The 108,511-nt window shown below is 38.0% G+C and overlaps 19 protein-coding genes and 1 pseudogene across 32 annotated transcripts; 5 read left to right on the top strand and 15 right to left on the bottom strand.

Moving 5' to 3' along the window:
- Nucleotides 1-1,563: 1,563 nt before the first annotated feature.
- Nucleotides 1,564-4,671, top strand: LOC121768578 (putative late blight resistance protein homolog R1A-3). The gene has a single exon (XM_042165109.1). The coding sequence runs from the start codon at nucleotides 1,564-1,566 to the stop codon at nucleotides 4,669-4,671; it is 3,108 nt and encodes a 1,035-aa protein (XP_042021043.1).
- A 2,437-nt stretch (nucleotides 4,672-7,108) lies between these two features.
- Nucleotides 7,109-9,433, bottom strand: LOC121769503 (exocyst complex component EXO70B1-like). Its single transcript, XM_042166328.1, has one exon. The coding sequence runs from the start codon at nucleotides 9,288-9,290 to the stop codon at nucleotides 7,497-7,499; it is 1,794 nt and encodes a 597-aa protein (XP_042022262.1). The 5' UTR covers nucleotides 9,291-9,433; the 3' UTR covers nucleotides 7,109-7,496.
- Nucleotides 9,434-18,857: 9,424 nt separating this feature from the next.
- Nucleotides 18,858-22,610, top strand: LOC121768769 (oligouridylate-binding protein 1B-like). Its single transcript, XM_042165312.1, has 12 exons — nucleotides 18,858-19,117; nucleotides 19,618-19,679; nucleotides 20,029-20,131; nucleotides 20,243-20,319; nucleotides 20,395-20,456; nucleotides 20,599-20,686; nucleotides 20,864-20,939; nucleotides 21,020-21,050; nucleotides 21,190-21,303; nucleotides 21,575-21,660; nucleotides 21,767-21,943; nucleotides 22,126-22,610. The coding sequence occupies exons 1-12, from the start codon at nucleotides 19,013-19,015 to the stop codon at nucleotides 22,408-22,410; spliced, it is 1,266 nt and encodes a 421-aa protein (XP_042021246.1). The 5' UTR covers nucleotides 18,858-19,012; the 3' UTR covers nucleotides 22,411-22,610.
- A 2,571-nt stretch (nucleotides 22,611-25,181) lies between these two features.
- Nucleotides 25,182-28,610, top strand: LOC121767219 (3-oxoacyl-[acyl-carrier-protein] synthase II, chloroplastic-like). Its single transcript, XM_042163442.1, has 14 exons — nucleotides 25,182-25,210; nucleotides 25,546-25,865; nucleotides 26,161-26,348; nucleotides 26,424-26,627; nucleotides 26,846-26,956; nucleotides 27,115-27,210; nucleotides 27,297-27,342; nucleotides 27,419-27,498; nucleotides 27,604-27,672; nucleotides 27,762-27,852; nucleotides 27,948-28,102; nucleotides 28,181-28,261; nucleotides 28,345-28,404; nucleotides 28,488-28,610. The coding sequence occupies exons 2-14, from the start codon at nucleotides 25,556-25,558 to the stop codon at nucleotides 28,608-28,610; spliced, it is 1,614 nt and encodes a 537-aa protein (XP_042019376.1). The 5' UTR covers nucleotides 25,182-25,210; nucleotides 25,546-25,555.
- Nucleotides 28,611-28,699: 89 nt separating this feature from the next.
- On the bottom strand, nucleotides 28,700-31,685 carry LOC121767220 (25.3 kDa vesicle transport protein). Its single transcript, XM_042163443.1, has 6 exons — nucleotides 31,493-31,685; nucleotides 30,624-30,832; nucleotides 30,012-30,172; nucleotides 29,774-29,920; nucleotides 29,486-29,562; nucleotides 28,700-29,066 (listed from the first exon to the last, which is right to left on the bottom strand). The coding sequence occupies exons 2-6, from the start codon at nucleotides 30,809-30,811 to the stop codon at nucleotides 28,983-28,985; spliced, it is 657 nt and encodes a 218-aa protein (XP_042019377.1). The 5' UTR covers nucleotides 30,812-30,832; nucleotides 31,493-31,685; the 3' UTR covers nucleotides 28,700-28,982.
- A 251-nt stretch (nucleotides 31,686-31,936) lies between these two features.
- On the top strand, nucleotides 31,937-34,795 carry LOC121769019. The gene is made up of 4 exons (XM_042165664.1): nucleotides 31,937-32,198; nucleotides 32,548-33,198; nucleotides 33,626-33,970; nucleotides 34,130-34,795. Exons 1-4 carry the CDS (start codon nucleotides 32,079-32,081, stop codon nucleotides 34,403-34,405), a joined length of 1,392 nt encoding a protein of 463 aa, XP_042021598.1. The 5' UTR covers nucleotides 31,937-32,078; the 3' UTR covers nucleotides 34,406-34,795.
- Nucleotides 34,796-35,858: 1,063 nt separating this feature from the next.
- Nucleotides 35,859-41,822, bottom strand: LOC121767155 (ABC transporter B family member 19-like). The gene is made up of 8 exons (XM_042163360.1): nucleotides 40,508-41,822; nucleotides 40,176-40,230; nucleotides 39,908-40,083; nucleotides 39,652-39,816; nucleotides 39,114-39,409; nucleotides 38,703-39,019; nucleotides 36,316-38,426; nucleotides 35,859-36,245 (listed from the first exon to the last, which is right to left on the bottom strand). The coding sequence occupies exons 1-8, from the start codon at nucleotides 41,519-41,521 to the stop codon at nucleotides 35,898-35,900; spliced, it is 4,482 nt and encodes a 1,493-aa protein (XP_042019294.1). The 5' UTR covers nucleotides 41,522-41,822; the 3' UTR covers nucleotides 35,859-35,897.
- Nucleotides 41,823-50,907: 9,085 nt separating this feature from the next.
- Nucleotides 50,908-53,672, bottom strand: LOC121768216. Its single transcript, XM_042164642.1, has 2 exons — nucleotides 52,249-53,672; nucleotides 50,908-52,155 (listed from the first exon to the last, which is right to left on the bottom strand). Exons 1-2 carry the CDS (start codon nucleotides 53,496-53,498, stop codon nucleotides 51,015-51,017), a joined length of 2,391 nt encoding a protein of 796 aa, XP_042020576.1. The 5' UTR covers nucleotides 53,499-53,672; the 3' UTR covers nucleotides 50,908-51,014.
- Nucleotides 53,673-53,753: 81 nt separating this feature from the next.
- On the bottom strand, nucleotides 53,754-58,264 carry LOC121768217 (dnaJ homolog subfamily B member 7-like). Of its 3 annotated transcripts, none has more exons than XM_042164643.1 (7): nucleotides 58,159-58,264; nucleotides 57,762-57,949; nucleotides 57,039-57,132; nucleotides 56,779-56,840; nucleotides 56,566-56,667; nucleotides 54,459-54,515; nucleotides 53,754-54,236 (listed from the first exon to the last, which is right to left on the bottom strand). In XM_042164643.1, the coding sequence occupies exons 2-7, from the start codon at nucleotides 57,864-57,866 to the stop codon at nucleotides 53,955-53,957; spliced, it is 702 nt and encodes a 233-aa protein (XP_042020577.1). In that variant the 5' UTR covers nucleotides 57,867-57,949; nucleotides 58,159-58,264; the 3' UTR covers nucleotides 53,754-53,954. The 3 variants fall into 3 exon arrangements, with proteins under 3 accessions (XP_042020577.1, XP_042020578.1, XP_042020579.1); XM_042164644.1 differs by lacking the exon at nucleotides 58,159-58,264 and adding an exon at nucleotides 58,018-58,142; XM_042164645.1 differs by lacking the exons at nucleotides 56,779-56,840; nucleotides 58,159-58,264 and having other exon boundaries at nucleotides 56,566-56,639; nucleotides 57,762-58,142.
- An 803-nt stretch (nucleotides 58,265-59,067) lies between these two features.
- LOC121768219 (probable complex I intermediate-associated protein 30) lies at nucleotides 59,068-62,001 on the bottom strand. 2 transcript variants are annotated; one of them, XM_042164646.1, is made up of 8 exons: nucleotides 61,860-62,001; nucleotides 61,699-61,775; nucleotides 61,157-61,270; nucleotides 60,902-60,958; nucleotides 60,295-60,386; nucleotides 59,996-60,076; nucleotides 59,745-59,843; nucleotides 59,068-59,436 (listed from the first exon to the last, which is right to left on the bottom strand). In XM_042164646.1, exons 2-8 carry the CDS (start codon nucleotides 61,748-61,750, stop codon nucleotides 59,245-59,247), a joined length of 687 nt encoding a protein of 228 aa, XP_042020580.1. In that variant the 5' UTR covers nucleotides 61,751-61,775; nucleotides 61,860-62,001; the 3' UTR covers nucleotides 59,068-59,244. The 2 variants fall into 2 exon arrangements, with proteins under 2 accessions (XP_042020580.1, XP_042020581.1); XM_042164647.1 differs by lacking the exon at nucleotides 61,860-62,001 and having other exon boundaries at nucleotides 61,699-61,846.
- Nucleotides 62,002-62,809: 808 nt separating this feature from the next.
- LOC121768576 (aldehyde oxidase GLOX1-like) lies at nucleotides 62,810-64,296 on the bottom strand. Its single transcript, XM_042165108.1, has one exon. It carries the CDS (start codon nucleotides 64,294-64,296, stop codon nucleotides 62,815-62,817), a length of 1,482 nt encoding a protein of 493 aa, XP_042021042.1. The 3' UTR covers nucleotides 62,810-62,814.
- Nucleotides 64,297-65,185: 889 nt separating this feature from the next.
- LOC121768350 (phosphoinositide phosphatase SAC2-like) lies at nucleotides 65,186-71,721 on the bottom strand. The gene is made up of 16 exons (XM_042164825.1): nucleotides 71,200-71,721; nucleotides 70,275-70,479; nucleotides 70,009-70,174; nucleotides 69,244-69,466; nucleotides 68,924-69,000; nucleotides 68,615-68,802; nucleotides 68,438-68,535; nucleotides 68,194-68,327; nucleotides 68,006-68,101; nucleotides 67,298-67,733; nucleotides 67,036-67,157; nucleotides 66,811-66,918; nucleotides 66,378-66,566; nucleotides 65,972-66,148; nucleotides 65,780-65,873; nucleotides 65,186-65,673 (listed from the first exon to the last, which is right to left on the bottom strand). Exons 1-16 carry the CDS (start codon nucleotides 71,329-71,331, stop codon nucleotides 65,551-65,553), a joined length of 2,568 nt encoding a protein of 855 aa, XP_042020759.1. The 5' UTR covers nucleotides 71,332-71,721; the 3' UTR covers nucleotides 65,186-65,550.
- A 5,917-nt stretch (nucleotides 71,722-77,638) lies between these two features.
- On the top strand, nucleotides 77,639-79,769 carry LOC121769239 (pentatricopeptide repeat-containing protein At4g32450, mitochondrial-like). The gene has a single exon (XM_042165980.1). It carries the CDS (start codon nucleotides 77,747-77,749, stop codon nucleotides 79,643-79,645), a length of 1,899 nt encoding a protein of 632 aa, XP_042021914.1. The 5' UTR covers nucleotides 77,639-77,746; the 3' UTR covers nucleotides 79,646-79,769.
- A 534-nt stretch (nucleotides 79,770-80,303) lies between these two features.
- LOC121769240 lies at nucleotides 80,304-83,499 on the bottom strand (annotated as a pseudogene).
- Nucleotides 83,500-85,480: 1,981 nt separating this feature from the next.
- On the bottom strand, nucleotides 85,481-87,849 carry LOC121767605. Of its 9 annotated transcripts, XM_042163919.1 has the most exons (12): nucleotides 87,740-87,849; nucleotides 87,625-87,675; nucleotides 87,383-87,556; nucleotides 87,197-87,299; nucleotides 86,979-87,118; nucleotides 86,750-86,828; nucleotides 86,569-86,646; nucleotides 86,275-86,419; nucleotides 86,114-86,215; nucleotides 85,904-86,047; nucleotides 85,760-85,832; nucleotides 85,481-85,676 (listed from the first exon to the last, which is right to left on the bottom strand). In XM_042163919.1, exons 7-12 carry the CDS (start codon nucleotides 86,580-86,582, stop codon nucleotides 85,624-85,626), a joined length of 531 nt encoding a protein of 176 aa, XP_042019853.1. In that variant the 5' UTR covers nucleotides 86,583-86,646; nucleotides 86,750-86,828; nucleotides 86,979-87,118; nucleotides 87,197-87,299; nucleotides 87,383-87,556; nucleotides 87,625-87,675; nucleotides 87,740-87,849; the 3' UTR covers nucleotides 85,481-85,623. The 9 variants fall into 9 exon arrangements, with proteins under 9 accessions (XP_042019853.1, XP_042019850.1, XP_042019851.1 ...); XM_042163916.1 differs by having other exon boundaries at nucleotides 87,383-87,675; XM_042163917.1 differs by having other exon boundaries at nucleotides 87,625-87,835.
- On the bottom strand, nucleotides 86,775-87,682 carry LOC121768575 (E3 ubiquitin-protein ligase MIB2-like). The gene is made up of 4 exons (XM_042165107.1): nucleotides 87,625-87,682; nucleotides 87,383-87,556; nucleotides 86,979-87,118; nucleotides 86,775-86,828 (listed from the first exon to the last, which is right to left on the bottom strand). The coding sequence occupies exons 1-4, from the start codon at nucleotides 87,680-87,682 to the stop codon at nucleotides 86,775-86,777; spliced, it is 426 nt and encodes a 141-aa protein (XP_042021041.1).
- A 2,525-nt stretch (nucleotides 87,850-90,374) lies between the features above and the next one.
- Nucleotides 90,375-92,950, bottom strand: LOC121769080 (ethylene-responsive transcription factor RAP2-12-like). Of its 2 annotated transcripts, none has more exons than XM_042165758.1 (3): nucleotides 92,532-92,950; nucleotides 90,904-91,834; nucleotides 90,375-90,815 (listed from the first exon to the last, which is right to left on the bottom strand). In XM_042165758.1, exons 1-2 carry the CDS (start codon nucleotides 92,821-92,823, stop codon nucleotides 90,951-90,953), a joined length of 1,176 nt encoding a protein of 391 aa, XP_042021692.1. In that variant the 5' UTR covers nucleotides 92,824-92,950; the 3' UTR covers nucleotides 90,375-90,815; nucleotides 90,904-90,950. The 2 variants fall into 2 exon arrangements, with proteins under 2 accessions (XP_042021692.1, XP_042021693.1); XM_042165759.1 differs by having other exon boundaries at nucleotides 92,538-92,949.
- Nucleotides 92,951-93,893: 943 nt separating this feature from the next.
- Nucleotides 93,894-97,675, bottom strand: LOC121767658. 2 transcript variants are annotated; one of them, XM_042163990.1, is made up of 3 exons: nucleotides 97,531-97,675; nucleotides 95,448-96,269; nucleotides 93,894-95,224 (listed from the first exon to the last, which is right to left on the bottom strand). In XM_042163990.1, the coding sequence occupies exons 2-3, from the start codon at nucleotides 96,245-96,247 to the stop codon at nucleotides 94,006-94,008; spliced, it is 2,019 nt and encodes a 672-aa protein (XP_042019924.1). In that variant the 5' UTR covers nucleotides 96,248-96,269; nucleotides 97,531-97,675; the 3' UTR covers nucleotides 93,894-94,005. The 2 variants fall into 2 exon arrangements, with proteins under 2 accessions (XP_042019924.1, XP_042019923.1); XM_042163989.1 differs by having other exon boundaries at nucleotides 95,448-97,675.
- Nucleotides 97,676-101,315: 3,640 nt separating this feature from the next.
- LOC121768574 lies at nucleotides 101,316-103,094 on the bottom strand. The gene is made up of 2 exons (XM_042165106.1): nucleotides 102,664-103,094; nucleotides 101,316-102,588 (listed from the first exon to the last, which is right to left on the bottom strand). The coding sequence occupies exons 1-2, from the start codon at nucleotides 103,092-103,094 to the stop codon at nucleotides 101,409-101,411; spliced, it is 1,611 nt and encodes a 536-aa protein (XP_042021040.1). The 3' UTR covers nucleotides 101,316-101,408.
- Nucleotides 103,095-105,416: 2,322 nt separating this feature from the next.
- On the bottom strand, nucleotides 105,417-108,252 carry LOC121768941 (subtilisin-like protease SBT1.5). Its single transcript, XM_042165556.1, has one exon. It carries the CDS (start codon nucleotides 108,172-108,174, stop codon nucleotides 105,826-105,828), a length of 2,349 nt encoding a protein of 782 aa, XP_042021490.1. The 5' UTR covers nucleotides 108,175-108,252; the 3' UTR covers nucleotides 105,417-105,825.
- Between the last annotated feature and the right edge of the window lie 259 nt (nucleotides 108,253-108,511).

Raw genomic sequence — 108,511 nt, 5'->3', positions numbered from 1 at the left:
AGGATTCTAAGGAGATGCATGTGTTCCGATATCAAAATTTGAAAAAAAAAATGAAAATTTTCAATTTTTTCGTAGAGCAACAAATGTCAACATGATATATAAAATATGTCAATATAATACATGTAGAATGTCAATATAAACAATGTGTTAACATTCTCAAAGCATTGTGTTGATATTTTCGAAACACTATATTGACATTTTCATCCAAAACCCTAATTTGGTAGTTTTTTTTTATTTTTTTCGATTTAATTAATAAAAATGAAAATTACATGTGGCAAATCATAGACCACAAGTTTTCTAAAATCATATGGTCTTAAATTAGTTGTAGTTAACCATTAAAGAATGAGTTAACAATTCATTACACAGCTTATTTATCAATTTTTTTTATAACTAGACTCATCACAATTATCATTATCATTACTTAATCGAAGTCTGATCCTATTTCGTTCATAATACACTCGTTTAAATTAATCAATTTAAAAATATAATAAAAATGGTTCGTCATTCCACTTATAACATATCCAAACAATTTATTAAATTTGTGTGCAAAATAATTGGATCAATACTTGGTGGTGGAGAGAAGACTATTTCTTCAAATTTAAAATTTATGTATTTAAATTTGAGGCTTCTTGGTATCAATCCTATATTATTCAGTCGGTAATTTATTTTACTTGTTTTAGTTCATTTTATTCTATTCTAGATAATTATATCTCATACAGTTTATTTATTAAAACTTAAATGTTAGCAGCACTTTGCCCAAAGCAGCAACTGTGTCAATACATGGTGGCCAAAGTGCATAATACTTATTAATTTATTAATAAAAGTGTTAGAAAAAAGCCATAACTTTAAAAAAGATCATGATGAATTATTTTAGCATGCATCTTCCAAGTTGACACATACGTATTGCTAAGAATTCCACTAGTCCACAACCAAACATTGTTTAATAATACTTTTATATCAAAATTATGTCCTGAATCATACTTCCCATTCATGCCGCATAAATTTCGATGATATTGGATCTGAAGTAACTATATCAGATGGTGTATAAATTATCTGAATTTTAATCTTCAATATTAGCTCTTACTACTACTTAACAATAATATTATATAGCTTGTCTCATCAGTCATCACAATTATTATTACTTAATAAAGTGTGATCCTATTTCCTTCTTAATAAATTTAACTACATTAATCAATTAAAAAATGGGTTATCATTCCACTCATAGCGTATTCAAACAATTTATTAAAATTTGTGTCCAATATAATTGGGTCAATACTTGGTAGCCGTGGGAGGAGGAGTAATAAAAAGTGCAAAAATCTCGTTAACTTTTAAAAATTGGTATGACAAATTTTCTGATTATTTGAAACACTAAAAATTAAAGATGGAAATAGCTAGGCAATTACATTGCACCTTCCATACTCATTCCAAGATGCCAGAGTTGCTAACTGTTTTTAAGCATTTCAACAACCAAACATTGTTAAATAATTCATCAAAGCATTTTGACTTAACTCTTCCTTCATACTCTTTCTGCATTTTCGACCACGATTATATAATCAGTCTGAGATGGCTGCTTATGCCTCTCTGCTTTCTATTAGGCAGATCATCCATCAGATCGAGCATCATTCTTCCCCTCCGATTTCTATGCACAAAAAACAAGTTGAATCTCTCACTCATATCGTTATGTTCTTGCAGGAATTTCTTGAAGGTTACAAGTCTCCTTATGCTGACAGCGATGAAGCAGATCCGTTGGAGATGCGCATCGCTGATGCAGTTTATGCGGCTGAAGATGTCATCGAATCTCACATTGTGGATCGAATTCGTCCACCTGTCTTAGACTCGTACGAGACTCTGTGGAATATGATGGGAGAGATGGATTCAACCATTGCATTTGGAGGTATGCTGCTGAGACAAATCTTAAATGGTTCCTCAACATTTGCAGAGTGGTACGAAACTCTGGTGGATTTGATAGAATGGATGGGTTTGATAGAAGACGAGGTGATCAAAGAGATTGATTTGATCATTGCAATCGATGTTCAAGTCACTGCATCTGCAGACTTGTGTAAGAGTGCGGTGAAGGTGATAGAACACATGAATCTGATCAAGAAAGAAGTAACGGAGATTGTTGCAGCCAAAGATCAGCTGCAAACACAAGCCTCGGAATATGCAGGCATTTGTAAGAGTTTGGTGAAGGTGATAGAAGACATGGATTTGATCAAGAGAGAAGTGATGGAGATCGTTGCACTGAAAGATCAGCTGCAGATGCAAGTCGCAGCAGCATCACTTGGTTCATCAACATCTGCAGACTTTCATGAGAGTCTGCAGAAGGCGATAGAAGACATGGATTTGATCAAGAAAGAAGTGATGGAGATCGTTCCACTCGCATCTAGTGGTTCGTCAACATCTTCGAACATGCTGAGGAACAATTCTTCGACATCTTCTCTCTCTAGGCTGAACAGCGCAACCATGGCGGGATTTGATGATGTCATGCTTCAACTAATGGAAAAGCTCACGGACGGACGAGTCGGTCGCCATGTCATCCCAATCGTGGGAATGGGAGGAATTGGTAAGACCACTCTTGCCAGAAATGTTTATGAAAAACCTCTTATTACTCACCATTTTGACATATGTGCTTGGGTTACGATTTCGCAACAATTTAGCATGAAAAAACTTGTTTGTGAAATTCTATTTCAAGCCAATAAAGAAGAGAACCATGAACGGTTGAGTGAAATGAGAGAAGATGAAATAGGACTATCGCTCCACCAATATTTATCATATAGAAGGTTTCTTATTGTGTTGGATGATATGTGGAGTATTGAGGCGTGGGAGAAGATACAACTCTATTTCCCCGACAATAGTAATGGTAGTCGGATAATGGTGACAACTAGGCTATCGAATTTGGGATTTCAGTTGGATAGCAATTATGGCATTCAAATGAAATTTATGGATGAGGAAAATAGTTGGAATATGTTTTGTAAAATTGTGTTTGGGGAGGAAAGTTGCCCTTTGAATTTGGTGAAAATTGGAAAGAAGATTGTTAAAAGTTGTAGAGGACTTCCATTATCAATTGTTGTGATAGGAGGCCTTTTGGAGAAAATGGAAGTAACAAAAGAATATTGGAAATCTATTAGGAGAAGCATAAGTTCATTAGCGAATCTAGAGAATGATAAGCATTGCTTGAAAATACTAAAGTTGAGCTACAACCATTTGCCAATTTATCTTAAGCCATGCTTTCTGCATATGGGAACATATGCGGAGGATCATGTAATTCAAGTCTCGAGACTCGTCAAGCTATGGGCTTCTGAAGGATTTCTAAAACCAATAAGCGGCAAGAGTTTGGAAACAATTGCAAAAGAGTACTTAATTGAACTAGTTGATAGAAATCTAATTCTAGTTCACCAGTTGGGGTCAACTGGAAACATTAAGTACTGCAAAATCCATGATCTGCTGAGAGACCTTTGCTTGAGAGAAGCTCAAAAGGAGAGGTTCTATGATGTGGTCGAGCAACATAGTCCTCAAGGCACGTGTAGCCAACGACGTGTAGTTATTATGCGAAGCACTCCAGAGGAGAAAGTGGTTGAAGCCTTGAAATCTAGACCATACGCCCGTACCTGTATAAGTGATTGTACGAGATATGAACCGTTGCCCAATTCAAAATTGTTGAGGACACTGAAAGCATGGGATAAAGATAATGATCAAGGGGGGTGTGAGTGTTCTGTGGAAAAATTGTTTGAGTTGGTTAATTTGAGGTTTCTTGATGTTAAATCTGATATGTACCTCCACCTTCCTTCTTCAATCAATCTACTCTGGAGTCTACAGACATTAATTGTTCATTATCCCATTGTAGAGGTTATACATGCACCGGTCGAAATTTGGAACATGTCTCAACTTAGGCATATTCATTTCTGGAGTGGAGAAATTCATCTCCCGGATCCTCCGAGTGATAGCATTGTCGTCATGGAGAATCTGCAAACCCTCGAAGGAGTAAAAAATTTCAAGTTCGATGAGAGGATGGTTCGAAGAATGCCCAGTGTCAAGAAATTGGGACTAAAGTATGATGGAATCGAGTCTAGTGATGATGATTGTTGTGTCCACAACATCAAACATCTGCAGAAGTTGGAATCTCTTCGATGTTTTAGCTATCCCGGGGCTAATTTTTTGCAAAAGCTTACCTTTCTACACTATGTTAAAATTAAGAGTCTATTTCTTCAAATACCATATGGTCGTAGAATGGAAGACATATTGGAAAAGGTTAGTACATTACCTCTTCTTCAAAAGCTCACGTTGATTGGTGGAGATTTCACAACTGGCAAATGGGAAACAGTTGAAGGCCAGTTCCTCAGTCTCAAATATTTGGACTTAAGCTGTGGTGATCTGGAATGCTGGATGATGGAAAGCTCTCATTTCCCGTGTCTCGAGCAACTAAAGCTTTTAGTCTCGAGTGATATGAAGGAGATCCCTGCAGAACTGGGTGAAATTTCAACACTCAAATCCGTGAGTTTGTACAATTGCAGTGAATCGGTTACTAAGAGTGCGAAGAGAATGGTAGAGGAACAAGAGGACTTGCAAGGAGAAGAACAACTCTCCTTTCGAGTCACAGTTCGCCTCTACTACGATGAGGACAACGAGGAGCTGTTGAAGTTGTCTACTCCCAACTTTAGAGTTGTTAAATAGTTGCTCAAAGTGTACCATGCCCATTGTTTTAACCTGTATTCTGTTTGTTATACTGAAACGTTTTTTTTCAAAGAAAACTCATATGTGCATCGAGACACAATTCTATATCTCTATTGCTAATGTGGTGTTAGGATTCATTTATTTTATTAATCAGCTAATTAGATAGGATGAAGAGGAATAAGAGCCTAGATAAGATGATCCCCAAAGAAACGTCATGTATTTGGCGTGGAAATAAGAAGCCACGGACGCAAACCCCCACGGTACGTGGAGGTTGCAATCTCCAGGAAAATGTTCCGGTGGATCAGAACAAAACCTGCAGACTTCATCCAGCGACCACAGGAATTGATGCAACGAAAACTCATCCCATTCAGATGGCTGATGAAAGATCATCCATCGAGTTTTATATAAATAAATGAACTAATTTTACGCAATTTGATAATCCATCGCTACCGGGTACCGTCCAGAGGGATAGATGAGATCATATAGAGGTCATCCGTATAGAAAACCCAACCAACATATACACACTACTGCACTGATGCATCTAGCCTTCGAAACAAAAAAAAAACGTCGAACAAGAATCTTAAGTCAACTAAAACATTCTTAAGGTAGTATATGATCATCAATGCAAGCATATCCTGTATACTAGTTGTCTGAAACCAGTCTCTTGTATTGAACAGAGAAAATTCCTCTAGTCTAATAGCTTATTCCACTCTACTACATAGGTACACTTTTAATGCCTATGAAAATTCAGTAAACTGCATAGCAAGAAGCATATTCTATCAACAAGAACTAACATTAGATTGAATCAATCCTAATTAACCATCATTTCATATATAGTTCTTCCCACACAAATCAGCCAAATATGGAATTAAGAAAAGACAAACCAATCAAACAGTCAATAGATAAAGAGATGCTTATAGCTGCTTCAGAGGAAACATTTCAAGCACAACAGCTTATGCATCAGTTGGAAAGAAATCAATGTTTGATGAAACATATCAAACCAAGTTATAACTCAATTACTTAGTAAAATTTCTTTGCAAACCATAATGATTGGAATTTGCAACAACAATTACAACCATTCCATATAAACAAATGAAGCAAAATCTAAAAGATAAAAAGTAGAAACAGCCCATGCTTACAATTACAGGGCAGGAGAGGAGGCGGTGGCAGTTATCAACAGTCCGAAAACAGAATTTTCGATCAATTATCGTTTGGAGAATAAAAAATAAAACAATGCTTATTAACGGTACTCGGATAAAATTATTGATAATTGATTTGAGGTGGGCCAAGCCCATTTATTTAATAATATAATTAATTGATACGGGCTAGGCCGAGCCCATTTACTTTATATAACTAACTTATATCGGGCCTCAAATGTTTAGGCAAATTGCTTCGAATCAACACTATTTAGTCGGATCATTTCTCATGAAAAAAAAAACATATTTGGACTCAAATATGGCCCACCATTTTAGGTTGAATCCAGCATTGTGTTCATTAATTGTGGTATGTTCATATACTATTAAAGGTTACTAGAAGAAATAGAAAATTCAAATTTGATTTTAAAGTAACTTGTAAAATTAAGTTAATATAAATAATGATAATGTAAACTAAACTAAACTAGATTAATAAGTATCAACAATGCTCACATATAAATACCATAAAACAACATAACATAATAAGTATCAACAATGCTCACATATAAATACCATAAAACAACATAACATAATAAGTATCAATAATGCTCACATATAAATACCATAAAACAACATAACATTTCCTTTTTACGTATCATTGTGTAAAATACTAATTTATAAAAGAAGAGCGTCGAAGTTCTTCTTGAATCATTGTGTTCGGGTCCTACATCGTTTAATATTGAATATTTTTCTCCCACGCAGTCCCCATGTGATTAGAATAACGTGATGCTCTTTTTTTTATACGAGGAATGTCCATGAACTTTGCCAGTATCATTTTAGGTGCGTGAACTTTGATTGAAGTATATTAATCTAAGTTGGTGAAAAAAACAAGAGAGAGGTTCCAACCCCATGGAAACTAAAAGCCTCATTTCATATATTTTTTTTCCTACACAAATCAGCCAAATACGGTACTAAGATGACTGTCAAATATTGGTAACTCAGCATAGGTAACTCAATGGTTGTATATCAAACTAGGAAACTCCTTACCTACAGTCTTATCCTTCTCACTTCCACCGTAGAAATCTACGAAAAAAATGAGAACCAACAAGACAAAGGTATATAATCCAGTAAATTATGTATATAAAAACAAACTCATCAAATAGTCACTAGAATTAAAAGAGATGTTTAAATGCTTCGGAGGAAATATTTCAAGCACAACAGCTTATGCATCACAAGGAAAGAAATCAATGCTTGATTAAATATATATCAAACCAAATGAACTGCAGTCAGCAGAAGATCATAGATGCTCATCTAATCATTCAACGAACTTTCTAAAATTTCTTTGCAGACCATAATAATTGCATGCGAGGATTCGTAAAGTACAACAACAATTACAACCATTCCCATATAAACAAATGACAAAATCTAGAAGATAAAAAAAAGTACAAACAACACATGCTTACAGTTACAGGGCAGGGAGAGGAGGCGGTGGCAGCTATCAACAGTCCGAAAACAGCATCTTCGGTCCTAACGGCATCCAATTATCGTTTGGAGACGATACGGTCATCCCATCCAAAGAGATTGCAGGTACAATCCCCGAACAACAGGAACCTCATTCCATAACACTCCACCAAAAATTCAAAGAATGTCGTCCTACAATCTACGTGGCAAGCTCAACCAATCCCACTCGGGTCACTGAGATCTCTTCCTCAAATGCTGCGTCACAGGGTACCCCTCAAAGAAGTCCAAGACTGCGCTTTCAAGATCCTCGGCTGAGTATTTGATGTAATTCTCAGGGTGCCTCCCACTCTCGATATGACTTCTGAACCTCCCAAGAAACGATCTATACGCAGGGAGGAGCTTCTCCGATATGGAAATCCTGAGCTCCTCTCGGAGCTGTGTCTCGGGAATCAACCATGTCGCCTGAGTTCTATGCACCTCCTCAAACATGGAATTGAATGCCTTAAACCTCTCTCTCAGAGCACTCTTTGACACACCGGATGAGAAACTTCCACTTACGTGCAAACCCTCGTCCCTCAAGCAGTACAATACTTTCACCCACGTTGCCCGCTGGTAATTAGTTGCAGAGACCCGGAACTTCCCCGTCATCTTCCTTAGATAATCATCCCCAATCATTTCCCTCAACTCCGGCGACCCCTTGATCTTTTGCACAATATAATGAACATTATTCATCATAAAGATATGAGCTAATGAAGTATCCTTATAGTGCTTAGACTTCCCATCCAAATTGAACTGCAAAATGATAATGATCCAAATCAAATGAAGGGCCAGCGTCGAAGCCTGCCCTTCATACTCAGAGATATCCATATCCGGAACATTGGGATCGCTCGAGTACCTCGGACCAGTGGAGGGCTTCGACACGATCAATTCGATCAAAGTCTGCTTATAATCCGAAATCAAACTTATGTAATTCATCACATATCTAGTCAATGGATGAATCGTGCCGCCAGGAACCGGAACTCTCGAGGGCTCGCGAAGCACAGCGCTCTCGAATTCGGATAGTATCCCTCTGGCTGCCTCGGCTAGCCTAGAGAGTATCTCAACAGCCTCAACCCTAATTGACTCACTAGATTTTGACTCGAAAACGGAATCAATATCAGGCAACAAATCAGATAAAGCATCATGTAAATCGAGTATCTTAAACAGTTTCTCAGGCGATCGCTTGCCAATACTAATCGCTTCTGCGAAATTGAAGAGCTGAATAGCAGGACCTTTGATTGTTTCCATGAAGCACGAATCGTCGGCGGAGGTTCCTAAATCTTCGAAAATCTGCTCGCAGAGGCGGCGCTCGCTGGCGAAGAGTACGCGGATGCAGATCCTGGCGGCGCGAATCCAGCGGCGGATCTTCGTCTCGAGCGTCTCCCACTCGAGCTTCTGGATGTCGCCGATGCTGAGCTTCTCGACGCTCAGGCGCCGGAGGCTGGCGTCGACGGCGGATTTGCGCACGCTCGCGTAGACCTGGATGCACTCGCGGAGGTAGCCGGCGCCGATCATCCGCTCGGCGATGCAGCGGAGGTCGTAGACGGCGTCGCCGGGGATGAGATCTACCTCGCGGATGCTGCTGGTGGACTTGTAGCAGCTGCTGGTGGTGCTGCTGCTGCTCAATTGCTTCTCGTAGCTGCTCTCTCCGATCTCGATTTCGTCTTTGGAGTCGAATTCCTGAGAGGCGAACTCGGAGTGAGTTGACTCGCTGAGCGACTCGGCCTCGATTGGGGAGGTGTGGGAGAGGAGGATGGTGCGGAACTCGTCCTCGAGGCGAGCCATGGCGATCTGGAGGGCGGAGGAGTCGGAGAGGGAGGTGGAGTCCATGGATTTCTGGAGCTCGTCGACGGCGTCGAGGTAGCGGTCGATTTCGTGGCGGTCGCTGCTGAAGATCATCTTGTCGCGGGCGTCTTCGGAGGCGGAGGAGTCCCAGCGGAGGATGACGTCCTCGGCGGTGGAGAAGGCGGATTCCGGCGGTTCCATGGATGGTAGGTTGGGTTTTTTCTTTTTTTTTTCTTTTTTTCTTTTTTATTGGAAAGGGTGATAGATTGATTTTGATGGTGGTGGAAGGAATTGAATATGGAGAGAGAGTAGAGAGTGGGAAACTAAATTGATAAAGTTACAAATTTGAGAAACAACCATTTTCTTAAATTGTTGAATTTTATTCATGTCATTACTATAAAATAAAAGGCACAAATTATTGAAAAAAAAAACAAGTTCTGTTATAATTTCTAGTTCATTTGTAATTTTAAAAAATACTGATTTTATTATTATTTTGCCAATTTTTCTAATTGTTCCGTGGTGAAAAAGTTAAACACGTTATATGTCTGAATTTATTGATATGATACATATGTGTATTGAAAAGTAAAAACTAAAAGCATCCGCAACGGCGGACGTCCCGACGGACGTCCACCATTAGGCGAGCGACCCGCTGACGCGGACGTCGCTTGCGGACATCGGAGTTCCGCGGATTTTTGACGACGTCCGTCGGGACGTCCGCCATTGCGGGTTCCTGACGGACGTCCCGATTTTTAATTTAAAAAAAACTCTATATGACGTCAGGATGTCCGCCATTATGCAGTGAGATGTCCTTATGATGTGGAGGTGTTTTTGGGAAGTCCGTCGAGATGTCCGCCGGGACATCCATCCCACCGTAGATGCTCTAAGGAATGTGATTGCCTAAGTATACTAAATGACTCTTTTAAATAGTCAAATGTGTGTTCATGTATTTGTATATTTCATGTTCTACATCATAACTAATTTTCTCCAAATTCAAAATTATGGAATAAATGAAAAAAATACTGCTCCCTCCGTTTCTTCATAGTTGAGGCAAAACTTTTCAGCACAAAGTTTAAGAAATGGATGTTGAATGTGTTAAATAAATAGATAAAAAAGTAAGAGTGGGAAAAAAAGTAGAGAGAATAAAGTCGAAAGTGAATAAAGTAGAGAGGATAAAGTAAGAAAGAGAAAAAAATTACTATATAGGGAAATGACTCAACTATGAGGGAACTTCCCAAAATGGAAAAATGACTCAACTATGGAGAAACGAAAGGAGTACTATTAAGTTATAATACTAATATTTATATATTTTTATAAATCACAGGATAAACTAGAAATTGATAAACTTTATGATTTCTCCAACAATTTCCCCAAATAATTCATGCTATTTTAATAGATTGAAGACAATTTTTGAGGGGGTGCTTTAAGAAAAACTATCTTCATAGATTGAAAAACTTGAAGCTCTCAAAATTGTTGTCGAGAAATTACGAAAATAAATCCGTATCATAATATTATTTGTGGGAATTTTTTCATTTGTGGGAAAAAAATAAATCCGGATAAAGTTCGTGATATTATTTGTCAATTTTAAAGTTCGTGGAAAAAACTCAACTTTTTAAAAGTTTCATGGTATTAGTTAAAGAAAATGTTTTATCATGTGATCAAGTTTTATTTAAGGATATCAATTAAAGAAAATGTTTGATTATGCGTGTATATATTTATACTCGTATAATATGTGGCTCCTTTTCACCTTAGATAAAGGTCATTAAACTTTTTACAGCATGCATTTCGGTGGAGCATTTTGAGCGGCGGTGGGAATCAAAACGGATATTCCGATAACGGGCCCAGTTGCAGTCGTTAGACCATCCACAATAGCAATAGCTCAGCCATAGCCTAGCCACTGCCACATCATCGCACTAAAAATCCTCCTGCCACATCATCAAAACAAGCAAATAGCCCAGCAATAGCCCAGGCATAGCCTAGCCACATAATATCCACATCACTATTAACAAATATATACAAAATGAAATAATTAACAATCACACAATATACGGAATTAAATTTACGACACAAAAACAAGAAAATTCACTAATATTAATAAAATTTAAAAAGTACATTAATTAAAAAAAATTACATAATTAAAAAAAACTAACGGCGGTCAATCCTCCGCGCCCATAACTCTTCAATTAAATCCTTTTGGAGTCGAATATGAGCCGTCGTTTGGCGCATGTCGGCATGTGCTTGTAGGAGGCCGGCTTCATCGTGAGGTACCCCACTCCGTACGTTGGGGGCGGCCACGCCGTGGCTTGGACCGACTTCATTTTCGTCGTTGACCCAATTGGTCAGTTCGCCACCTTCATCTTCGACAATCATGTTGTGCATGATAATACAGGCGTACATTATATCAGCAATGCATTGGACATTCCACAAACGCGTTGGACCCTTAATTGCCGCCCATCGAGACTGGAGCACACCAAATGCGCGCTCCACGTCCTTGCGCGCCGACTCCTGCCGTGCCGCAAAGTATGCCTTGAGAACCTCATCTCCTGGGCATCGGATCGTCTTCACAAAGACGGGCCACCTAGGGTATATCCCATCTGCCAAGTAGTAGCCCATATCATGTTGGTTGTCGTTGGCGACAAAACTGATGGCCGGACCGACGCCCTGGCACTGCTCGTTGAAAAGTGGCGACGAGTTGAGGACGTTGAGGTCGTTGTTCGAACCAGCTATCCCAAAATACGCGTGCCAAATCCAAAGCCGGTAATCAGCTACGGCCTCCAAGATCATCGTGGGATTCTTTCCCTTGTAGCCGGACGTGTAGAACCCCTTCCAGGCTGCGGGACAGTTCTTCCACTCTCAATGCATACAATCTATGCTGCCTAACATACCCGGGAACCCATGCTGACTCCCGTGCATCCGCAACAGATCTTGGCAGTCTTCGGGGGTAGGCGTTCGGAGATACTGATCACCGAATACTTCTATCACTCCCAGACAGAAATTCTCCAGACATTGCAGGGCAGTCGTCTCACCGATGTGGAGATACTCGTCCCACATGTCTGCCGCGCCTCCGTAGGCCAACTGCCGCCGCAGTGCACTTTTGAATAGGTGTGTGGCCGGGTCTGCCTGCCGCATCGTGCCTGAAGCGGAAATACAGATATCGAGACTCCAATGCGTTGACAATACGCATAAACAGGTCCCTGCTCATCCTAAAACGACGCCTGAAAAGGTTGGCGTTGAACCGAGGCTCCTGTGCGAAGTAGTCTTCGTATAGGCGCTGATGTGCAGCTACGTGATCCCGATCAATCACACTGCGGCGGTGGACCACTGGGGGAGGTCGAGGTATCGCCGGCTGCAAGGCCCTTTCCATCCATTGGTTTATCGCGTTGGTCGTATAGGCGTCCAACGCTTCGGCCATTCGACGTTCGTACTCCTCAGCATCCCCTCCGCTACCACCACTACCACCACCAGCGTTACTCATTTCGCGTTGTTGCTCTTGTACAGAAATTAAGATAGAGAGAGTACTCGTTAAAACAAGTGGTGCGAATGAAAATGACGAGCAAAGCGCGTATATATAGTGTTTCGGAAAAAAAAAATTTAATTTCGCGCTAGGCGGTGCGCTGGGCGATCCGGGCGCTGCAATAGCGCCGAGCGCACCGCCCAGCGCCGGCGGTCTGCTGGGCGGTCGGCTGGGCGGCATTGTGGATGGTCTTAAGAGCTGTTTGCAAAGCTCTTAAAATCTTTCCAAAAAAATCTTTCGTCTAGTGCTTTTTAGAAATAGGTTGATGAGTCAAATATCCATTGTAATCAATTTTATTTATATTTTTTAATTTATTCATAATTTTAAAAAAAGTTAATTTATTAGTTTTTTTTTTAGGATAATTTGCAGTCTATATATTTTGGCATCAATTGTCGCTCCAAGGGTATTACTACCATATACTGTAAATTGATACATTATTTTGCTTCGAAATATTAATTGTATAATGGTATTACTATTTCATTGTAAATAATTTTATAATTATAAGAAGCAATAAATCTAGAAGCATTGTGTGATTATCTATTGTTTCTAGAAGGTTAAAAAAAAATTGTCCATATTATTATATGTGGCGCGTTTTATTTTATAATATGTGCATGTCCTATAGTGGAGTTCTTTATTGTTAGTCTAAAATTACCTTGTTATAATATATTGCCCTTATTTCTAAGTCTAGGAATCCATACGTGCCAAGTTATTATGATGTCGACATGATAGTATGATACAATAAGACCAAATGTAGACATAATATGATTAAAAATAAATAAATTTGTTGACATGAACATACATGACTCATATTAACATAGACACAACCCAAATTACCATTAGATCCACCTTGGAATAAGGGCAAATTAAATCCGATTCCACACTACAAATTTTGATTTCTTAAAAGTTAAAAGGCTAATATACTTAAAGAACCCCTAACTACTACACCACAAATTAAATAATTTATTTATAAAAACAATAATATTAGTGACAATGATTACATGATTCTTATATGAAATTATTATGTCACGAACACAATAGAAATTTGGTAAGCAAGACAAATTTGTAGTAATACAATCTACTCCACAGATTTTAACCAACTTTTATTTTACTAAATACTTATACCAAATATTATCTTAGTTTTAACAGAAAATTTAAATTATTAAATAAAAGGAGAATTTAATGAAGTCAACTTATAGTAGGAGGTGACCGACACTCACACGTACACAAAATAGTAGTAAAATAATTACAGTAAAAAGAACTTATGTTTCAATTTTGTAAGTATTATCAAAATTAAAACGACAGTGAGCTAGATTGACAATAAAATCCCAAAAAAAGATATTGTTCGATCAAAGCATTAAATGGAGATAAGATTGAAATTTTTTGATTAAGTACAGTTTATAGTTCAAACTAGTGAATTTAAGTTATATGGTTGGAGATATAATAAATGAGATGAAAATTAACTGTCTTCGTAATTATACTGTCACATTTGATTGACATAAATACTTTATTGCATGTTTAAAAATTTGGTAAGCTAATTAAAATATTAAAAGCTAGAATCTCGTCATTTGACAAAAATGACAAAGTTTATCAATTTAAAAAATAAATTAATTAAAATTTGTGTCAATATTTTTTATACTTAAGACTTTAAAATTTTGTGTATAACAATGATCTTATAATTGGAAAATATAATATCGATAAATTATACGGAATATAATTCAGGGGTGTTATCAATTGTTAACTCATCATTTAATTGTTAATTACAACTAATTTAAGTCCATAAGATTTTAGAAATCTTGTGGTCTATAATTTACCATGTGTAATTTCATTTTTCATTTTTTAATATTAAAAAGATAATATCAACTATCAAATTTAGGTTTTAGAAACACAACGACAATATAGTGTATGAAATACATCAACATGAAGACATGACAATGTCAACACAATTTCATGTTGACATTCTACAAGCATTATATTGACATATTATGTAAGTTGCATTGACATAAAACTGTTTCTTAAAAAAATGAAAATTCAAAAAAAATATTCAAATTTTGATTTCCAACAATATGCATGTAGGATCTCATTGGAATCCTTATAAAATTATCTTTAGTTTGATATATGTTGTTTAAAAAAATAATTTCAATTAAGATAGTTATATACATTTAAAGTTTTGATATGTTTTTTAAAAGTTAGTTATAATTCATTTGTTGTTAATTGACATAAATACCCCAATTAACATTTTTTGTTCACTGTATTGATATTCGTAGTTGAATGATCTTAGCCTTTGATTTAAGATCTAATGCATATCATTTAGTTGTAGTTAGCAATTTAATTATTAGTTAGCAATATAATACACCCCATATAATTCATTACCAAGGTTGATTATTACACTACAAAAATAAGGCTATTTACCGAGCACCAAAGTGCTCGGAATAAAGGGCAAAAGTGCTCGGTAAACGGGAAATACCGAGCACATTCCAAGCACTTTAGGTAGTCGGTATTTCATTCGTCGGAATATTTCTCCGAGCGATTGTAGGTGCTCGGATAACTGGTCAACCATGCCTTAGGATAGGCGAGCACCTCCATGTGCTCGGGATTGCGAGCAATTGTAGGTGCTCGACATTATTGTTTAAAAATATTTATATTTTATGTTCAAAATAAATTTTAATATTTATTGTGAATGATCCGCAAATTTTTATATATGCAAATTTTTCGTGATATTTCTATGCACTAATAAAAAAGTATTGACATGTTTTAAACCATTATTGTTGTTGTTGAATATTACTATTAATTATTTATTTTTAATATTTTTGAGCACATATATTGGCTCGGCATTTTCCAAGCACATATATGGTGCTCGGCATTATTGTTTAAAAATATTTATATTTTATGTTCAAAATAAATTTTAATATTTATTGTGATTGATCCGCAAATTTTTATATATGCAAATTTTTTGAGATATTTCTATGCACTAATAAAAAATATTGACATGTTTTAAACCATTATTGTTGTTGTTGTTGTTGAATATTATAAATTATATATTTTTTAATATTTCCGAGCACTATACTGTGCTTGGCATTTGCCAAGCATATATATGGTGCTCGACATTATTATTTAAAAATATTTATATTTTATGTTCAAAATAAATTTTAATATTTATTGTGAATTATCCGCAAAAATTTATACATGCAAATTTTTTGAGATATTTCTATGCACTAATAAAAATTATTGACATGTTTTAAATAATTATAGTTGTTGTTGAATAATTATTAATTATTTTTTTGTATATTTTCCGAGCACATATGCGGTGCTCGGCATTTCTTAAAAATATTGATATTATATGTTTTAAATAAATTTTAATGTTTTCATACACATTTATGGTGAAGGATCTATATGCAAATTTTCCGAGATATTGTATTACTTCAAAATATTGATATGTAGTATTTATAATGTTTTAAATTCTTCTTGTTGTTGAATAATTATTAATTATTTTTTTGTATATTTTCCAAGCACGTGTATGGTACTCGGCATGTTTCGAGCACGTGTGTGGTGCTCGGCATTTCTTTTTTATATATTATCATATTATATGTCTAAACTAAATTTTAATATTTAAACTAAATTTTAATATTTTCATACACATTTATGGTGAAAGAAGGCAAATTTTACGAGATATTGTATTGCTTCATAATATTGATATGTAATATTGACATGTTTTAAATTCTTGTTGTTAAATAAGTGGAAAATGTATATATTCTATGAATAATTTCATAAGTCTTTATTTTAATATATCCCGAGCACATCTTTTGTGCTCGCCATTCTCCGAGCAAATAAATGGTGCTTGCCATTGTTGATTGATTGCCATGCCGAGCACGTTGACCTGCTCCGAAATAGCTCGGAGTTAACACTCCCGTTTGTGATATTGCCGAGTACCTTCATTTGTGCTCGGTATGTTGCCGATCATAGTTGAAGGTGCTCGCTATTTTCCGAGCACATTTAACTGTGCTTGGTAACGGTGCTCGGTAAATAGCCTTTTTTGTAGTGTTACACAATCATAATTTATATTATCTACCAATCTTAGTTAATAGTCACTTACAATTGATTATACTATTACTTAATTTTAATTTTACGGTTCGAAATTAAAATTGTGGACCTCTAAAAACATGGGAAAGGGCATAAGGAGTGAAAAAGTTCCTAATCTTTTTTGTTCACTATATGAAGACAAATTTTGGTCCAAATTGAATCCTTTAAACGCCTCTTCAACACCAAAAACCAACTCCAACCCCATATTTCTTATCAACATTGCATTTCTCACCTCCAAACAAACACATAGAAAATAATAAAGGAAATTAAAAAAGCAAAGCTCCCTCGCCCCAGCTCGTCTCCGAAGCTTCCACGCCTTCTCCCCGAAGAACAACCATCACTATAACCATCTTGCACGATTTCGTACCCTCTGGCCTGGTGTTCACTCTTCCCATCAACACACAAACCTTCTATCCTACTAACACATTTTTAAGACCTCTCTCAGGGTCATCTTTCATGCAACCTAAAGCAGTGTGGGCTAATTGTTTCATTTTTTTTGCATGGAATCGTCTGTGTTAGCTAGGTCAGAATCGAGCAGATCCCCCTCTCGCCCCTCAGCAACCGCTGAAAGTGCCCACAGGACTAGGTCTGTGCCACCCTGAGCGTTGCTAGGGTACTGAAAAGGGAATTTCCTCACAAGAATCTCGAGGATCATAACTCCCAGAAAGTAGATATCACATTTCACCTCAATGTCCATAAAGCTTTTAGCAAGAAGATGAAAACGCAGAGGCCATGAATGTGATCAACAATGGCCATAAAGCTTTTAGCAAGAAAATTGAAAAATACTGGAAGTATTTACAAGAATGTGTGTTTTTATGATATTTTTTCCCCTTTTTTTCTTGGTGTGTTCAATTTCATAGTGCAGCTTGTTGATTTTCTTCATGTTGGATTTTGCCGAAGTGGGAAATGTGAGTCAAAACGGTTGATTTTGTTTTTGACTATTTTATTAGTGGAAAGCCGTTAATGCCGATGTTAAGGTTGTCTGTGTAGTGGCTATATTTAGAAGCTGCGGTAGTCATAACACATAACTACCTTTTGATTTACCATGATAATAATTGGACTGATATATTGTTCATATTATTACTTTTTAGGTAAGAAATAAATTTCACAAGTCAATAATTAGAGAGAGAAATAATAGATGGCCAATTAATAAAATTATTTATTCACGAGATCAGCTTAGAAATTGTATCACATAAAGAAACGTGTGCAACTTTACTTCAATGCATTATTCTTCCTAATTTACGATAGAGACGTACATTATGATTGATCTAATTTAGTACAAATTATTATCCTATAATTATAATTCGTTATTCAATGTGTTGACTGAGGTTCTACTTCAATAGAGTAATTCTGCATCTGAAAAATTGATAGACCTGCGAACATTCAATAACACTCAAATTAAATAATTCACTATCTATTAAAAATTTAATTTTGGGCTATGGATGTATATTTTTTTTTCTACTTCCATAATCCCACTTTTATATTAGTGTTAAAGTATCAAAATACACTTGTGTGGTTCATAAGGTCTATAAATATCGCACTGTCTATGCCTATGTTGCCGATTACTCTTTTTTCACTATGCCTTATTCCACAGACTTTCATGTACTGATCATCTATTCAACTGTTTGAGGTTAAGTTCACTTTTGCTATTTGCTTGTCTGCGATTTTCACAATAACAACAATTGCTGTCACATGATCACATCACCTCTGCCTTTCTACGTTACTAATTATTTTTTTCACTATGCTCGATTCTACGAGTTTCGTATTGAATCCGCCATTGGTAATAAAATTATCCCCTCCAATGAAATACAAATAGAAAATAATTATACTACATCGGTAAACGAAAAATAGTCTTGTTTTCTATTTTGTGGCGCCTACTAAAAAATAATCTTTTCTTTTTATGACAAGTTTCTTTCTCTACTAAAACGAGTCTCATTTTACACCAACAATACTTTAATTACTTTTACTTTTTATTTCTCTCTTATTTTTTAAATTTGAATTAAAACCGTGGACTCATCTCCCCAAGACTATTTTTTTTGGACGGGTCATATTTTTTATTTGGGTCAAAATAGTGGGTTACTAGAAAAATTAAGGCCCATTATTGGTGCACGACTCGGTAAAAGCTCATCTATATATAGTTCTAAAAATGCCAATAAATTCCTTTTTTTCGGTGACGCCTCTCTTTAATTCTCATCTGCCCTTTACTTTTTCTCTTTTTATTTTTTTTTCCATTTTTTTTTTCTTTTTTCTTCTTTCCTTCGCGAACCCTAACACTGAGAAAAAATTTGTTCGATCATTTCATCCGGATAAAGTATTCGGTTAGATTTCGATCGAAATGCTGAATCAGAGATTGAAGCAGCAGCAGCACCAGGCGTTGATGCAACAAGCTCTCCTCCAGCAGCAATCTCTGTATCACCCCGGTCTCTTAGCTGCTCCGCAGGTTCGGAGTGAAATTGATAATTGATAAGAGTGTTTTTTCTGTATTGCGTTTCACTGTTTCGAAGAAGATCTTGAGGATATGAATGTTTGTTTCTTCAATTTACGCGGTGTGATGAAGTTTGTAATTGTGTGTTTTACTATGCTGCTTTGATCGTCTAAAAGATTGAGCTCGCTGCCTTTTTATATTTCCCCATAGATGCCATTTTCTTGGTTATGCACTTACGTGTCTTTCAGTTTTAGCTCGTTTAGTGTTTTGAAGGTCTTTTTTTAAATTTTATGTGGCAAGTCAAGTTTAGTTCAGCGGTACCTGAAATTTGAGTTCACGCTTTTGCTGCTGTCAGTAATGGCATTTCAAGACTTGTACCATGTACATATGGTCTTATTTCCATATTCAGGAAATTGAATTACCTTAGGGGTGGATGTAGTCAATATGGGCGAATAGACTAGGAATTTTTTTCTTTATTTTTATTTCTTTTTTCTTTTCGCCTTTCCATTTTGCAGATCGAACCAATTCCAAGTGGAAATCTGCCTCCTGGGTTTGATCCAAGTACATGCCGCAGTGTGTGAGTGTTGTTCAGGCATTTTTACCTTTTTCTTTTTATTGTTTACCCTCTTCAATGCATGCTCCTGTAGCTTGCAAATGCCTTATATGGTTTAAGTCACAATTTACTTTTTTTTGGGGGATTAGATTGTGAGTGAGTTCTTGCATCAGTAGTTATACTTCTCTCTCTTTACTTATTGGATATGCCATTATGATCAACATGAGTGCAATATGTTGGTGGTTTTGTAATTGTCTCCAACTCTCCTGTCGCTGTCTTATATGTGAAGCTGTATCTGGATAAGGTTACTAAGATATTTCATTATTTTGTATGTGTGTAAGTTCATGGTTTTTGATCGTTTGAGACAATGCAGGTATGTGGGAAATATTCATACACAGGTGACTGAACCACTTCTTCAAGAAGTTTTTGCTAGTACTGGTCCTGTCGAGGCTTGCAAGCTGATCAGAAAGGAGAAGGTACTCATAAGAAATACTCCTACCCTCTTTCCCACAAATTAATTCATGTACCGGTTTGCATTGTGTATGTAGAGCTGATGTTGACATACGTTACCTTTTTGCTCTATGCAGTCATCCTATGGATTTATTCACTACTTTGATCGTAGGTCAGCTTCACTTGCAATATTGACCCTAAATGGGAGACATCTGTAAGTGGGATATATTTGAATGTTAGATCTTGCATTTCATTGAATTTTGCTAGTAATATATATTCTGTTATTTAGGTTTGGGCAGCCTATCAAAGTTAACTGGGCATATGCCAGTGGTCAGGGGGAGGACACATCAAGTGAGTTCACATTATAATGTTTGATGTTTAACATTCATGTAGTATTTGTTAACTTTTGGTATATAACAAGATAGTACTGTAGTAGTATTATTTTTGGTTCCATACAATCTCTTTTTGTAACTTAATATTGTCTGCCATTCAGGCCACTACAACATTTTTGTTGGTGATCTAAGCCCAGAGGTTACTGATGCAATGCTGTATTCCTGCTTTTCTGTTTACCCTAGTTGTTCGTAAGTTCCTCTCTGTTTCTTTGTTCATTCAGAATGGGGCACATATGGCCTTGACACTGCAGATTACTTTAACTTTTTCTTGATAACAAATGAATAGCATCGTCATAAGTTTCTTTTGATAGCTAGGAGTTATTGACCTAGTTTAGTACTTGATGGTTCTCTCTCTCTTGGTCATAGAGATGCAAGGGTTATGTGGGATCAAAAGACTGGCCGTTCAAGGGGATTTGGATTTGTGTCTTTCAGAAGCCCACAGGTATTGGGCAGACTTAACCTGTGCCATATGAAAATAATAATTTCCTTCATTCAGCTGAATTGTTTGGATTTCTTTTACAGGAGGCGCAGAGTGCAATTAATGATTTAACTGGTGAGAACAGTTTGGATTGGTATCTTTGGATTACTTCTCTTGATTTAGAAAAAAAGAATTGTCATTTGTCATCTTTGATCTCTTCAAGTCAATTAGGGGAGAACACTTACTTGCCACTTTTGATACGGAAAATTCTCAGGTAAATGGCTTGGCAGCAGGCAGATACGTTGCAATTGGGCCACAAAGGGTGCTGGGACCAGTGAGGACAAACAGAGCTCAGATTCTAAAAGTGTTGTAGAACTTACAGCCTCAGGTCAGTAACGATGGATGGATGGAATGGATGATATTAACAACTGATGGAAAAAACAGGAAAAAACCGTTCAACTTAAGTTGTGCTAGCTCAATTAAGAAGGCTTACATTTGTTTATTAAATGCTGTTGAATCTTTTAAGATGGTCGACCCAGCATAAAATCAATATATATATCTGAAGTTTTTTGAGCTTATGAGATGATATTTTGGCTGCACAAAAATTGGCTATGATCTTCTTAGCCAAAAAAATGCTGAAAATGACTTTACTTTTACAGAGGATGTTAAAGAGGCCGCAAGTAGTGATGCTCCTGAGAATAACCCTCAATATACAACTGTGTACGTCGGCAACCTTGCCCCAGAGGCAAGTCCTCGTTTTGCTTTTTGCTACATCTCTTTTACTTGAAGCATTTCATGCTCCTGAGCCTTGAAGCATTTCTAAATCTTTCTTTCTTGGTTGTGGTCGCCAGGTAACCCAGGTTGACCTCCATCGCCACTTCCACGCACTTGGTGCAGGATCAATTGAGGAAGTTAGGGTCCAACGTGATAAGGGTTTTGGCTTTGTTCGGTATAGTACTCATGCTGGCGCAGCAATGGCTATTTCAATGGGAAATGGTCAGGCCTATATCTGCGGTAAACCAATCAAGGTATGTACTTGTCTAGTTGTATTATTCTCTTGCATTTTTTATATATTCTCTGCCTGTGAAGCCATTGGATTCTTTTCACTACACACATTTTCCGATCCAACTCCCACTACGTGCATTAAGACTTCTTCGTCCAGCTCTGTTGTTTGATGGCGTAAGTTTGTTAATATACTCTTGTGGTCCAGTGTTCATGGGGAAACAAGCCAACTCCAGCTGGAACGGGCTCAAACCCACTTCCCCCACCCGGGCCTGCATCCATGCCGGGCCTCTCCGCAGCTGACTTCCTGGCCTATGAGCGGCAAATTGCACTTGCCAAAATGGGCGGCGTGCATCCCCTAATGCATCCACAGGGGCAGCATCCTCTGAAGCAAGCGTCCATGGGGATGGGTGCCGGTGCTAGCCAGGCCATCTACGACGGTGGCTATCAGAACGTTGCTGCGGCCCAGCATCATCTCATGTACTACCAGTAATGATGACAGATTTATCGGTATGTGAAAACCTAAAACAACGGTTTGAAGCCGTCGTTTCTGAGTGTTTATGTTTGTAGGATATTCTGTAAGATTTATGGTGGCCGGCTGAGACCCGAATTCGGTCGTCCATGTATGTCATATACGACCTATGTAACGCTTCTCTTTTTTCCTTCATGAATGCTGAGTGGTTTCTTTAGTCATGTTGCCTAGCTATATACTCCTATTTTATTTGGTAAGGATCACTTCATAGTTTGTTTGTTTTTTTTGTTCAGATTGTGGTACGTAAATTAGGTTTTTAATTTTTTTTCTTTAAAAGTTGGTAGTTTTGAGGTTCGATTTGAGCCCTCCGTTTGATTGGTGGAAATAGAAAAGAAAAAACATGTTTCTGGTTGCTGAGATCATTATTTTGTTTTTGAAGGGAAAACCAGTTTTTTTTTTAATTTAAAATTTATTATCATTTTCATTTTATATTTGAGAATTCAAATATTTGTTTCTTGAAAGGAAACTTCTTTGATTTATCATCATTGTCGTTTAAATCAACTATTTAACACAGAATCAATTTTATATGCTTTGAAAGTTCATTGCTTCGGCCAAGTAATTGTAAAAATTGCGGCAATAAATTACATTTTCCCATTCAATTATTAACAGTATTTGAAAATAGAATATTAAATTATAAAATTTTAATTTTCATAATTGCTTTATATGCAAAATGATGCTATATTTAACCATGTTCAAAATGGGATAAATATATTTAAACAAATAATGTCGTGTTAAACATCACTAAAAAACATCACAGAAAGATGTTTTTATACACAAATTATGATAGTTGAGAAAGATTGAAATTAATAGATTAAAGAGATATTTTGATGTTAAATTACCTCCTTCCTAGATTTTCGTAATTTGGCGATTTTCGAATGCAATCCGGTGTTATAGGTTATATGGATTGTAGAATTACGTAGCTGAATCCTTTTGTGTGCCTCGACGTGTGATTTGGGGGTTTTGAATGCAATTGCATTGGGAGATATGAGACTGCGAAATAAATGTTAATTGAGATGTTTGGTTTTAAGATAAAGATGATTAATATTGTTTTGACAGAGTGAGAAAAAAGAGAATTTTGAAGCTTTTTTTTTCTCTGCTTTGTTGTTTAAACCGAGTTCATTTTTTAATGATATGTCTTTTAATTGGACAGGGAGATGACAAGGAGAATAGGGGAATATCAAAAATTGGCGGTATGCAAAAGTCTTCTCTGAATATATACTCAAGATTTTAGTTTTGCTCCTTTATCTTAAAATATATACCTTCATGGTACGGTTTTAAAAAATTAATATATAAAATTGAAGAAGCAATTTTACATGCATGTCACAAAATTAAGTGATAATATTTAAGGTCAAATTATATTTAGAAAATTTGTCAAAAATATATTGTAAAGATATTTATAAAAAAAACGAGTATATGATAAATTTATTAAAAATATACACCCTTTAAGGTATTGAAGGTATTTTCGTCCAAAAAAACTTGGAAATAGTAAAAAGTACTTCAAATGATATTAACTCATAGTTGGTGGACCTTAAATGATATTTTCAAAGTTCACGGACTTAAAATGATACTTTGGTAAAGTTCGTGGACCAAAAAAGATGTTTCCTCTTCAATTTTTGCATGAAAGTAATTAAGGCTCTCATGTTAAAAATGTTATTTTGGTATGTGTTGCTTGACTATGTTTACTATGAATCTTCAGAATGAATCTGGGAATGAGACATCAATTGATGTACCAAAGCTCTTGCGTCCATTTGATAGAGCATCCGAGTCTCTCTTTTAAGTTGGTTTGCAGTTTATATCTCCACTTTATGTAGTTGATTAGTTGTTGATTCACTTGATGTGGTTTGTTAGAAAAAGGGATGCTGTCAGTAACTCCTCATCCCATAAAAATATGGGCATATGATATGGTACGAGAATTGACAAAATTGGTAAAGTAAGAGAGATGTGAAGAATGGTAATTAAAGTAGTGTTAGTGGAAAATGTCCATACTTTTATAGGACGGATGAAAATGGAAAGTGCACATATTTTTATGAGACGAAGAGAGTATTTTTATGGGATATTAGTCTGTAAAATCATTAATTTTGGTATTTTCTACGAACTTTCAAATTGATCTAAAATATCACAAATTTTACATTATGTTTGTTAAATTTTCCAACCCAACCCAAATAAGATATCTTGGTGAAAAACGTATTCTACGTAAGTTACCGTTAAATGACCATTTTTTAAGTTCATGCCAAGCAAGATAAAAAGCCACAGTAGAAAATCACACTGATTTAGTGATGCCAAGTGGGCTTAAAAAAATGCAGTAAATTAGCGGGATATGGCGATTGATCGGCAGTGGAAAATGCCAGTGGAAAATAACAAATGAAATGTAACTAATTTAACGCGATCAAATATTTTGACAAAATTAAATCATGTTTGATAACGTGCAGATGATATGACCAAAAATGGTATTGAAATGACAAGTCAACATATAAAAATGATTTCATTTTGATGCTTAATTAGGTGGATTGTTTTTAGACGTTATTTGAAATATCTATGTATTTAATGACGAACTGATGCCGTTTTGGTCTATCATGAGAATTTGAATGCTATTTGAATTTTAATCTGAGACATCTCTCCTATCACCAGCTATTTTTCAAAAAATATATTTTTAATATCTATGTTTATGTATGGTTTTGTTACATCTCCCCAACCTTTTCAATGAAGGGAAGTTAGAGAATATCAGAATACAACAAGAAAGGCTTCTCATATCCCAAGATGTGTAAGAATATGCTCTTTGAATGTCTTTCATAACAATAGTAAACAACTTGGTTAAGAATAAATTACATCTCTTATTGTATCATAAGACTATTAAAATACTTCAAAACTTGTCTTTCACTTCACAAAACGAAAACCACACGATAAGTTTCACTCATTTAAGAGCCTTTTAGCAAGTAGAGAAAGACAGGCTCAAGTTGAGGTGTGAATTTCTCTTTTTCTCAATTTAACCAAAAAATTGAACTACAATCTTTTTATGTGACATGAAAGATTTGTGATGAATCATTTGTTATGTTAAATATATATTTCAGCATTTATTTTTGTATTTTTTTTTTGCAGAGTTGAAAAAATGGTGGTAGCATCATCTCTTGTCTCTCCTCTTTGCACATGGTTAGTGGCAACATGCTTGAGTTCATCAAGTGAAAACAAGAATTTAGATAAAAATTCAAGTTATTTTCAATGCCAAAAGAAGGTGAGAAGGAGGAATTTGGTGGCTCTTAGTAGCAAAAATGGTGGATTCAGCACTTTGATGGAGTTTTGTCGTATCGAACCTTGCGAAGAGTTTTGCAATTCTCGCGCGTTGTTTTGTGTAGGTGCATTTGCGGATCTTGGATCCAAGAACCGGAGGCCAAAGCGATTGAGTCGAGCTCATGTCTCAGGTAAATAAGTGTTATATAAAGGTTGTTTTTGGTATTTATTCGATTTTGTCACGTCGTTTTAGTATCATACAAGGAAAATGTCTCAAAATTGAGACATTGGTTTTCCTTGCAATTATTCTAAGATCAAGATGGTTTAGTTAAAAAGCTAAAACGATGAGACAAAATCGAATATGCAACATATTTTGAAAGTCAAAATATGGATAAATTGTTGTATGCACAAATTTAGTACTATCACTTGACGACGAATTGCAACTTAGTTGTTAAAACAGATCATCAACTTTAAATTCCATGTCAGATGAGGAGAAAGTTGTAGCGTCTACAGAGACGAAGAAACCAAAATCGAAGAAAAGGCGCGTCGTTGTAACGGGATTGGGTGTCGTATCACCACTTGGACACAATGTGGATGAATTTTATGGCAATCTTCTTCAAGGCATCAGTGGAGTTAGCCAGATTGAGTCATTTGACACTACTCAGTTTCCCACAGTAACTTTTTTTCACTTCTTCCTCTTACAGTAATTTTCCTCAAAATTTATTGGTGTTTGATGCTTTCATCAACAGAGAATTGCAGGAGAAATCAAGAATTTCTCAGCAGATGGTTTCATCTCAAAGAAGATAGCAAAGAGAGCAGACAAATACATGCTTTACCTTCTTGTTGCTGGTAAAAAGGCTTTGACAGATGGTAAAATCACAGATGATGTCATGAAGGAGTTAGACAAGGGTAAATGTGGCATTTTGATCGGTTCCGCCCTCGGGGGCATGAAGGTAATTTGGCTCCGCTAGAGCTGTCAAATGGCCGGGCCGGGTGGGAGGTGTAGGCTTGCTTGAGAAATGGGCTTTTTTAGAGGCCCGCTAGATATGAAAATTGGGCCGGGCCGGGCCGGGCCTGAGAACATGGCCCAGCCCGAGATCGGGTTGTGTCTTGATTTGATGGCTCTAGTAGTTTTTTCGGGTTTATGTCGTTGATGTTGCACTTTTGGTAGGTCTTTGGCGATAGTGTTGAAGCATTGAACGTGTCGCATAAGAAGATGAACCCTTTCTGTGTGCCTTTTGCTACGACGAACATGGGCTCAGCCGTTCTAGCAATGGAGTTGGTGAGTTGGGTTTGCGGTTTAAGATTTTTAGACGGATAATTAAAACTATGATAAAATTCATAAAACCACGAAAAGGTCGAAAGGTCAAGATAGATTCGACCATTTTAGGAACATCATTGTATCGAACGATGAAATTTTGTGCGTAAATTGCATTGCAGGGGTGGATGGGTCCGACCTACGCAGTTTCTGCAGCATGCGCGACGAGCAACATATGCATACTAAACGCAGCAAAACATATCATGCGAGGGGAAACCGTAAGTGACCGTGTTTCGTGTTACATCTCGTGTTTCATTACTCAGTTTACGCTTGTCTGAAATCCGGACTAAGCGGAAACGTGCAGGATGTTATGCTATGTGGTGGCTCTGATTCTGCAGTAATTCCAATAGGTTAGTTTTGATTCATTTGTGATCGAATTTATCTCCAGTTCTTACATGATTTAATCAATGTTATCTAAATAAAAAGGAATTGGAGGATTTTCTGCTTGTGGAATACTTTCAATGGGGAATGATGAGCCAACCAAAGCTTCTCGTCCATGGGATATGGTATTTTAAATTGTCACATTTAATAAATTCAATTAATATTTCACTAATATTTCAAATTAATTAACTTGCGCTAAAATTCGATGTACAACATGTATAACGGAGTAGCAAAGCGATGGATTGGTCATCGGAGAGGGGGCAGGCGTGCTACTACTCGAAGAATTGGAGCACGCAAAGGTAAGCTTCGATTATACTAAAGCAAATAATCGAGCACGCGAGAAACTCTATTTCAAATACGTTACTTCCTCTATTTCTCTCAATTGTAGCAAAGAGGCGCGCCTATATACGCCGAGTTTCTAGGGGGAAGCTTTGCATTCGATCCATACTATACAACGGACCCACACGCTCATGGTAGAAGTACGTGTTCTTAGCTACACAAACGCCTCCAACTACTACCTATACGCTTTACGTTCCAAATTGAACGATTCTCGGGTTTGTTTATTGCGAATCAGGTAAAAGTTGTGTTCGTTGTATAGAGACGGCGTTGGCTGAATCACGAGTCGATAGAGAAGATATCAACTACATAAATGCTCATGCTGCATCAGTACCAGCATTCGACTTAGCTGAATACCAATCTATTAAACATTTGTTTGCACAAAATTCTGAGGTTATTATACTTTAGAACCTCTATCTCTCTATATCTTGTTTGGATTTATGTTGTGATTTTTAATTTATTTTTCCTCAGCTAAGAATGAACTCAACAAAATCTATGATCGGTCACCTATTAGGGGCTGCTGGGGCTGTCGAAGCTATAGCAACTATCAAGGTAAACTTGATCAAATGTTGTAATAGTAATTAGTCAATTTCAAGCTTCATGCTAGATGATTTGATTTTGATTTAAACCTGTAGGCTATAGAGACACGATGGATCCATCCAAATATCAACCTTGAACATCCAAACCAAGGCCTGGTACTATTTTCGTGTTCGTGCTCATTTTCCTATTCGGTTTTTCTCTCACGTGTACATTTATGATGTCATTCAATACGTTTCAGGATTCAAGCGTTCTCGTTGGCCACAAGAAGGAACGCCTCGACGTTAAAGTAGCACTCTCTAACTCATTCGGATTTGGAGGGCATAGCTCGTCGATTTTATTTGCCCCTTATTACAGAGACTGATCATTGTGTATATAGCAATTGGCATATAATTAAAATGCAATGTAACTCATCTATTCGAATAATATCGCAATGAGATACGAGTTCACGTGTGAGGCTGATACGAGTGTAGATAATAAAGCACGATTTCAGAATCATCCGAGGAAGATAACAAGCATAAGCTATATGTTTCTAAGACATCTTGAAATCAATTCGTCTCATAGTACGAAATCTCTATATTTTCCGACATGCTTAGTTTCCAAAATCCGCCAAAAATTTGGAAGCAGATCCCTTTTCTAGTGGTTTCAAAAGATAAAATGATAGAATGAGCCAAGAAACTGCAATACCACGTTAGCAAGATCGGAGCAGCTCATCAAACAGCAAATGGGGCAATGATCAATAAAGCTTGCTCTTGACCCAGAAGACGAGAAACACAACTCCTAGAACAACAGCAACGGGGGCCCATTTCCGAATCAGAGCCTACATGATAGTTCAATGACGAATAAATACGTTAATAGAGTATGATAGTTCAATAACAACACTCAACAGATTCATCTTTCTATAAACAACTGATGAGTTTTGCATGCATGATCCTTCATGCCGCTGTTTGGAGTCTGTTTTGTGGATCAAACCTTGCTGGTCATGTCTGATTGAAACACATGTTTCTTATTTATATTATGAACATACAAACAAGGTTTTCTCACATTAAGACCTCAAAAGTTGGTGCTGAAATCAGCAATTTTCAACAGTAAGGGGTTTCGTAAGATTTAAGAGGGTAGTGTTGTATGTGATATTTTTTAAGGTGCTATCTAAAATTACTTTTCTCAGAAGTAGAAAAACACTCTGTTAGTAAGCATAACTTACAAGGCCATATAAGTGCAAGCTGTAATCAGTCATACCTGACGGTTCAAATCTTTTGCCTTCTCTGCATAAATGCGGGATTCTGATGTTAAGCGACTGGACATCTGGCTGACCTCTGAAAAATATAGATCATTAGATATGCGCAAGACAGGGATGCATGAATATAAGTAAAGTCTGCAAAATTCAAACAAAGAAATAAGCATATTCTTCTTGATACACGTATCCTTCTAGTTAATGGTAGTGAAACATAAATGCTCATCAAATACAAATTAAGTCGGGAGTAAGTTATTAAGATCTGAATACTAAGTTGACAAGGAGCCACTTACGGTCCAACTTTTCACCAACACCAAGAACTTCTTGTACATTGCGAGTCATTATCTGGTGAACTTCATAGAGTTCATCATTCAACTTTGAAATATTCCGTTGAGTTCTTGTGTCCTGGTACAATTTTTTTGTCTTCTGTATAAATGTGTCTAGCAAATACAAGATAAGATCTCGATTAAAAACATGAAGTAATTGAAATGAGAAGAATGATATTAAGAGAAAGATAATGAAATGACTCACCAAATTTTATAAAAGCATAAGGTCTTGCAGCAGTTTCGATCTGATTCCCATATGTACGCTCAAATTCATTCTTGAGATCTTCGAGATATTGAAAGGCAAGCTTCTTAGGATAAGCACGGTCGCACATTGTCAAGTAGCATACACGCCCTTCAATAATATAACTAAGCAGCCACATTAAGGCTTAACTTTACAGCGAAAAGTAAGAAAGCAATAACACTAATAATAGTATAGTAACATTTTAAAACCGACATTGCCTGTTAAGTTTTAATATACTTCCCCTAATTCCTAAATCATGTTGTGCAGCTATTGTAACTCAACAGTTAATATCACATGGGTAAATATAACCGAGAACGCAAAATTGTGACGTTACATGCAAACTACACACAGTGGTAAATATAACCGAGAAAGCAAAATTGTGACGTTACATGCAAATTACTAATGTAAAAATAGCCACAAGGAAGACAGGTAGATGTCAGCAAATCTATACACATGCATCTCTGATACAACATTTTGGTGAGTCAGTATAGTAAAAGTAGCCACCAGCTTAAAAACACAATGCATGTAAACAAGCAACAAAACAATCATAATTATTTAAAAGCATCCAAAGGATACTGAAATATATAAGGCCCTGTTTCGACAGACATCCTTGACGCCTCATTATGACCCCTTGATAGATTTTTGAACAAAGACTTCACTTGTTGTTTATAAAAGTCTGCATCGGAGACATCACGCCCATCATCCAATCCTTCTGCCAACGGAAGGCCATCAGTAACACGAGCAATCATAGTCAACTTCACCATTTTTATTTCCTGAGCTCACACCTGCAAGATTAAGATGTCTATCAAAATCAATGAATAATAGAAAGAGAGACCTAAATCTTAGCATTCCTCCACAACACTAACAATTAAATCAGCTTGTAGAAAGAGTAAAACTAATTTTCCTATAGAAGTAACAAATGGAGTTACACTTTTTAGCTGTTTCTAAGAAGACGACATCGCGAATTACAGTCATCTACTTCGTTTTCTTCGATTCCAATCCTAGTACTTATACACCGATAATGGATAGAATTCACGCACTTCAATAAAATGTCCCATGTTGAATACAGGAAAACACTAGAAAATTAACCTTCGACACATTTACATGGAAAGGAACAACTGAAATGAAGCGCAGGCATGATTTCATGAAAATCGCATAAAAATCTAATTATATTCACCCGGATGCGTCGGAAAAGTAAAAAAATCCTGCTATCACCGATTTTCCCTTTCACTTTCACCATCATTGATCCTGATCTCCAATGGAGCAGAGCCCTAATCAACTATTCTACCAATTTAACAACAATTATACTACCACAAACAAATGAAATACTAGCCCGAACATCTACAAACGAATTTAGCCAATTTTCGAAACAAATCAACAACACGAAATCTCGAAATCCGAATATAAAATCGAATTCAAAAACACAAATGAGCTAAATCAGCTACCTTTGACATGCGTCTGTGAGCTCCTTCCGTGTACTTTTCGCGAATCCCCGATCTACAATATACAAAATTGTGCCCCACAAATAGATCCTCCGCTCAAAATTCGAACGATCTGAAGGAAATATCGCGATAGCAATCTGAGAAATTTGAGGGTAATGAGATGTTGTCCTAATTTTGACTAAATTTGTGAGGGCGTTAACTTTTTTTTATTTTTTTATTTTTGCTGTTATCAATTTCAGGAATATGCATTTAATTTTATTTTGACATTTTTCCCGATAAATAAAATTAAGAAAAAAATTAGAAAAGGAGTATTAAATTACTGCAATATCATAATTCATATACACCCAAATTGTAAATAAAAAAATTTAGAAGGATCAAACTGTAATATTTAGTACTACTATTTGGCACTAAAAACTGTTCATTCTTTTCAACTTTACCGAAGCCTATTCAGATTCCCCAAGTTGTGATTATATATTCAATCTCTTCTTCACTGTGTTCTACTTCCCTAAATCAGTCGTTTCCCCCACCAATTTGTGTAGCTACAAAACCTAATTTTGTAATCCTTAACCGTCGTATCAGCTCACGCAAGATGAACCGTGGCAGAGGCAACAACCGCCGCGATCGCGGCGGAGGTGGTGGTGGTAGACAGCACTATGCCGCCAAAGGGAGATCGGCGCAACCGACGGGTCCATGGGTGGCTCGTGGCGTGGTAATTCGTCTTTATTGTTGATATCTTTTTTTGCTGGCTCCGTTGCCATCGAATTCTGTGATTGATTGTTGCGTTCAATTTAGTGTGTATATATATATATAGACAGTACACATATAGTAACTTAGGTCATTTATAGTTTAGATTTCAGAAAATTTTGAAAATATGAGTTATCCTGAATTTTGTGTATGTGGCAATGGGGGTGTGGCTGGAGTGGAGACTACCTCATTTGTTACAATTGTTTGAAAGTATTATCACAATATATGATCTTGCTATATTTGAACACACTTAGTGGCAGTAGATCAAAATATACATACTAGACGTGTAACGTGTTCTATTTTGCGATTTTCAGGCTGGAGCTGGAGGTCATCTTGATGATGCTTCTTCCGGTAGTGGATCTTCCGAGATTGTGAGGAGAAATACAGAAACAGCATCTGTTGATGATGTAAGGAAGAAGTTTGGTGATGTGTTGTTGTCAACAGAATATCCAAGTGAGCCTAGTTCTGAATCTCATGGATCGCTTAACGTGCCACCAAAAGATGGGAATTTAAAGGGAGTCCAAAGTTTTCCTAAAACAGAACCAATTGTTCCATGTTACAACAATAACTTTCCTTCGTTACCAACAGACTCCAAGCTGAGTGAGAGCGGTATGAGTATTACATCAAGGGATCAGAATTTTAAAAATTGCAGTCCATCACACTACATCTTCACGTCTCCTCAGACAGTTGGTTGTCAATTCTCTCCTGAGGTTCAAAGTGGGAAGAAGACAACTTCTGATGGAGCTAGTGGGGAAACTAAATTTGGTAGCTCTGTTTCCCAGCATGATGGATTTTCGTTTGATATCTGTGAGGAGAGAAGGAGTAGTGGTGTGAAGCTGAAAACCCCGCTGCACAAAATAAATAAAGCCAAGAGGAAAGAAGAACTCCGAATGCAAGGAGGCAATATAAAGGTTTTTAGGCCTGGCATGATTCTTTTGAAGGGTCATTTATCTTTAGATGAACAGGTGACATATTATGTTTATCCAATCATTGAAGTATTTACATTATATCACTTAAGTATTATACTTTGAATTGCTAGCATATAATTGAGCATCGGATGAAGGTAGCTTTGCTTTGTCAATGCAGTTCATTAGATTGAATGGGGCTGAAAGTTTAAACCTTTCATGCAATTTTCGGGCCTACACAATTAGTTTAATTCTTTATGATTTGGCCATAATAGAGAAGAAGGGCAGTTATTGTGTAGCATGCTCATTCAACCTCATCATGCCAGCCCTTTCTGTCCCTGGCTTGCAGAATGTATAAGAAAATGATAAATTTAGAAAAATGGAGGCACTCATCTTAGGAATGTATTATTGACTACTAGAAAACATTATGATGGGGGATTTTTGAAGCATTAGTCCTTTGTATAACTCGGTCTTTACCTGTGTTTAGGTTAAAATGGTCAAGTCATGCCGAGATCTTGGTAGGGGCCCTGGAGGCTTTTACCAGCCTGGTTTTCGTGATGGAGCAAAGTTACACTTGAAGATGATGTGCCTTGGTAAGAATTGGGATCCTGAGAAAAGTGAATATGGTGATCTGAGGCCTGGTGATCAAACCAAACCTCCCCCAATTCCCGATGAGTTTCAGTTGTTGGTCAAAGGAGCAATCGAGAAGTGCCATAACCATTTAGAGTCAGATAATAAGATGCTGAAAGCAAGAAATATTCTTCCTCCAATGACTCCAAACGTATGCATCATAAATTTCTACACAAAGATGGGCAAGCTTGGTCTTCATAAGGTTTGTGCATTCATTTTCCCTACTGATTCCTGATGGTAAAATTTTTCTTAACTGAATTTAAATTATTCTGTCTACCGAACTCTGCTGGGTCATAGTTAAAGTACTACTACTGATTTTGCCCCTTGTTTGAAGTACTGATTTTGTTCCTGTTACATGTAGGACAAAGATGAAAGTTCGAAAAGTTTACTGGATGGACTCCCAGTAGTTTCTTTCTCTCTTGGGGACACAGCTGAATTTCTGTTTGGGGACGAGGGGGATGTCGACAAGGCAGATAAAGTTGAACTGGAATCAGGGGATGTGTTGATTTTTGGTGGCAAATCTAGGCACATTTTCCATGCAGTTAGTAACATTTTAGCGGACAGTGCTCCGAGATATCTTATGGATGAAACGCTTCTAAAAGCCGGTCGTTTGAATCTCACATTCAGAGAGTACTGATGTGTGCATTCAGAAGGATCAAACACGCACGAGTTGGCTGGCACTGTGACTTTAAGGTGACACAACTTGGGACGTTGAGCAAGGACGCATCAAACAACACCAACTCGTGCTTCTGGGATTAACGGGTACGTCTTCACAGTTGCTATAGATGCATTAATACAAAGTGACAATGCCTACTAGAGTGACATTGCTATTCAGTTCTTGAGAAGAAGCCTGTCCTGTGATATTGCAAGTGAGAGAGAGAGTGATGAGAAGAGGGTGGGATTTTTCAGTCTGTTTTAGAGTGTTTGAAGTGTGTTATTTGCCTTTGCCTTTTGCTTGCTCGTACATGCTTAGTATCATTTTAAATTATTAACAATTTCTGTTTTATGAATTATTTATTAAAACCCAGACTATCGTATTGCATCAGAGATATCTTTCGTCGATTTTTAGCCACAATTGAATAAAATAAAATTGGCGTTGTTCTAAGGCAAAAAATATCAGTAAAATGCAAAAATCAGACACCAAGAATCTCAATATATGCCTACGAATAAAAAGGTTGTTAATTATCAAAACTTAAAAATACTAATGGGGCTTAAGCTCATTGTTGTACCATAAAATTCCTACCAAGCCCATAGACCCAAAATCCTTCTGACATTTTTTGATGGAGTGGTGATCTCATCACTGAAATAGTACCAATATGTACAACACCTTCTTGGTCGAGATATTTTATCTACACTTACAATTAGTCATTAAACAATCAACTCATTGCTTTGATTAAAATGGTGAATATAGATCTAATTTGATACGCCAATTTAAACAACTTTTTTTGTACTTTTGATTTGGTTCTCCATTAGTTGGATGAATATGAAGCCAATGGTTGGTGGGTGGCCAGCCTGTGAGCTTTTGTTGGTAAATTTCATTTTCTATCATCATTTTTACTTCTCTTTTTGGCAGCCAAACTCCAATACCCACCCTTTTGAAGACATAATCCACTCTACCAAAAATTAAAAAAGAATAAATAAAATAAATTAGATCTCACATTTTCAAGCAAACTCCACCCAACCAAAAATATATTTTTCTGGTGATCTTGGTGGAATGTGTGGTATATAAATGCATATATAAGATTAAAAGTACATTGCTTAACTCAAACAAAAGTTCTGATCTTCATGGGTGAATCCAAATATGCAGCAAAACATAGAATGTGGCTGAATGAAGGTGGAGAAGCAGGGCACATGCCCGATTTTCGCCTCATGTTTTCTTTGAAAATCTGACGTGTGCCATGTCCCTCCATCTTCTTCCCTCATTCTGATGAATTTAGAATGTTGGAAGCCTTTCTTGACTTTATTTTTTTCACCTACAAATTAACTAATGCCATTTGCAATGTACTCAATGAATTTTCAGACAATTAGAGCAATCAACCTAGTTTAAGCCAAAAATGGAATGAAAAACATGATGTCTTTTTCTATTTTTCTTTTTTTTCATTGACATTCTAATGCACATTTTTGACATGTCAAGCAAATGCCATGGCTTCTGTCTCCGCTCTAACCAAGTTGGCATAGATGCCATCCAGGTTGGCAGCCAGCAGGGTTTCGTGGTCGCCATATTCGGCCACGGAGCCGTCTCGTATGACAGCTATGAAGTCAGCCTCCCTGATCGTGGAGAGGCGGTGGGCCACCACGACAGTTGTAGCTCGTCTTGAGGCCTTCTTTAGCGCATTCTGGATGTGCCTCTCTGATTCTAAGTCCAGTGCGCTGCTAGCCTCGTCCAGCAGCAGCACCCTCGCCTTCTTTAGCACGGCTCGCGCTATCGCGATCCGCTGCTTCTGCCCGCCCGATAGCTGCACACCACTCTGCCCAACCTACAATTTCAAAAACACAACATAAGACACAAAATCTGTTAACTTAGAAGTTTGGTTTTTGTTTTGTTACCTCAGTTTCATATCCTTGAGGCAGACTACATATGAACTTGTGAATGTAGGCCTCCTTCGCCGCCTCCTCTATCTCCGACCACGATGCGTTCGGATCCCCGAACGCGATGTTCTCGCGGATGCTCCCGGCAAAGAGCGATGGCTCTTGGCCGACCAGAGCCACCTGCCTTCTCAACCAGTTGAGATCAAACTCCCTCAAATCAAAACCTCCCATCAAAACTCTCCCTCTTTTAGGATCATAAAATCTCTGTATTAGCCACACAACCGTTGATTTCCCTGATCCACTCCCTCCCACCAACGCCACCATCTTCCCTGCCCTAATCTTGAGGCTGAAATTGTTCAACACAGCCACATTCGGCCTCGTCGGGTAAGCAAATGTCACCTTCTTCAGCTCGAGGTCCACTGATTTTGCACCCTCAAGCCTCCTGCCCCGCCTGCCCTCGCTGCTAATGCAGGGCTTGCGGTGCAGGATCCTAAAAATGGCCGGTATGGCCACCACGGCCATAGAAGTGTCGGGCGCCAGCCCGGCCAGCTGCCCGACCGAGAACGAGCTGAGCACAAGAATCAGGAAAATCTTGTACACAACCCCAAAGTTGGTGTACCCCTTCTTCACAAGAAACGCGCCGAAATACAGAATTAGTGTGTACGCACCGTACATCGCGCCCTGGGAGAACCCCAGGACGGACCCCATGATCTGGGACCGCCTGACAGAGGTCCGCCTGGGCTCCCCCAGGGCCCGGTCAAAGGATCGGACGACGCTCTCTTGGGTACCGAACGTCGCCACGGTCCTTATACTAGACACGGCCCCCGCGGCAATAGTGCTGGCCTTCTCGTAGGCCGCGTTATCCAACCTCGGCCCGATGTTGACGATCAGATTCAAGTAGCTCGCCCCGAGCGTCAGGGGAGTGACTGCCAGTGCCATGAGCGCTAGCCGCCACTCCAAACGGGCCGAGATCCCTAACCCGACCCCCGCCGAGCTCAGGCCCATCAACAAAACAGAGATCCTATCACCAAGAACTGATCTGAAGCTAACACAATCAATAGACAGCTTTGACACAAGAATCCCACCTGAATTCTCCGGGGCGTCGAACCAGCCGGGCTCTTGCCTCAGCATCGCCCGGAACAATGACTCTCGGACGCGCCTGGTCAGCCTCGTCCCAGCCCAGCCACAGAACCCCTGCTGCCCAATCATGGTCAAGATGCACCCAAATCCCAAACCAACCAACACCAAACATAGCCTATTAATCTCCTCTTTCAAATCATCCACATCATCAAAGTACACCCTAAGAGCCTCACCCAAAATAAATGGAAAAATTGACAAAATTGCCCCTGCAAACATACCTAGAATCAAACCAAGAATCAACACACCTCCTTCTGGCCTTTGCAAACTCCAAACCTCCCCTAACCTATAACTATCCTCCCTCTCTTCATTTCCCATCTCCACATTCATAGATTTCTCCACATTGCTCATCTCTCCACCCCCGGCCGGCCTCTCCGCCTCGGCCACATCCACACCCCTGGCTTCCCCGGCCCGCTGCGCCACGGGGTGTCCCATGGACACCCCGTGGGACGCCAGCTTGACGAGATCAAAATACGCGCCACCCTTCTCCATTAGCCCCCAGTGATCACCGCTCTCCACGGCCGTGCCACGGTCAATCACCACGATCGTGTGGGCGTTCCTGACCGTGGCCAGCCTGTGAGCGATGATCACGGTGGTCCTCCCACCCGAGATCTTGTCAATGGCCTTCTGGACCACTGCCTCCGACTCCGCGTCCAGTGCGCTCGTCGCCTCGTCCAGGAGCAGGATCCGCGGGTCCTTGATCATGGCGCGGGCCAGCGCTATGCGCTGCTTCTGCCCGCCCGAGAGCTGGGTCCCGCGGTCTCCGACCTCGGTGTCGTAGCCCTGTGGCAGGCCGGAGATGAAGGAGTGAGCGTTGGCGGCGACGCAGGCGGCGACGGCCTCTTTCTTGGTTGCGTTCTCTTTTCCGATCATCACATTTTCGAGGATTGTGGTTGCGAAGAGGACCGGCTCTTGACCCACCATGCCTATCTGATTCCTCAGCCACTTCACCTGCAGAGTCCTCAAATCGTAACCGTCGATGTTGATAAACCCTGCATTTAGTTTTATTCGTTAGATTGTGAATCAATTCTATCTGCATTCTTTTTAACTTATCCAAATTCTATCGGAAAATCGAAAAATCGAATTTTCAAATAAAAACGACCATGTTAACTAAAATAACTGAAACTGAATTTCGTGTTATTTTAGTTAAAATAAAAAATAGTTTAAGTTTTTGGTTATTTTACTTAAAATTCAATTCAGTTAATTCGGTTCGGTTCGGTTTGAATTTCTCATTAGTTCATGAACAAAATGGTACGTCGAAAACTCACCTTGTGTTGGATCATAGAACCTCTCTATAAGCGCAAAAACGGTCGATTTCCCACCACCACTTGCTCCGACGAGTGCTAGAGTCTTCGAAGGCGGGATGACGAGATCTAGAGCTTGAAGAATCGGGACGGTGGGGCGCGACGGATAAGCGAAGGAGACGCCTCTGAACTCGATTCTACCGCGCATGCTTGACGGCTTCCTCCCCTCGGAGCTGTAAGGATCGATCTCGGGCACTCTCTCTATCACTTCGAACACTCTGCTCGCGGCCACGGTTCCTTGCGAGAACTGCGCGAAGTAAGATAAGGCCAATGCTAGGCCTCTGCAGTCAACCAAAAATTAATCATTCGACAATTTTAATTTTATAAATCACCTTATAACCAAATTAAATCGAAAAAGGCGGGAAAGCACGATACCTTCCGCCGACGTTAACACCGAAAAAACAGGCAATGGCGGAGCCACCGGAGAGATCGCCATTTGCAACTAAAATGGAGCCGTACCAAAAGGCAAGAGCCCAAGTGGCATACGTGACGAGATAAATCACCCCCATCCCGGCCCCCTTCGCGAACCCGAGCTTCGCCCCGAGAGGCACCGATCTCTCGAGAAACTCCCCGTATTTTCCCGCCAAAATTTCCTCTGCTGCAAAGGAAATCACTGTTCTGATTGAGCTTATGGCTTGTTCCGCAATGCTCCCGGCCTTTCTGTACGAACCCTTTTGCACATAAAAGGAGTTATTCAAGGGGAGATGATCCAAACAATGTGATCTAATTGTCAATAATTAACTTAATCAGTTTCAGGTCATTTTATAAAATTTGGGTTTAATGTCATTTTTAGATCATTTTGAGTCATCCTTTATTAAAATGACTTAAAAGTAAACTAACGACGACCTAAAAAACAAAACTTTTATTAGGGGGAGCTTAGGCCCCCCTCAACTCCCAAGCTACAAAATTGTACCTCCTCCTTGGCCGTTAAGCCGCCGTAGATGGCCTTATACGCTATGCCACAAAACATAGTTAACGGCGTCACTGCGAAAACGGCAAGAGACACCTTCCACGAGCTCTTGAATCCAACGGCATATCCACAAAAGAAAGTAAAAACGTGATGAACAAAATGCGCCATCTGCAACACAAATACAAACACGATTATTTGGCTTATTAATTATACACAACAACTGATTCCATCACTATTTGAGTGAGACTAGTTAAGGAACCTTTTCGGACATGACTTCTTGAATTTGTGCAACATCACTAGAGATTCCGTGCATTATGTCGCTTGTGGTTATCTCTGTGTCGAAAAACGCGACGTTCTGCCTTAGGACGGCTCTCAGATACTCGGTTCTGATCCGGTGGGCTGACCTCTCGCCGACCAGCCTCCAGCACGCGATCTCTACCATGGATCAAGAGCATTTTCAATCACACAAAAATGTGTTTGTTAGTATACAAAAAAAAAACTAATTTTTCTCCCGTCCGATGACCTACCTAAGTAAGCTCCCACCATAACAATTGCTGCAAGTCCAGTCATATATAGACATATCTGAAAAATTATCAACATTAGTAACTTATTCATAGTAATAAAAAACAATAAGCAAACAGTACCCAAATTTTAGTTCTTAACCAACTCTAATTTTTTCAAAGAAATTTTACTATTTTGGAATTTTCCATAAGTATATTTTTAATTGGTCAATAACTCAAATTTTTGGAATAAAATCCAAAGGTATTAGAAAGAAATGTACTCTCATGCCAAATTTTCAAAAATCGAAAGTTGGTGTATTTATAGACAGTGTTAACAGATAAAGAAGATAGATACATACAGTGTCCACTTCCTCCATCATCTTATCCTTATCAGATCCACCAAGGGCAAGCTTGTTCACAAATTTCCCAAAAAGCAAAGAATAAAAAGGCAAAGATCCTCCATTGATGAAAGCTCCCAAACTTCCAAACAATATCAACACAAAATCGAGCACCATCGCGTACCTAAACAAACCAAACAGCCCAACCGATCTCCGCGCCACAGCCTCATCCTCTTCTTCCTCATCCTCGTCATCACCTTCACCCTCATCGTGATAATCAACGACAGTTGGCATGGAGTGGCCCCCGCCGCCTTCCAAGTCACCACACCCAACTTTATGATGATCATGACCATGATCGCGAAGGTCATGATCATGATCAAGATCATTCCTATCCATGTAAGCATGGGAAACAGAGAACCATCGCTGGTCCTGTTCGTGTTCGTGTTTGTGGTTGAGATCGCGATACATATTGATCAGGCGCATCTGGCGGTCCATATCGCCAGGCACCTGGTCAAGACTCGCGGTCTCATCCACTAAACTTCTCCCACTCCCTTCATTAATTGCCACCATTGCCGGCCCAATGTAACTCTGCAGCTCCAGCCTCCGTGGCTGGGGCTGCGGTGTAAGATCATATCCGGATACCGAGAAATCACGACTTGGGATCCCACCATAAGTACGCAACATAAAGTAGTCGTTAGCCGATCTTCTGAAGATCCTGCTACGCGGAGTAGCAGATGGGCTCGTGGCCCAGGGCCCGAACGCAGCAGCACCGAGGCCCCGATTCTCGTGCCAGCCCGAGGGCTCGAACTGCCACGAGAGCTCCCCCTGCCACGACCTGTCGCCGTCTGTGGCAAAGGGGGAGGCCGGGGTCGGGTTGGCCACCCTCCCGGCCCCCCCTAGGTGGGGGAAGACGTAGGAGCTCGAGGTCGAGAATGAGGAGGTGGAGACGTACTCGGACCTCACCGGGGTAGTGTGCCTCCGCCTCCCGCGGCGGAAGGCCGGAGAATTCTCGGCCTCGAGCGAGTGATCGGCCATGATCTTCGACGGAATCTATGCTTTTCTTTTTTGTTTGATTGAAGAGATAAGAAGATATATTGATGAATCAAGTATATTCCGAATTTAGCAAAATTGGGGAAATCGTCACCTTTTTTTTTTCTTGGAGAATTCAGATGCTAGCTGCAGTTTTGAGACAGCTGCAGCAATGCATTGGATTTAGCTAAATGTTTTATTTAGGTTCTTGTTTAATTTAGTTAGAAACCGATGCTTCGATTATTTGTTGTAACAATGTGCTCGATTAAGAGAATAGAAAATTGAATTGAAGATTAATTTTGGTATTAGTTGTGACAAGCCGGCTTTGTATTTTTCTTGATATTTGACTATGAACGCCGGCTCGATTTTTGTGAATTTTTGTAGTTTAAAAGTACTCCCTTTTTGGATGTTTGTATTATCTTGGTCAAAGTAGTTTTCTTGACATTAAAAAAGCAAAGTAAAAAATAATATATTGAATTGGATCTTGATGGGGTGCGTACTAAACAAGCCCGACAGCAATGACGGCCCATCAGCCCAAAGCCCAAGGAAGAGTATGAGTTCGGCATTACCAAAGAGTTCGGCCTCAGCCTACAGCTCGGTAAAAGCCGACCAATCAAGCTCTGCGAGTTCGGCATTACCAAAGAGTTCGGCCTCAGCCTACAGCTCGGTAAAAGCCAACCAACCAAGCTCTGCTCTCAGGTCGGCATCAAGCTCTACTCTCAGATCGGCAACCAAAGCAGTTCGGTCTCAGTATTCGACCGAACAAGGAGTTAGTGGACCCATGCAGGATTTCCACAACTTCCAACACACCCACTACCACGTGGCGTCAACTCAGGCCACGATCTTAGGCCATGACCTACACGACCTCCACGACCTAGAGTGATGATGTAAGCCACGATCTTAGTTCAATATATAAATAGAACTTAGATCTGATAGAAAGGGGTTAGAATCTCTCTAGAGAAATAATCATATAGCAAGTCTGTGTTGTAAGCTGTAATTCCAGATCAAGCAATACAAACCTGCCCCCATTTCTCCCCGTGGACGTAGATTTACCTCAGTAAATCGAACCACGTAAAATTCTCTGTGTCGTGATCTGTATTTTCCTGCATTTACTAACATCAACAATTCGCGGAATCATCACTGGCGCCGTCTGTGGGAAGCAGAGAACCAAATTTGTGATAAAGCGAATTTTTGACCATTTTTTCAACCCAAAAAATGCATACCAGATCGCAGAGTACCCGTATTCCCGCCCGTGAGAACCAGGAGGAAGCCAATCCATCCCATAGGTCTGGAAAACGGCCTAGGGATAAATCTACCACCCGTTCTCATGGCGGAGGAACAAGCCGCTCCAAAAGCCGTCACACCGAGTCTTCCCAGCAGCCCGATTTGAACGAGGCTGTCAAGCTGTTTTTGGCTGAAAAGCAGGAGGAATTCTTAACCTTCCTGCAAAAAAGCCAAAAGCAGCCGGAGGCGAAAACGGCGGATTCTCCCTCTCCCTCCATACGAGACAGTCACTACCGCAGTAGTGTCATGTCTTCCAGGAGAAAGAATCCTCGGTACCGGAATCACAGGAGAACTCCAACTCCTCCGTACCGAAGAGATGTCGGGTTCGCCATGTACGGAGCATTGAAGACTCCGTTCTCGGACGATATCACCCGAACTCCCCTACCACAGAACTACCGAACTCCGTCGATAACTTATGACGGGCTAGTGGATCCTCATGACTTCTTGGGACGCTATCAATATAACATGGCGAACCAGGGTCTCAACGAGGTCCACATGTGCAAGCTGTTCCCCGAGCTGCTCATCGGGAACGCAAGAAGGTGGTTCGATAGCCTTCCTCAAGGCAGCATTAGATCCTACCGAGATCTAATGGATGCTTTCCACAGGAGGTTCTTTCAGAAAGCGGAAGCCCGGATTACTTCGGCTCAGCTGCTTTCTGTACGTCAAGGTCGCGACGAAAAGATCAGCGACTTCCTGACGAGATTCCATAAGGAATGCCTACAAGTAGATAATCTCAATGATCTACTTGTCATTTCGGCATTCCAAAATGGAATCCTGCCCGGAGCTCTCTACAGAAAGCTCGTGGAATGCAGTCCGCAAACAGCTCAAGAGATGTGGGACATAGCGGACCAGTTTTCTCGTGCCGATGAGGCAGACCGTCGAAAACGGTCTTTAGAAAGCTCATCTAGAGAAGACAAAAAGAAGCCCGATCATAGCGATCAGAGGCTACCTCGCCGAACTCCTTCCCCACTAAAGGAGGGATAGCGGTCATCCGAGGTGATCAAAAAAGCAAGTGTGCAGATTGCGCCTAAAAGTGCCGAGCAGTCAGATCGGCACCATCAAGCACAGCAATCACTGCTGCCGGAGTCAAAGGCAAGCGAAATGACCAAAGTCACACCGGCACTGGAGCCGAACTCGATGGTGTACGGCACTGAAGCCGTGATTCGGTTGAGATCGGCATATCCAGTCCCCGAACTCAATTTCTCCTCAGAAATGAATGGTGACGGACTGAGAGCCGAACTAGATCTTGCCGAAGAAAGAAGAGAATTGGCCTGCCTAAAAGCAGCCAAGTACAAGGAGCAAGTAGCCCGGTATTACAACCAAAGGGTGAAGAAGCTGCAATTTCAAGTGGGAGATCTCGTCTTGAGAAACAACGATGTAAGCCGAGCAGAAAAGCTGGGCGAACTCGAACCCACATAGGAAGGTCCATATCGGGTGTCAGAAGTCCTCGGCAAAGGGTCTTACAAATTGACTCACGCGTCAGGAGCACAAGTACCCCGAACATGGTACGTTTCCAACCTCAAAAAGTTCCATTTGTAAGAGACAGTCCGGTCAGTCAGTCTTATGTGTTTTCTTTGTTTTTTACTTGTTCTTGTCTCTACGTGCGTTGTGTCTGTCTATGTGAGTGTCGTCTCTTACAAATAAAACTGAGGTATCTCGTTCTTCAAAGGCTGATCCCCTTTTTAGAACATACAAGCCAACGATTGTGCGTCAAAGCTTCTAAAGAGGATACAAGACCACAATTCAGCTTAAACAAGCAGTTCGTCTGAAACGAGCTGCAACAAGCCCACGATTGTGTGTCAAAGCTTCTAAAGAGGATACAAGACCACAATTCTGCTTAAGAATCAAGCACTTCGTCTGAAACGAACTGCAACAAAAGTCCGATTCTCGCGATAAAACTTGCCTGAATTAGGACAAGGGAAAGTCCGATTCTCGCGATAAAACTTGCCTGAATTAGGACAAGGGAAAGTCCAATCCACGCGATAAAACTCGCCGAATTAGGACGACCAAGTTCGGTCAAAGCAGTTTACCTCATAAGACCGAGGACGACCATGTCTAGTCAAAGAGGTTTACCGCATAAGACCACTTCGGTTAACTGGGAAAGTCCGATCCACGCGATAAAACTCGCCGAATTAGGACAAGGGAAAGTTCGATCCCGGCGACGAAAATCGCCAAATTAGAACACAAAGACGAGTCCGGTCAAAGATGTTTATTTCATCAGACCAAAGACGAGTCCGGTCAAAGATGTTTATTTCATCAGACCAAAGACGAGTCCGGTCAAAGATGTTTATTTCATCAGACCCAAGACGAGTCCGGTCAAAGATGTTTATTTCATCAGACCAAAGACGAGTCCGGTCAAAGATGTTTATTTCATCAGACCAAAGACGAGTCCGGTCAAAGATGTTTATTTCATCAGACCAAAGACGAGTCCGGTCAAAGATGTTTATTTCATCAGACCAAAGACAAGTCCGGTCAAAGAAGTTTACTTCATAAGACCGAGGACAAGTACGATGAAATTTTTTCGCTAAGCTGTAAATACACAGTGTTAGAAGCGAAAACAAAAACAAAATTTCATTTGCAAATCTTGTTCGGCACACAACTCCGCTACCCTACAAGATGGCGTTACGCTATTACAAAGGACTATTCTACTGTCCAGGGTTGCTAAAGTTGAGCCATCTATTCACAAAATCCTCGTGAAGCTGAGTTCGGGCGTTCCAGGCAGCTGCAGAATAAGCAGGTCGACGAGATGCTCTAATCGACCTGCCACCTCTTCTCTGAGCCCGGGAAGCCCTAGCACCTCGGCGGCGAAGAGTCTCTTCACGAAGCATTTGTTGATCTTGCTCACTCATAATCACAGCTCCTCTACGAACTTCAGCCTGTTCTCGTCTTGACGTTTCCGGCTGTTCCAGAGTTCGTTGCTGACTTGGAGTACGGTTTTGAGCAAGTGAATCAAAGGTTTGATCTGGAGTGCGAGCATCTGTTGGCACGATATGCCGAAGGAATCTTTCTATGGAGGGGCGCCGAGAAAGAACAATGTTGTACCGAGAAGCCCAGCGCCGCAATGATGTCACGACTTGTTGGCAAGCCGAGCTCTCCAGCGCATTGTTCCTCCGGAGTACATTATATTCCTCCCACAGTTCGTCAACTCGACTCTGAACATCTGATATGGTCATTCCCCCGCGCACACGGATGTAATCCTCGTACGCAGTCCTCTCAGCAATGGTCGTATTCAGCTCGGCCTCCAGATCATTCTTATCGGACTCTAAGTCCTTATTATCGGCATCCAGCTTCACTAAACGAGCCAGAAGCTCGTCATTCTTCGTCTGATCGGCTATAGCTCTTTTCTCAGCTTCGTCTAAAGCCGAAGAGTACAGCCGCTTCCAGTGAAGTACCTCCAGCTCCTTGAGAGTTAAGAATACAAAGCAGCTACGTCAGTTCGGCATTTCAGCTTACCGAGCAGATAGTAAACCACAACAGGGGTAAGAGAGTACGAAAGGCTATACGAAGACACAAGAGCAGAAAGAAGAATTTTTTCATTCATAAGAAAAAAATTTTTCTATACAAGGAGGGCTTCAAGGCCATTTTACACAAAGGAAGAAACTAAACTAGGAGAAGGGAGACGAAATCATACTTCGCTAGCTTCGTCTCCGCCTTCTCGGTGAGGTTCAGCTTCCTTCTCCTTATCTGCTTCAGCTTCAGCCTCTGCCCCCTTGCTCTCCCCAGCCTGCTCGGCGCCACCGTAGCCGATCTGCTGCGCCTCCTGATCGGCCTGCTTATCGCCGACCTCCTGCTCCAGCGGCTCGGCCTCACCCTCTCCGTTGTAAGTCGAAGCGGGTGAAACGGGTCCCACGGAAGCAAAGATAGCCTCCAGGTTCTCGTCACGGTCAGCTCGGCAACTACGAACTCGGTCTGCAGAAAGCAGGACCGAGGACGATGCGAGCTCCTCAAGCACCGGCAGATTCTGAAGCCGAGTTGCTATCTCCCGGCCGTACAGCGGCAGGACGACTTCAGGCCCCTGCTCGCCCTTATCGGTAATTAGCCTTACCAGATCACCGACAAAGGCCGAGAATTGGTGGCTCAGAAAGAGTTTCTCCACGAAAGCACGGAGACCCTCTCCTTGGGCAACCACGGCGGCAGCATCCCTCCGCTTCGTCTGCTCTCGCTGGATGACGAGCTGGTTCTTGGCAAACTGAGCTTCATCCAGGGCCGAGATCCTAGCAGCTCTGGCCTTCTCAAAATTGGCCTCAGCCTGTTCGGCCCGGTGACAAGCAGCCGCCAACTTCCTCTGCATCTCAGCATAGTCATTGGATGCTTTGGAGAGTTCGACGGCGACGAGCTTGGAGAGCATGTCATTCCTCTGAAAATGCAAAAAAAGAAAGAGTCAACAGGGGCCACAAAATTACAGGAAGCAAAGCCAAAGAATCGAGATGACAATTCACCTCGGCAAAGTCAGTGGGCCATGCAAAAGGCTCACAGACATTTTCCGAAGGAGGCCCCATGACGATGTCTCTCCCCGGCGCTCTTGGGGGCTTCTGCGCCGGGGACTTCTGGGCCTTCCCCTTCCCCTTCGCCGAAGTCGACTCCGGCTTCTTCGGATCCGAAGAGGTTTTTTGCCTCTTCGGAGTCCTCTCGGCATCAGACGCCGAGCTGGTGGTTTTCGGCCTCTCCGGCTCCTTGGACTCCGAAGATTTGCGACTAACCTTATTCAGCATGAACACTGCCAAAAAGCAAGAAAACAAGGTTAGTTTTCTTCGTTAAAGCAGTAGAGCATAAAGATAAAGAGAAATCCTCACCCTCGGCCTCTTCGTCCGAAGACGAGATATTGAACACGAGGTCGCCCTTGACGAGCTCAGTTTCCGAATACTGTTTCCTAATCATAGGAATCTTATTGAGCTCGCCCTCGAGCTCGGCCAACGGTTCTAACCGAGGATGGGGAATCACGGACTTCGGCCTTCTCCAAGGAAAGCCCGGAGCCGAAGTCCTATTATAAAAAAAGAAACGGTTTTGCCATTTCGGCCACTTGGTTTTGCAGAAGGCCCTAAAAGGCTGTAAGGGGATCAGGTAAAACCAAGATCCCTTCCTTTTAAACTGGAAAAAATTAAGGATTGCCCTCAGAGACAGATCCTTATCTAGCCTACGCAGTTCGGCAGCAAAAGCCGATAAGTGCCTCCAAGAGTTCGGAGTCACCTGACCTAAAGGGAGTTGAAAAAAATCAAGAAGCTCTACAAAAGGTGGGGGAAGAGGAAAACGAAGCCCGCATTCTAAGCAGGCTTCGTAAACGGTGGCATAACCCTCCGGCGGGTCGTTAGCCCTATGATCATCATCGGGAACCACCGCCTTCCCCCCAGGAAAAGAGTATTTTTCGTGAAGGGATATCACAGTATCCTTACTCAAGATACTGTGAAAATACTCTACGGTCTTCTCCCCGGATTCCTTCCGGCTAGAAGACCCCTTATCCCCTTTCCTACCGCTACCCGACTCCGAAGAAGAAGAAGACATTTTTCTTACTTTTTGAAGGTGAAGAAAGTCTGAAGAAGTTCTTGAAAGCGGAGAGAGAATTTTCGCAAAGGAGATAGAGTGCAGAAGAAGCAGTCGCAAAAGTGCTTCAATGATGAAGAAGGGAGGTATTTATCAGATTCGGCGAAGATTTCAAAATCGTCGCACCGTTTCGAATCCCACCTTTTCAGGTATTCAACGGCCGGATTTTACTGTCGCATTTAATGCAGTCACATGCAAGGCACGTCCCCTGACGTCAGCCTCCCCCCGTACCTTTATCCAGAATGCCGAAGTGACTCGCTTCGCCGAAGTGATTCACTTCGTCTTTCGGGGGGGGTAGTGATGGGGTGCGTACTAAACAAGCCCGACAGCAATGACGGCCCATCAGCCCAAAGCCCAAGGAAGAGTATGAGTTCGGCATTACCAAAGAGTTCGGCCTCAGCCTACAGCTCGGTAAAAGCCGACCAATCAAGCTCTGCGAGTTCGGCATTACCAAAGAGTTCGGCCTCAGCCTACAGCTCGGTAAAAGCCAACCAACCAAGCTCTGCTCTCAGGTCGGCATCAAGCTCTACTCTCAGATCGGCAACCAAAGCAGTTCGGTCTCAGTATTCGACCGAACAAGGAGTTAGTGGACCCATGCAGGATTTCCACAACTTCCAACACACCCACTACCACGTGGCGTCAACTCAGGCCACGATCTTAGGCCATGACCTACACGACCTCCACGACCTAGAGTGATGATGTAAGCCACGATCTTAGTTCAATATATAAATAGAACTTAGATCTGATAGAAAGGGGTTAGAATCTCTCTAGAGAAATAATCATATAGCAAGTCTGTGTTGTAAGCTGTAATTCCAGATCAAGCAATACAAACCTGCCCCCATTTCTCCCCGTGGACGTAGATTTACCTCAGTAAATCGAACCACGTAAAATTCTCTGTGTCGTGATCTGTATTTTCCTGCATTTACTAACATCAACAATTCGCGGAATCATCAGATCTCATATATGACTTTGATCGTGAAAAACAGACTTAGTTTTCTAATTTCATTAATTTTGAATTAAAGCCTATAGTGTTAAATAATTAAGACTAATTTTTTAAAGATGGATAGTGAAAATATTGAGAGAGTCACTATGTTCATAGTCTCCACCAATGGAAATTTTTAGTGTAATTACCGTTTGTTGATGGGTTAATAATTCTTTCTTTTTGTGTGAATAAATATATATTCTCAACTGTTATGTTTTGTGCTTTGATGATTTCTCTTTTGGAATATAATGGAGTATTCCAAGATTTCCTGTGTCGGCAAAGTATGTAGTATCAAAGTACCAACATAGTAATCACTCAACAATATTCTTTTTCTTTCTCTTTGCTCTTTCTTCTTTGTCGTTTGCTTTTCCCATAAAATATAATGTTTAATTTAACTTGAATAATAACTAATGATAGTAATACTAAATTGTACATCTATGCACAATTTCTTCTAAGATGCATGTGCTTGTTTCATACTTTCATTTTCCTTGATTTTCATAGAAGAACAAAATTGTACTGGATTAAAAGTAATACTCCCTCTGTCTCATAATAGATGTTGGATTAAAAGTAATACTCCCTCCATCTCATAATAGATATCACACTTTTCTTTTAGATTTATCCCATAAAAAATCATTTCTTGGAAAAAGTTACTCTCACATTAATATACATATAATATTTTCTTTCTACACTTAATACACAAAATATCATTTAATAAAATCTTGTGTCCTATCCAAGTATGCCATCTATTATAGGATGGAGGGAGTATTGTACAATATTTGTATCATCATTCTTACAGATTACCGAATCAATGATATGAAATAGATAATTTATCGTATTTCAATCAAAGAAATCTCTTTTTTCTTTGGCATTGCCTTAATTTGTCTTTTTCATGTAATTATCTTTTTTGTGAGGGGTCTAATTATACCATGTGGAACAATAATTATTTTTCTCGATTCTTGAGATTAAATATATATTCTCAATCATTACAAATTATGCTTTGAGGATTTCTCTTTTTTAAGAACACAAACCGAATATTGTACTATCAAAGTATCAAGTTATTTCACGATCAGCAATTCTTTTTCTTTCTCTTGTCCTTTTTCTTTTACTTTTTCAATATAATCATACTCCTTCCGTCCCAACAAAAATAAAGAAATTTGGAATGAGACATGAATTAATGCATAAATAATAAGTAAGAGAAAATGGAAGAAACCTCTTGTTGGTTTCTGAACTGAAAGCACTGTTTTCCAACAACATCATATGGTAAGTCCACTTGCAAAATTTTCAAGAATTCAAGAAATTTGACAAAACAAAATTTTTTTCAAGAATTCAAGGATAATATATCTAACAAGTGAAGTAATGACACATGAATAAATCATACCCAGTTCAAAACCACTCCCAACAACCTCAATCACAACAAATTTACGGTTTTTTGTTGGGACTCAATCACTGACGGAATGGAAATGAGGATAACATCATGACATATACACGTAATTAAAACACGTTTCTTTTTGGTGCTGAATGAAATATATTGAACTAAAAACACACACACACACACACACACACACATACAGCAAGGGTCTACCAATGCTTAGGAAAAAAGAGGTAAACAACATATATATATGCGCATCATCATTCTAGACATAGTACTAAACGAATGATCTGAAACAGATGATTTCCTCTCAATCAATCAATCAATCAATCAACGGCCTTCATGTCACCATTTTGGATCATGTTTTTACCACAATTGTAGAGACAAATGAAGAAGTTGCATAATGCACAATAAAATCCTTGATTTTCATTCTCATTGTAACGACAAATGTCGCAGCGGCGTTTTGTGGTGAGAAGTTGAAAGGTGAGCGGGTGTGGATGGGTTTCTGCATTCACATCATATTCCTGCCCCATCTTGCAGTTTCTATACCTTCCGGATGTAGTTGGAAAGCAATGTGGATGGAAGGATAGATCGCAACTGCGGCAGTGATACATCCATCTCCTGGGATTCATCTGTGTTTCACATTGATCGCAGTAGAAATCGCCAGGACGGTTGAGAGTGGCGTCGTAAGTCAACAGCAGCGGGTGCTGCCTGTCCCATCTACGGCTGATGACTGATGCCGGCAACACAGCGCATTTAACGTGCACGATGAAATCACATGAGCTGCTGCTGCAACACCTGTAACAATGATAATAGTCTGTGTCTTCGCCACAACCAGCAGCACATGACAAGCGTGATGAATTGATATCTTCTCGCAGGTCAACCCAAGCCACATGATTGAGGAGATGTTGCGGGTGAGCTGCGTGAAGTATGGTATCCGGCATACAAGCGCACTTTATATCTACTTTGAATCTGCACGCTGTGCAAGTGTAAAACAGCCCATTCGTACGATACCCACACACACTGCAATATTGGTACTTCCAAGGTTGATGTTTGTCACTAGATCGGAGGACAAGCTGGTGATCATCACGTTGGTGGAGTGGAAGTGAGGAGAGTTGAGGTGGCAACTGAAAGCATGCCAAGTGAAGATTGTATTTGCATTCACTGCAACTCATATAGTAGTTTGATGATGAGGAAGATATAGGAGTAATGCAAGCATCACATATCAATTCTGATCTCACTCCATAATTCTCCTCGTCTTCTTCTTCTTGTTGTTGGCTTCGATCGCCAGATGAGAGTAAAGTGAGTTGATGTTGGTGATGAATGAACTTATAGTATTTCACCTTCACCAACTCATCGCCATCATCATTAGGCGTGAAGGCTCCTTTTTCTCTCATCACGAAAGGTGTAATTAGCTCCTCAGCCACCTCATTTGTAGGCAGACGGATTATGTCTCTCCCAATATTACTGTTGGACATGAAAACATAGTGATTATGAAAAAGGATGATCAACAATGAATTAATGCTGTAGAACTAGAAATTTAAAAAAAAAAAAACATACAGAGTGATGCGAGGAGGCGGCTTGTTGAAGGCGCATTTGACATGGACAATAAATCTGCAGATTAGGCAATGATATATCCAATAATTGGGTAGCAAAGATGTGTTGCACACATCACATTTGAAGTTGAAATTGAAATATTCAAAAGGGATTTCAAATGATAAAGAGAGAGAGTGATGGTGGTCTTCCCTTTTGAAGCTTGGAGGCAAGGAAGCACAACTCTCATGGATCCAATACTGGCAATCATGATTGGTGCATATGTAGGAGGAAGGCTCTTTGCGTGTGGTGCAGCAAGCATCGCACTTGAAGGAACACCTTCTCCTCAACAACTTCAATTCATGGCCGGGATGGCTTAGATGATGAATGGTGCTGCGCCTTTGATCCTCAGCCTCAATCACGCCTCCCCCTTGCGCGCATCTCAGGTGCATCTTGAACCCGCATTGTACCAACCCTTGTCGCTCGTTGAAGGCACACGTGATGTGGACCTTAAAATCTATGCAGATTCTGCAATAATAAATCCAACCCTTGTACTTGTGTAGCGACCTGCTGCATATTTTACATGATTGTATGTAGTACACAGATATGTCGATATAAGGGTCTGGGATCTCCTGCTGTGCAAAAGAGAGAGAAAGAGGGTGAAGATGGTCTCCCCTTTTCATAATTTGAGGCAAGGAAGCACATATCTGGTGGATCCGATATCCACAGCCATCTGTGGTGCACACGAACCAAATCCCGGTGTGTATGGTGTCGCAAGCATTGCACTCAAAGGTGGACCTTCTCTGCAACAACTCCAACTCATGGTTGGGATGACTTGAATGCTGTATGATATCGAAGTTGAGCATTAGCTCATCACCATTACCACGGAAGCTACACCTGTACACAATGGACAGAATTCTCTGTTTACAGATGTCACAGCTGTGAATTTTGGGCTGGTGTTGCTGGATGAGGATGTGGTGAGGGTGGTGCAATGGATGCCGTATCTCTCTCGCCATCGCTGCACATTCTTCGTGTAATAGGTTTGCGTACTCGCATCCCTCCACGCTGCATCCATAAGCTTTCTTCTCTCCACTGCCAAACCGCACTTCACAACCGTAACAGTATTCTCCTCCACGAGTATCCACTAAACTAAGTGGATGCTCGTGGCTCCAGTGATCAATCATCTCCCTCTCATCCCCTTCCATCTCACTCATTTTTCCTTTTTTTATTTCCTTCTCAACTACTACTCTCTCTATCTCCTTTCCTTTCTCACTCATTTTTCCTCTTCTTTCACTCTCTTTACCTATATATATACACACTCTTTCTTACCAAATCTTACTAACAACAAACTAATAATTCATTCATTCATTCATTCAACCAATCTTCATTTCCTTTTTCTTTTTCTTTTCCTTTTTTTTCCTTTTCCTTTTTCTTTCTTTTTCTTTTTCTTTTTCTTTTTTCTTTTCCAACATAATTATGCTTTCATAGGAATAAGGAATTGTAGTTAAAATTGTGACTTGTGACCCCAAAAATAACAACATAGAAACTTAAGTAAATACAAGAAAACCAATGCAACAATGTTACAAGAGAGATCTAATCAAATCATTGTTGTTATGGATTTAAATCTTCCTTAAATATCTAGAGGTGGAAATAGGTTGCAACCCAACTTTTTTTAGTTGTAACCCAGACTTTATATAGTGATGGCCACATATATAAGTGAGCTAGGTCGGAAACTACCTCCGACCTAACCTTGCACTCCTTTTCCGACTGCTCTCTCCGCTAGGACGTTTCCCCGACCCTCCACCTGTCCCTAAGCAAAATCCTTCAAAATGGGAAGCCTCAGCTTCTCTCGAGTTCCATTTGCTGGATATGCCATAGGCCTCGTTGCCTGAGGCTGAGGACGATGAGGAGGAGCACGTTGGGGGTTTAGATGACCGGGATGAGCCATTGATGTCACTCTCGAAGAGCTTGTCGAATAGTTCTTGAAGTTCTTCCAATGTCTCGTGCCCACTCTCCTATCATACACAAAACTTTGTTTGAAATCACAACACACTATTTAGTCATGGGTGATTTAGGTCATAAATAAAATCCTACCAAGAGAAACCTTATCCATTTGGTCCAATTATTCAAAGTATAGAATGAAGACAACAATATTTCATGATCTCAAGTCAAATTTTAAGATTAAAGAAAAAAATCACCAAATCATTGTAGAATAACACCATTGTGGAAAAACTCACTTGGGATTTTGTTTGGCTCATCATTGTTGTCATCTCATTCAAGAATTCGCCCATTCCCTGCATTAAATATAAGTGCACAAAAAGAATTGATCAACTATTAACTATCTAAATGAAGGGATATTGCCGGAAGAATCAAGAAATTTGGTCAAAATTATAATCTATCTAACAACTTTAAAAATTAGCCAAAAAACAATGAAGTTTAAATTTGTTGGAAATTATCCAACAACGAAAAAATCTAATTGTCTACATTTAATACAATATTAATGATTTTCAACGAAACGATATCATTTTCTCTATCATTGTTTAACTCATCCCCGTACGATTTCTCGACTGGCTTATCAAATACAATTTCATAAAAAAACATTCTAAGATAATTGCAAACATATACAACCTTTAACTAACGTATTTAAAGTACTAAAACTGACAAAAATTGATCATAATTCGTTATTTTTCCATCAAATTGTATTTATGTAAGTTTGACAATTAGATAATAAACATTCCAATCGCCACACACCAACCATAATTAAGAATCATGCCCAAAAAATAGCCATAAAGATCTAGCTAAAAAGGCAATTATCATCCTCTAACAATCTAATTAGTGTACTAATTAGGCTCTCTTCATGTTGCCAGAGCATCCACGTTTGGGGCGAAAGCGGGGCGGAAGCGGGGCGGAAGCGGGGCGGCTTATAGTGGGAAGGGTGTCCGCCCCGGGGGCGGACGCGGCGAAGGGGGAGGGAGGCGGCGGACGCGGGATAGCCACGTGCGGGGCGAGGACGCGGCTGAGGGTGGCAGAGAGAGAAGGAGTGGGGCTATAGCCGCGGCTGTCTATTGCTATAGCCGCGGCTGACGCGGCGGTTCGAGAAGGGGGGCGGCGGTGGGAGGGGGCTGTCCGCCCCCTATAGTGGACACCCTTAGAGCATCCACAATAGGGGCGGCGCGCCGGCCGCCCCGGAAACGCCGCTCAAGCGGCTATCTATAGTGGAAGAAGCGTCCGCCCCGGCGCGGACGCAATTTCGGGGGCGGAAGTGCCATCGCCGGAATAGCCGAGGACGCGCCGGTCCCCGAGCGGCTCGCCGGCCTACTGTGCGGCTATCCGGCGCGGCGGTCGCCGGATTTTTAAATTTTTTTTTTATTATTCTATAAACTATGGATGTTTAATTTTGTGGAGGTTTAATTTTGTGTTGGTTATGAAAACAAAATTTGGGGAAGATGAAGTGAAGAGAGAGGCAGAAATTTGGAGAAGATGAAGTGAAGAGGCCGACGGAAATTTGGGGAAGATGAATTGGAGAGAGAGGGGAAGATGAAGTGGAGAGAGAGTGCGTATGTATTAATTTATTTGTTTTAAATTATGTGTTTTAATTTTTTTAAAACACAAAATTGTGTGGGAATAAATAAAATATATAAAAAATAAAATAAAATGAAAAGTGGCTAAAAATGTCCTCTATCGCTGTGGACACTTTTTTTGTAGGCGCGGACAAATAAGAAATGGCTGTGGACAAAAAAAAGTGGCGGGACTATTGGAAGTATCCGCCTTACGGTTGATGCTCTTAAAGAATTCTATCGACCTCGTTCAACAATGACAAATTGGGACCACATTCTCACTCAAACTTTCTTACAAATAATTAATTAGATCTCTCATCTCCTCCCTAGCCACCAAAACTAAATTAATACGCTAAAACATTTGATTATTACTCCGACCATAAATCATGGAGTAATTGAAATCATGGACCTAAAAAAGTACAACATCGGAAGAATCAATCAAGGCATCTCCGACGCCCAAAAAATATTACTCTCTCCGTCCCACATAATTTGACCCAATTTTCTATTTTGGGTCGTCCCACATAATTTGACTCATTTCACTTTTACCATTTTTGATAGTAGACCCCACATTTCACTAACCTACTCACATTTAATTATAAAACTAATATATAAAAGTAAGACTCACATTCCACTAACTTTTTTTATTTATTTTTCATTACATTTCTTAAAACTCGTGTCCGGTCAAAGTGTCCCAAATTATATGGGACGGAGGGAGTAATAAAATTAATATTTGAGGCCAAAGGTATCAAGTTTGACAAACAAATAGTCACGTGTTTATACAACTTACATGATTATCGTCGTCATGATCAGAGTCATAGACTCCTGCATCGTACAGAAACCTCTTGTTGGTGTCAGAAAGCACTGTTTTCCACCAACTTCTATGGTAAGTCTACTTGCAAAATTTTCAAGAATTCAAGAAATTTGACAAAATAAAAATAATATACTTTCAATGATGAAGCAAGTTGTGTTTGAGTTAAAACAACGAATAGAAACTACTCACCAACACATTAACACAAAGGAAATCCACAAAAATGACTAGTGATCTAAAAAATTGGATATTCTCTGCAACAAGAATCAAGACCAAAGAATTCAAACATTTGAATTAGAATTCACAAATTCTTAAAATGTTGATCAGGATGGCCCAGCCAAACCACAAACAAAATTGTTGTTGTTCTAATTTGACCTATTTTTTTATTATGATCAAGAACCTGTCTTTTCTTTGAATGAATAGAAAAATCAAGAAAATGTGAGCATTGTTACCTGAATATGCTTGCTGAATAGCTTGAAATTTCTTCTTTGTCTCATCTAAATACTTTGAATTCCCTGAAGCAGAGAATCGATCTGGATGCCATTTCTATCACCAAAAAAACACATGAATTTTCACAAAATTCAACTCATTCCCAGATTAAAAGTTTTAATTTTGAAGAGAAATCACTTCAAACTAAACTGGCTCTGTCTCAGTGATTTGATATTCAATTCTTCATCAAGAAAGATCACATTTTTATCATTAAACTGAGGAAATATCACATTCATCTCAACATCAAGAAAACTGAAATTAAAAATAAATAAAAAAGCTCAAAACCACTCCAAACAATATAAATCACAACAAATTTACTATGTTTTTCAGTGCTTCAATCCATCATCAAGTAAGATCACATACTTATCATCAAATTGAGGAAATATCACACTTTTATATTAACACAAGAAAACTGAAAAAACTCCTGTTCCAAAACAGAACGTTAATAACAACAAATTGATGTTTTTCAGTTTGTCTTTTGATCTTCATGTACAACACTTCCAATGCTACTACAATTCTGAGTAAAATCACATTTTTATCTTAAAAGAACAGTTTAAAACCACTCCCAACAACCTCAATCCCAACAAATTAACGGTCTTTTCAGTTTGATTTGCTTAAAATTAAACACACACACACACACACAATTATAAGAGAAAAAATAAGACTTGTAAATTTGTAATTCTAACCAGAGCAAGTTTCTTGTAGGCATGCCGTAGCTCAGCTGATGTGCATTCCTTCTTCAACTCCAAAACAGCATAAAAATCACAGCTTTTATCTTCTTCGCCAGCCATAACATCAAACTCAAAAACCAAAATAATCACTCACAAAAGAAATTAAAAATACAATCTTTTTCTTGTTCCAACGCACCCTTTTCCTGCAAATGTGTGAGTGAATTGTGATTATGATATGAATATATAGTAGAAAGTGTACGTACACACATACTCAAGTATTATACGTATACTTCTCAATAAATACTAAAAGGCCATTAGCAAGTGTTGCAGAGAGAGAAACATCTATCTCTCTCTCTCTTTAGAAGTCTCCAGAAGCAGATTAATGTGTACTTATACTAAAATAAAATACTACGTTAATGTCATGTTCAATTCCAAGAAAACAAATGCTAAAATATGGTTAGTTTAAAATATTTTGGGGTGGTGTCTTTGATAAGGATTTGTTGGGTTGAAATGGTTAAACGGCTCGGATTGAATGTTGAGGTACATATTTTATATGGCCTGTCACACTCTCCAGAAACTTCTATTGCTTTTTTTCCTACTCCCTCTGTCCCAGACTACTTGCACTTATTTCCTTTCTGGGCGTCCCAAGTTATTTGCACTATTTCCATTTTTAGTAAAAATTATCACCTACAGCCGCAATTGTTGACTTTGCTATACACTCATTCTTTAATCTCCGTGCCGAAAAGGAAATGTGCGAGTAGTCCGGGACGGAGGGAGTACTATTTTAGTTTGTGGCCTATGGATGGGAAAGGACTCTTTAGAGGAGTTCTAACTACCTATGTTTTTTTTGTGTTTTTGGGGGTGCTGAAGCTCCCCCAAAATTAACACGGTGGATGCAATCATAAAATTCTATTGTTAAGGTTGAGAAATCAACTATAGATGTTATGGTTTTCTCTCCTATCTATATTCTCTGACACTCTGTTGAAAGACCAACTTCTTGCATTATTCAATGAAATTTCACTTCATATCTTTACATAATCTCCAATTGAAGATGAGAAACGACTTAATAATTACCAGATCAAAGCTTGTACAACTCAAAAAAATCTTGTTTTGGCTCATGAAAATCGTCTCTCAACATCATGAAGATACTCAACTGTAGTAAAACCCCACTTCGATTGGCTAGCAACAACTTCAACTTGTGTTGTGTTAGAATCTGATGTGGTCCAAATTCCAAATGTGGGGATCACGTGACAAATAGATGCAAATCACGTGCCTCTAACAAAAACTAGCTACTTTAGCAATCAAAGACAACAGAAGAAAATTGTAGTATCCACAAAGAATAAACCCCACCGTCCTCTTTTCATTGTATATAATTAGAAACCACTCAATTTTGATATTTCTTCACAAGTAATCGGCGACACGGCAGAGATTCAAAATAGCAGTTAGTAAGAGCAAAACTGAATTGTGTCTATTTTGTCTCATCGCAACCAGAAACGGACTAACTCAACGTTCTGAGAGCTTTGATCCAGTCTATCTCGACTCGAAAATCACCTGGGCCGGTGACGGAGCCTGGGATTCCGCCTTCTGCGTTTAGCGAGAGAGACATGCCAACTACGCGAGATGGATTCATCTCGAGCTCTGCATCTATCACATTGCCCCGCCATGTTGGTAGATATCGAGCAAGGGGGATCTGATGGATTGGAAAACATGTTGTTGATTAGTAAGAGAGTTGAGTTTCTGATTGCTCGTGTGCAAGAATACGGATGTTTCTGTTCCGTGTTCTTCAATACTGCAAAGTACTCTCTTGACAAAAAAAATAGTTCCATTAGGGAAGCGAAAACTCTAGAGCGGAAAGGAGAAAATTGTTCGATTTTTCATTTTCAAACTATTTGGAAGGAATGATATATGCTTGCAAGGTTTTTCACTAAGATAAAATGATCCTCGTTTCTAAGTTTAGTTATCTACTTAAGAGGCACTCGAGAGAGAGAGAGATCTTGCCTTGGCAATGTACCAGTTGTCCTTAGGCACATAAACAAATGCCTGCCACGAGTTATCTTCTTGTTGTCCTGGAGAATTCACCCAATTCTCTGTATAAATCTGCACAGAAGTTCGATTTATCCTCGATTAGCTCGTTCCATTCATATAAGCATCATTAAAACAGCATATGATTGAACTCAACTCACTTAAGGCATCAAAGAAAAAATCTTCTTCGATCTCTCCAAAGTTCATAACAGGGTCAAATTACTCACAGTGGAAATGTAGCATCGCCCATCTCCTTTAACTTTTAGGGCCAACGTGTCATACCCATCAAGATCGATGAAGCCACCAAACTGCAAACAAGTGAAAAGTGAAGCTAGTGATATACAGAAAACTTTCAAGGGCGAATCTATGGAAAGCTTGTTCATTCTAACTTTTGCAATACAACAATCATTGGGTGCAAAGTCGAATACTTGTGTTATAAGAATCATTTTGAATAAAGAGATTTTGAGGATATCTAACTGATAAGTGCTGCATGATCTCTATTTCTCGAGCACAGTTTACCATTTACCTTCTTAGATCTCATTCCACAGAATCCGCTTCTACTTATATTCCACTTAGTACCTTTGCTGACATCCAAGGAAAGGTTTCCAGAGAATACACCTGTGAGACGAAGTAGATTTAGACAAAGTACCATCTGAAATAGTATGAGATTTGAAAAGATGGAGGAGTAACTTATAAATGCTGATCATATATAACGAGTTTTCATGACAACAAAACAAGTCTCTCACAAACAAATACAAGACTCTGTAAGAAGATTGAAGTTTTCATTTGATACATGAAACAGGAAACTGACGATGCCCCACCACCCAATTAAGAGAATTTAAATGCTCAAAACAGTACTGTTTCTGTAAAAAATTAATATGAGTCGATCGCATGAGAAAGGTTATTAACTTATAAATGCTGATCATATATAACGAGTTTTCATGACAACAAAACAAGTCTCTCACAAACAAATACAAGACTCTGTAAGAAGATTGAAGTTTTCATTTGATACATGAAACAGGAAACTGACGATGCCCCACCACCCAATTAAGAGAATTTAAATGCTCAAAACAGTACTGTTTCTGTAAAAAATTAATATGAGTCGATCGCATGAGAAAGGTTATTTTACTAACCAGTGCCACTTGATCCATTGGTGGACTCTTGTATCTGCAGTGAAGCTGACGACAAACCTGAAAAAGTAATGTTCACCGTTTTAAGATGCTCATACGGTCACACTTGTCATTTCCCTTGTTCCTATTCTAACTTTTTCAATTTTCAGCAGAAGTCTTTCATACATACTGCTCACTGTGAACATGCATATCAATGATCTCACAAAGCTAATAAAACTATGATTTTTAACTGGGCATTGAAATTTCTCACGCTGATACCATTAAATTCGGAATCTGCATACAAATGCCATCGCTTTAGCTCCTCCTTCGAGTCAAACTTAAAGATGTATCGTTCGCTTGGAGGAAGCAAGTCTTCAGGTCTCCACAAAAGAGCTGCAACACAATAGAAAACCATATTACAAGAAATTATAACGTATTCAACTCGATTCTTCATATACTCAAAGATAACCACGAGCACCATACTACCTAATCGCGCGTATAATTCTGATTATTTCCTTTCTAACCGCCCTCCTCACAACCCCCATCATCAACAAACATTGATTTTTGTAAATTTCCTAGTTCCTTGCAACAACCATAACTCTAAAATCAATATATACTGACTATATGTTTTCGTTAATAGTCCTTAAAAATGCATAAATTCACATACAAAGCTCGCGTTATATTCATTCATCTTCTTAAATCAGCTGAGCGAACAAATCTATAATGCGATTAACTAAGCAAAAACACCTCAAAGAAAATGGAAATAATGATATCAAACTCGTTTGTTGACGAAGAAAGGCAAATTGAATGAAAAAAAATACCTCTTTTAGTAGCATTAACGGAAGCTTGCCACAATCCACGAAACCTAGACATCTTCTCGATTATTTTATCGCGAATTCTAAAATCAAACAAAAATTCAGTTCAAGCATAACATCAATCCGCGTGATCTGAGCTGCGAAAACAGAAGAAGAAAAGGAATTACCTGTGATGGAATTCGAAGTCGAGGAAGAAATTTGATTATATTTTCACTGATTCCGAGTCAGTTCGAGCTGAAGTAAACGGCGTCGTTGGGAAACCATATGTATTTCGTTTTTTTCTCTTTTCTTAGTACTCCTACTATTTTTTTCTATTTTTTTGCTACATTAATATAACAGTGGATTATTTTAAGTGATTAGATTTCAATATATGTAAAGTGTTAAATGCCTTAGAATATGGAGTAGTACTAATATAAAACCTTTTTTTCTCTGCTTTATTCATTTATTATTATATACTAAAGTCTAAAATTGGTCTAACATTTGCTCAAAAATAAATTGATTTTACACATTAAATGTATTAGTTTCTGGTCTAAAATAATACTACTATAGTTTGGTTCATTTAATAGGTTCATCAAAAATTAACGAACAACTATATTTTAACTTGACTAATGAGTTAACTATACATCAAAATATATTCTCTAGGACCACAAAACCAACACACTTAAAATTGAACATACTTAAATAAAATAGAAAAAAATAAAACCAACACATATAATAACCTTATACCCACCCATGGCATTACCTGATTACTCTATAGAAGTATCTAAACAAGAGAAAATTAATTTATGAATTTTTGAGGCACACTAAAATTATTATAAGCAGAGTTATAACAGGATCTTAAGCAACAAGAAAAGATTCGAATTACCAAAAAATTATTTTCTTTAGCTTGTGAGTTTAAACATTAATTAGAGATTAAATTCTTCTCATTCTTTTTGGCTGCTGCTCTGAATCCATTCCTATAATACCATGAAACTTTTTTCACATGGAGTAGCAATTTTAAACAAAATGCATACAAATATTCATCCCATAAATAAATAATCCATATAATTTTGAATAAAATGCATACAAATATTTATCCCATAAATAAATAATATGCACACAAATAATAACGCGTAGTTATCATCAACTAATATGGATCCAGATTCCCTCACTCGGAATATCTCTATGAACCACAAACAGAAGGTAATACCCACCCGGTGCAAAATTACCCGAACCCGGCATTCTGACCCGAAGCTGGTACTTGGATCTCCCGACCGCCTTCACATCCCAACCGTCGAGAATCAGCAGCCTTTGATTCATCGAGAATGAGTGAGTCGCAAATGCCGGCGCAATCATTGTCACCATGATTTTAATCTTCACCACTCGACCCGACCCGACGCTGAACCGGATCATAACATCCTGCCAATACCCGACCTCGGATCCGGATACAGGCGAAAGGATCCACGGCCGAAGATACCCGAACTGCGGATCCAAATATGGCGGTGAAAACGACTCGAGAGTTAAATCCGTTGGAAACAGCACGTTAGTGAAGTTGTAAAACTCATGAGGATTGCTTCCGCCGACGATTACTCGGCCGTCGCGGAGTAATATGGCGGAGGAGTGATACATTCTGGGGGTCGTGGTCGGGTTCTGGACCTCGAATCTCAACCCGGGTTGATTGTCTGGGTAGTAGAGAACCGGCGACAGAACCGGGCTACGGCCCAGTTCCCAGGCCGCGGTGCCAAAAGCAGCACAGTTGATAATCAAAACATTTCCATCAGGCAGCAACAGCATGTCACCCATGACCCGAGCCAACGGCATGGTCTCCATGACCCACTGTGGATCCGGGTCGTTTATCCGGATCCTCCCACACGTGTTGAGAGCTTCTACAAAATCGCGATTATTGTATGCTCTTTCGTAAGAGCATGTGGGGGCGCAGAGCCTAGCTGGGGTAGTTCCTGGGGTCCCACCGGGTAGGGTGGGGTAGGTCCGGATGAGCTTGGAGTTCATGTGGTCGAACAATATAGCGCGATTGTTGGCGAAAATGAATAAGGTTCCGTCGATATTTAAGAGGACAAAGGGGTAGAGGCTGTTTTCTTTACCAGACTGGAAAGTCTGGTAAAGAAAGGGGAGGTTGTAGGAGCCCTCCCCCGCGCTTTTTTTGGGGTAGAACTCGTAGTTGAACTTGCCTCGGCCGCCGACTATGATCTGGCGGCCGTCTGGGAGGATATGGCTGGTGGCGTACCACCTTCTCTGAGAGAGTGCCTTTGTGGTTTCTTGCCAATTGCATGAGTAGTTGTTATTGTTACCGTTGCCGCCAGGGGGGAGGACGGCACCCGAGGAGCACCAGATGTTGGTGGAGAGAGTGAGGGGGCGGACGGAGTTGGAGGCGACGGAGTGGGCGGTGCAGTCGAGGCGGTCGTGGACGCATTCGCCCTCGGGGAGGGAGATGTTGGAGGAGCCGAAATTAGTGCGGTCGAACATGACGACGCGGTCGGTGTGGAGGAGCTGCATGTGCATGGCGGAGGTGCCGAGGTTGGAGAGGAGTAGGTCCCACTTGCCTCCGCCCCAGCCGCGGGGGGCGGGCCAAAGGGGAAGGCAAAGAGGAAGAGAGGGTGGAGTCATGTTGGAATAATGGGAGAATTGTGGTCACAGTGGGATCATTTATATAGCGGCTTTACCCTAAAATCTAGGTTAACATGTATTTTTTTAACAAATTAAAATCTAATTAAATATGGAAAAAGATTATATGTAACTAAGGTAAGACTAAACAATATTAATATGCATATTCTCATTCCAATTCGTGCGTACTAGTACTATAATTTTTACGTGTAATAAATATCCGTAGTACTGTATTTGAGAAGTGAGGAAAACCCTTTATTTTACTGGGCCTAGAGTACAAAATTTTAATTAACTGAAATTTGTATTATAGGAAATGGAAACCATAATATAGACTCGAAATAGGTCGAAGCACACCTCAGTTAGTAAGATATTTTCTTCGACCAAAAAAATATTTAAATCTGAAATTTGAGTCACTTTAAATTAGTCCATGGATTTGAGTCACTTTAATAAAACATTTGTCCTCAAATCAATAGGTCAGATATTCGAGTCCTATCAAATTAGGTTAAGAATTTGAATTATCATAAACTAGGTCGAATACTCAAGTCACATTAGGTGTGGTTGAATATGAGGTCTGAGTTAATTTTTTTTTTTTTTTTGAAGTTCATGGATTTGGGTCACATTGATAAAACATTTGTCCTCAAAACAATATGTTGTATATTCGAGTCACATCAGATTAGGTTAAGAATTTGAATTATCTTGAACTCGATCAGATACTCAAGTTACATTGGATGTGGTTGAATATGAGGTGAGTTGAATTTTTTTTTATTAGACAAAATTGATCTCGTGATGTTATGATGTTTGTTGGACTTGCTCTAGCATTAACACAATTAATCTTAGGCTAAATAAATTTTAAAAAAAATCGACACAAGTATAATAATTAAAACAAAGAAGGTTAAATAAAATTATAAATAAACTTGATAACAATATATGTACACGAAAGGCGAAACATAGAATTCCCAACAACGGATAAAATGGAAACTATTATTTACAAATCAAAGGCTAAAGAAAAGTACTGCAGTGTTACTATCTCTACTAACTCCTCAAGCTGTGAACAATTACTACACCGGTAAAATTAGTTGGTTGAATGTACAATTTTCTGTACCCAAAATTTCTCCATCCCTTTTCTGCCTTTGTTTCTTCTCCATTTATTTCTCAGTCACCTACTGATCCACATCCTTTGGATGGATTCACCAAGTCAAATAATGGAGCCTATGTTTACTGCACTTTTTCCACGGAACGAACAATCGTTCGCAAGTCTTAAAGGAAAAGCATGTTGCTGTGGTTGTTGACCCAATGCACAAAGCGGTCGGAGTATTCGGTGAGGTCGACAGAGCTGCTGGCAGAACCACCTCCGAGGTCTCCGCTGGCCATTTCCTTTCCCTGGAATCATAGGTGTGTTGTAAATGGCTGGTTCTAACTTATTTATCGGATTTAGCAACGTTTTTAAGGTTGTGGATTGAAAAGTGTGATGAAAATGAAAACTGACCTTCGAGCTTGATCCAGAGTGATAGCATGGGGTTGATTCCATTTTAATTTCGCCAGAAGACATCCCAAGGCTTGGAGAACCGATTAGCAATGATCTGCAACGAGCAAAGATACAGTTAGCAACGAGCAAAGCTAGCAATGATCACCAGCATGAACCTTCGGTTTCTGATTTTTATGAAATGGGGTTTGTTACCTTTCGTAGGTTTCCTCTTCACAGGAGTTCCCGGATGAAGATAGCCAATCAACATCGAGAAAGTTGGAACAGTTGAAAGAATCTACACGATCAACAAAATATGTGCTCTCATTTTCGAGAAATTGCTCTTCTTGCACATCAGGGAACAGCTGCTTGCGTGACATTGAGGGAGTGTACCTAAGAAGCAGCCAATATAAGATCACTAATAGAAAATAGAAGCTCGCGGATATTTCATGCTTCCCTAAATTATTTCTTAATCCAAGCATATGACACATCCACAGTTGTTATAATGTAGTATTGTTTACCACTGTCAATTTCAATGGCGTGTGATATGTTTCACATTTTTTATCGAGAGGTTTTATGTGATCAAAGTAACATTTACTTCTGGAGATGTGATAACTCGTACCGGGAATAAGTTATAGCAGTTTCAGAAGTTGAAAATTCTGGAGTTGATTCGGAAAGACCCATGTTACAGTCTTGAACCTGAACAGCTAATGGCCTTTGAGAACTATCCATCTCAAGGTCCTTCTCGTCAACAATGGGCGAGTTGTCACAGAGAATGTTACCATCAGAAAATGATCTTTTGATTATTGACCTGCAAATTCATTTGTATTGCCATTAGCAATGCAAAGCATAATAACAAATACTTGCAGTGTTTTCAGTTACATACAAACAATCCATCCTTTTTGTCAATAAGCATTTTGGTGAGCAAAATTGTTTTGTTTACTTTTTCAAAAAAAACCCATAATCATATTATGAACAAATTGAAGAATTCATATAGTATCATGTATCCAACATGAGCTTTAAAGTGGTGGGTGCAGACACGTATTGTCAAATACCTAGAATTTTCCAAATCAGAACCACGCTTTCCAACACCGTAATGTTGGTCAGAATCCAGCTCCCATAGAGCTGGCTTACCCTGCTGCGGCTGAAAATGACCCAAGAACCTGCTCACAAGAAATTAATCATATAACATAAAATATCAATCCAGTGTTATACCAAAATGAACACTTTAGTGAAATATAGTATTTGATAAACTTCTTTTGCAGGACTAATTTGCTTACATATTGATGGCATCTTGTTTATCAGCATCCATGTATGCGTTACTATAAAAACGCTGCAGGGTTCTCAAAAACTCTTGGGACTGCGTTGCTGCTTTCCACTGTCCTCGTCTCTCAGAGAAGATCTGTTCATTGTAGCATGAATCAGGTGGTCAAGAAGAATGGATTATTCCCAAAATATAACATTTTAATGATGTATATATTTTAAGGTGCTAGAGATCAATAAAATTCCTTTTTTACTTCTCAGTTTAAATATAAGTACTACCTTATTATGTGCTGCAGATCCACCGTACTGCAGGGCAAGAGTGTCGCCCATAGCTTCATAAATCTTCATTAAATCATCTGCCAACGGGGAGTCTAAACTAATACTAGGACAACTGATATACCCTAACGCATGCAACTGATGACCAAGAGCAACGAGCCCAAACACATATTGAGCAACATTTGTCCGGTCCAAACAATCTATGCAGTTTGTTCTTAATACCCCTTTTTGAAACAATGGAGACTTTACAACAGGAGAATCATTCACATCAGAAGCATCAATTCTATCATCAGCATTCACATCAGAGACAGTTCTATCTTCAGCATTCACATCAGAGACAGTTCTATCTTCAGCATTCACAGCATGCCCATCTTCAGTCATAACGAAGAGGTCTTCATCCAGGCAATCATCGTTACAATTATTACTGCATGGGAGTTGGCTGCATAAGGAGAATCAATTGGTTAAAAAAGGGTGCAACAGAGAAAAGGGTATATAATCCAAACAAAGTAATTAACAAAAAGAGGTAATATTAGCAAACATATTGATCCAAAAAATTATGCAATAAAAAATCAGAACAGAAACTATCTAAAAAAGAACAAAGCACTTGGGTTATCACAAGACATCATAGTCTTCAACACTAAATAACTAATAAGCATTAACACACCCAGTTAACCCTTCAGTATTTAGCAGTGGTTCAATTGCATTCCTCACCTTAAAAATGGAGGTAATTCACAGTAGAAGAAGCCGGTTAAGTCCAATGCATTAGCTGCTACTTTGACTAAATACGCCAGCACGCTTGCTGCTTTGCTGTAGACAGAAACGCAGATCTTAAGGTTAAAATATTCAAGAATGAAGGAAAAATACGGTAAGAAAGGAAAGGAAGAATTTTGCATTCATACTTTCGTGAGTATTTACTCAAATCCCAATGAAGGAACTTCAAGCGATTTTCATGCGCTAGATCTTTATTGATGACTTCAATAGCATGAGCAAACTCCGCACGAAGAATAGATTCCCTTGGCTTCTTCTCACGAGTCTGTAAATTGAGGAAAGGAGTTTTAAAATTTTGTGTAGTTATTAGGAGAGTGTAAATGGGGAATCTGCACCATTAACCGCATCAGCCCAAACATTTATGCAAAACTTTACCTTAATCAAGTTTAAAATAATTATAGGATTCCCATATCTCTTAGCTAGATTCTCAAAATGAAGCTTAGTGGCATGATATGCATCATCCTTCTTTGACACTGCATAAAAATACAGTTAGAAAAGTGTCTTATAAGAAGTTAAGCACTAAGATAATATTAACAATTTTATGAATCATACATATGATATCAGGTTTAATATTCAATCTTGAGGTCTCTTGTGACCAAAAGAGTGGTATCGAACCCCGGTTCTGCACAACAGAAGATATGTGTCTCGGTCTTCCTCCCATCACATCTTCAAGCACAATTTGTTCGGTCTCAACATCATTTGCCACACGACCCTTTTCATTCACCCCGCGTTTCAAGTATCTGCGTCAGACAAGTGGATTTTAGTACAATATTTTTACATAGTTGAATTAAAGCTATAAAGAGTTAAAGACCCATTGAAGAGACAAAATCATAGTATTAATAATGCGAGAATTCCAAGGACCTGGTTCCAGCATAGTGACGTGACCGTCTAGCAATAAGAATCAGACTGAAATCATGGCCAGATACTGAGAGCTTAACCTGTTAAAGATTCAAAATTAGAAAACCAGTGAGCAAGTAGTTGATGAAACATCTTATATAAATCACAAAAAACTATAATATACTACCATGGAATGTTAAAATTTTATATGAATGAAGCCAACAGCGTAAAAAAGGCATGGTTGGTAAACCCTTTAGAGATAATCTTATAAGCAACAAGTTCTATAACATATTTAGAAAATAAAGACGATGGGGCACTTATGGACTACTTTCAAACATAGTTACCTGTTTAAAGAATCCATAAACTAGTGCTACAGTCCAAACCGAATTCTTCAGTTGATTACGAATACCACGAGTTAAGAACTCATTCCAGACAAACATTGTCTCATAAAGGGATAATCCTGTTTCATGATTGCTTAGATTCCTTTGAAGACTAAGCATGACATGGTAGGAGTAGCTAAAAAAGAAGTCCTTGGTGAGATCCACGTTGCGCAAGAGCTTCTTGTATCTAGTTATCAACAAAAGAGAAGGCGGAGGCAAAATAATTTAATAGAAGTCCATCTCAAAAGTTAGATATAAGAGAACAATTCTACTAAACATTAAAAAGGCAAGAAATGTCCCCCTGAACTCTGATGATACCTTGCCTGATTCAACATGTTAAACTAACACCACAACACCAATGTGGTTTTCCCTGCACATTAACTGAGAATAGCTAGCAATGGGCACTAAGAACAATTTAACTAAGGCTGATACACTAAGAACTGTGCTTATATCTCTAAAAGGAATATATGGAAATAACACTCAGATACTAAAATGGCGTAGACAATGAGTATCATGCAAGTAATCGACAGACATTAAAGAAGCATCGGAAATGTAGAACTGGCAAAGACCGCTATAATATGAAAAGGAAAAGCATTAAATAGCTAAGAACAACTATATTAACAGTAAACAACAAATAAGAAGCTACAGAATCATAAAAAGCATATTTAATCTTATAGTTCTGTCCTCTCATAACAAAGCGACTTTTTTACATGTAAATTGGCAAAAGACCTGTTCTCGTTCTTAGAATAAGTCATATTTGAGTTGGCAGAAGAATGAGGTATTGGGATCATCTCGCTCTTGGCAATGGAATATACAGCATGACCACAAATCATGCCAATCTTCTTTCTTTTAGTGATAATAATCATGTAATACGGTCCCAAGAATTTTATGAATCCTGTAACCAAGAGAAGAAAAATCACAACAAAGTCAAGCAATATATATATAGTCAAGCAAAATCTATTTGCTGGGTGTGATATTAACAAGATTTAACATACCAACAATTCCATAGCATATGGTGACAAATTTTAGTCCACCAGTAGACTTGTTTCCATCAGCAATTGTTTGCAGGAGTGCAGATTGTTCATCCTGGGAGTATATTGTCGAATCTTCAATAATACAAAGCTCGGACTGCTCTAATCTGCTTATCTTCAAGACTTTCCAGTACTTTTTCCTTCTCTCAAATCCAAACATATAAAAGTTCTGGAGCAGCAAGAAAAAAATGAGAAAGCGGAGTCAGGGACAAACATATGTGTCATAGACTCAGTCAGATATGTTCATACAACAAACTCTGAAATAGAAAGAAAAGAACGTAAAGACAGGTACTGTCAAGCTCCCTAATGAAAGCAAACAATGCTGGTATACAGTCTGCAAGACCTTTAGTTAAACAGTCTACCCATCGCATGTTATCTCATCTTCAATCAACAAAAATGCAATTATAATATCTTTCTCTTCCAAACCATCTTAGTTTCATATAGCACCCAACAATGATCTAAGTTCTATACCAAAATAAATTCAATGAATATAAGTAGGAAGGATCCAAAAAGATGGTTCAAGGAAAAAATGCAATAAAAGAGCAATATTGTATAAACAAGACAAATTAAAGCTAAGCCCCAGCAGCTTACAGGGTAAAACACTAGAAAAGCTGCGTTAAAGACTGGATTTTCACAAATCTGAAGAATTTTCACCTCCAAAAATCCTTCTCCTATTCACTATCACATCTCAATAGATTGAAATCTGATGTTAACGTCAAAATGTTCTACTCCTTACAAATTAAGCAAAAAAACAAACTTAACGCAGCTCCACCAATTAAAAATCAGCAACTTTTTTTCCAAATTCAAACCACACAAAGCAAAAATATGACATAAAAAACATTAATTCACGTTCAAACAAGCAAGCAGCAACGAGATCAGAGAGTTATACCGAACGAGTTTCATAGAGCATGAATTTCTGAAACTTTCCGTCGCCTCCGCCGCCGCCACCGCTAACGTCGTCAAAGCTCGCTTCCGCATTGGATTTGAAGTTCGTTTCATTCTCCATCTCCATACTTCCCATTCCCGAGCCTCGAGCTCGGGCTTCTCAAATCCAATTATCGCATACAAATTCTCCAAGCAGAAGCTGCAAGTCAACTCCGCTACATAAACCCTAGCTTCGGCAAACCAACTCAGCTCACGCACACACGCATCAGAAATCCAAAAAAATACAACTCTATACCACACCAACAACTATCACTACAATGAGACTCGATTTCGACCTAAAAAATCGCAAAAAATCCCGAAAAACACGAAAACAACAGAAATTATGCAAATTGAGGAGGCTGAGATTGAAATAAGGCCTCTCTGCGCGTAGATCGAGAGAGAAGATTGAGAAGCAAAGCTCCGGCGACTGCGTCCACACAAAAATTGGCGTGTAGAGAGAATAAGGAATATTATATTTTCTTTTTATATTTATTCTGTAGCTTTGTAATTATTGGGTGTCTTCGATTTTTAAAGAAGCCTATATTTTTACAGTTTATTTCTTTCCTCTAACTAAATAATGAAAGAAATTTTATTTTATTAATTGCGGCAGTTGTTCCATAATTATGGCTCTTAATATTATAAGGCGATAATGAATATCATGTTTTTTTTAGGTCAAATTTTATTTTTATTAAATGCACACGCAATCATCGTAGTCTATGAATGTTTTGATTCAAAATATTTATTTGGCCCAACATAATTATTACTATTATTTTACATTTTATCATCTTTCTTTTAAAGTGTTACTCGTATGCTTATTTGTGTATTTTAAATATTTATTTCAAAATATATGGATAATGGATAAATTGTACTTATTTTTTAATAATTTATAGAATTGATAATGTCGCTAATAATTTTGAAATAATAATTAGAATAAATAATGTTATTAGATTGGTGCTCACTGAATTTTTTTTCCTTTTATAATTGAAGAATAAATATGTCTACAGATTTTGATCCTACTTTACTTCCATGTATCATAGCAATTCATTGACTGATATTAATTATAGTATTATGTTTTATTTAAAGTAATCAATTCTTCTAAGTTTTATTAAATAATATTGATAAATATTTATTAATAATGGTCCATAAGTGAAAAACTGTGTTTAATTAATAAAGGAAATAAATTTGTCATTGAGTCTGTCTAATTGTCGCCATAGCTCTAAATCATGTGAGATTGCATTAACTAAATTAATTGATTTTAATTGATCTTGATTGGCTAACCGAATCGTGTGTATGTTTTTGTGTGGTAGGATATGTTTACTTCTTAATTATGGTCGAAATCAAATCAATATTACTTTATGAATATTGGAGAATTTTGTGTGAATTTGTTAAAATGCTAATTCTAATATGTGAGTTTTAAAATTTTAGTTTAATTAGTTATTAGAATAATTTTGTCACATGTAAGGACTAATCAAATAGTAGTATGTCATTGTGTCGACATGAAAAAAACTGAAATAATTAAATTGAACACTACATCAAGACATGAAATAACTTTCGTTTTCGTTGAATATTGTGCGTGATTTTTGAAATGGTTAAAAATGACTTTTAATAATATTCTAATAAATTAATTAATAAGATGCTGTAGTTCACCATCCAGAATATGCCAGCTGTTTACAGCATATGCTTAATTAGTGTTCCTACTCACATAAGTCAAATATTCGGTGGCTTTATTTTATTTTTATTTTTATTACCTTCTTTCTTATGTTTCTTTCTTATGTTTTTCAATTTACCATCCAATTTTACCTAATTATTATAAAGTTATTTTTGCAGCAAAAATTTGTCCCACGTTATTCTTTCAAGTTCAACAGATATTATCAATCCAAAAATAAAAGTCATAAAAGTATAAAACTCAAAAACTGAATCTTTCAACAATATTTTATTTAATGGAATAGTATTAGTTTTAATATAAGGATTAACTATGTTTAAATAAATTATTGCTTGGTTTATCTTCCCATCATTAATTCATTTCAACAATATATAAATATTCAACGAAATAAAGAAAATTCACGTTGATTCCTAAACACCTAATTCCCATATAAATGGAAATTGACCAGCACATTGTATATGCATAATATATTAATTGTGGGCCTGTTGATTCATAATTCATGCATTTTGGTAAAAGTATCATCCCTAATTTTAAAAATAAATCACACATTTTTTTTTTCTTTCTTAAAAGTGTAATCCATACGATTGAATTATTTTGTCGTCGGTTGCAACTATATCAAGCTAAGAAGAGTATTTCGTGTAATGAATTTTGTTTAATTTAGAGTTAAATACACCTGAAAAAATATTTGAAAATTATTTTAATGCTAATTTTCACGTAAACGCAATTTGTTGAGATGACAGCTTTGCCACGTGTATATACAACAGTGATGGATACGTGCTTTCACGCTCAATCATCGGCCCAATAATAAAAATCACTATCGTCATTATTTTCTGTTTTTCTCAGATTGGCCCCTCAACTATACATATACTCACAAACTGCCCCTATTTAGATTTTTTTAAAGGCAACATTTATTCGTGAATTAAATGTTGGAAAAAATTTGTTATGTGCCAATAAATACTGACATATAGTATTATTTTTCTATGATTTGAATTCAAATTAAACTGCTAACGGTTTCATCTAGCTTGGATTGATTTGGTTTTTGAAAATTCAAGTTATATTTTAACAATATTGCATTCAAATTGGCATAATGACTGAATTTTTTTGACTTTTCTTCATTCTTTTAGAATGAAACAATATACCGTAAATTTGATTGAACAACATCATGTTTATTTTGTTTGCATTTATCAAATCAATATACTAACTTGTCTTGCTATGCTAATATTTTGACTTAGTAAATTTTGTATTTTTTGTATTTTAATTTGAGTCTAAGTCTACACACAGAAACGTGAAATTACGTGAGAGAGAAAGAGAGAGGTGAATTGTTGAGGAATGAGAGTCGAGACAATAGAATATATTATTGACAAAGTAAAGAAATTTGTCACTAAGTTAGAAACTTCTATTGGTTTGGTGGTATACATACTTGTAATTATTAATTAATTACGTGATGATTAATTTAAACGGAGCATATATTTTTCTACAATCACGTCGTACTCAATAACTCGAGCATTGTGCTAATCAAAGTTCACACCAATCATGAATTGCTTTACTATATATTACTTCCTTTTTATCTTAAAAAAATTCAAACGGAAAGTCGTCAAATATGAATCTAAGTATTTTATTCATAAATATGGGTTAGTTTCTTTTAAAATTATCGAATTATAATGTTCCTATTAAAAGGGTATTTATAGGTGGCTTTCAAATTAAAAAAAACATCCGATAAATTACGACAAACAAAAAGATAATTGTTCCCCTATTTTGTTACGTGAATAAAATGCGATGCAGATTGGCAATTTGAAATTCCATATAATTAGTATTTTTAATTTTCCTTTACCTTTTACATTTTAATAAATTGTAACGAGAAATGTGATTAGTATGCCAAATAATTGTCAAAAACAAAACCCTTTCAACAAAGAAAAATGATAGCTGTGGACTACACGTCATTGTGCAAACAATATGCATTCATATAAATGTTTGTCATACTAATATTGATTATCAATTTGATTAACTATTCATGCAATTATACATACATGAAAGGTTCAATTCAAATTCAAACCGTGGCAAATTTTAAAAAAATATTAATAGGATCTCTCATACTTTTATACTCCATTTTCTGGTATCAAATTGATAGGGCGAAATATAATTTTTATTTTTTTTTATAATGAGATTGAGAACAACCCATTTTAGTGAACTGCATTAGAAAGATATTCTCTCTATAATTCGAACGCGTGTATGTATTTATATGTCAAGAGAGATGCATCAATAACAATATCATTGTCATTTAATTAATTTTCTGTTTACTTCTTGTCATTTATTAATACTACATTTATTCATATCGAATAGTCACTATGTATCTTTTTCTTACTAAAATAATTACACGAAAAAACATCGACCAATAAAATAATTATACAAGCCTGATTAAGAGACATAAACCTGTAAAATGAATATGACATCAACAAAAAAATTCACGTGCAATATCATCAATCAATTGCCAAAATCAAAATGTAATTTTAAGTGGCTAACAACATTGGACAGCAAAGGCACTTATGAAAGTGGATTTAGATATGGATATGGCCTTTGAGAAATTGAAACTGTGGTTGTAAATTATAGCTTGTGAAAATCATGGGTTTATTTAGAATTGACCACTCAACCATATCACGATATTATGAGGTCGTATAACACAATTCGATAAGGTTAAACACAAATACGATCACAATCAGTTGTGGAGTTGTTTCATAAGACAAATATAATTATAACACGAGCACTATAGTAACATCATTCATTTTATATTGACACGACACAATAAGTTACATGTACAATATAATAGTCATATAAACTCTCGGTTCTTAAAAGATGGAGTAATAGTAGTAGTATTTTTTTCTGTCCACAACCAATGCTCTTGTAGTAATAGAGTTATTTCAGTAGAGTGTATATAAAAGTTAGCCTCCTTAATTGTGGCAATTGTTCTATTTGTAAATAAAGTACGTCCAATTTTCTGATTTAATGTAGTATAATTTCTTCCCCATGTTTCATGCTTTATCAATTTTTTTATTAAAATTGTTATAATCTACTAGAAAGACTATTTGGTTATGGACATAGAGAGTATGTTGATGCTTAAACAAATTCTAACTTATATGATTAAAAATATTTATTAAAAAAATAATATGGTTCATGTGTGTGTCGTACTTTCTTATTATACTCATATTTATTTTTTCATGGATGTTACCGACAAAATATATTTTTCAGGTTCACAATACAACTTTTTATCACATAGTGAAATTGTTTTTAAAATAAAAGACAAAGATAATATTATATTGATAATTGTGGGCGTGTAAAATGTGTTGGCCAATGGGGCCCAAAATAATGACGATGTCTTAAAAAAATGGTGATTAGTCGTTGTTGTGAAGGGAAATGGCTTTATATACATTTTCGATTTAGGTTTAATTAATTGTAATACGATGTATACGTATATGTGTATACTATGATTTACATATTTATTTATATTTTAAGGGAGTATTTGAAAGTGATTTTAAATATATATGAAGATTGAGTGACGAAAATATGGGAGTAAGTTGGTAGAACTTCGTTGGTGGTCGTTTTATATTTAGGTTTGATTAATCGGTATACTATATATACGTATAGATAATATATTCTTTTATGTATTCAATTATTTTGTTTGATAGCTATTTTGTGATTTTAAAATATAGCTATTTCCAAATTTCCATGCTTGAAGTGTTGAATATACCTAAACCATATATTAAGATTATTTAGTGAAATTGAAATCCACACGTGGCCGAAACACATGCTTACGAAGACCAAATCCTTTTTTACAACTCGTCAATTTGATCGAAATATCCCACATATTGATTTATTATATATTTCTCATATATTAATTTTTTATCTTGCTAAGTCATGATAGTCTTATAAAATAAAGATAATTATATGTGTGGATTATTGTATTTTTTTCGTTAAATCAGTGTAGTCTTATAATTATTTATAAAACTATTTTGACTTAGAGGACAAGAAAACAATATATGAAAAAAGTATGATAAATCAATAATACAAGTACTATACTAAATAATAGAAATATGGGAGATATGAGATATGTGGGATACTTGTATAAGAATATACCATATGTATTATGAAACAAAATAATTTTAAAAGGCAATTTCTCATATAAACTATGTGCGAAATAAGAAATTGACGATTCTTATATAAAAACACGTTGAATACAAACGATAATAAAAGTTACTGTGTATTCAAGTTGTCTATGAATTTGAAGTTGAGTTGATCGTCTTTCAATCGATAACGTCAAAAATGATCCATTAGTTTCTTGTTTTGTACTATATTCGATTGATATTAATGAAATATTACAACATATTTATACGTTTCACTTGGGAACACAACCCATTATTTAGAAAACGATTCACTAACTTTATCACAACTTCAAATTCCTCGTAACAAAATAGATGTTATTTTCAGCACAGTAGTCTCGTAATTATTATAGATGGCCATTTGACTTCCGTCTTTATATTAAGTATTAACCATAGATCATTTATATGAGTTTATTCATAGATAATCATATATAGTAGTAATTATTAGTAGTAGTAGGAGTATTGGTACTAATTTTCAAATCAGCAGTAAAAATATCTGGAAAATTTTCAATTGGGTCGAAAAAAGTGGGCCTCATATAAACGGATCTGGTATTGGAATTTTAGACCCGACCCATTTATGGTTACCCATTTTACTTGCGTTTCACTTTCTGGATTTCAGCTGTCACCAAAAATTGTGCAACGCCGCGACCTAAAATCGATCGACTCACTGAGTTGCATCGGGCGAGTCCACTCAGGCAATGTACACAAGGAGAGCTGCGGTCTTCACGCTCACTTCTCTGAGACGCGCAATCAAGGTATGCCGGAGAAATTCCTCCGATTTTTCCTGCTCCGTGGAAATCCCTAATTTTGCTAGAAGTTTCAGAGCTGGAGCTGAAACAGCTGACGTTTACAACAATTTTGATGGGGATAGCGCTGAATATCAATCTGGTTACGTGAATTTCAATCGAAATGATCATTTTAGTGGCAGGAGTTCAGGGGGAATTGAGCAGAACCAAAACCCTAGTAGGGTTTATGGTCAAATTGGTGCTAAAAGATTGAATTTATCCGATTCGTATGGTAATGGTAGCGGTGGTGTTCGGAATCAATCAGGTTATAATTCTTCGAGTTTTGATAGTCGGAATCATGGCCGGAGTTTTGGCGGGCAGATGGGAAATGGAACGTTTCAGCAGAATGTGAGCTCTAATGGCGGAGGTTTGGATGCGACGCCACTTAATCATGGCGGAGGGCGTTTAGAGAATTCTAGGGGAGGTTCTTATGGTGGGAGGGCAGATATGCAGGTGAAAAATGGTGGTGATTATGGAGTTCATCCTCAAAATGTTGCTGGGAGTTATCATTTTAATTCAGGGAACTACCAGAGAACTGTGAGTGAATCGCAGAGTGGAGTAGTAACGGATTTTGGAGTATCGACTGATTTGTCTATGAATGCGGAGAGTCGAGCCACTAGCAAACTGGATGATCTTGACCAACTCACAAGGGGAGGGAAAGTGAAGGAAGCAGTGGAGCTGCTGGAGCTGCTTGAGAAGGAGAGGGTCCGAGTTGGTATACCTCGGTTTATGGCATTGGTTAAATCATGTGGTGAGAATGAGGCTTTGGCTGAAGCTAAATCTGTCCATAAGCATCTTTTGAAGACGATGGCTCATCTTGAAGTCAGAATGTATAATCAGATAATTGAGATGTATTCCAAATGTGGTTCTATGGAAGATGCTTTTGCAGTCTTTGATCAAATGCCTGAACGTAATCTGACGTCTTGGGATATTATGATATCTTGGCTTGCTAAGAATGGCCATGGAGAAGAGTCCCTTGAATTGTTTGCAGAGTTCAAGCAATCCGGGCTAAGACCTGATGGACAAATGTTTCTTGGGGTGTTTTCTGCCTGTGGTGTTATAAGTGATGTTGTTGAAGGAATGCTGCACTTTGAGTCCATGACGAGAGATTATGGTGTCGTTCCTGGTATGGAGCACTATGCTGGCATAGTGGACATGTTGGGAACTGCAGGGTGCGTAGATGAAGCCATGGAATTCATTCAAAGTATGCCAGTCGAGCCATCCGTCGAAATATGGGAGACCTTGCTGAAGTTTTGTAGAATACACGGAAACGTGGTGCTTGGTGATCAATGTGCTGAGCTTGTTCAGCTCCTTGATCCCACTCGCCTGAATGAGCAATCGAGGGCAGGCCTCATACCACTGTCTGCCAGTGATATGAACAAAGAGAAAGAGAAAAAGAAATCAACTGGTCAAGGCCCCCTCGATGTTAGGCATAGAGTCCATGAATACAGAGCAGGAGATAGATCCCATCCTGACAATGAAAGACTATACGGATTGCTGAGGGCGTTGAAGCAGCATATGAAAGAGGTTGGATACATACCAGAGATAAGATGTGTGCTCCATGACGTGGACCATGAAACCAAGGAGGAAGCTCTTATGGCTCATAGCGAGAGACTTGCAGCTGCACATGGTTTCTTGACTTCTCCAGCACGTGCCTCTATACGTATAATAAAGAATCTCCGTGTGTGCACCGATTGCCACAATGTGTTTAAGATCATATCAAAGATAGTTGGCAGGGAAATTGTTGCACGAGACAGCAAGAGATTTCATCATTTTAGAGATGGATCATGTAGTTGTAATGATTTTTGGTGAAAGAGTCTGCTTGATTTGAGATTATTCAGGAATTTTACCTTATTGTTCTCTGTCATATACAGATTAGCTTGTGCTGTAATTCTTCTTCTTTTAACAAAGCTGGAAAATTTGCAGTCTTTCTGGAGTTGCTCAGTTCCATATACATATATTGGTGTTCGTTTGATTTGCCGTGCTACTATGTTTTTACTTCGCCACGTACTCACTTTTTTATCTGCCAGCTTGAAACGTTACAGGATTCTATCAAGACCTGATTTATGGAAGTAAATGGCTATGGTGCGGATTGAAAGGGGAGATGTTAAATGCTGGGTTTTTAGGTATGCTGTGTTCTTTCCGTCTGAACCTTTAGATTTTTCATGAAATTATGCTTGGAATTTTTGCATAACCTTGCTTTATTTAGTCAGACACTGGTTTCTTCTGTTTCTTGGGCGTGTGTGTATATATCCTATTTAGTTTTGCTTGTTGGTTTCAATTTTCAAATTTTGAGACTATAGAATTAGACCGAGGAAGAATGTCAATTGTCACCTGTAATTCAAGTAATAGCTGTCAAACTTGAGCATGATTTATGTTAACGAACCACCTCATTAAACAAAACTGTAATGAGCTTTTAGAACCATAACTGATCGCCCTTATGGATTGTTCAACATTAGGAGAGGTGGAGTTTTTGACAACAGAATACCAGTATAAAATATAAATTAGGAATTAATTGCATTACTATGATAAATTACCGAAGAAATACATTAGAAACATAGGAATAGTTCCTTCAGGCTGATTGCATTCCACATTTCATCTGCCATTTGTTTGTAAACCCTCTCTGTAAGATGATAAGAGTCCCAAAACACATACTTGCTTGGATTCTCACAGACTTGAAATTCCTTCACTGGCCTCTTCCCCCCACAGCTGAACACCGCATTCAAACGCCCAGTCCCACAGCACGCCATCCTCCCTTCCTCAAACCCTGCAAGACATGCTTCATTGAAAAACGAGGAGGGGCGTGTAAGTACAGAAATGTACAAGGTGTGTGTGTATACCGTATTTTAGGGGCTGGGTTGTCTTTTCCACAAGACTAGTTTTGAAGTCATAGAGGAAATACTTGAAACCATACAGCTGTTGATCCATTTTCACCAGCAAAGTCTCGAGTTTTTTGTTATGTAGTTTCGATAGCTCTGAAACTTCTTCCAAACATCCACCATCTGTTTCCGGGTTGAGAATTCTCAAGCCTGGTAAACATCCCAACTCTCCTAAATTTAGGAATATGAATTTTCTGCCCCCTTTTTTGTGTATTGCCTGCCAAAAAAATTATTAGTATCAAGAACTTGAAATTTGGAGAATTGCCAATTTTTTTCTGCGTCTGTCTCTCTGCCGGAGACTTACTTTCACAACGGTTGTTAGATTCCCGAGCACCATGTCGACGTATGGCGAGTGGGGATAGGAGGAGAGGATAGTGGAGTTTAAGAGGAAATGGCTCATATAATCATTGCTGCCAATGCTGAACATGTAAACTGCAGTTGATGAAATTCTTGCTGCTCAGCTTTACCTATTTTCTTGCTTAGTTCAGCAATTTCTCTCTTGTAGTATTTTAGCTGTGTTTTGAGATCAATTACCTATAAAAAAAGCAAAATTTTAAAATAAATAACATTTGTAAGTTAAAAAAAGCATAAATTTAAAATAAATAACATTAGTTCAGATCATCTTTCTTTTTCTTCAAAATTCATTTTTAAAAATTAAAAAACTTAATACTTGAATTATACATAATACATACTAGTATAAAAGTTCATTTGAATTATTCTAATCTATTATATTAATAATAAAAAATACTTTATATTTTCAGTTTGATTAAGATTTAGTTATGATTTTTTTTTGGATTTTTAGAGTTCGAATTTATAATCTCTCAAATACTGAAAGTTTAGATTGGTTCAAATTCGATTGGAAAGTATTTGTTTGTACTTGTACACACACACTACACTGTAGGTGCAAATTTGTGTAGGGCATAGTCTTTGAATTATGACATTACAATGACTATTTCTAGAAACTTAGGTTGGTGGGCCATAGCCATGTGAGTTTCTCAGATATTTTGTCGTTATTGGGCCTGGCCATCTTCTATATAAGTCCAACAATTATTTATTTTAGGGCCCATTCTCTACTAAACCTAAGTCTATAAATAATTAGATTACTATATCCGTCCCACAATAAGAGTCTCATTTGCCTTTTTCGTACGTCCCACAAATCACCGGTCTCAAATATGCGCAAGTCCAGCACCTAGCTAATGCCAAGATCATATATTAATTAATTAAGACAAGCCAATTATCAATAATATACAGAGAGGGAAATGTTATGCTACCTCACCCCGATCTTCGTATATATAGTCCGACCCTTTGTAGAAAGGCGGATGCCCGACTGATAAATACTAGAAATGGGAAATTTATCGATTTAGTATATATAGATTGTGCCGATTATTGAATTTGCATTCTCTCAGCCAAAAATAGGCAAGTGACAAACTACAACACTGTAAAAGCAATTCAGAATAGAAACATCGCCAGATCAACAACGAAATTGTAGTGAGATTGCAAACACGCAATCGAATACTACTACATTAAGGGCATCAGCAGTGGGGCGTCCTATGGCGCACCACCTCATCAGTTTTATCATCCTACCTTCTCACCTCCTACCTCCTACTACCTCCTCCTCGCGCTGCCATCGTCCGCGACCATCGTCCGCGTAGCCCACAGTGGGGCGGACGATGGCGCGGCCGATGGCCTATCGTCCGCGGCCATAGTCCGCGTAGGCCGCAATGGGGCGGGCGATGGCGCCGACGATGGACATCGTCCGCGCTATACTCCGCGCCCTTAGTATAGGGCGCGACGATCGTCCGCGGCCTATGTCACGCACCCGCAATGGGGCGGACGATGGCGGGCGCGTGCCATCGTCCGCCCCATTGCGGATGGCCTAAAAGTAGCGGAAGAACACAAGAAAATATAAACAAGTCGACGATGGTAAGCGACATAAATATTCAGAACTCTTGCGGTTATCCAACAGCCTCAATAGCAAAAAAAAAAAAAAATCCGATAACCACAAATAGTAAGCAATAGAAATAGAAAACCTACTCATTTAAACAATAACTAAACCATGACCTTAAATAGAAAACTCAAGTAAATAGCATGAATACTTGCCCCAATTAACTTGATACTATTGTTTTGTGTCATAAACCTTATTCCAATCAAATTAAATAAAAACTCTAAATAGAAATCAACTTACATTTACACTATTGAGATATTTTTCCTTGTCGACTCTCACGATCTGTCCCTTCTTCACTAACAAAACCATATCAAGAAACATAACACTTTTAGATAGGAAAATAAAAACTACTGACCTCATAAAAACCAATATACAAAGTAATTGCATTTGAACTATGTAAACTTCTACGTTTAGAAAGTAGGCTCAATTGAAGTCTGTAACAACATTTTTTTCTGTGTCTGCCTCTAATTACTGACCGTTAAAGTGCAATTACTCTACAAATTAAGCAATTGAAGTCTGTAACAATATTTTTTTTTTCTGTGTCCGCCCCTAATTACAGACTGTTAAAATGCAATTACTCTACAAATTAAGCGCAATGCTTGTAGATTTTACGAAAATATCAGATTTTTGAATGTATATAAAACTGACTGGAGTAAACTGGCTTCTTGGGCTTGGCGGTTTTTGCTCATCTTTGGTGTCAGCAACCTTCTTCTCGTTCTCGGCGGATTGCACGGCTCGAATCGGGCTTCGCGGTGTGGCGGCGTGGCGGAAAATGGCCGCGCCGGAGAAAGAGCCGTGAGAGAGCAACGCCATAAAGAATTTAGTGACTTGTGTTAGATACGATGAGGTTTGATATCCATGTACGTGATAATTTGTTTAATCTATTTTTTTATTGCATTTTATTTTATTTTATAAAATTGTTATTTTGTTGTTGGTTTATTTAAAATATTGGGCCTCTATAGGCCCAAAGGAAAAAATCTTGTTTGCTCAAAGCCCAGAATCGAAAGATAAAAAGGCTAAATAAAAATTACCCAATTAGATAAAATAAAAGATTAAGCTCGTCCATGTACTTACGTTTTAATTAAATTTCTTATTCGTTATGCAAATTATTATTTTGCTGTTATTTATTTTTATATGCTGTGCCTGTTGTAACTTACTGAATTCGCGACCCAATTCCACAAGAAATTCAAAAAAACTTATCAAATCTCGATCGGTATTTTTTTTTAAAAAAAATTATTGGAAATTAAAATCTCAAAGCCATAATCTTTTTGATCTAGAAAAAGAGGTAGAGATTAACTGAGAATATATTAATTCTCATTCGAGATGCGTCTTTACCTACTGAAGTTTTGTGATGGCATGTTGAAATGGTAAATGTGAAGAAACATGATGCATCAATGTATTGGGACTTTAGAAACAACACGAATTTTGCAAAATTAGCAAAAGTATCAGAAAAATAGAAGAAAAAGTAATTTGAATATTGTTAGCGAATAATATGACTCACTTTATAACAAAGAAAAAGTTATAAAAAATGAAAGTGACTAATTTTATAAGATAGACTAAAAAAAGACTTACTTGATAATAGATGTTAATATATTACTACTATTTGCAACTTTTCTAAAACTTTCTTATTCGTCGATGTAAATTGAATTTGAGTCATATCTCAAATTAGTCGGTCAAACGGTGAAAAAAAGGTATTGTCAGAGCTGCGAAATAAGATGAGAGATGGCCGATTGACCGAGATATTGGTTGTATACATTGGGTGGGAAATTCCGACCCTAGGAATTTTGTTATTGGAGATGTCACTAGGCGACGGTTATATATAGTATTAATATAATATTAATTTTATTAACATTATAAATTAACGGTCTCAAATCCAATATAATCAAAGACCGCAGCTTTCATAAACTTTTATTTAACGAAAATGAAGAATAAAGAAAAAAAAAATGCAGCACAATTTATTAATCAATGTGGATGGAGTATATGAAACAAATATTTGCTATGAATTATGAATCAATGTGGAGTATTTGATAGTGACAATTGAATATGATCCAAAATATTATCTCCTCCAAAAAATGGGAAAATTCTACAATAGAATACAACTCAAAATCTGGTCGGGGCTGCTCATCTGACTCAACCAAACAAAGTAATCAAACAAACAAACTCTGCCAGTGGCGTATGCACATGGGAACAAGGGGTACAACTGTACCCCCAAAACTTTGTGCTTTAATATTATATGTAGTACCATTTTAACAAAATTGATTTATGTCACAATGGAAAATGCCCTCGTTTTCCATATTGGAGATCCAAGATCAACCCTTCTCAATCGCATTCCCTTGTTGCTTTTGTTTTATCTTCTCGAAATTAACTTTGTTTTAATCCGTATGACCTTTTTATCAATTTAATTTTGTTTTTAATTCATATCTCCTTCACAATTCATTAACTTTGTTTTAATCCATATGACTTTTTATCAATTTAATTTTGTTTTTAATCCATATCTCCTTCACAATTCATGTTTAAGTTTCATTATTTGTTTCGTTTTTAACAAACATTTATTAGTTTAACCACTAACTTATTCTTTTTTAATTTAATTTTATATTCTTTCATATTTAATTTTCATTAATTATTTTTAATAGATACTTATGACTAATATAGAGTAAAATATTTTACAAACAACTCAAGTTTAATTACTAATTTGAAATAAGTATCATAAAGTAATATTTATAAAATTAACCTCCTCAGTATATTATATATATTAATATAATTAATATTGCTAAGTAACAAAACATGGATACTTGTATTTCATATGCATAATGACTCTCTACGTGACACTATAAAATAATTTTTTATTTATTTAAAATGAAGTTTTTTGGTAAAAAATAAAGACATATTTCATTTTAAATATTAGAACAATTAAGAAAACATAACAAAGAAAACAAAATTGATTAGTCACATTGTGAAATTTTAAATCAGTAATTTTTTTGAACCCCCATATCGAAAATCCTGGATACGCCACTGAACTCTGCCACCATAAAAACAAAACACAATTAGTATCAAGAAATGTTTTAGTAACAAAAAAAAAAACATTAGAATTTGAGTAGTTACCCAAATGCATCACCGGTTTTCCTGTTGTGAGGATCCAAGGAAAAGGCAAGGCAAGGCATGCCATGAGGAATTTCTTCACAAAACACAATCATTACACGTTAGATGAGGAATTGATATGTAGTTTGAAGATGATCACATTAATACCTTGACTATCTCATAAACAATTTCTCCTTCGAATTCATGGTAAGGGACGGCCAAGTCTGGCTTGAGTCTAATGCATTTCTGAACATTAAACATAGCACGATTGCATTGACCCATGCGCGCTTCACACGTGCTTAGCTTTAATACCTACGCATCACATATATGGATGAGAAGAAGATGATCAACTGGCTTAGAGAAAAAAAAGTTTACTACCATTCTATAGTTTATGATGGAATCGCTGTATTCCTTATTGCTCGCATATTGCTTCCCTCTGATGTCTACTTCTGCCAAGCAGATTGTCATTTTCTTCTCCATCTGCATAAATACACATGTTATGTTGCAAATTCAATTGAAGATCAAAATTAGTTTCAAACCTTTGTTTTAAATTCTTCAGAATGAGTGTACTCGATTATGCCATCAACTGTCCAATTTGGATAATGTGCAATTTGTTCAGTCACTGGAAACAAAATCTCCACAGCAGCACGATTACGCAGCATCCTGAATTGGTTTAGTAAAATCCTGCAAGTCGTCATTGTCAATAACATTATTCTACGAGTGGCAAAAAAGATTAAACGACAGTGAATTGGTTTTAAACAAGGATGTCTGCAACAAGAGAGGCATAGAATTTAACTGCTTGAAATGAATCTGGATTTGCTTTAACACTTAACAAATTTTGTGTCATCTTGTTTTGCAGCAAATCCCAAAGGACTTAACGCGGTGTAATGCGAATTTGGGTCCGCACCAGCCTGCCAAGAGAAACTACTTAACCCATGATTATGAAAAGCTACTAAAATACAGAGCTAAAGAAGTTTATAACAAGATACATATTTTCATTTCACATAAACATACCTCAAGCAGCAGCACATTGAGGCATTCAAATGAGTGCACATAAAAGAGGGGTGTCCGCAATTGCATCATAATAAGACGGCTGCAAAATGGATAGCAGATTATATAATAAGCAAATACAAGAAATATATTCATAACTTAATCAAAAGATCATATATCATCACCAAAGTGTGTTAATTTATAAATGAAACCAGTTGAAGTTATCAAGAAACACAAAACAAACAATGACTACGTTTGCGCCATGAGATAGGAGACACTTGACAGCCTCAACATTTCCACGAGAAACAGCAATCTGTAAAGGTGTTCCATCTACAGAATCTCGATCTACCAAACCACCTTGCATCAGCAACAATTGCACAAGCTCGATATTATCTGAAACCAAACCAAACCAAACCAAACCAATCGATTAGAGCTTACAACAGCATTACAACTAGAAAACCAGCCACTCACCTTTTAGAACTGCATAGTGCAATGGAGTGAATCCCTCAATCAGTTACACCATGATGTTTGATGAAAAACTTCACAGTTTTGGTGTGTCCCCCTTTCACAGCTTCTGCCACAGGAGTAGCATACAATCCTCAGATCAAACAATTCAAGAATTATAAGTATCAAATTATTCAAAATAAGGAATATTACTCTTGAAAGTAAAGGAATTTATATAAACTTGGACGCCCTCTATCAAGAATTTGCAAATATCAAAATGTCCGATTCCAGCCGCGTGATGCAACACATTCCGGCCAGTGGAGAAATCGTAGTATTCATCGCAAATTTTCCGCAGCTCCAACTTGTCATCAACCTTTTTACTAATTGCTGCGAAATTAAAAGTATTACTAGAATCCGACATTACAATAATTGGAAATCAAGAAACAAGATTTCACCCTTGAGTTGTTTAAGGTCTCCTTTAGCCACAGCTTCGAAAATCGCTGAACCTGCCATTTTTACCAACTGTAAAATGAAATCAAGAAGAATACAATAGGGAGTGAATCAAGTTACCAATTTCAGGAATAGAAGCCGTGGCGTTCAAATTCTTAGAGGAATCAATTTTAACCGATTCACCTTATTTATGGAGTGCAATTCTTCTTCAGGAGATAGTTTAGCTGCTGATCAATTTTTTTTTAATTTGTAGATAGCGAAATGCCCAAAACTATTAATCCAAATTCCAATGGCAATAAATTAAGATAAATTATTCATTTATAATAAACAATAACATATTACATATTTGTAATCATAAAATTCCAAGATAAAATTTAATGTAGATAATTAAGAAATGAATTAAAGATGGTACTACTTCCGTCCCAACGAATTAAAGATAGTACTCCTTTTCTATTTCAGTTACCAAAACGGTGCAAGCATAATTTTCGTTTACCAATTTTGTAGTTTAAATAACACTCCAGTATAGGGGTGAGCAAAAAAATCGGAAACCGAATATCCGAACCGAATCAAACCGAAATTTTGAAATTCGGTTCGATTTTTCGGTTTTTCGGTTCGGTTCGGTTTTAAAAATAAAAATATTTCGATTTTTCGGTTCGGGCGAAGAAAAAAACCGAAAAAACGAATTATATATACTCCCTCCGTCCCACATAATTTGACCCAGTTTTCCATTTCGGGACGTCCCACATAATTTGACCCATTTCACTTTTACCATTTTTGGTAGTGGACCCCACATTCCACTAACTCATTCCTACTCACATTTAATTATAAAACTAATATATAAAAGTAGGACCCACATTTCCACTAACTTTTTCAACTCACTTTTCATTACATTTCTTAAAACCCGTGCCCGGTCAAAGTGTCCCAAATTATGTGGGACGGAGGGAGTATATTCTATTAATTTAATATATTATATTATATATAATATATATATATTCTTTTAATATATTCTACTATATAATATATATTATATGTATTATTAATTTTATATTATAAATAAATATTCTATTAGTATATATAAAATAAAATAAAATACACATATATAAATATATATTTATATTATATTTATTTTTTTCAGGTTTTTCGGTTTTTTTCGGGTTTTTCGGTTTTTTAAGTTCGGTTTCGGTTCGGTTTGGATTTTGAACTAAATTCGATTTTTCGGTTTTGGCAAAAGAGCGAACCGAAACCCGAATGCACACCCCTACTCCAGTATTTTACAATAATTTAATCATTTGCATAGTTAATTGGGGCGAATTTTTTATTTATACCATTCAACCTTCGGACTTATTAGAACTATTAAAATATGGATGATTAAAAATATTTTTTTAATAAAATATTTGCACAGTAAGATTTTAAGATTGAGAGACATATATGCCCTACTAATACTAATACTATTACCAGGGACGGAGATAGAATAGGCCAAGCCACCGCTCCAGCGGGGGCTTGGCCGGTGCCGTCCTCTTAGAATCTGATGTAGTGTTTTCGTACTTTCTTCTTTACAGAGATAGAATAGCTTGAGAAAGAAGATGATGGAGAAATAAAGGAAAGAGGGAAGAGAAACAGGCTGTTGAAAGATAAATCGGAGTTGCATAATTATGATCTCGGTAACAGAGAGCATATTTAAATCCTATTTCTTGTTTTGTGTGTTTTGGAATATATTACTAATATTTGTTCTTTTTGAAAAATGTTTTAATATCAATTACTGTACTATTTAAAATTTTATAATTTTTATTTATATAATAACAGTAATATATAAATCAATTTATTTATTAATATTTTGTAATTTTATTATTTTTATTTGTATAATAACATTACTGATTAATATTTTGTCAGCAATTATTCATCTCATATTTTATTTTTGATCAATATGCCTATACATATTCATTTACTATTTTCATTAATTTTAATAAATAGATTTCACCTTCTACTCATATTAATTACTCCTATTTATAAAATTACTATATAGAAGACATATTTGTCTAATATTTTTCTTTTTTACTATTTTTAATACTATTATAAATGAGTCAAAGTCATCGCAAGTGGACAATACGAGGTATAGCACACTTTGGTGTATTTATAGTGAAATTTTAGCACCGGCTTAGTACAATTTCTAGTTCTGTCCCTGACTATTACTATATGCCCTACTAATACTATGACATTACGTATTATTTTATCATGAATTTTTTTTGTTCAACTTTAAAAGATACATTAGTCAATTATAAATGTATGAAGCAGTGACATTTTCTTATGCCCATCGATTTGACTTTATCAAAGCAACAAAAATTATTTATTATTTAGGCGTGGTGGTGGTGGCAACAAAACAATGAGAATGTAAGGAACCAAACTTCCAACCTTTTTCCCTAACAAACACAGTTTTCAATTTTCACCTAACAATACCATTTTTTTCACTAGTTGCCAAATATGAATTCCACAACCAATTCAGAAAAAAAAAAATACCCTCCTTCACTCCATATTGCTTGAATCAATTTTTTTGACATGAGAATTAAGAAAACTTATTTAGTGGGTTGAATGAAAAGAAAAAATTAGAAGAAAGAAGAGAATAAAATAAGAAAAGATCAAATGTTTCGTTTCTTGGCAATAAAGGAAATAACACAATGTGTGATACCCTAAAATAGAATCTGCTTGTGTGATACCCCAAAATAGAATACAGCTTGCATAAATCAGACAACAAACATCATTGAAGATAATTTAAAATGAGAATAAAGACATTTTTATCAAAATTTGGCAAATTTACAACATTTCTAATGTATGATATGAATCAAGAAAACCAGTAATATCTGTCAGCCAGAAAGCAGGTTTTGAAAGATGCATGCTGCCTCCCAGCTCCAGATATAACTGCAACCTCTCTTTCTGGAGTTGATTTGGTGCAATAACAGACAAATAATGCTGAAACAAACTAAGGCAGATAAGGTATGATATAAGTTTTAAAAGCGTAAAAAATAATCCGTACAGACATATATCATATGATTGATCATCGTCGATTTTTCAAAGTCTCAAACGCGAATTCCGCCTAGTTTTACCTATGTAATGCCCTTATGCAGAGTCCTAGTAGAACACCATCCATGGCTTAGGCATGTTTCTGGATTTTGCCGTTCTTGATCACCAGCAGCAACCGCACCTGGAGAAAATCAAGAGAAAGCATGACCAATCAACAACATAGTAATCATGGAAATTTGTATTACAGCAAAGGGTAGAGAAAGCACTACCATGTAGCCTTATGTACATAAAGTCAGCATTAACTAGCTAAGCAGCCTCAGTTGATGCCGCCCAGCATAGCTGGGACGTCATCAAAAGACCAAAAATCCATTGCGCTTCCACCATCTTGAGCTGCATCACCATTAAGGAAAGCTTCGAGTGAGACGTCCCAATTGCTCTCGGGATATGGCGTCTGAAAGAGCTTCATCTGGGAGTCGAATGCTGATAGCTCATCAGAGACAGTGTTCTTCTCATCACTGGGAACGGGATTGGTTTTAGCTTTCTTCGCTTGGCCAGCATCCTCCACAAAGTCAGCTTGTTCACCCTCGAGCACTGTCGACAGCATAGACGAAATCTCTGAAGTTTTTATGCAGTTATCACCCCAACCGAAGTCTGAGCAATCGAGAGAATTGCTTTCCTGATCAGAGCTGAAGCAAACATTTGATCCATCAGTAGGAGTAAGTGGTTTTGGATTGCTCCCATCAGCTGTTTGGTAGGTCTCAGCATAGCAGAGCTGCTTCATTTGTGGTTTCTCTTCAACGACACCAAATGAATCGAAGTAGTCATCATTTAGCATGTTCATGAAATTCAGACTTTCATTCTCATTGGGCTGAACTGCCTCCGGGATTCCCTTAGGAACCTGTTGATGCGAGTTTGCCTTAACAGTACATTTACTTGAGACAGCAGGCGGAGCGTCTTCAGGGAAATTCACCTTAGCTTTGTTGCCCCTGATTCTCCGAGCCTCAACATCATAGGCTCGAGCAGCTTCCTCCGCGGTGTTGAATGTGCCAAGCCACACACGAACCCCTTTCCTCGGGTCACGGATCTCAGCTGCCCATTTTCCCCAAGGACGCTGTCTGATCCCTCTATACTGATTCTTCCTCTTTCTTTTCAAGGATTTCTCAGCCTCCTCGGATTCAACAGCGTCCGTAGGTGTCATACCTTCATAAAAAGCAACAAGAAACATCAAACTAGTAACAACGTTGAAAAAATACCTTTGGAATGTTCGGGCTATTGACAAAAAAATTAAAGCAGACATATTAGATCCATTATCCATAGGGTTACAACAAAAATTAAAAGAAAACATATGATTAGTCCAATAAAAAGAGCACATACTTGCTATTTTAGATATTCTCAAGGACAAATTGTATATTTTCTCTCTCTTTGATACAAGTTGGGGGAGAAAAATATTATTCCAAAATTTCCAGCTATTCCTGAGCAATTTATCATTCTAAAAGAACCTCGCTGTAATTTGTGAAACATTAATTCAAACTACATAAATAATCATCACACAAAAAAGGAATTTGATCAATAATAGCTAGTGACGCCGATTCAATAATTAAAACTTATGATTCGATCAGGCTACATAGATTAAATTTTGCACGAAAAACGAATGCCTTCATACATTCGTTCATCTAATTCAATCAGAATCAACAAAACTAAAATACACATCAGTCAAAACCAAGCAAATACCAAAAACACATCCTAACTAGAATGTTCAGCTACCTACCGGCTACCACCGAGCATTTACCACAAATAAATGAAAATAAGAAAACAAAAAAAAATATTCATAAATCCATTCCAGAAATAGCATGCTGACCAACCTAACACCAAACATCACCACAAGAAGAAGACTCACCCTCACCTTTCAAACCAGAACTCTTCGGAGCTGAGAAACCGAACGCCTTCTTCGCGCCAATCTCGTCCTCGTTGTCGGAGTGATCCTTGAATTCCTGAAAATCCGCCTCGAAATCATCCTCCAAGTCGACGATCGGTGCAGATCTCGCATGCTTGGAGCGAAAGCTCCCGCGATTGTTCTTCTTCCTGCTCAAACCGGCGACGGCGCTTCCCCAGAGCAAATCCGCCGTCAGCCTCGCAGACGACTGGCTCGCCGGCGCCACGAGATCCGATATGATAGCTCCACCACACATTGCAAGAGTACAGTTCTTCTTCGGTTCGTCGAGCGAATTCCTCGGTTTTGTGAATGAAAAAAATTGGCTTTGTTTTGGGGGGAAATGAAGGTAGAGAGAGAAAATGGCAGTGGGGTTTTAATAAGTAGGGGTCGCCTTAATTTTTACATGCAGAGGTTCACAAAAAGAGGCAGGTGAGAAGTCGTGAAGAACGAGGTGGTGTCGTTTAGCGATTTGACGTTTTTATTGTAGGGGGTGTTGTTTGACGTAAATGACCTTGAGTTGGAGGATTATCTGCTCTAATTAAGCTTAGTTGCGTGTGATTAATTCGCTAATAATGCATGACAGCATGGAGTCCAAGTGATGTATGTAGATTTTATTGAAATCGAAAAATTATTAAAATTTTGTTATATTATGATTTTCTGTATTTTAATTTACTGATATACTACTATTTAATATGATAACTGAGTGCATTACATCATCCACAATATTCTAGTAGTAACTATTCTATCTGTAACACTGTTCATGTCAAAATAATTTCTTTACTGCAATAGTAGTTTAAAATAAATGCCAGTCCTATCTGACCATGTGGGTGTAGATTATTTAAGGGCTGGAGTATAATTCATATTTCAAAATCTTAATTTTCCATGAAAATTAAAAGGAAATCGGCTTTTATGATTATTTAACAAATTTAAATGTGTTATAGTAGTAGTACTACTACTATATTAATGAAGGAAATTAATCATATTAATAATACAAGTGTTACACTGTTAGTTTAATTAGAGTTTGTGGTGAGGATTGGCATGAATTGCCTGGATTTTACTGTGCATCATGCATCTTCTTCATTAATTTGTTTCAAGAATTGTGGTAGAAAAATGATCGGAATTTGGAGATGGCAACATTGAGGCCGTCGATTGAAAAAACCTTTTTTATTATTCTAGAGTACTTGTGTATTTGTTTGTGTGCGTTTGTTATTTTTAATTTTATAATGATTGTAGCGTGCTTTTTTAGGTGTCGTTTGATAGCTATGTTATGTTTCGACTAGATATGATACTACAATTACAGATAAAAACAAAAAAATGTTCCTCATACAGGATAGAGTATTTGATTTCTGAAAGTGTCATCTCAATTAATATATAAAAATATATTTTTATTTTCATTTAACAAACAAAACAACAAGCGATCTCCTAAAACTCCATATGATCACACAAGTGTGACATCTGCCTCGGGACGGAGGAAGTATTTTATGCTAGAATCAAAGAACCAACAGTAGAAGCAAATGAAAAAGTTGCATAATGCACAGTAAAATCCAGGCCTCTCGTGCTTATCCTTACCACACGTGTTGCATTTGCGTTTTGTAGTGAGAAGTTGATAGGTGAGTGTGTGGCAGTGAGCTTCCTTGATCACATATTTTTGACCAATCTTGATGTTTCTATACTCGCCGCATGTAGTTTTGAGGCAGTCCGGATGGAAGGATACGTCGCAGCTGCGGCAGCGATACATCCAACTCCTGGGGTTCATTTCTTGCTCGCACTGATCGCAGTAGAAATCACCAGGACGGTTTACAGTGGCGTCGTGCGTCAACAGCAGCGGGTGGTGCTTGTCCCATCTACGACTGGTGGCTGATTCCGGCAGCCCTGCGCATTTGAGGTGCACCATGAAATCACAGCTTCTGCATTTGTACGGTGCTTCGTTAAGAGCCGGCCTTGAATCACACCCAGCATCGCATTTAAAGTAAGCTAAGCTCCGAGCCTCGTCTTTGGAGAGAAGGTCGAGGAGATGGTTCGGGTGAGCTGCGTGATATATGGTGCCCGGCATTGAAGTGCACTTTATATCTACTTTGAACTCTTTACATATTGTGCAACCATAATACAGACCATTCGTTTCTTTATCACAGACGCTGCATCGTTGCGGATACCATGGTTTACGATTGTCACCGGATCGAAGGACAAGGCTGTGATCACGATGGTGGAGGAGAGGAAGAGAAGGGAGCTGAGGTGGCATGTGGAAGCACGCCAAGTGGAGATAGTATTTGCACGATCTCATGCTACATCTCATGTAGTAGTAGTAGTTATCTTTACTACTACTACTACCTAAACAAGAAGAAGTTGATGTTTGTTTCAGAAATATTGGAGTAATGCACCCATCACATATTAACTCCGACTTTCTACTAGAGTAGTCTTCCTCATCATCGTCGTCATCACCATTTTCTTCTTTTTCTTCTTGAAATGATGAAGATGAAGATGAAGATGAGACTAATGTGAGTTTGTGATGGTGGAACTCATAATCAACATCATCTTGATGAGGGATGGGTGGTTGTGTATATGCTTCAACTCCTTGTCTCCTTACAAAAGCTCCAATTAGGTCCTCACCCACAGCGTTTCTTGGAATTGGAAACTCCATAATCCAACCATTCTTTCCTCTGCAACCAACAAATATGAAGCATAACTTTATAACAGCTAAGGATAAGTAATTTTATTAATTAATGTGACATAAATATTGCTGGATTCCCACAATCTGTGGTATGTTATGATGGAATGTGGGGTCTATTTACCATTTATGGTAAAAGTGAAATGTGATTCTTACTATACGGACCAAAATGATAAAATGTGAGTCTTATTAGGACGGAGGTAGTATGTACGTACCTAGTGTAGTGGGGCAATTTCTTGAAGGCGCACTTGAGATGGACAACATATCTGCAAAGCTTGCAATGATATATCCAGTAGTCGGGCATAAAATATTTGCTACATACATCACATTTATAGTTAAATCTGATATACTCAGGGGGGACACGAAAAGAGAGAGAGAGTTTGTGATGGTGGTCTTCCCTGTCGATGGTTTGAGGCAAGAAAGCACATCTCTCATGGATCCAGTATTGACAAGCATCTGCGGTGCATGTGTAGGAACTCTCTTTGCTTGTGGTTCCGCAAGCATCGCACTTGAAGGAACAATCCCTCCTCAACAACTTCAGTTCATGTTTGAGGTGACTCGGGTGGGTTATCTTCGTTCTTCTGTCATCCTCATCCTCATCATAATCATAAGCGGCTGCATCCTTCACCACGCATCTATAGTGCAACACAAACTTACACCCCGCGCTCCTACATCTGTACATAATTCCATTTGTAAGAATATTGGTGTAAGCGCAGATTGAACAAGACTTGTAAACTTTGGTCCATTCTTGAGTGAGCGTGTGTTGTGGGTGCAATGCGTGTCTCATCTTTCTCGGCAGTTCCGCGCATTCTTCATGTAGGAATAAGTTGTTGTGCCGATATTCATACATGTACACTTGATCTCCGCTACTAATAGGCCTTCCACAACCACTACATGCAGCTCTTCTACGGCTTTCCACCAAAGTAAGCGGATGCCCGTGGATACCATGCTTCACCATCTCTCTCTTTATCCCCTCCTCCTCCTCCTCCTCTTCTTTTTCCTTCTCCCTCATCATTATGCCTTCTTCTTAACTATCTCTACACATAAATGATGTAAACAGTATTACTACCTTCTAGCTATCAAACATTTCCAACAAACTAATCATATAATATATGTTCAATGAAGATTGTACATCTTTTTAGCATGTTATGTCCCTCTGTCAACGGAAAATAGCTAGCTCGTGGACATGGATTTTAATTTAAAATTGATAAAATAAAAGAGAAATGTAAAAATAAAATACTTAAAGTATTGCTAGTAAAAAAATGTAACAGTGTTCCCTTTGTTCCATAGAAATGAGTTATTTGGGGACGATATTGATTTTAATGTGCAATTGGTAAAAATAAGATAGAAGGAGAAAAAAATAGTTGAAATACTATAGTGGATGGTGGGGCCATAGAAAGGGGAAAAAACTATAAATGAATATGAACTATTTTAATGGGATGGATGAAAAAAAATTTAGTTAGTTTCTATGGGATGGAAGGAGTGTTACTTATTGTCATACAGATCAGTAAACTTTTAGTTGAAATTCTGAACTTATAGAACAAGAAAATCGAATAATGAGTAAACAATTTTATAGAGGTTCGATTCAAGCTTTTTGGGCTTATCTCATCTTATATTAATGACTCTATAACATCTGTAATCTGAATACTGTATACAAAAAAGAGTGAAATATGGTCGAATAAAGTTTCATATTGATTTAAACTATGATACTCACTCCGTCTCATAGTAGATGTCACACTTTCCTTTTAGTTTGTCCAATAAAAGATGTCACATTTTCTCTTTTGGAAAAAGACTCATCTCACATCAATTATAAAATTATATTTTCTCTCATCGTTTAACACACAAAATAACATCTCCTAAAATCTTGTGTTATCTCCCAAGTGTGACATCTACCTTGGGACAAAGGGAGTGCTGGAGTACAATTTTATGTTAAAAAATTAACTTTAATTTAAAATTGAACCCTTTAATTTATATTCTATCTCTTCAAAAAGCACACAACATGACTTACCTTTATCAATGTCATGTCATTAACTAACATAAAAAAATTACAACGGAGTCATTTCTTTGCTCATTTAACACAATATCTACTAACTTTTATTTGAGCCCATGCTACACCAACCAAGTGTGCACTGTACGGATGAAATATTATTTACAGAATGTTATATGGAGTACCATTTATAATCAAAACTAAAATTACTGAATAAAATGAAAGTTGAGTAACTAAGATTAGAATATGTTTTAAAAAACTATATAGCAAGATAAAGGGAAATTGAAAAAAAAAACTTCTGGTAACCGGACCGAAGGTGAAGCCGAGATAGGTGTATGCGCACTAGTGAAGACGTACAAGTCCGGAATGGCCGTCCCTGGAGAGACTCTGATACTTAGTCACAACAAAACGCTCAAAAACTTAGAAGAAATGATTCTCAAAAAGAAAACTCTAATGTAGAGAGTGTTTTTAGTGTATGAGTATGTGGAGAAGAGAGTGGTATTTATAAGGTTGTAGGGGAATATCTTGCTAGGGGTTAGTAATTAAAACAATCCATTCACATTTAGCTAAGGGTAACATGGTCTTTTGGAATGAGACATTATTTTCCGCGAGTCTTTTCGGGATTTCCTACTCGACAAAATTTATGTGCGGAACATAAAATTTGTCAAGTAAAGGCGGGACGGATGAAGTAATTTTAAAAAAGGTATAAACTTGAGAAAGAAATATTCTTCATAGATGTGTTTGATTTCTGATTATTTTGTTGGAATGTATGACGCTTTCACTCTTCATTGGAACAACCAAACTTCCTATGTGAGGAAAGAATATAATGTTGAACAAGCACAACTTCATTTACTTTCCCTTTTGCTTTTTATCAAGTGGATGTAAGAGTGAAATTTCGAGCAATTGTATTTGAAAAAAACAAGCTACAATCTTAATTAAATCAATTTTAAGTTGAATCATTTTTGTGATATCAAAGAATGAATTTGAAATTAGAGACTCCAATTCCAAACACATACCCCTCTCTCACCCCCTGAATATTTTACTCTCATTATATTTGCATTGCCTATTAATTTGTGAATTTCTGATCAAATTTTTCATTCTTGTATCCCATTAAACATTCTATCATGCTATGACTCAAACAACATCGTTTCAATAATACTCCTTCTGTCTCATTAAAAATGAAACGTTTTTCTTTTTAGTCTGTCCCATTAAAAATGAAACGTTTCTAAAAATGGAAACAATACTCTCTCTACTTTTTCTTCTCTCTTCATTAATTCACAAAACAACACTACATAAAATCCTGTGCCGAAAAAAAAATGTTGCATATTTAATGGGACGGAGGGAGTATTCCCTTAACCGCTTAGGCATGAAATTAATTAGGCATTCATAAATTGGAATACATGAATCATACAAAACTTCCAATATAAGAAAGTCCTCTGCTGTGTTGGAATCAGAAAGGATTAAACGCTGCGTTTTAAGTACAACATTCCCGATAAAAGAATGTAAAATGATCCCTACATAATTCAATCAAAGAATCTTCTTTTTTATTTCTCTTTTCTTTATCTTTGTGACCAGTACAACATTGCATTGGATTCAGCTCATAGAATTTTTTTTTCCATCTTACTTCTAGGAAAAGTCTGAGAATTGGATAAGCAACCATTGCTCATATTTTGTAATATTAAAAACAAATTATATTAATAACTTCTAGGTGGTATATTATGAGCATTGATACGTCCTGATTCTGAAAAAATAAATATTTGTTAGAATTGATATTCGATGACTAGCAAGAAACACATAATCACAGGTTAAGTGTAAGTAATTAGGAAAGATGGCCTTAATCTTTAACTTTAAGCATATGGAGAAGTAAAAATTTGAGCAACTGTAATTTAAAAAAGAAGCAAGCTACAACCTTCATTAAGTTTAAAACGCACACAAACAAATAAGGTAAGAAAAAAACATAAGTCCACAATTACGCAACAAGTGACTGAAGTGAGTGTTTTTTTTCGTTGTTGTGTGATTAACTTGTCAAACATACAATTCCATTACGTAATTTTTTATTATTGTCTATGATTTGCGCAACATATCATTAGATGACCGACAATATTTTTTTGATTAATCACTCGTGATCTTTTCAAAACTGAATCACACAAAACTTCTAAAGTTAGCAATGTACTACTCCATAGATTTAAATAACAACTCTTCTTTTTTTTATATATATTTCTCTTTCTCCTTTGTCTCTTGCTTTTCATTTCAGATGTAATCATATATCTATCACGTCTATTTTAACTTTGTATGATTACTTCTTGTGTTTGTGTGTGTCTATTTTAACTTTCTATGATTAGTTTTTGTGTTTTTGTGTGTGTCTAATTAAACTTTGTATGATAACTTTTCCATCTCAACAAAGAATAATCAATAATGTATCACAAATAACAAAGTATTTCACTTCAAACAATCTCCCTTTGTCTTTTGTCTTTTGCTTTTATCATACTAATTCTTGGTCCATATCAGCGAAATGAGCTAGTGAAAAGTGAGGTCTACCTACCATTTATAGTAAAAGTGAATCGAGACTCCTAATGATGGACAGACTAAAATGGTAAACTAGGACTCCTAGTAGCGGACAAACAAAGTAAGAGAGAAGAAAAAGTAGAGATAATGATATTTCTATTTTAAGAAATGTATCATTTAGAATGAGAGATCCAAAAAGAAAAATGTAAATGTATCACTTAGGTGGGGACCATGAATATTTCACTAACAATTCTTCTTTTTCTTTTTCTTTTTCTTTTTCTTTTTCTTTTCCTTTTTTTCTTTTTCTTTCTCATTTGTCTTTTACTTTTCCGATATAATCATATTTCTATGGCGTCTTTTGTATGATTACTTTACTATTGATATAACACTAAAATACATTATTTCTACCAACGGGTCGTAGCGTAGTTGGCAGCGCGGAGCTATGGTGGCCTTAAGGTCACAGGTTTAAACCCCGCCACCCCCCTGAGAAAACTTTCAGCCTTAATCCGCAAGCCCGGTCGAGCAGGATTAGTCGCATTCCACCAAAAGAAGGATTCGGACACATGTGGTTAAACCCAAAAAAATACATTATTTCTTTGTCATCAAACAGCCACTAAATGATTAAGAAAAACTACTCCAACTCTAATTAAATTGAGGCTTTAGGGCTCTGTGTATTTAGTTTGGCCGGAAAATGTTCATTCAGCCCAATCACAACTTTTTCAAGACCAATCTACCATTTCAGGTTGAATTTATCAAGAAAAGGGTACTGTTTATAGAAAACGATTTCAACGCAGAGTTGCAGAAATATTATTATGCAAGTCCTTTTTTATGTTGCTTTATTTATTACTGCCTCTACTTGTCATCTAATTTTGGTTCATTTGATGTTAGAATTGTTGTATTGGAGCTAATCAGCACTTATTTTGATGATATGTGTAAGTTTATCGTATTTCGCTATTCTTCCAAAATGTAGTGCTCACATTCTGTTCGATGAAATGCCTCACTGAATGAAGCATTATTATCTTTCAGGAAAAACACTCTAGCTAGTTGAGAACAAAAATCAAAGTCAACGTACTTTATTTTATGAAATTTTTACTTTCATTAATCAGACATTAAAAGAATGTAACTTTTTTACCAGCTCACATAATTTAGATACAATACAAATCTTCCAATATGAAAAAAGAACGTAACTTTTGCTTTTCTCTTTGTCTTATTCTTTTTGTCTTTTGCTTTCTCATATATTGTCTTTATCTTTTGCTTCTTTTCTTTGAATTCAATTCAAAGATGTTTAGCAGTTCTTACTGTTATAACTTGCAGTTTATTAATGCGCTATTTGGTTTGCAAGATTGTATCTTGAAATTAAATACGTAAAGTGTTTGGTTTATGATATTGAATCCCACAATTCAATCATAAATAGATAATCATGTGATAATTAGTCATAGCTAACCCCCTCCAACTAAAATAATCTCACAATTTAATCCTAGATTATATCTTAGTACTAATTTATCTAGGAAACCGAACACCACCTAAATGATGTACATTAATACGTCCTGAATTTGAAAAAATGAATATTAAAAACAAGCTACAATCTTGATTAAATTAAAAATAACACACACAAACAAATACGGTAAGATTAAAAACACAAGTGGTATACAAGAAGAAAAGGGTAAACATTGAACTTGTTTTGTCAGTCGACGGCCTCAACGTTGCCTTCTTTGATCATTTTTACTATGCAGGAGTAGAAACAAATGAAGAAGATGCATGATGCACAGTAAAATCCAAGAGTATCATGCCTATCCCCACCACAAACGTCGCAAAGGCGTTTTGTAGTGAGAAGTTGGAAGGTGAGAGTGTGGCGGTGAGCTCCGGTGATGACATATTTTTGACCCAACTTGATGTTTCTGAACCAGCCGGATGTAGTTTTAAAGCATTCCGGATGGAATGATATATCACAACTGCGGCAGTGATACTTCCAATCCTTGGGATTCATTAGTTTCTCGCATTGATTGCAATAGAAATCACCGGGACGGTTTAGAGTGGCGTCATGCATGAAAAGCAGCGGGTGGTGCTTGTCCCATGTAGGCCTGGTGGTTGATGCCGGAAGCCCCGCACATTTAAAGTGCACAATGAAATCACAGCTGCCGCATGCATAGCTATTATAGCCATGCCAGATGAGATGGCCACAGCCATCACATGAATCCAAACGCCGTCTCAAAGTATCTTGTAGGGTGAGAAGGTTGAGGGGATGGTTAGGGTGAGCTGTGTGATATATGGTTTCCGGCATTGAAGCGCACTTTATATCTACTTTGAAGTCGTAACATTTTGTACACACATAATACAAACCATTAGTAGGTATGGAGCAGACACTGCAAAATGTCCACTCCCATGGTTTAAGTTTGTCACCAGATTGAAGGAGAAAGCTGTGATCATGTATGTCGATCAGAGGAAGAGAGGAGAGCCGACGTGGCATGTGGAAGCATGTCAAGTGAAGATAGTATTTGCATGATTTGATGCTGCATCTCATGTAGTAGTAGTAATCTTTACTACTACTACCACCACCACCTGAAGAAGAAGATGTTTGTTTCAGAAATATCGGAGTAATGCACCCATCACATATTAACTCCGATTTTCTACAAGTGTAGTCTTCCTCATCATCGTCGTCATCACCATTTTCTTCTTCTTCTTCTTGAAATGATGAAGATGATGATGAGACTAGCATGAGTTTGTGATGGTGGAACTCATAATCAACATCATCTTGATAAGGGATGAGTGAATGTGTATCAACTCCTTGTCTCCTTAGAAAAGCTCCAATTAGGTTCTCACCCACAGCCACATCATTTATTGGAAACACTATAATCCCTTTCTCTCTACATTCAATAAAAACACACATTTCAACAATACAATATAATTAGATTTACATAATGAAGAAAGATATAGAATACCTAGTGGTGGGGATATATCTGGTGAAGGTGCAGGTGAGATGGAAAGCATAGCTGCAAAGCTCACAATGATATATCCAATCTTTTGGTATTAATTCTTTTCTGCACACTTCACAACGGTAGTGATATCTGAGATATTGACGCGGCACATGAAAAGAGAGGGAGAGGGAGTGATGGTGATCTCCCCTTTGGATAATATGAGGCAAAGAGGCACATCTCAGATGGATCCAATACTGACATGAAGGTGTGGTGCATGCGTAGGAACTCCCTTTGGCGCCTGTGGTGCCACAAGCATCGCACTTGAATGAACAACTTCTCCTCAGAAACAAGAGTTGATGCTCAGGGTGACTCGGATGATGTATGATGCTGCTGCTGCTACTCTGCTCTTCGGCTCCATACATCATGTCGCTCCCCTGCGCGCATCTGATATGCATGGCAAACGTACATACTGCGCCCGTGCATGCGTCCAAGAGTCAATCCGCAGATTGAACAGGGCTCTTTCACGGGGCCAGTTAATTTGAGATGTTGAGTGAGTGTGTGTTGAGGGTGCATTGCGTGCCTGATATTCCTCGGCGCCTCTGCACAGTCTTCATGAAGTAGCCCTTCATACCCACATTTCTGGCTACACCCATAACCTTTCTCTCCACTTCTAAAAAAATGAACACAACCACTACAAAGATATTCTCCATCAATTTCCACTAGTGCAAGTGGATGGTTGTGGTGCCAATGATCAACCATCTCTCTTTCATCCTCCTCTTCTATCTCATATTCTTTCTTACTCATTGTTGTGCGTGTGTTTCTTTTTACTTCTTGTGTTTGTGTGTGTGTGAAGGAGGTATCCTCACCAACATATATATAAATAATAAAACAGACCTTTTAGCTGTGGATATATTTTCCATCTGAACAAAGAATAATGTCTCACTCAAACAATCTCCCTTTTTCTTTTTCTTTTTTTCTTCTCTTTCTCTTTTGTCTTTTGCTTTTCCGATATAATCATATTTCTATCATGTCTAATTTAACTTTGTAAGATTACTATTGATATGATGCTAAAATACACTTTGTGTTTAGTACTCAAACAGCCACTATACGATTGCTAGTATAACACTAATTAAATTGAGGCTTTAGGGCTCTAGCCTCTATGGTATTTAGTTGGGCCTCTGAAAAGGTAAATTCAGCCCAATTTACATTGTCGTGCCCTTTATACCACTACAATTGGGCTGGTGAGAACCATTAGTAGATTTTTTTGTCGGTTTAGTGAGACATTTCTTTTATAAAAGAAAAGATTAAAAAAATTGTTGGCTTAATGTGGGCTCAGTGTTTTAGATATATGAAATTGTTTACTTTTATAAAAAAACATGGTCAAAATTTGAGTAGAAGGTGAATCCACTTTTAAATACTAAAATAGAATTTTTTTTTTCCTTTTTAGTCTGTTTCCTAAAAATGAAAATTTTCAAAATTTCTCTCTCTAATGACACAAGATCCATTTTCCAGTAACACACTACATTATCAATTTTGCATTAAAATTCGTGTCATTTCAAAAGTTCATATTTCTGAGGGATGGAGAGAGTATTATAATAATTGTGAGTAAAATGGTTTAATGGAATGCGAGGTCCACTTACCACAGACAATAAAAATAAAATGGAACATTTATTGATAATCAGCCAAAAAAAAGTATAAGGTACTCCTATTTAATAGGTACATGAAGGATTACTCTTTTCAAAACGGAATCACACAAAACTTCTACTACTATTAGCAAACTATCAAGCAACAACTCTCTCTCTTTCGCTTTTGCTTTTGCTTTTGCTTTTGCTTTTCCGATATAATCATATATCTATCACGTGTAATTTTATTTTGCATGAGTATGATTACACTACTATTGATGGGGTATGATACTAAGATACTTTGTTTTTGTCCTTAAACAGCCGCTATATGCTACTCCATATGGCTAAGAAAACTACGCTTTAGGCCTCTATGGTATTTAGTTGGGCCACTAGAAAGGTTTATTCAGCCCAATTTACACTGGTGGATGGCCTTTAGACCACTACAATTGGGCTGGAAAAAATCATTATTGTTTTATTTCAATGAGACATTTCCTTTTAATAGAAAACCATAAAAAAAAATATTGGGTTAATGTGCGCCTCAATTTTAGAAATATGAATAAAATGGAAAGAAATAATTTTCTGTCAAAATTTTCAATGTGATGAATCTAATATATTCCAATTAACATGGAACAAGACATCGTTACCATACGAATTGTAAATCATATAATTTCATTTCTGATCACTCCATAACTCGGAAACTAGAATTAAGATTTGATAATTTGTCTACATATACTAGATGCAACAATTTATTTTATGACCATGTGTATAACAAAATTATTTGTCTTGTATTGAAGTAAACAAAATTATTTTATGACCATGTGTATAACAAAATTCATTGCAAGTTGGTGGAGCATAAATAGCATTCAACATGGGGGGTGCCTCCTTTTAACATGATGTTTGTAAACAGCTGAAACTTATCAGTTTGAAATTTAACTTTGTTCATCGATGAAATACAAAATTATGTGCATCTCATATCATAAAAAGCAGCACCCAAATCATCAACAATAATTAATTTGCAATGATTTTATTTTTATGATTTGGAGCAAAAAGCTCCAAACTTATAGTAGTACTAGTATACTCCTATATTCTTGAAACGATTTTACTAAATCAGAAAAACCTCAAACTTGACAAACTTTTTGCAAATTAAGACCACCATTTTAAATACCATGACTTCATTTTTAGTTTCATGATTTTTTAGTCCAGTAAAATCAAGTAAAGATTGTGACTGGAATAAGGCATTTCCCATCTACATAATTTCATAAACACAAGAGGATCATGAATTATGATCACTTTTTTATAATCTTGTACACCTCCACCAACATTACCCTATTTCTTTTTTACAAAACACTTCCATCTTCATCACCACACCACCACCACCATCAACACCTCCATACACCAAATCCAACCCTTTTTCTCTCACCAAGAAAGAGATCTCCCTCTCTCCCCATTCCTTCCCTTCCATCATCATAATTAACACATCCTCACATTGATAATCATCAATTCATCACCACCAAACCAAACCAACTTGATCAAAACATCCCTTCAATTTCATTAAGAATCTTGATTAAAGAGGCTGCTGCAATGTCACCACCACCGCGCTCCTCACATCCCTCTTCCCGTCCGACCACGAGATCGACCCACTCCTCACCACCGAGCTCCCGGGAGACAGCTTCATCGCCTCCGTCCGTACCCTCACCAGGAAATTCAGCTTCTGCCCCATCCTCCTGAACGCCAGCCGCTCCGGCGCCACCGTCACCACCACCCCCGCCGGAGCCCGGATCTTCACGGTGTAGACGGAATCCGGATCGCCTACGTTCGTCACCGTCCTGATGAAATGTGTGGAAAGCCTATGCTTTCCATACTGCTGGAACACTGCCGCCAATGTGGGATAATTCAAATTCCCAATGTGGGCGCGGCGCCGCCGGCAAACCGCCGCCGGCTTTCTCGTCACCACCTGAATGTTCTTCGCCGTGTAATTAGAACTGCAGAGGAAGTCGACGTAGCCGTAGGAGGAGATGTCGTAGACGAGGCCGGGATCCATGGCCTTCTGGGGGTGGACGTGGCCGGCGCCGTAGTCCATCACGGTGGATGCGTTGCCGGTGGATTCGTCCAGCATTGTCTCCCCGCGGCTGTCGTGGCTGTACGCCGTTGTCATCAGGGCCGACCTGATGGCGGCGGGGCTCCACTCCGGGTGCGCCGCCTTCAGCAAGGCGGCAAGGCCGGAGACGTGGGGGCACGCCATCGATGTCCCGGAGAGTATGTTGAACTCCGTGCTTCGCTTGTCCGAAGCAATGCCGCTTGGCCCGACGTTGTCGGGCCAAGCCGCAAGGATGTTCAGGCCCGGGGCGATCAAATCGGGCTTCAGGATCTCCGGAGTTTCTGGATTCGGACCGCGGGCCGAGAAGGCAGCTACGACCGGTGCCGGAGCTACGTTTAGCCGAGTTCCACGGAATATGATTGTGGCCTTCGCCGGAGATTTCGATTTCTCGGCGGATTGGATGTATTTTCTGATTACATCACCGGCCACCGCCCCCACCGCCGTCGCCGGAAGCACGTGGCAATCCGCCACCAATCCCTCGCCGTCGAAAACTCCATTAGCTAAAATCATACCGACGCCGCCGGCTTTCTTCACAACTTCGCCTTTCACTGCCCTCGAATTAATCCCTCTGTCGCACAAAACGATTTTCCCTTTCACCACATTAGGATCTAACGAGCCATCCAAACAGAGGGAGGAAGAGTATCCATCGCTTCCTTCGCTCCCGGCGTAGATTAGCGGGTAGAGCTTATCGTGCGCCAGCGCCGGACCGCCGTAGATGCTGACGCCGGATATCTTCCTTCCGTTCCCAAGCTTGACGACCGCCGGGAAATCGCGGTCGATTGTCCCCGCACCGACGGTAGTGACCCACGGCGCGACATTTGTGACCGTCAATCCGCCGGGGCCGCCGTTTCCGGCGGAGGCGGAGACGAAAACGCCGGCGTCCGAAGCACTGAAAGCTCCGATTGCTATGGCGTCGAGATAGTACGGCACCACCACTCCACCGACGCTCAGGGAAATTACATCGACGCCGTCGGCTACGGCGGCGTCGAATGCCGCTAGGATGTCGGAATCATAGCATCCGGCGTTCCAGCACACTTTGTAAGCAGCGAGGCGCGCCTTTGGCGCCATCCCCGAGGCTACGCCGCGGGCATAGCCGAGAGTCGACGCCGGAAAAACGTACCTCCCGGCGGCAATTGAGGCTGTGTGGGTGCCGTGTCCGTCTGAATCTCTCGGAGATCGAAACTCCGTCGTTTCATTCATTTTTCCATTACTCGCTTCGTAACCGCTGCAGAAATACCTAGCTCCGATCAACTTCCGATTACACAAGTTCGCCGGAAATTTCTCACCAGCAACGCATTTTCCCCTCCACTTCGCCGGCGGCGGACCTAAATCCCGATCATTGAAGCTCTCCCTCTCCGGCCAGATCCCCGTATCGATGACTCCAATGACGAGATCCGACCCGAAATCCGACTCCTTCAACAATCCAGCACTATTCCCCGTCTTCAACCCTAGAAACTCCGGCGATCGAGTGGTGTGCAAGTGCCTCACCTGCTCCGGCAGCACCGCAATCACTCCAGGCGAGCTCCTCACCTTCTCCACTTCAATTGCCGACAGCTCCGCCGCGAATCCGTGGAAGACGTTGTCGTACGAGTGGAGCACCCGTCCAGAGGTCGCATCGGCAGAGTCAGAGGCGGTGGAGATAGATCTCAGCGTCGATTCGTACCAGTGATTGTGCCTGGGGTAAACCGAGGGCTTCGCGTCGCGCTGGACGCGAACGATGAAGGTTTTCCGATACTCCGGCGGATTGAGCGCGGAGGAGGCCATGAAAAGGAGCGAGATTAAGAAAGAGAATGTAGAGAGAGGAGAAATCGCCATTGGAGGTCCAGATTCATGCAGCTTCAGTTGTGTGAGGATTTATGGGGTTGGGAATTTTGGAGAAGGTGACCACACTGTGAGCTGGATGACTGCACTCTAATGATGGATATTTTGAATCAACGGCTGAGATTCAAAGTGGGATTTAATCGTCATTATTTATTCTAATTGATTAAAATTAAGTTGTCCCAAAAATGTACGATAATTAATCGAACAATTTAATCTATGAAATTTAATTATTATAATACTTTATCAAAATATATCTTATTATTAGTGATTTATTAATTTGTTAAAAGTTGGAGGGGAGTACTTATTATCAAAACTTGAGTTCTATATGATG

This window comes from Salvia splendens, chromosome 15, assembly GCF_004379255.2.
Source record: "Salvia splendens isolate huo1 chromosome 15, SspV2, whole genome shotgun sequence".
Lineage (NCBI taxonomy): Eukaryota > Viridiplantae > Streptophyta > Magnoliopsida > Lamiales > Lamiaceae > Salvia > Salvia splendens.
Note: the sequence above shows the minus strand (reverse complement) of the source record. Positions and strands in the feature narration are given on the sequence as shown.

Excerpts from the sequence above, each read along its gene's own strand:
- LOC121768578 (XM_042165109.1), top strand. The coding sequence starts at position 1,564 with ATGGCTGCTTATGCCTCTCTGCTTTCTATTAGGCAGATCATCCATCAG.
- LOC121769503 (XM_042166328.1), bottom strand. The coding sequence starts at position 9,290 with ATGGAACCGCCGGAATCCGCCTTCTCCACCGCCGAGGACGTCATCCTC.
- LOC121768769 (XM_042165312.1), top strand. The coding sequence starts at position 19,013 with ATGCTGAATCAGAGATTGAAGCAGCAGCAGCACCAGGCGTTGATGCAA. Across the intron at positions 20,457-20,598 it reads TCAGGGGGAGGACACATCAA|GCCACTACAACATTTTTGTT; the intron begins GTGAGTTCACAT and ends TCTGCCATTCAG. Across the intron at positions 21,051-21,189 it reads TGCAATTAATGATTTAACTG|GTAAATGGCTTGGCAGCAGG; the intron begins GTGAGAACAGTT and ends GAAAATTCTCAG.
- LOC121767219 (XM_042163442.1), top strand. The coding sequence starts at position 25,556 with ATGGTGGTAGCATCATCTCTTGTCTCTCCTCTTTGCACATGGTTAGTG. Across the intron at positions 27,673-27,761 it reads AAGAATTGGAGCACGCAAAG|CAAAGAGGCGCGCCTATATA; the intron begins GTAAGCTTCGAT and ends TCTCAATTGTAG. Across the intron at positions 28,262-28,344 it reads AAGCTATAGCAACTATCAAG|GCTATAGAGACACGATGGAT; the intron begins GTAAACTTGATC and ends TTAAACCTGTAG.
- LOC121767220 (XM_042163443.1), bottom strand. The coding sequence starts at position 30,811 with ATGGTGAAGTTGACTATGATTGCTCGTGTTACTGATGGCCTTCCGTTG. Across the intron at positions 29,921-30,011 it reads TTATGCTTTTATAAAATTTG|ACACATTTATACAGAAGACA; the intron begins GTGAGTCATTTC and ends TGTATTTGCTAG. Across the intron at positions 29,067-29,485 it reads CAAAAGATTTGAACCGTCAG|GCTCTGATTCGGAAATGGGC; the intron begins GTATGACTGATT and ends ACTATCATGTAG.
- LOC121769019 (XM_042165664.1), top strand. The coding sequence starts at position 32,079 with ATGAACCGTGGCAGAGGCAACAACCGCCGCGATCGCGGCGGAGGTGGT. Across the intron at positions 32,199-32,547 it reads CATGGGTGGCTCGTGGCGTG|GCTGGAGCTGGAGGTCATCT; the intron begins GTAATTCGTCTT and ends TGCGATTTTCAG. Across the intron at positions 33,971-34,129 it reads GCAAGCTTGGTCTTCATAAG|GACAAAGATGAAAGTTCGAA; the intron begins GTTTGTGCATTC and ends TGTTACATGTAG.
- LOC121767155 (XM_042163360.1), bottom strand. The coding sequence starts at position 41,521 with ATGGCCGATCACTCGCTCGAGGCCGAGAATTCTCCGGCCTTCCGCCGC. Across the intron at positions 38,427-38,702 it reads GTTCTATGATCCAACACAAG|GGTTTATCAACATCGACGGT; the intron begins GTGAGTTTTCGA and ends AACTAAATGCAG. Across the intron at positions 36,246-36,315 it reads CTCAAGGATATGAAACTGAG|GTTGGGCAGAGTGGTGTGCA; the intron begins GTAACAAAACAA and ends TTGAAATTGTAG.
- LOC121768216 (XM_042164642.1), bottom strand. The coding sequence starts at position 53,498 with ATGAGTGAGAAAGGAAAGGAGATAGAGAGAGTAGTAGTTGAGAAGGAA. Across the intron at positions 52,156-52,248 it reads CCGCCTCCTCGCATCACTCT|TAATATTGGGAGAGACATAA; the intron begins GTATGTTTTTTT and ends CATGTCCAACAG.
- LOC121768217 (XM_042164643.1), bottom strand. The coding sequence starts at position 57,866 with ATGGCTGGCGAAGAAGATAAAAGCTGTGATTTTTATGCTGTTTTGGAG. Across the intron at positions 56,841-57,038 it reads TATTCAGCAAGCATATTCAG|AGAATATCCAATTTTTTAGA; the intron begins GTAACAATGCTC and ends TTCTTGTTGCAG. Across the intron at positions 54,516-56,565 it reads ATCATGACGACGATAATCAT|GGAATGGGCGAATTCTTGAA; the intron begins GTAAGTTGTATA and ends TATTTAATGCAG.
- LOC121768219 (XM_042164646.1), bottom strand. The coding sequence starts at position 61,750 with ATGTCTAGGTTTCGTGGATTGTGGCAAGCTTCCGTTAATGCTACTAAA. Across the intron at positions 61,271-61,698 it reads CGTTAATGCTACTAAAAGAG|CTCTTTTGTGGAGACCTGAA; the intron begins GTATTTTTTTTC and ends ATTGTGTTGCAG. Across the intron at positions 59,844-59,995 it reads GGCGATGCTACATTTCCACT|ATTTATACAGAGAATTGGGT; the intron begins GTGAGTAATTTG and ends ACTTCTGTGCAG.
- LOC121768576 (XM_042165108.1), bottom strand. The coding sequence starts at position 64,296 with ATGACTCCACCCTCTCTTCCTCTTTGCCTTCCCCTTTGGCCCGCCCCC.
- LOC121768350 (XM_042164825.1), bottom strand. The coding sequence starts at position 71,331 with ATGGGAAGTATGGAGATGGAGAATGAAACGAACTTCAAATCCAATGCG. Across the intron at positions 69,467-70,008 it reads TATTCTAAGAACGAGAACAG|ATACAAGAAGCTCTTGCGCA; the intron begins GTCTTTTGCCAA and ends GTTGATAACTAG. Across the intron at positions 67,158-67,297 it reads GATCTGCAGCACATAATAAG|ATCTTCTCTGAGAGACGAGG; the intron begins GTAGTACTTATA and ends TACAATGAACAG.
- LOC121769239 (XM_042165980.1), top strand. The coding sequence starts at position 77,747 with ATGTACACAAGGAGAGCTGCGGTCTTCACGCTCACTTCTCTGAGACGC.
- LOC121767605 (XM_042163916.1), bottom strand. Across the intron at positions 86,048-86,113 it reads CCATCATAAACTATAGAATG|GTATTAAAGCTAAGCACGTG; the intron begins GTAGTAAACTTT and ends TGTGATGCGTAG. Across the intron at positions 85,677-85,759 it reads AAAACCGGTGATGCATTTGG|AGTTCAGTGGCGTATCCAGG; the intron begins GTAACTACTCAA and ends TTATGGTGGCAG.
- LOC121768575 (XM_042165107.1), bottom strand. The coding sequence starts at position 87,682 with ATGGCAGGTTCAGCGATTTTCGAAGCTGTGGCTAAAGGAGACCTTAAA. Across the intron at positions 87,119-87,382 it reads AAATTCCTTTACTTTCAAGA|ATAATATCGAGCTTGTGCAA; the intron begins GTAATATTCCTT and ends GTTTGGTTTCAG. Across the intron at positions 86,829-86,978 it reads TCCTATCTCATGGCGCAAAC|CCGTCTTATTATGATGCAAT; the intron begins GTAGTCATTGTT and ends TCCATTTTGCAG.
- LOC121769080 (XM_042165758.1), bottom strand. The coding sequence starts at position 92,823 with ATGTGTGGTGGAGCTATCATATCGGATCTCGTGGCGCCGGCGAGCCAG. Across the intron at positions 91,835-92,531 it reads TTCTGGTTTGAAAGGTGAGG|GTATGACACCTACGGACGCT; the intron begins GTGAGTCTTCTT and ends CTTTTTATGAAG.
- LOC121767658 (XM_042163989.1), bottom strand. The coding sequence starts at position 96,247 with ATGATGAGGGAGAAGGAAAAAGAAGAGGAGGAGGAGGAGGAGGGGATA. Across the intron at positions 95,225-95,447 it reads AAATTGCCCCACTACACTAG|AGGAAAGAATGGTTGGATTA; the intron begins GTACGTACATAC and ends TGTTGGTTGCAG.
- LOC121768574 (XM_042165106.1), bottom strand. The coding sequence starts at position 103,094 with ATGCATATCAGATGCGCGCAGGGGAGCGACATGATGTATGGAGCCGAA. Across the intron at positions 102,589-102,663 it reads AGATATATCCCCACCACTAG|AGAGAAAGGGATTATAGTGT; the intron begins GTATTCTATATC and ends TATTGAATGTAG.
- LOC121768941 (XM_042165556.1), bottom strand. The coding sequence starts at position 108,174 with ATGGCGATTTCTCCTCTCTCTACATTCTCTTTCTTAATCTCGCTCCTT.